This window comes from Serinus canaria, chromosome 1A (assembly GCF_022539315.1).
Source record: "Serinus canaria isolate serCan28SL12 chromosome 1A, serCan2020, whole genome shotgun sequence".
NCBI classification, from domain to species: Eukaryota; Metazoa; Chordata; class Aves; order Passeriformes; family Fringillidae; genus Serinus; species Serinus canaria.
In genome coordinates this window covers 33,766,806-33,887,124 of record NC_066314.1, presented here as the reverse complement: position 1 = coordinate 33,887,124, position 120,319 = coordinate 33,766,806, and the positions used below count along the sequence as shown (strand labels likewise).

The window sequence follows — 120,319 nt, the reverse complement described above, 5'->3', positions numbered from 1 at the left end:
TTCTGGTTTATGGTTCCAAACAATAATGAAAATAAGGCCTTGCTTAGCACCTTAGCTTGTCTGTTTTGTTCAAGGTTTGGTGGGTTTTTTTCTCCCAGAAGCTCTGGTGCTATAGCCAGTGAAAAATTATTTTTCTTTTTCCTTCAGGTGTATGTGCTATAAACACGTTGAACAGAGGACTTTCAAACAGAAGTGCCTTCAAGCAGCAACATATTTCACACCAGCTCACTAAAAAGCCCAGTGTCAAACCAGCTGATATGGAATTAAATCCTTAGGGGAAGCTCCATCTGAGGCACAACAGCTTTCATCAGTCTTTTTATAAGATGACCTCTCAGTGAACTACAGCATCATGTGTTTTATTAAGGTCTGTTTTCCATTGCTCAGTAAAACTTCCAACATTTACATTCACAATACAAGTGAAAAGGAGCAGGGTGCACAATGCAGTTGTGGGAAAAGAGGGAATTAACCAGCTGTAAATCTCTGCAGCCTTTGCAGTGCAACTGTCAGCTGCCAAAAGGTCTGAGGAATCAGCAGGAAGGGCAGGCTGGTTTGAAGAAGTAGAGAGCAAAGAGAAAGGAGCCCCATCAGTCTAAGACACAAAGTATAGTCTTGTATTAAATTTGATGTTTGGTGATGCAACCAGGTGCATTTTGGATGTGAATTCTCCTGACTTTATTTGGAAGAAAAGGTCTGCAGGTTCAGTAAATTAGTGGATGTGGTCTAGAGTATGAACAGAAATCATAAAAATTATGATTATCATACAAAGCCTCACTTTTCACCGTCCTGGTTTCTTTATTTGCATCTAGAAAACTAAAGCCTGATATAGAAATAGTGCTAGCACATTTTACTTCATTCTAGTATGTGATGTATTTACACATTTACGTGAGAGTCTCTGGAACATAATTATCTCTGATTTAACAAACATGTAGAAAAATCAGATGGTTGCATATCATTGATTACTCTGCAGTAATCTACAGCAGCACAATGAACATGGGCAGCAAAATCTGAGCTGTGTGTGTACTGCACCTGTCCTAAGAGCTGGTTATGTCCCAGTCATGATACCAACATGCCCGAAAGATCTCTGAAAACTGCTCTCTCTTTCTCTGCCTTTATCTTGCTTGAATCAGAGGAACTGTCTCCAACTAACATCTGTCCTTTCAGTGTGTTCCAGTTATCCACAGAATGACAAGGTTTCCATGCCCAGTTCTGTCTTTGAGATTGCAATGTTAATGTATTGGGATATTTCATGCATGCTCATTGTATGGAGCACTGGGATTCCTGTGTATGGAAATCTACAGCTTTGCATTCCTGCTCTGGCAGATGGGCACAAAATTCAACTCTGTGGCCTCTCTTTTGGTAGGGAGGTATTAGCAGAAAGTACATTCAGTGGAGTACAGAAAAAAGCCTTCTGTTTGGCCATCCTGAACTCTGAAGCAAGATTTACACACCCTCAAAAAGTCTTCATTGTAGTTTATATGTCTGTCCTAAAACTATATTCTAACTTTTCTGTTTTAACTCTGAATGTCCTTCCATTTATGTTCATATATGATGTGACTTTGAGCGCTTGTAAACTCATAGATTGATTTGATTACAGTTACAGTGGAATAAAAATGAAAAATAGGCTCAGGAGAGGGAAATTTTAGAATAAATCTGGACTCTCTGTGTCTATTACTACAGTAGATGGCACTGTAACTTAAGTCAAATGAGTAAATCATCTGGACTAAGGATCTCACAAACCTCTAAATAGTATTCTTTAAGCAATTTTAAAGAGCACTCCAACAAGGAGTAAGGATCAGGCTTTTGACATGCATCTGTGTTGTGGCCAAATTCTGGTTTTAGATTTTTCGGGTCAAATTGTTTCCTTAGGAAAACTCTGAATCATGCATTTACATAATGTTTTTTTCCATCTGCTTGCATTTCTCAACTCAGAGAGGTTTTTTGTTACTTTTAATATTTTACCTGAAAACACATGCATCTTGTTTTCTTAACAAGTTTTATTAACTTGTTTTCTTAACAAGTTTTATTAACTTCTGTTACAATTTTGGGCTGTTACCAGCAACATACAACATGATGATCTAAACTTGCTATCTTGTTATTACTAACTGAAACAGTCACATCTTGCAGGAAATTGTCAGGATGATATGCAGGAAAGATACTGCAAGCACTTGGTATGTACACATTAATAAGACTTATCTGATCTAGAATTATATGTCTGACTCTATATCCCTAATATTGGGTCCCAAAATTGTTTACTGATTGGGCTCTCATAATATCCCAGGAGTAGGATAGCAATTTTATTCATATTTCTAAAAAGAAAATCAAAGAGGAGATCAGATAACTTCACCTCGTTCACACAGGGGCTGTCTTAGAGAGGAGACTTGCATTATACATGCAATGTATTTTTATCTCAGATATACATAGAGCATATTTTGGTTCCACATATCCTATTTGAAGAAAACTGTGCACTTTCCTCTACACTATTATTTAGATTATTCAGGTGTTTTACCCAATGAAGGCTCGGTCTAAAGTGATTGCTGTTGTTAAGCCATATATACTTTGGAAAAACCTTAATGTTTGATATCCAAAATAAAGATTGTTAGACCAACCTAAGGCATTTATAGCTGTTACTAAACTTCTTTCTTGTTATTGAACTTTTTTACAGTGTATTGAGAAAATCATAGAGCTGTAAATAAATCAATTCTCTAGCTTGATAATATATTTAAAAGACAAGCTGAATCTCTCCAAGGGGCAGAGGAAGAATTCCACAAGAAAGCATAAGAGATGTAAATCTTCCCATGATGTATTATTTCATTGTCCAGCGTATACAGAAATACGGCTGTGGCAGCTACTGCATTCCATCAGGGTCATCACTTTCTTCAAGATAATTTTAGTTTTCTATGGCCCTTTGTTTCTTCACTACACAGCCAAGATAAAACCAGATCTTGAGGTGTAAGTTTTTTTCCTAGTGTTCAAAAAGAAATGCAGAAAGGACTCTAGTATTTTTTCCCCTATTTTGTTGGTGTCTGTGTGTCTGTGTTCATCAAACCAGTTATGCTGCTGGTAGTACCTCCTATAATGTAAGGACATGTTTTTTTCTAGTATAACAAAAAGAATTTTAAGACAACACCAGCTAAATCTGCAAGTCAGGGAGAACAAGATATTGCTGTCTTAGGAGTACTATTAATTTGGCAAAGACTCACAAAGGCTTTCCAAAAGCTAAATCTTCTGGGATTCATTGGCACTGGGGTACACGAGATTGCCAGAATGAAAGCAGAGAGCACGCTTCCATGAGAAGGAAAATCCTCACAACTGGTATTCATAATGTATTTTTTTCTTCAGACTGATTTCTTTTTCCTTACCTTGATGCATAAACAATCACAAAGGAAACCTCAAATGAGCAACTATTCGTAATTGAGACATAATTTGATACAGTAAACAGGGCCTGGATAAGATAAATAGTTGAAACAGTAAAAGAGTGAATCTAGATAAGTGCAAATGGCAGGCATGGATTTTATTTCAAAAAGAGTAGTTACCAAGGACTATTTTAAAATAAAAAAGTGCAATGAAAATCTTGAAGGAAAATATGTCCACTGTAGTTTCTCAGGTAACATATAGTTCATATTTAAAATCTTTGTATTAATATTGGTAATAGGCTTCTAAGCAAGATTAAGTTAGTTAACCTTCAGAGGAACCTTACTCACTCCATTAACAGGGGGTTCCTGAATCAGATGCTCTAATTCAAACAGTGTGAATGTTCTTTTTGGGCTGCTATAATTTTTAAATATATTTCACTTAAACATTACATATGTAACTTGTTTATCAGATGGTAGAGTTACATCATTAAACTACAAGGATTTAATAAAAGTATAAAAATCCTTAGCTCCAGGGTACAGCTTTAACTCCATATGTTTATAGTTTACTCTAAGCTATTAATATATATAATTGAAAGAATAATCCTGAAAATATATTTTTATAAAAGTGGTTGTATTAATTTTATAGTCAGAATTATTCTTTTCATCTGACCATAACAGATTTACAAACTAAAACAAGCTTGCCATGTATGCACTGAATCTCTGTTTGATTCTACTGTGCCAAAACTTATATTGTTTTTTATTTCTTCCACAAGTCCTGTGAGATTATGAAAAGACTTGAAAAAGAATTCTTCAATACCAACTCCATATGGATAGGCAGTGTAACTTTCTGCTTTTGACACCTTGAAGATTCTGAGGTGACTCAGACTAACAATTCTGCTTATGAGAAAATTCATTTTAAATTGATTATATCACATTTTAAACACATTATTTTCATGTATCTTTTCTAGCCCCTCAAAACTTGCATTACAGTTTACTTCTTAAAAAATAAGTTAATGCAGAGAGTGCCTATCTCTGCTCTTACGTCTTCAGCTTTCTCTTCATTTGAGACTGGAAAAAATTTGTCCTTTATACTTCTTTTGCAGGTATGGAACACCTATGCAAAACTGGTATAAAACTGAAGCCTTATGTTTTAAAATGTTTTCTAAAACCTAGATTTGTGTACTGAGCCACTGTACACTCTGCCTCAGTTACAATCTGATAATTAGTGACATTTTTACCTATATGATCAAGGAAACATGGCCCACAGATCAAAATGATAATTGTTCACTTTCCTATTATGGGGAACACATTTTTGTATACAGTCAAAGATGTTTCTTAATCCAGGATTTATTTTTTTTTAAAGTAGGATAAATTCTTAATGTTTTATATTGCATTTAGTGCCTTTACCCTAAATAGTAGTTTTATAGTAGTTCTTTGATTTCACATATTGCCTGATATGTGACCATATTGACCACGACTGACATGGGAGTTACTGGCGTTTTTTGTTAATTTTTCTTTAATTTTTATGGGAAATTCAACATTTAAGTACTCAGTAAGTTACTGTTTTCTTGTAGGCCTGTTGATGTTACACCTGCTATGATGAATTTAACAGCCATATGCCAAATGAAGCAGATTCACTTAGCAGAAATGCTTAAGGAAGTAGGAGGGAAGATTTCAATGTAACACTTTCATTTGGAGATGGCAGTAATGGATGATCACATGGGGTTTTTGCTTTTTTAATTTTTGGTGCTGAGCCAAAGCTATCAGAGTTTTCAGCTGTTTTTTTACCCAACTTCTAAAGCATCTCCCAAATCCTCAGCAAACTCTTTATCCTTAATTGAAAACAACTCATTGCCTGTATTTTCTGACAGGAGAGAAAATACCAAAATATTTATCTTAGAAACAAAATATTGGATCAAATAGTGTCCTGTAGATAATTTGTTGGGACAAAAGAAACTTGGCTGGAAAAGGGGGTGATTATGTAAAAAAGATTTATGACTTACACAGTTCTCTGCACTGGAGTCAAATCTCCAAGTAAATGAACATTTCTTCAGGTTCTATCTTATATTGTGTCATTTTAGTGTCTGTGTGGATGAAAGTGGAAGGAACATCAGGGAGGAATATCCTGAAGAAATAGCAGACCTTTTTGTTTGCTTTCAGATATTTTAGGTAATGCTTTACCAACATAAAAAATAGGCATCAGCTTTTAATTGTTGGATCTCAGAATAGGCTAAGCATGAGATAAGCAGATAGGGAATCTAAAAAAACCCTAGAAACTAATATAACCTTTCTGGTGATTCAGCAGCAACTTTTGAAATTCATGCAAACCTCAGGAAGCAAGAGATGATAGACACAAATGGTTGGTTAAATCTAACAGGGGAGTAAAAAGGCCACTTCTGCAGGAGATTGGCAATACCTCTCCCAGTTAGAGCAGAGTGCTTGAGTTTCTCAAATGAGCTTTTGTTGTGTTCATGCTCACAAGGGGAATGCTTAATGCTCTGTAATCACTGAGCAATCTGAAAGTTTATTTTTTCTGGAAAGGGCACTGCAAAAGCTCCTGAGAGAGAGGATGAAAAGGGTGTGAACTCTGAGTAGCTCTAAACTGAGGGGCTAGAAATATCCTGTCCTTGTAAGGCAGTGGAAAGGAGTGGAAGAAGAATGGATTATTAACCTGAGACCAATAGGTAATACAGAAAACATGCTATAGGAGGCATGGAATGCTTTGTAAGGGAATCAGTGGGAGTTGTATGCTGTGTGTATGGCTGGCAGCAGAGACCCAGGACAGCAAAAATTTGAACTGAGTGAGGGAAGATATCACCAGATGTTTGTTCTCCTCTCTTGCATTTATCATTCTTTTATCTATTTGGATTTCCCTTTGGTTTATGTCTTGTACTTCCACCCTTCTGTGTGTGAACAGGTACACCTCTACTCTACAAGCATTCTTAGTTCTATATACTGGGAGCTTGCAACTATGATAACTGGAGAGACTGGAATGTTTTTCCTATGCATTCCAGGGTGGGTGGGGAGGAAAGAAAACTTTATTGTGTATTTTCAAAGATACTTTGTAAAAATATTTAAACTCTTTGTATTGTTAGTTGGAATAGTTAAAATTAATACTGTAACTTCAAGGAAAACAAGGATAGTGGATGGATTTCATTGGTTTACACAACCAGGACTTATAATGTAGCAGTGTGTAGATTATGTAATATTTATCCCCAAAGCCTTTGAAAAAATATTTTATATGTCTTTAACTATCCACTACATAGTCCTAGAATCCCAGGATTACTCAATAACTGAAACTGGAAGTCATGTCAGGAAATCTGCAGCCTAGGGGCTGCTCCAAGCAACAAGAGCCATGAGTTCATAAAAGGTCACTCAGGGGTTGTTCCATTGGGTCTTGAAAACTTCAAAAGATGGAGGCTGCCCAGCATCTCTGGAAAATCTGTTCTGTTGTTTGACTTCCCTCAATGTGAAAAATGTGTGTGCATAAACTAGTGTGTATGGAGTTTGTGAGGCAAGGCAATGTTTTGGTAGCAGGGGGGCTACAGGGGTGATTTCTTTAAGGAACTGCCAGAAGCTCCATCCGTGTCCAACAGAGTCAATGTCAGCCCACTTCAGGATGGACTCCCTGCTGGCCAAGGCTGAGCCCATCAGTGACAGCAACTTTGACTGAATGTGTTTAAGGAGGGGAAAGGAGTAACTGCACAGGAGCAATTGCAGTCAGAGCACAGAGGAGTCTGAATATATGTGAGAAACAGCTCTGCAGACACCAAGGTCAGAGAAGGAGGGGCAGGAGGTGCTCCAGGCACAGAAGCAGGTTCCTCTGCAGCCTGTGGTGCAGCCCATGGTGATGCAGCTGTGCCCCTGCAGCCCCTGGAGGGCCATGGTGGAACAGAGATGCACCTGCAGCCTGTGGATGACCCCACACCAGAGCAGGTGGATGACCCCACACCAGAGCAGGTGGATGACCAAAGGAGGCTGTGAACCCGTGGGGATCATGCAGTTCACAAAGAACTGCAGCCTGTTTCTCATTATCTTACTCTAGTTTGATTGTGAATAAATTTAATAAATTTGGAAAAGTCAAGTCTGTTTTGCCTGTGACAGTAAAGAGTAAAGGATCTTTCCCTTATTTCTACCCACGAGCCTGGGGAGAGAGTGATGGAGCAGCTTCAGTGGGCAACTGGCATCTAGGCAAGGTCAACCTACCACATGATGTATGCCAGTGAGCCAGTGTTGTTTTCAGGAAGACACACAGGTCTGAAGCATACAAGGCTTCATGTGGATACTTTAAAATATTCATACCAGGATTCCTGAATTAAGTCTTTGAGCCATTCTGTGTGTGTATAAGTGTATATACTTGTGGAAGGATGAAGAGAAGGCAGAGGACTGCTGATTAAACAAAGTGCCTCAAAAATGTCCAGCTGGCCAACACCCAAATCAGATTAATGTCTAAAAAAGGCTAAAATCTGTACATTCAGGTGAGTATTTTATAATGTGTAATACAAGAAACATCTGTGGCTCCAGCCAGCTTCTTGTGAAAGAAGTTCTGATTACAAAGCTGTCATAGCAGTGTAATGCTAATCTTTATACTTAATGGAAATTTCAAGGAGAGAACACTGAACAGTTCTTACCCTCTGGAGCTGGGAAATTATGTGAATCACAACCCTTCAAAACCCAAGAGACCCCAGAACGTGATGGTTCACGGGAGCAGTTTAAAAATAGGGGGATTAAAAATAGTAAAAGTTCTTTTTCCTGGTATGCTAGTTTAGATACATATAGTTTGCATTTTCTGGCTCCATAGGCCTGAAACATTTAGAAAAATGCAGCTACTTAAAAATCATATAAATAGCAACTGAGGCCATTGTATAATCCCATAAAACTATGAACTTGGTTTTATACTGATGAACAGGGTTGTGACACTGTAAAGGGGCCCTGGTAAGAGTCAGGCTCAGAAGTTTATTCAACCCAGATCAATACCTTTGACAGGAGGATGATAATTAAACCCACAAAAGCTAGGGCATGAGTTTATGCTCTTTATTAACAGGAATCTCAGCTGAGAATAAATCTGGTGATTTCGTTTGAAACCCTGAATTCCTGATCCTGCTGTACAGACCATCCCTCTTTCCTCAGTCATGTAAAAGGGCCAGCATGAGAAGATAGCTGGGTCTGACATGGAGAGTCTTCTGCATGCTACCCTGCACACCCTGAGAGCCTGCCTGACATCAGTGCTGTGTGCTACAACTCTAGTCTGTCCTTAAAATGCCCTTTGCACTGGGGTTCCATGGAATTACTGGAAAACAGTCCTACAGCTGTTTTCCTGAGTCCCTGTCTGTGCTCCAGAAACCATCTCAGTTACAGAGTGTTAAGGACTTTTCCAAAATGCTTTTTTTTTCAGGCTGTAAAGGCTTTAGGGTGCCAGTGAAGGTCTTGTGACAAAGCAAATCCTAATATCCTTCTTCAGATGTCATTTAGATTTGACTTAGTCAAAACTCCCACTGACTTCACGGAGCCATTTGAGATTTGGCACCAGGACATTAGCACATTGCAATCAGCTATGAAAGCAGCAACAGAGCTGAATCCCATAGAGTAACATCAGAGTAACATACATTATTTCCATCCAAGTAAAAAGGTCTTCCGTGACTTCCTTTTCTGGCCAAATCTAAATCTAAACTCATTATTCATCTGTGCACAAGTCTGTTTGCTTTCCAAGCCAAAACGCACTAGAAAAACAGGAAATAAGATATAAAACTAGGTTGCTCTGCTCTGTTAATTTGTCAAAGCCACAAAATGTGTTTTTCATTAGCTTTCAAGTATGGGCTGAAATGTTTAGTGCATCTGTCTACCCATCCATCCATCCATTCATGCATCTTATGTTTTCTGAGCAGAGCAAAAGTTCAGCTCAGTTTTCAGCTATATTGCTTAGCATCTTTTGTTTAGAGAAAGCAACTGACACCAAAATTTTGACTGTGTTTTGATCTTACAAATTAGTTTGTCCTTGTGAAAGGGGAGCAAAACAGAGTCAAGAAACTCATGCTTAAATATTTGGATCTGTTGGTGCCAGTCTCAATGGTTCAGGGGGCAAAGTCCTTCCTAAATGCCTTCCTAAGGGCAGCTGAGAGCAAAGGGAAAAAAAAAAAAGAAAAATCCCATTGATTTCCAAGTGCACTGCATTATTCCCTAGAAAACTGTGTTCACTCTTTCCACACCCGTTAACTTGCAATCCCTTACCAAACCTCCATGCAGTAAGATACCTCTATATCTCTTCATCTACTGACTGGTTTTTAGAACTGAATGAATTTATTTGGTGACTGATGACTTTTGGTAGACTCTTAGAGAGGTTGTAAAGGTATGTGTACGGCATTTAAACCTTGGAAATTGTGGCAACTTTGGCAGCCTGTGCTGAAAATAGAACTCCATAAATTCAACATTGCTGTTTAATTTTGTAAACTCCAAAATTGTCTAGATGTGGGAAATGCTCATCACTGAGTCTCAATACACCCAAACACTCCAATTTTAAACAAATAATTTTACTAGAAATACGTGGTGGTGTTTCACTTACACATCTGTATTCACTGTGCTTGTAAGGACTGTATGTGAGAGATCAGAAAGTCCCATTTACTTGTAAGTATATTAATCCTAACTATAGACCTAGGCAACTCTAATTCAAGTTTTCCTCTTAATTTACTCAACTGTGTGTTGCTAAATACCATTCACTCCAAAGAGTGTCCAAAAATCTTAAGCAATTCCCTCTTCTTCACAGAAGTAGAGTTTCAAGATAGAACCCAGGACCAAAGCCAAAATATGTCCCAAATTGTACCTAATTTCTGTGGCAGGAACATATTCTTTCAATTGTAATTGAGATCAGTTCAGATGTGGTGCTGTACTTTGCCCTGGATTTTTCCAATCTGAACCATCATTTACTAAAGATCACATCAGTTCCTAAGGCTGGAAGATCACCAGTTCATGTGAAGAACTTTGATATTCACAGTGGACCATGAACACCCTCACCCAAAATTGTTACCCTTCAGACCAGGCTCAGATATGACCTCAGTTGGGAGGCCTCTCAATCCTTGGCTTTTTGAAGGTTCTGAAGGTTCAGCCTCTGGACATTTGCAAAAACCCTTCAATTTTGACAGGGCTCAGCAATTTGTTTTCTGTCTCGTGCATGAACTGCTTGTGCCTCACCAGAATTCAGAAACAAGAGTTTCTGTGCTGAGCTGTGTCTGGTGCTCTGCTCTCAAAGCCTCCTCTCTCAAGCACCAGTAAGCACAGTCTTGGCTACTGTTTCCACTTAAATTATGGTGACACCATCATCCTTTTTCACAGGATTGCCCCAGAGTTGCTGTTCTCTCCTTTGCCTGGGAGCATTAACAAACTCCTATTTCACATCTCTTTTAGAGACTGCCTAACCACTAATCTGTGACTTACTCCACCTTCCAGTTGAGTCTGTGTCCCTGTGAATATAAGAATTAATCATTTCTGATGCCTAAGAGAATACCCAGACAGAGCCTGGCTTTGTGGGCAGGATGCAACTTGTCTGTCTGTTGGCTGTACATGAGCAATACAGGAGCCATAACAAGGCCGGTCTGGGAAGGGAACCTGCCCTAGAGGCGAATCCTGTGATACTGGAGAGAGACCAGCTCTCACCAGCTGCTGTTTTCCAGACAGTGGCTGAGACTTGCCACAGCAGTAGTGGGACAGCTGGGGAAAGCTGGGAAGAAGGACACTGAGGGGGTGTGGGAGGGTGGGGGGTGGGCACCAGCACCAACTGGAGGCAACTGGAAGGGGCTATAAGGAGACAGAAAGCATATCAGAGGTATGAGTGAGCCCACCTTCCTCCCCATCCTCTGCTCCTTGCACTCTCTGTGGCAAACACAACAGCATGGCTGGACCCTCTGGCTAGGGAGGAAGGATATCAGAGTCTTGCATGTCAAAGAAGGCAGCACTGGTGAATGCCACTCACTGTGGCACTGATTAAACCACAAACAGCTTTCTGGGAGCAGTTACTGGAGCTGAGGTGGATGCCCACCTGGGCAGCACTCCCCTTTTCCACCTGCATTTTTGCTACCCTTGGATGTTTCCTGCACCACTGGGTGCTGAGCACTCGGGTGCTGAGCACGCTGTGCAAACACACCCAGACTTTCCAGGCATGCTCTCTAACTGAGGACGTCTCTGGCCATTATGTTGTCTCTGTGATTTATCATTTTCCAGACTGAATATCCTCATCAACATCCTTGTGTTCTCAGTGAGATGTTATGTGCCGGGGGAGAAGGAGGCTTCATCAGAGTCCTGCTTCCACATTCCTCATAAATAGGGAGCCTCTTTCCTTCTGCCATGCAAAGCAAAGGTTCAGCTATCAGGGGAAAAATCTAACTTCTAGGACAAATTGTAAACTTCTGCAGCAAAAAGCACGGACAATTAAGTCCAGTAACTGATTCTTTATTACTGACTTTTCACTCCAGGTTCATGCATGGGAGGTCTGGATTCATGTGGTGCATGAAACTGAGCAAAGGAGCATAGAGAATAAGGGACTAAATCAAAGGGAGGGCTTGGTGGTGGAAACCGTGGGAGGGAAGAGCATGTGGGAAGGAAGAAGGGAGGAAGAAAGGGGAGGTAGGAAGGTACAGGCAGTGGAAGAATAGAAATAGGTCAGTGGGTGATTGTCCAGATGGGGTGAATCATCATGTGCTGATCTCTGCTTCCACTCTGTTGACTGCTGGAGCTATCATTTAACATTTTTTCATTATGTCTTACTGAAAATAGAAGTAATTCTCTTGTTTTCAGAAGGTGAGCTGTTGAAAGTTAAAGACTAGAAACCAGGAGCTTTTGGAAGAGATGCAGCTTCTCACTGATGTGAAAGTAGAGCTGAACTGGAAACTTCATTAAGTTTATGTCCTTGCCACCTGGCAGATTTCCTACTTTTTAAAGGGGCGATTACAGTCCCATAATGTGTTCTGCTAAATTGCAGGAAATTATTATTTTTAATGTGGCATCCCCAAAAGAATTCCTTTGACTGAGTTGTATTTTTTCGCTCTCTTAATTTGAGATGTGCAAATATCAGTACATGGTATTTGCAATTGGAGCCAGGTGCAGAGCTTTTCCTGATTTAAATACACCATCTACTAGACATCTGAGCACTTTTGTAAGGAACAGGAAGACAAGCTTCAAGGGTTTGTCTTTCCTTGTGGGCTGCAGGATTTGGCTAGTTCAGAGGATATATCTGTCTGAAGACTTTTCTGGATCTGGGCAGGGATCTCTTGTACTTAATTTTCCACCACAAATATCCCCCTGAGGTTCATTCATCTGTCCCAGTAGTGTTGCCAAGAAGAACTAATTGAAGTAACATCTAACAGCATTGCTGGACACTGTGATTTTAATTTCCAAAGTGACTGCAGTGATTTTTTTCAGCTGCTCTTGCTGCTCTTGTTGGCAGCCATCTTGTTAGAAATGATGACTCCTCATTCTTCTTGTTGATGGTATTTTAAGTATTGAGACACCAGCACCAGCTGTTCTAGTTTGGAGGCTTTAGATGAAATCTCTGGAGGTAAATGGGTACCCAGAGACATCTGACCCTGGCAGAATACATCTCTCAAAGCCACACAGCCCACCTGGAGTCCCTCCAGCTGCGCATCGAACAGAAGGTAGCTTTATTTTGCTTCAGCTGCCAAGTGTGGCAGCAGCCTAAAGACAGGTTTTCTATGTGATCATATAATTTCCTATACATTATCATTCAGAGGAAGCTCTCCTGACCTCAGTTTTGCTGATGAACCACCAGAGTCATGTCAGGCATTACAGAGGAAAAAACACCATCAACTAGATTGCCATGACTGTATCCATGACACAACCATGTGTTAGGAGGAGCTCTGCATGTACACTACAGGGACATCACCAGGCAAAGCTCCTGTGTAAATCCAAACAAGTCAAGCCCACCCAGGTACTGCTGGTAAGGCAGAGCAGAAATAGCCTCCACAGTCTTTGTGTGTCAGATTTACCTCCGTGACTTTGGAATGAAGAGTTCTGGGAACCAAAGAGATGTCTGATCACAGAAGCACAGTTCATGGCATATTTCCAAATAAAACCAGAAGAATCATCACATTAGAGCATTTAAATTATTTATGTCTTCTTCATCAAGTTGGTTTCTCTAAGAATGCATTTCATCTGTGTCTCATTTAAAAAGGATAAATAACCTATAGTTGTGACTGGATGGATAATGTTGCATGGGAAGCATTCTCATGACTCCAACATCAACATGAAAAACTGCTGTAATCCAGACCTGGAATGGTTCACTGAGCAACAACAGGCCCTGACTTTGTTCTTGGTTTTTAAACCTGACTGCAAATCCCTTTTTTATTTTTTTCTGCATGCTCCTCATCATACCAGTAAGACTGGAAATCTTAATTAATTTATCAGTTATAATTTATCTCCAGGGAACAGTTTCATGTTGTGAAATTTATTTCCAGGGAACAGTTTCACAGTTATGCCCGCTGTCAGAACATTTCAAACTGGAGATGTGTCAACTAAAATCATATTGTATGTTCCTCATAACTGTGTGTGTTGTGACAAAAAGATAGAAGAGAAAGATTTATTGGAAGAAGATTGCCAGATCCTGTCCAGAGAGTAGAAAAAGCCATTAGCTCTGAACTGGGTGAGTCCCTGTTCTTTACCAAGCCAGTGAATTCCAGGCATTGTATCAAATGTTGCATGTGTATTTGAAAGTTTGAGAGGGAGACAATTAATAATAAAATATCTTAACTGGATGGGGATAGCATTAGCTTCAAAAGTTAGAACACAAGGGTTTGGGGGTTTTTGTCAAATTAAAGCACATCTCATTTACCTATTTTTATATATATATATATATATATATATATATATATATATATATACACACACATAAAAAGATCTTCAGCGTTCCAATTATATACTAAAAATATGTCTTTTGTAAGTCATGGAGACTGTGAGTTTTAGAAATCTGTTTCCCTTTTATGCCCTTACTGCTGCTGGAATAAACTAGAAACTTTGAGTTCCCAGGTAACAGCTAGGTAGCAATCAGCAATCAGCTAGTGATCAGTACAAGTATTTCATATGAAAGATCAGGCTTGTTCCTGAGCTGACCAGGCTGCTGTATTCCACTAAACACACAAACCTTTCAGGAAAAGAAAATTAATTTTCTACTCTCTATTCTTGGAGTAAAAGGCACAAGAGAGAAACCATGTGAGAAACTACCAACAGGAATATGGAAAGCTATACCAGCCTGGAGAAATGTGAGCATGTAAAAGAAAACCTCCAGAGAAAGGAATTATCTATACAGACTCTTATACAAAGAGTCTGCCCGAGGCATTCACAGTAAATATTTAATCACTGTTAAGTGTTCACCATTCTAGTGGAATTTTGGGGTGAAAAGTGAACAAGAAGTTCTTGGAAGCTGCTGCATATTAGGATCTTTTTTATTCTTAGCTGCCAGATATTGACTTATCCAGCAGAATGATGAAGAAATCTGGATACAATACATCTATTCTGATCTCAAAAAAAAAAAAAAAAAAGAAAGAAAAGAAAAAAGAAAAAAAGAGGTAGATGAAAGAAAGAGAACCATTTACTTTTATTGGGGTCTTTTTTTTTAATCTTTTCATTTGCTGATTTATTTTTTCATTCATGGAACCTGTAACACAGCTTCCAAAAATTTTGGATAAAAAAGAGAGCAAAAAAGTTGTTAGCAACTTTAGGCAATTAAATGATTTAATGAGGGGTTCAAAGTAAGCAAATCTGAAAGCTATCACAATGAAAAAAAATTACTCAGGCTTAATGACAGTAGTGTTATGAAAATCTTTTATATGTTTTCAATTAAATATGTGAACCCATGCATAAATGAGATCTGAGAGAAGTGTGTACATCAGCTGCACAATAGCCAGTGGAAAGAAAGAGAGCCATTTAAAATGAGAACCCAAATAAGCACTGTTGATACTGAAGTGGTAAAGAGCTGAGAGAACCGTGGGGATAGCACTGTGAAAAAGAAAAGGTGAATCAGTTAATTATAGAAGTGCTTATTATGGTAAAAAGTACTTGGTGTAGCATCATGTGTAGTTTTGTGGCATTGAGGTTAGAAAAGAAAGTCACTTTGTAGGGGCAATATTGGGGATATTTTAAAATGTTTGTGGGAGGAAACTGATGGAAAGGAAGTATATGATCAAAGCCAGAGGCTGTGTGTTTTAGAGGGCTTTTTTGGGTTTTGGTTGGTTGGTTGGTTTGGTTTCTTGCTTTGTTTCTCTCTTTTCTTTTTTTTTTTTTTTTTGGCTAAAAGAACCTAGCGGTTGTTAGAAATGTACAACAACTTTAGTAGAAAAGTATGTTGCCATTGAGGTCATACAACTGAGAACTGACTTGCTCACTCAGGGTGTGGTAACCCAAAATATGTACTGTTTTAACCTTGTTGTTTATCTGTCAAGATAAATTAGAGCAAGAGAAAACTTTCAGGGTAGTTTTTTATCCAGATATTGGTGTCTTAAACTGCAAATCAGTGTAGAATATCTGTCAAGTCCCGTACCTACAGCTGTCAGATGATTGCTTGTATTTTAATTTAATCCTATGTGGCTTTATAGATTGTTTAGAAGTGGATGAGCAGTGTATGTCAATCTTTGCAATGCAAAAAATGACAAAAATGTCTGCATTTGTAGTATAATCTCCATGAAGGATCGTGATTACAGTTACAATAGGCATAGAAATGACCACCAAGCTCCATCAGGTAAAGGCAGCTGTGTGTTAACTTTAAACTAATGCCTTTAGGTACCTGCTCAACGACGGAGCTACATGCTAAAGCATCCTGCCTTTGCTGGATTCATCAGCTGGGTAGCTTTCCAGAAATCACAAATTACTCATATTGCAGCCATGGTGGGAATCCCTGGAATCTCTCCTAAAGGTGGCTTCCCACAGCTGCAGACATTTTCAAATGGAGCCTTTTCTTTTATTTTAATTGTAATAATGACTTTGTTAACTGTGCAAGTTGTTTTGACGACGAAAATGAAATGCCTGGCAAGAGGAGCGGCTGATTTTGGTACACCTTAGCTCGGCATGACGGGCCATCCGCAGGTGAGCAGCTGGCACTGCAGGACAGCACCGAGTAGGGAACAGCAGGTAACTCCCGGGAGATCCTTGGCTCAGTCCTGATCAGAAGCTTTTCTCTAAAATGATGTTTGCAATATCCTTTCTGTTCTTGTGAGTGGCAAAGCTTACAGTTTGCAGACTACCAGAAGGGGAAGCTCTGGTTGCCCTCGCTAATACTGTGTGTGCAATGTTAGACAGGGGACAGGGAGCCAGGTGTCATGGGCTCTCCTTGCACTAGTTTCTCTTGGAGTCACAGACTTCTCTGATCCTCCTGCTTTTCAGAGCAGCGAGTTTGTGATGCAACAGGACAGATTTTGTAGAAATTTCCCTTCAAATGAAAAAAAAGATTCTAAGGCCAAATTCATGTGAACCAGAATGGAAAGGCAGTGATGGTGGGAAATAGTATCACAAAGCATATAGTCAGAGAAATGGAAACAACACTGCAGTGTCCCAGACCTCAGAGCAGTCCAGATAGCATCAGTGAAAGGACAAGATTGGCATGGAATGATGTGCATCCCAGAAAGACAGGACAAAAGCCCTACTGTAGCTTTCCCCTGTGAGCACAGAGGACTAACACAGTAACAGCTCGTACCAGAAGGCAATAATGCTGTGTTGGTGGCTTACAGGCAATATTAAATCGTTCAGAACATAGATAAATAGCCCTGCAAAACAGGGTGATTTTGCAAAGGCTGCTAGTACAAGGTAAGGGAGCCTGATGTGTCAGTCTTCTCTGGAAATTTGTTTAAAGACTGTCTAGAGAGTCCTCATCATTCCAAAGATGTGCAGTGCCCAGGATCAGCTTGAGGCAGCCCACAAGCCACCAGAGACAGAGATGATTATTTTTTGATGAGGGACAGCTGCCGTGTGACTCTTCACTCAATGTGTTCATTATTCAGAATCATTTGCAGCATAGCTTGCAAGAGCCTGGTGTTCCCAAGTTATCTTCAGCAGTCTCAGCATGACATAAGAGTGGACTGAACAATCTGTTTTGCAAGAAATTTGAAGGGCCACCTTAACCTTTTGTGTCAGGACCTTATCCTGTACTACTGGGCAAATAGCCTTCTCAATTGTAACAACACTTTTTGGCAATTGTAACAGCATTTTAAAACTAATAAATCCTCCTGAATAATATGTTCACACATTTTAAAACCCCTGTCTGCATTTTTCTTTCTTTGCCTTACCTTATGATTTGTGAAACATCAGTATTTATTACAGAATAAAGTTCAGAGGGCCTGTAAGAAAACACCAAATTGACTACACAGCAGTTTAGACAAAAAGCAGAATTTTCAGCACCCCATGCAGGGCTGTAGTAAACATACTCTCTTTCTCTGTGTTTGTTTGCAGGATGCAACCACAGAGTCACTATGTGCTTCTTGTGTATTAGAATTTAGTGTCTCACTTTCCCAAAGCATTGGGAAGATCATTTTGAAATGTTCATAAAACATGTTTTACATGAAGAGAGCAATTTTGATCTTTGCTTAAATCTACAGGTTGAAAGAGCCAAAGGTGAAACAAGGCTGCTTCAAACTCTGTTCTGTGCCCTGGAGCAGCCATACCCTAGCAGGATAAGCAGTTTATTTGATGATTCAATTTCAAGTCTTTTCTAAGTGTAATGAAGTGACAGTATGATTCTGTGATAGGAGAGTTTGTTATAGGAAATTTTAATGAAAAGCTCTTTTGTTCTGCCTTTACTATTTGTAAAATCTGTCAATTTACATCATGCACAGCCAGAGTGTTATAAATAGAGATTAATCTAAGGTTCCATCTTTAAGTCTTTTTGAAATAGGATTTATCGAGTTTTTCCTTTTTACAGATGAGTCAAGATAGCCAGTTCCAAGAATGCATTTAGTCTCAGGCTCTGAATTCCATGACTTACAAAAAATTTAGTATATTTGCATTGATTTTTAATATTCTAATATTTTTCCTTCATTGATAGTTAAGAATTTTTATTTTAGTGTCCTGATATTGTCATTTCTCCACATACATCCAGACATTATTTATTTTCTACTCCAAGTATCTCCTTTTTTATGAAACTTATTCTTAATCTGTTTCAATTTACTTCAGGCCTTACAGAAGTGCATATGTGTCTCGGGAACTTGAGGGCTCTTGTTTCAATTATGGAAACCTAAATTTGACCAACTGCTTTCTTTGCAAATTAGGAATAAGTAACAACAAGGAGCTTAGGTCATTAGTGATGAACCATGACATTAGAGGGTGACACTTCACAGGACAGAACACCTGTTCCTTGTTTTGGATTTTTTCACGTGGAAAATTAGATTAAAAGAGTAAACTTCACTAAAAGAGTATCATTGAGATCTAAAGCATCCCTGCAGCTTTTTCCTGGATTTTCCTTCACACTCCACAGGAGTCACCTCCCAAAGGCTGAGGCCCTTTCCTAATCACCTTGTCAATGCCCCCTTCCTTACAAGGTGATCCCAGCTGCTTGGTTTCCCTACCCTCTCATTCCAGGCTCCTACCCCTGTTCCCCAGCATCCAAGCAGTCAGACTGGATGCTGGGGAACATCAGCTGATCACTGCTCACCTGGGTGATGGCTGAAATCTTTTTGCATAACCCACAGCTCTCTCAGGGATAGGGATTGAGTGGTTCCCTCTTGTTCTGCCTCTTCCTCCTGCTCTTGTGATGGCCCTGCTTTGTTCTCCTTTCCTAAACAAGCTCTCTTGTGTCCATTTCTTCTGGTGAGAAGGGGTGACTGACACCAGCAGGGGCTGCTGCTCTGGGTCAGCTCTGGGGCCAGGGTGGGAGCAGCTGCAGTGCCTGTCACTGTCATCAAATCCAGGGAGGTTCTTTTCCCTTGAGGATCCTGGATAGTGCTGAACTGGGCTCATAGGCCAGGACCCAGCATGCTGCAGGATTTGTGTCTCTCTGGAACTGCCAGGCTGATGGCATCCTTTTTCCAAGTATTTTCCTAGTTTTTCTGGATCCTGTGCTTGTTCAGTGGGAAGTTCCAAAATGCTGGAGGTACCCACTGTCCTCAGCACTTGCCCACACTATCCCACACACCCATCCACTCAGAGCTGTCCAATCTCAGGGCAGATCTCTGGGTGGTTTTCTTAAGCAGGTGTTCAACAAGACCTGGAGCACAGTCAGAAGACATAGCAATAAAACCGTGCTGGTTTGAACATCCCAAGGACATTTGACATTTGGAAGAGCTGTAGTAACTAGCCTGGAGGAGAAAGAAGGTGTCTCCCACATGGAGCACGTTCCTCACAGTGGGAAGAAGAGGGGAATAGATAAAAAGGTAAGACTTTTGCATTGAGGGAACAGCTTAGTAATTGCAATGAAGTAAAAGATTGATGATTGATGATGATGAAAAGGAAAATGAAGATAATAAGTGGGAGAGGAATAAATCCCAAGAAAGACAAGTGATGCACAATGCAATTTCTCAGCACCCACAGACCAGTGCCCAGCCAGTCCCCCAGCAGTGATCAGCCCTGCTCATCCAAATTCCCCCCACCCTAGATACTGAACAAGACATTCTGTGGTATGGAATATCCTTTGACCAGTTCAGGTCAGCTGTCCTGGCCATACTCCCTCTGGATTCTTGTGCACCTCCTCACTGGCAAAGCGTGGGAAGATGAAACAACTAGAACATCATTGTGGAATCAGCAATTTTCTCATACTAAATCCAAACCCCAGCACTGTACCAGCCACTACTTAGGCATGCTCTTTGCAGAATACCAGATGACAGTAGACATATTCTCTGCAGCCCAATCAATAGATCACTGCTAAATGTATGAAAAATGCTGATTTATTACTTTTGCACACTCTTCAATTACTCTATATACATAAATGACAACACAGGACAATGCAAAACTGAGTCTAGAATCTTGAATGGAACAAAAGAAAAATCATTTCCAGTTCTTTAATTCTCAAATTCTCGTGGATCATCTCTGTTTTAATACAAAGCTATGCAAACTCTACAGAAGGCAGACATTTCCAGAACAGTAGATGCCCCAACTATGAAAGCTCCCAAGCCTATTCCATCTCCTACAAGACAGTACAAATCATCTTATCTGTGACTGAAATCAAGACAACCTTGGCATAAGTTTAAAGTTGTTGAACATTGTGTGACTTACTGGCTCAGATTCTCTATTTACAGCTGAGTAAAGGCTGGACAACACATAAAGATAGAGATCTTTTTTGTAATTCTAGATCTAGACAAAAGTACCAGAATTACCAAGAGTAATTAAGACAACACTGGCTGGAGAGGAAGAAATAAATTTTGGTCCTTTTATAAGGAATAGTGTCCTAGATATAGATAAATTTACACAAGGGATAATGTATTTTGTGTTTTCACGTGCAGTGAAAAGAAGTAATTAATTGTTTAAAGACAAAGACAGAATTTGGATAAAGTGATCACATATTCTGGTTACATTTAGGCTACAAGGCTAAATTTAAATGTCCCATCTCAAAAATTATGAATCTAAGGGATCCAAGAAAAATTTTAAAACTGAGTTTAAGTTAATATAACTACATCATAGGATCAGGAGAAGATGCAAGTTCTGTCGACTCAGATTATCCTTTACATTTAGTCTAGTCTTTAAAATTATAGTTAAAACAAGAACTCTCTTCAGTTCACATGAGAAATGGCTAACATTCCAGTCCTATAAAACATCTGTCTGCCACCATGAATCTAAGATCTCTACCATGACCCTGTAAACCAGCAATCACATTAGGCTTCTATTGTAATACATTTGTCACTGTGATGGTTACTTTGCAATAATGCCAAATCCCGAAGCACAACAGATCTATGAATATTAGGACAAGGTGAAATAGTTAATGTTCAAAGGCAGCAAATATGGGAAATGTAAATTTTTTAATGATCAGATATCTATATCCATGGCAATCTACGGAAATGTTTGTAGTATACAATGGAATTTGAAGTATCAGCCAGTAACAAGATAGTTTAAAGAATCAAATACTTCTCTCAACAGTTCAATCATATCAAAGACAGCCTCCCATGATGTTAGGCTTGCATGGGAGCAGTCATCCAAAGGAGAGGCTCAAAAAAGCTACTCTGTATAATGAAAAGAGCAGATCAAGGCTCCATAGATATCCATTAAAAACCCTGTAGGATGAACAATAATTAAAATTACATTCAAAAAAACAATCAACTACCAAAAAGGTTTTTTCAATCTATGAAGTTTGTACAATATTCAGCCTTGCTATCCGTTATGGGGATGTGAATAGATGCCTTGAAATGAGGATATCTTTCAAGTTATCTTAATTTAGAGATCTCCTTCAGGGTCTCTGGGGAATTAATGTTTTTCTTGTGGATTTTCAGGCTTCCTGTGTGTGAGACTGCCAACAAGGATTCCTAATGCAAATGAGATGAAGCTACTTTTTCTTAAACACTTGAAATCCCTATTTCCGGTGGAGAATTTTATATTGTATTTGCACAGCCATATACTAGCAAAATAAAACTGAAGATATTGAACCCCATTGAAGATTTGTCTCCTTCTGTATCTGGCACAGGAAATTGTACCAGCCTGGGGCTTGCTCAGATGTCCGTTTGGTGCCTGATGACCCTGCTGTAATGTGTTTTGTTTTGAAACATCCATATCAAAGATGTGCCAAGAATGCTAAAATGTCCCTTATCTTATATATCTCCTCTGTGTGTGGATTTGACAGGAAAGGTTGCTGAGGGGTTACTTTTAGGGAAGAGCTGTTGTAAAAAAACATTTAGTTTTTCATTATCTAGTTTAAGTACAAAGCATTCTAAAGCAAGAAAGCACTTAAAAGTATTTGTAAATAAATAACTTTGGGAGTTTAATTGTATGCAAATTCAGTGAACCAAGACAAAATTAAGGCTTACCTGGTCTTTTTTGCTTCTTATCAAACCTTGCCTACTTTTATAGTTTTCTAATAATTCCGTGAAAGATGAACTAGTGGGGAAAAAAATTCTCTGCTGTCAGCAAAACAACTTTCTTCATTCTGATTTTGGATTTTCTGATTAAGATATTCATTACCTCAAATAAGCTACCTTCTAATACTGAGTATTGAAAGATCCTTTCTGTACAGGTTGTGTCTTGATAAGGGCTGCTCTTTAGCTAGCTTCCATAGCCACCATGGGAGCAGCTTTTCTTTCACTTACAAGCATTTGTGAATAAAAGTTATTATTTCCAGGGCTCTTTTATGCAGGCTGTTGTGTCTGTAAATACTGTTTGTGTCAAGATAACATTAATAAGGTTTATGTCATGACAGTCATCTTGGAAGGTTCATGTGGCTGGAGGAACTATTCATATATAATCATCATTTTCTATAGCAAACAGGCAACAGTATCAGACTAAGGGTAGCAGAGGTTTCCATAGCTGTTAGAGGGTTCTCTTTCTCAAATTTCAGTTTAATTGGCATTACAAGACTGTTTGACAAGCACTAATTAATCTATAGTTACATTCAGCATTAATATTCCAATGTCGTTCATGGGGGAGGAGAGTACCAGCACTTCATGTATCTCTAGGGAACAAGCCATTGCCAGAAGAGAGGCAGAGCACAACAGTCTCTCTCTTGTAAGCTCAGCTTATTCTTCCAAAGAGACCCTCTTTCGACCTGTGACATCCCATATGTACCTCTGTAGCCATGATATTTTCTGAAAAAACCTTTCCTTAGGATTTTTTTCTCCTGAGAAGCTGAGAGGCCTCAGGAACAAACTGTAAACAATGATTATCTGCTGCTGTGGAATGCAACAGGTAGATCTGTGATTGGTCTGATGTGGTTGTTTCTAATTAATGGCCAATCACAGTCCAGCTGTCCAGACTGTCTCAGTCAGTCACAAGTCTTTGTTATCATTCCTTTTCTATTCTTAGCTAGCCTTCTGATGAAATCCTTTCCTCTATTCTTTTAGTACAGTCTTAATATAATATAGATCATAAAATAATAAATCAAGCCTTGTGAAACATGGAGTCAACATTCAACATGGAGTCCCATTCGTCCTGGGACCCCTGTGACCACTGTCACATACCTCCCCTTAGCCAGCAGGTCACTCTCAGTTCACTCTCCCTCTCCAGGAGCCATCAGGCTCTTCTGCTCCCCCAGCAAAGGCCAGTGCCTGCATGGATTGGGCAGCTGAGCCAGGTGAAAACAGGGACTCTTTCCATGGTGTTTGTGTGTGTTTGGGTAAGCTTCCAGACGCACCAGTTCCCCAGTCCTACTGACCATACAGCTGCTCCAGTGCTCACGCTGGCAAAAGGGAGGCAGCAGGGTGGCCTCTCTCAGACACAGCTCCGTTTTAGGTTACTTTAAGCTGGTTACAAAACCATACCCATATCTTCAGAGAAATGAAGAGCCATATGGCTTAATAAATGACAGTCTAACCAGTGCACAGCCAGCACAGATTAACCCAAGGAGCCTTGCCATCTGCTTTCACTGCGGTCAAACAGGTGACATCTTTGTTTATTGCACCACTAAACATTCATTTTTAAACTGCCAATCAGCAAATCTATAGCTATTGTATATCTGGAAAGCTCCCTTTTCATTTCTTTCCCAAAAGAAAAAGGTTAGTGCAAAACATCCTAACATGTACTTTTCACTGATAGGAGATTTCAGTGCACACTGTTTACTCAGTTGTCTGTGTAGAGGCCCATTATGCATAAATCAGTGCATAGAAATAAAGGATTGTTTTATTACACAATGAAATTTTCTAAAAATGGTCCTTATTTCCTGTTCAAGAAATGGCACCATTGTTTACTTGAAACAGATATGCTAAATGGCCTGGAGGAATTTTGTTTTTATGAGACAGACTTGCCATCATTATGAGTAAGAGTGTTGCATTGTTCATGACAATGGCAATTAAAACATATTTTGATTTGAAGGTAATTAGCAAACGTGGCAAAACGCTATTTCAAAGCTTGACAAATTTTCCAAATAGCTAAAGCTCAAATGAGTCCAGTTCTTGGGATAATTTTCAGATTGCTCAAAACTATTGCTTAATATCAACAAGAAATCAGCTATGAAGAATCTCTGTAAATTCCATGGTATTAACTGCAATGCATTTCATATACAAACTAACAGACCTGACAAGATGCTATGTCAACATCTTAAATCCCTCAAATTTTGTAACCCTGAGGTCAGATTACCAAGATGTTAGTGAGCAGAAAGACTACTCTTTTCCATATGAACTCACCTGCTAAATCTTCTCAATTGCTTTTTCTCAACCACAGTATCTGTAAAGCTTCCACCTTCCAGGCCACTCTCACCCCTAGGGACACTCCTCACCTTCCTTCTTTTTCTTTACCTCCCTGAGATGCATCTGTGCCAGTCAACCTTTCTGGCTTTCCCTATTCTTAGTACCGTGCTCTTGCCTACCCAGGGACACATAATGCCTCAGGTGCAAAATTAGGTTCTGCAATTCCAAGGATAATTTATCTTCAAATTACATCTAATTCTGTGTGGACTGTTGTAAGGACAAGTGTAAGCCAATTTAAGAGGAGGAAGATAAAGCTGAAAAATGCTACAACTCTATTACAATACCCAAGACACAACACTCAAGACCTTTGTCTTGAATGAGATCATGTTTCCATTTTTCAAGCCCATGTGGAGCAGAACAGACCTCTTCTACCACAGCACATGACAGCACGTTGTCATACAGTAGCCCAAAATCTCTGCTGTATGCAGATCGTGCTCTTTGCAGGTTGGGGTGAGTGAGAGGACTGTCAGGCAGCTGGTTGTGGTTCCAGATTCTCCAGCTGAATCAGTGCTTGTCTGGACAGCTCTAAACAGTACCATCTGCTAATAGTTCCCCTTGGGATCATTTTCTAATTGCAGATTACGAGACACAGCAGGGCATCCTCTTCTTCTCCAGGGGTAATTCTTATGCTGGGATGGAGGGGGAGGAGATTTATGAACGAAATATGCTGAGAACTGTCAGCATGGTAGAGACAACCAATTAGTTGGTGAATGTTTGAGAGATTTCTGTGCTCTTTAGATACTTTAGTGCTCTTTCTTACAGGGAATCTATCTTTCATCATACTAATATCAGGCTGTTAATTCACCAGTGCAGATATTACACATCAGAATGGCTTCATTGATGTTTATTCAGGTGATTTGTATCTGGGCTTATGCTAATCCAGGACTGTGCTGTCTTATCAAGTTCATGTGTCTGTGTCATCACTTGTATTGAACTCACTTGTCTGGTCCATCTCACCTGAGATAGCCTTTATCTTGTGATTTTCCCCCAGAGAAATCTGATTGTCAGTTCCTTAGTGTTACATCAATGTAAGGAACATGTAGCTGTAGCTGTAGTCTGTATTCCTAGGACATGATTTCAGATGAGAGTTTCAACAGCAGGGATGATTCTTACAAACGTAATCTTTGTTAGTCACGTCTTTTTGAATTTCTAGCCAAAAATATTTTGACACTCAGTCATAACATGATGCACCTATTTTTTCTCACTGATCTTGGGGAAGTGCAGGAATCCTGCATGAAAGATGACAAAACACCGATTAAGGATTCGAATTCCAAGGCCTCCTCTTCGAATAGCTCTCTAAAGCCGCAAAATTTTCCGGAAGATCCTTTTGCTGCCGTTACCTATCTCAACCGCGCCTGGGAAGCGTCAGTCCTGGGGTGGTGCCTAACTCCTTGCGAGAGGAGCTGCCCGTACCTGTTGCTCGTGGCAGGAATTTCTGTGCCTGTCACTAGAGGGCAACGCAGCCGCTCCCAGCATCGCCCCGCCGAGCCCCGGCCCGCGCCCTGCGGACACCGCGGGCGCGCAGCTCTCAGGAAGACTTGCGAGCTTTTCTCCACAAATCCCGTGCTCAGGCGCTAACCTCAATAATTACCAGTTGTAAACTTCTGGATGGAAGGTCCGGAATGACGCTGAGAGGAGAATAATGCTTCTTAAAGCACGAGGAGTTGGCTTCTCTCCGTGTGTCACTTCCTCACAGGGGTCACTGCCCGCTGCTGAGAGAAACCGCAGTCATTTTCGGACACAGTCCCTGAGTTTGAGCTACTGATGCTAACGGGAGATTTACTGCTGGCTTGGTTTCACGCAGGATTTGATCTTTGGTACTGACTTTTTCCCACAACTGTATATACAGGATACTACTAGCCGAGGCTGGCTAAAACTGACCTTGTGAAAAGCGATTCAAGTTTATCTTTGAATTTTGTGCAGGCTGGGAGAAAAAAAGAAAGTTTTTGATTCTGTCACATGTAACTCAAATATTGCCAAAGAGGCTGGCTTGTCTTAACTTGCAAGCACCTGGCACAGAAACAATCTATCATTTTGAACACTCCTATATGCAATAATGCTCTCATTTAACCATGACTGTGCTGGCTACATTGGAGGGTGGTGTAATTTCCAAATGAGATAATGCTGCATGATTACCCAGCATCAAAGGTGACTTCAGTTATTTCACTGAGGTTTTTACACCCCTTGTGATTTTTACTGCCTTGCCAACACCCTACTCTGTCTCAAAGTCAGAGTTCTCTGATTTCATGTGATTATCTTGGGAAAGTTTCCAGGTATGTTTATGTGGGATTATCACCTGAGTGTATTTTCTTCCCTGCTTACTCAAGTGATGTGTCCAGGAGCCTCAAGGAGCCTATGAATATGGATATCATAGCCAAATAAATTCAAATATGAAGCTCACATACTTGACTTCTTCCTCCTGCTTCTCTGGAGACATGTTTGCAGTGCAACCCGACAGTTTCTCTCCCATTTCACATATTAGGTAACTATAACCAAAATCAAGTATTAACATAATTTTTTTTTTTTTACAGACATCCATATTAAAGTCTCGCTAGGATTTTGTTTTGTGAATAAGAGAAAGAAGGTCTTGTAAAGTTATAAGAGTTAAAATGAGGTGGAGTCAGTGTATGGGAGAAAGGCTCTGGGTCTGTCCTCTCCCTCAGAATACCATACTGGAAGGAACTCAATACATCCCTTGTTGTATGTCATATATGATTTGGAAGTCCTTCCCATGGACTAAGAGGGGTCTGGATGTGGATGTCTTGCATTTTTAGATATATGTGCCTCTGGTTCATTGGGATATTACAGATAGTTGCTTTAAAATATTTTTTCAAACTTTTTTTCTTAAAATTTCATAGTAAAAGAAAAAAGGTACTTTTAAATTTAACAGTAACTTTTTGTTTAGCAAGAACTTTTGTTAAATATAGTGTCTTGTATTTGGAACACAGGACTTGTTATTGGAGATTGGCTCATAGGTTCATTTCATTTAACATCCTTTTCTGACATTAACCAGCACAGTAAATTTCAGAAGAAAGCAGATGAAATCCCATTGGTGGTTAGAACTTTTTTCTCATTAAGATTATACAGAACTTACAAGCAGCTGCATTCTAATACTCAGCCATATCCACATTCATATTTTAAAATAAATGCAGACACTATCCCAATTTTTGTTCCTGGAAGCAAGCTTAACTTTCTTTCTCTTAGTTCTTTTCAATCTTCAAGACAACAAAAGGTGATGAAAGAGCCTTTGTGGTGAATTCCAAGACCAAGATATCCCCAAGGCAACGTGGTTAGTGCAGAACCAAGAAAAACACTTAATTCTGTAGATAGAATCCAGCCCTTTTAGTAAGCAAATACAAGCCTATTAAAAAGTCATCGTTAAACAAAAAAGCCAAAGCAAAAATAGCGCTAGGTAGATATTTGGATTTGCAGATGAATTCTCTCACTGCTCATGCAGCAGGCTTCGGCTCTGGGCCCCCCAGGTGCTGCCGTCCTGGTCGTACGCCACGACCACACAGGTGCTGAGGAGGAGCTTGGCTTTTATTGAACAACCCCTCCTGCGAATCAAAACAACGCCAAAAGCCAAAACGTGAACGTTCGCACCCCTCCCCGGTTCGTCGTTCGGGGTTTTTTAAGCCCTACAGGCACCGCTTACCCCCTCCGGTAAAAAAAACGAGGAAAAAGCAGCACGGACCGATGAAGGGAGGGCAGCGCCGCACGGGAGGCGAGCACCGCGCAGGTGGGAACCTCCGGCGAGGTGGGAGGGAGGGAGGGAGGGAGGGGACAAGCGACAAGGGGAGGGATGTCTGTCCGTGCCTGTCCCGCGGCCCCGACCCCTGGGCGGGCCGGGGGAGCTGAGTGGATGGAGCCCGCGTCAGTCAGGGCAGGGCGAGGCCCGGGGGATGGCGGCCCCCGCCCGGCGCGGCGCGGCGCGGCAGTGCCACAGCGGCGGCGGCAGCATGCGGGCGGCGGCCGCGGTACGGCGGGCAGCACCTGCTCCGCAAGGGCTGGGCAGGGCACGGCGGGCAGCACCTGCTCGGGCAGGGCAGGGCACGGCAGGGCGGGGGAGACACAGGGAGAGACACCGGGAGAGGGAAGGAGGGAGGGCTCTCCGCGGGCTGGCCGCTGCCCCGGCGCTGCCGCCGCCGCCCGGCGACAAGCCCGCGGACGGAGCTTCATCTGTTTGTTCCTAGGACGTGGCGGGCATCCTCATCCTCTGCCTGGCCTCTGCGGCGGCCGCGCTGGACTTTAAGTACCACCACACCGCGGAGCTGGAGCAGTACCTGAGAGGGGTGCATGCCGCCTACCCCTCCCTCACCCACTTGCACAGCATCGGGCGGTCGGTGGAAGGTAAGCGCGGTGGGGCGAGCAGAGAGACGTTTTTTGTTCTAATTAAATCGGGGCAGGTGTGGATAAAGGTGGCGTTTCGTGGCTGCTTGCTGGCGGCGGGGCTGCTCTAACCAACCTCTTAAAGTTTCGTGGTCCTCTTGCTTAAGCGTGAATAACACACTCTGGCTGAAGCATCAAACGTGTCATCAGGGTAAAAGTTCTCCCAACACTTATGTTTCTGAGAATTGGAAACGTCCTGAGTGGCAATTTCAGAAAGAGGGCTCGTCTTTATGGAGCGTAGAATGTGTGGGACCCCTTTGCCAAGTGCCCATTCTGAGTGCACTATAATTAAAGAAGTGTGTTTCCTAACTTGTGGTTGTGTTAAAAATACCTTCTGATACAAGGTCCTGTGCTGTAGATGAAGAATAGGATTTCAGTCTTAAATGTTACAGGAAAATGTACTGAAATCAGTAATCACTTTTCTGACCTTATATTGATATTTTAATTTATCTCCCTATGACTGGTACTTTCTTACCATAAATTTGGGGAGAAGTGGCTAATTTTTCAAAAGGGATTCAAAAGATCGGTGTTTATTTGCATATGGACTTTAATGTACATCTCTTTAATTCTAAGAAAACAAGCAAACAAAACCCCAAACTGCTTTACTAGATTTCAGTTCAAGAAACTAAATCACTCTGAGAAGAGCTATAAAACTAGATAGAAAAGCCATTCTTTAGAAACGTCATCTGTTCCTCTAATCCCATTTCATACCACTGGAAGGAGACATTTGTAGCATCTATTATCAAATCCATGCTTGTGATTAAAAAAAAAAATCTGTATTCTTCTCGATAGATGATCATGAAAATATTTTCATGCCTTCTCACTTGTTTTACCATAAAACTCAAAGTAGACAAGGAATCTTAAAGTTGTTTCAACTGTGTTGGTTTTGGTTTCATCAAAGGCAGAATTAGATTGGATTATGTTATTCATCCATGCAAGAGGTTAGTTCCTGTAAGTACAGTTCCCTCCAGTGCAAACTAGCAATTATTCACATCCTCATTTTCATACCTTTAGAGAACTTAGCTAACATTCTGATGATAGGAATACATTATGACTTTTCTGCCAGAAACTCAGCTGGCTTATCTTTGGGCGGGTAGGCAAAAACCTTTCATCCAGCCTGAGAGATTGGAACTTTGGCTTTTACATATTTAGATACCTGAAAGCTGATAACATGAGGTGTTCAACTCGTCTGAGTTCCACCAGCCTGAAAACTGGAAAATCATCATCTCCTGGTTGTGATTGAGCAAGGCACTGAAACATCATTCAGAGTTTGATATATTACCTTCTTCTTTGCCAAACTCTGAGAAGAGAATTGTGTGGGCTCTCCTCGTTGTTATTCTCAGTGCCACGTAAAGAGGAATGGCAGTGAAAAATGTGTGGTGCTCCTCTATTCTTTCAGTTTTTTCTAGAAGTTAAGAGATTTCTACCTTTGTTGAGAAATGAGCCTTCAGAGTCACCTACAATATGGCAGGGGACAGTACTGAATTAGGGTCTAATTTGGGGGTTTTTTTTGTTCATACTAAAAGAAAGTTTTATGATAACAGTGGTTATAGAATTCTAGCGAAAATGAAGTTTCAATTTTGGTCCATGGGTTGAAGTTCTGTTCCTCTATTCTCAGTAGAGCTGTCACAAGCAAGACTGTGCTGCACACGCCTGTTTGGGTTTACTAGTGTTGTCCTCCTGCCAATTGGCTAAACCATGGTAGCAAAATGTACTTCTTGATTATGAGAAACAAAAATTAATTTAAGTACTGTAAAACTGAGATCGATGTGATGTAGTAATTTGATACTCCTGATATGAAAATTCTTGATGGTGAATACAATATCCCATGGATCAAAGTAACACCTATAAAGTCAACAGACATTATTTTACTATTACCATGAATGGCTGTTGTTCCCATGTTATTTGTTAATCTATATCCAATTTTATCTAATATTTTAGCTAATATATTATCTAGTATTCTATACTGTCGTCTAGACTTGAATTATGAAGAATATAAAGTAAAGGCTTGACTATTGGTCAGTGTGTGTAGATTCAGAGCTCTGCAAGGATATAAAAATCCAGCTCTTAGAAGTTGTGGAGGGTGACAGGGACCTGTGTATTACCACCACTAAAGTGATGATATGTAGTTCTTTAAGAGAAGTATCGAAACACTCTTCATGTCAGAAGCCTCACCTGCTTCAGGCAGATCATAAAGTAATTTAGTAATTAATTCTGCATCTGAATGTCTGCAAGGGTGGAGATTCTGCAGAGTCTCTGGTACCTGAGCCACCTTGCAGCCCTTCAGCTGCACAGCTGCAACCCAGCCAGTCTGCAGTCTGTACCTGCATGGGATTATTTCTTGAGTTGATAATCCTAATCCATACATGGGGTTCTTTTGCTTCAGGTGCAGGATTTTGCATTTATATTGGTCAAATTCCATGAGTCTGCTGACAAGCAATTCCTTCAGTTTACCAGGGGCCCTCTGAATGGCAGCTCTGGCCCTGATGAAGATATTAAACAGCATCAGCCCCAGTACTGACCCTTGTGGAATGCTGCTAATAATCTGCTACCTCTTGAGCCACCAGCTGTTCAGTCCATTCAGCTTCTGACTTTACTGTAGTCTAATCCTCTAATCCATAATCCCATGTCCATAATCCCAGTTTGTTTACAAAGACACCATGAGGGTGACTAGACTAGACACCAGAACAGGCTGCCCAGGGTGCATCCTTAGAGATATTCAACAGCTGTCTGAACTCAGTCCTGGGCAGCTGGCTGTAGGTGGCCCTGCTTAAGGAGAGGAGTGGGGCCAGATAACCTCCAGAGGTCCCATGCAATTCCTGAATCTGTGGTTCTGTTGAAGGCCTTGCTAAGGTCAAGACTAAAGAAATAGGGTGCTTTGCTCCCTCTCGCTAAGTCAGTGATTTCTGCATAGAAGCCAAACAGTCAGGTGTGATTTGTCAGGGGTAAATCTGAGGTGAGATTTACACAGTGTGTTCATTTGATGCATGTAGACTGTAATAGGAGTGTGCACAGCAGAATCTGTACCAAGATCCTCAATGGAAAACAAATGGAAAGACACCCAATTTGTTTTGTGGTGGTTTACATCACCATATAGAAATTCCCCCCTGCCAGATTACTAGGAGCCCCTCTGCCAAATCACTGAACACAATGTGTTCTAGACTGGCAAAGGCCTGTTCAGTCTCCAGATCTGATTTGGAAGCGATGATATTTAGTTATGTATCTCATCTGCTAAGCTATTATCCTTAAATGAGGGGAGAAAGGAGCTTAAAAGATGTAGCTCATTGGCTGACAAAACTGAGTGTTACCTTTTGGTCTAATTTAGTAGATATCATCATGTCCCTCAAGCTTTGTAGGTAATTTGGTCTGTGAGAAACTGATACTGTCTTAGCAGCAGGTAGGCAGAGATGTGTGATGGCCCAGAAAATTCCTCAATTCTTTTATATTATTTCAGGTGTGCTGTTGAATAAAGTTATAAAAGCTTTTTGTAGGAGTTTAATTTTCTGATATATCCAAATCCAACCTCAGAACAGTGTGTGCACTCCATAATAATAGAGGAACCTGCAGAGCTGCATCAGTCTGGGATGGGTGTAATCATATTAACCCATCCTGCCTAATGCCACCCCAGTGGAAAACAGACTGACTCTTAGCAAGCAAATCCTAGAGGGCATTACCAAGAGGAAAATAGTCCATGTATGTGTATGATCTTTTCATTGTTCAAGATACAGTGCTGTTGTTATTCTTTGAGAAGAAAATGAGGGTGGTGGGAAGCCAATTTAAGGATTCTAAGTGAACTGATGACCTCCTTAGGAGGACAAAAACAGCCAGGTATTGAAAGAATGGAGTAACTTTTGTAGTAGACCCACACTCTAAAAAGCCTTTTCAGATACACTCTGGATTGAGATAAAGTGTTAGCATGCTAATTACAGCTTGGTTTAGATCTAGGTTTTCTGGAGGCCAGTCTGCACTTTTAGAATTCCAGTCAACTTTGGGACAGTTGTAAACATTCTCAGGCCAGATTCTGCTCACTGAGGGAAAGGTTGTGTATGGTTAAAGTACCCCTGTCTTTACCTAATGAAGTTTCAAAGTTGGCTTTAAAATCTGCCAAAGGGATATTAATACATATCACTGGAGAGGCAAAAACTAAAAGAAACTGACCAGATTTTGTTCTGGTTCCACTAGAAATTCTCAGAAATACCTTGCAAAAGAGCTGTCCTGAGAGCTTCTTTGGTTGAGAAATATGTGGCATCCAATTCTGATGCTTAGTGAACACCAGTATTCAGTTGCTCTCTCTGTTGCCCTTGGACAGACACATTCTATCCATTAATCTTAAACACTTCGCTAACTTTGGGGGAAATTTTTTGGTTTTGTTTTTAAGTGGTGAGTCTTGCTTATCATCACTTTGCTGTCCCTGCTCTGTGAACAGGAGAGGCTGCAGCGTGCAGGGGGTGTGTGTATGGTGGCTGTGGGATTTATAGTTCAGGAGTGCATGGACTGTGCTGTGGACTGCAGGGAAGGTGTGCTCAGCAGGGCTCCCAGCAGGCCAGGTCTCTCAGTGACAAGGTGCCTGTTGGAGCACTTTGTCTCCTTCCTGCCTGCATTCGTGTGTTTTTCTCCTTGGAAAACAGGAGGGAATGAGCATGCCCAGGTTTCCATCTGATAAGCAGCTGTGACTTCAGCAATAGGGCGTGCTAGGGTTTAGGACTCAGGTAGTGCTGTATGCAACGTGTGCCTGATACTACAGTCAGTAGAAAACCCAGGCCATTAACCTGTCCATCATTCCTCACCAGCATCAGTGGAATGTGTGCCCAAGGTGTGCCAGAGGTCAGCTTAGACCTCCTGACTCTTCTGACACAGAGTGATTGATACCCTCAGGCATTTATGGGTGGCTGATACCTTTAGGCATTTATGTTGAACAGGGGAGTACTGATTTAAGGTTCACTGCACTTCAGTGAAAATATTTAATAATAGGAGGCCAGGTATTGTATTTGTCTCATCTACACATAAATAGTCTGTGTATGTAGCTGGGAACTTATTTTAAGTTGTTTATTGTGACACAGTATGGAAGAAGCCTGAGTTACTACCATCAATAGTAAAGTGAATTCTATTGAATTTACATTACAGACTTTTATATTCTGGATGTTTTTACTTTTTTAAAGTACTAGAAGACAAGTTTTACTGCTGGGGAAAACAAAGCTGAAATTCGTTACCCATAAAATGTTTGTATTCTACTGGAATTATTGGGTTGGCTCAGGGGTTCTGGCAGTGCACAAAAATAGAATGACAAGGTTTTATACAGCCCACTGTACTTCAAGGTGAATTTCTTTGTGTTACCCATTATTAAATGCTAGTGCTAGTGTTTTTAAAAGTAGGAAGAAAAATGAAAGGTAACAGAGAGAATTCTTTTTGTCTTAAAAATAAACAAATTACCTAGATGAAAAAATCCATAGCAAGCGTGTTGTCTTTAAAGACTAGATTGCAGTTATTTTTTCTGTGGTTACATTATGTGGGGTGTATTTGTGTAGAGGATTGTTACCTTAGCTTTGTTCCATTTGACTGCTGCAGATGACTTTCCTCCTGTCTCCTGTCCTTGATACTGTCTCTTCTTCCCTTCCCTCCTCCTTATCCCCACCCCACAAATTTCCTTACAGGCTTGTCATGCAAGCATGGTGTGTATAGATGATATAAACATTGAGGTTTTTCAAAGTTTGTTTTTAGAAACAAGAATGAATGAAACATTTTCCACTCTGGGGGCCCCATGCAAATCATACTAAGGTTGCTTAGTTCCAGTCCAGAGTTCCATGTAAAAATGGGCATTCTAAAACTTATTGTGATAGTTAAATTCTTATCCATGCTTGCTCACTTCTGAATTTTTTTTTTGCCTGTTATGGGTCACTTGTTCTTTCATGTCTTTCCTCATAACCGTCTTTGTTCTTGTCTTTGACAGTATGTGTGGCATATAAATGTAGGTTAACAAGATTCTAAGTAGGTTTACATGCTCATTTTATTATTGAAAAGGTGTTTGGTTTCATAGACAGGCTTGATATTAATAGCCTTGTAAACTCTATTTGTAGAACATCATGTCCCTCACTGTGATGGGAAGGGGAAATAAAACAGAGAAGGAGTACTAGCTCCTTCATGGTCTATCTAGTGAAAACTAAATAATGACTTTAAAAACAAGAAGTATTAACTTGTATTCATAAGTCTCCAGCTCCCAACTGAGCTTTGCTCTAAATCACATGTTTAAATAGAAGTCACCATTACTATATTAGCTTTAGATTTTATTTGTCCTAACTGAAGCTAAAAATTCTTGAAATACTGAAATATGGGTTCATATATTATCTGACTGCATCCTCTAGCAGTTTGACTCCTGTGATGAGACACAAGTAGTTTGTGTGCAATCAGTCCTCCAATAGCCAAGTACCAAGATTTTATCTGATGATAACAAGGCTTAATTTTTCTCTTTGTCAGTACAACTATGCTTTTTACATGGGTCATTTATAAAAAGCATGTTGGTTGGTCAGCATCAGACATTTAAAAGATTAGACATTACTCTTGGAGATGCAGTCACTGACTCTACATTCCTATTCTCTTGCAGTGAAAGTAAGATTATTTGCTTAAGTTTTCTCTTCTTTACACTTGCTGTGAATTGGTCAATCATTTTTTCTATGATCTCTCCTACTTAAATACACTTCTTTCCGAAAATTATGGAGGAAAATTTGTTCATTTGTTTTTTTCCTGTAGAACATGCTGCATCAGAGATTTCTGTCCCAGCTTAAATAAATAAATAAAGTGTGAGGGGAACCTATCCTAGCAACATAGATCAAACATGTCTCAAATATAAATTGTTATCTAGTACTGAAGTTTTAATGTTGTAACTTCAAAATGGAAAGATCTGATCTGTTTAGAAATAGTACACTGTTCACATGAGTAATATTTATTTAGAATCAGCCTTGTGAGAAAAATCTCTGTTCTCCTGCTTCCTCTCTACCTTTTGCTTTGTAGTTGTCTGGTTGCAGTGTATATGTGTCAACCTCTTTTCAGAGCAATAAAAATCTTAGAGCTGCAGCCACCCTGTTTCCCATCAGCAAAGCTTTGCAGCTCTCTGTGCTTGTTTAGAAACAGGCAGAATTGACTACTGGATATTGTAACTCACACCAGTGAAGTTAGCAATGCTCTGGAGCTTGTGTCACACAGAATCAGGAACTGCAGCTGGTGGATGCAGTATCCATATCCTTTCCTGGTGTTGAGGAAGTAAATATGTAAGAGATTTTATGTTTGGGGGTTTAGTTTGTTTTAAAACTAACTAAAATACAGAGCTCAGGGTACTAACAGCAGTGCATAATGGACATAAATGAATGTTTTTTCCCCCTCACTCACTGTAGGATTCTGTATTAATGAGCATTGTGCATTCATTTTTAGCCCTGTAAATGAAATGTGATCCTAGTCACAAACTTACTGAAAGAAATAAAACTCTTGTGTCTCAGTTTTACCCAGGTGGTCAATTTTTGTCTGCATTCTCCTTTTAGCTGAGGAGAGCTTAGTGACACATCCCTCCTACCCCACTTTAGACAATGAGACTTTTTAGTAGAAAAGTGCTTTTGGTAGCTTTCCATTCACTTCCCACAGAAGAAGAAGAGCAGTGTGCCCTGCATCCCTTCTGTCCAGCCTTTCTGCCTCTCTGGCTGTAGATCCTTGAAGGAACCAGTCTTGCTTATTTTCAGGGCTACCTAATTAAAGGTTTGCTGTGTGTAGCTATGGCATATTGTGTTCACATAAGTACATGGAGACCTACTTCTAATACATTAATTAATTGTTTGCAAGACTTCTTACAGTGTAGCATTTGTTCTTTAGACAGTCGTTCTGCACGTGTTTTTGTGTAGAAGAGAGATCTGGATAGTTTTTAGGGCTGGGTTTTTTTTTAAAGGAAATCTGAATGTGCATGTGATTTCTAAACTTTCTAAAAGTTCTCCTTTTGGAACTCTTTTTATTAATTAGAAGATTAATATTAAGAAATGGACCTAGAAAAAGATAATGCATAGGACTGGCTGTAGATCTCTTCCCCTGACAGCTAAGAGAATACTGTCCTTGTAAAACTATTCACTCTTATAAGCTGTGCAGTGGCTCAAATGTGAGAAAGAGGGTAGAGGATGTTTCTAGGCAGATGATTCTGCAGTTTGATATCTAGGGCTTACTTGTTGTTATGGGAAAGGTCAGACCATGGCAGTCAGAGGCACTTAATTAAATTACTGTAGCTGCTACATAACATGCTAAGCTCACAGTGGATTTAGGACAGTTGAGTTACATTTCCTGTTTGTGCCTAGCCTGTGTGTTCTGCATCCATGGTCTTGCAGTTACCTGGGGCATTTAAACAGAGCTTGAGCACATCTGAAAAAGTAACATTTATCCTAAATCTAAAATAAAAGCAAGTTCTGCTCTCGATAAGAAATGCAGTCCTACTGTGTCCATTATTCTGTTTTCCAAAGAGCAGCTAGAGAAAATTAGGGGAATAAGGTAGGCACAGATGCCTTCCCTGGCATGGACTTCAAGCAGTGTGCAGCCAGGATGGTTCTGATGAGGCATATTTCCTGATCCTGGTGTGCCTAGAGTACAAAACTTGCTTTGATACACAATTGCATTAGGCTGATCTCAAAATCCCAAGAATAAACAAAGGCCATCATAATGAGTTTGTTCAAGGGACTAAGGACCAAATTACTCTGCTTGTAGGGGGTGACACAGCCTGATCCTTAGTTGCTGCCTTGTGTCTTTGTTGCCTTTCCTGAAAGCCAGTTGCTGGTGTTTATAGAGCTATTTGTTACCTGTTTTAGGAGAGACTCTGGAAACGCTGGTCAGACTAATGTAGCTTGTTAACTAAACCAGAAAGAGATGATCATGCTGGAGACTGGATTATTTTTTAAAAATTTATCTAGTCTCCATTCCCCCCCCCCTTTTTTTTTTGTAACTCAGTGACAGGGGTGGCAGGGAGAGCTACTCAGTGTCTGGATTTGTAGGAGTCTGCTTGTCAGTGTTGAGTTATGTATGGGTTTGAGCTTCCTATTCTTGAGGCAAACATAATATCTGACAAGGATTTTTACGGGATAGGTACAGCAAGTCTCTTGGTGAAGTACTTCAGGACTCAAATCCTCAAAACACCAGTAACTTCTCAGCCATGTGTGAACCACAACCTGTAGAATACTCCTTGTGTTACCTTCAAGTGGCAGAAATAGTTCTTCATCCTCTGCCTCTGGTGGTCAAAGTGTAGGCTAAACAAAACTATTGAATCTGGATAAATTGCACTTTAAAACAAACGACCCCTCTCCCTTATGGCCAGCTTGTGTTACAAGCAATCACTTTATTCCTGGTGATCCAGTGGTACTATTGGTGACATTTATTGCTGTCATGCATACAACAGCTTTTCTGAAAATTAACTGGTATGGATGCTTACCAGTTTCACAGCTTTCTCAGAAAATAAAGCACACCTTTTAAGAACTAGGTTTGAAAACCCTGTGGTGATAGAAACAGGAGATGGCGAAGAGGGAAAAGTAATCTGTTTGGTTTCTGGGTGTAAATATGAAACCAATCAGTGTAAATAATAGAAAAAGCCTGCTCTGACTATTTCTATGTGTCTGTGGTGTTCTCATCTTAGTGAGCAATACTGAATAAGGTTACTATATCTTAATTTAAAACCAATATTCCCTCTGGGTTGTTTTTCTTTGGCTTTTACAAATTTTATTTTATTTCTTGATTTTTGTTCAAATAACCTATAAGGCACTATTGTAGAGACTGTGTTCTGCTTTGGCAAATTTTCATGGTTTTTTTTATATAAAGAGTGTTCAACTTGATTATGAGAACTGGAAATGGTACAGTGATGACTCACATATACATAGGAAAGAAAGAGTTGCTGTTCTCCTAAGATCCAAGTCTTGTGAAAGTGTCCAAAGCAGCTATGGATCCCAATCAACCAAAGATTTAGTTAAACATTTAGGAAGATAAACAAGCATGTGAACCATTAATTGTTTTGACTCCCTTCCCTTCTCAAGTGCTTTAGATACAAGTAAACTGTATCTAGTGTTTTTTAGAGTCATTGTTTATTCCTTCAGTCTGTTTATATGGTGCTGACTAATTTGGAGTGACTGGTGTAACCTCTGGGATTAGATAGGAGCTGATTAAATTGGGGGAAATTGATATTTCTATTTACTTTTTGCCCAGAGAGAGTGCCTTAAGTCTGTAATAAGGGATGGGTGGGGAGAGGCCAGAAGTTTTAATTTAGCAGTGGCCCCCACATAGGGACTCAGGGGCTGTCAGTGCCTGTAGCACTGACTAATAATAAACCTGTAGCCAAACGTTACCTTGGGTGCTTTTACTTTTTTTTCTGCTCACCTAAGCACAATGCTGAACATTGCCAGACATGTCTGGTTGATGTATGTGATTGATCTGTATCTCTTTATTCTTTAAAATATCTTGAAGACATTCTTTCATTTAAAGTGTCCTAGCTCTTCTTGGCATATCAACTTTGTTCATTACTAATGCCAGTGCTACGAGTCTTTAGCTAATCCATTCTGTCTCAGAGGACCATGGTATACCTGAAAGTAAGGAAAAATGCTCACAAAAGAATTTGATGTGCAGTTGTTCTTACAGATGTTTGTCTGATTTCAGCTTCAGGTATGTAGCTTATTTTGGCAGTGCTTTACTCAGTCTGGCTAGATTAAAATCACACTTTTGTTCATGTTTGTAAGGCAATACTGCTACATCAGTCATTCTGATTAACCATTTCTGGTTATACAAATAATGTACTGGTACTTCAAATTCTCTTAGAATCTGAAGCAAGCCATGTGTGGTTTTGGGCAGTTCCCTTGCAGAAGAAAAGTTCCAAAATGGCATTAAATTTTCCAGCTTGAATTGGTACTGACAAATCAGAGTACCTCAGGGCAAAGGTGCTGCTGATGGTAGTTTAGCAAAAGGAATTACTCTTGAAGTCCTTCATTAGCTGTGGTAGAGAATGTTGCCCTGAGGAGGCTCATCTGCCTGGAGAAGAGAATGCTTAGGGTGGAATCTTGTCACAGAATTCCAGTACTTGAAGAGTGGCTATAAAGAGGATGGATCCTCTCTCTTCACAAGAAGCAATGTGGAAAAAAGCAAGGGGCAATGGGTACAAGTTGCACTGTGAGAGGTTTCATCTCAATATGAGAAAATTGTATACAGTGAGAATCATTCACTGGAATGACTTCACCAGAAATGAGGTAGAGTCCTCCCCACTGGAGGTCTTAAAGATGCAATTGAGCAAAGTGCTAAATAATCTTATCTAGGTTTCCTTTCCCATGTAGGGCTGGCCCAGATGATCTCTTGAGGTTCCTTCTAATCTGGGCTGCTCAATGATTCTGAGATTGGTTCTATAATTGAATTGCTCTGGGACCTTGCATTCTAATGAGAGTTAATCTCTCTTCTCCTCCTCTCTGTCCTGCACCTTTCAGGCAGGGGCTGCCTCAGCACAGATCAGCATCACAGTAATTCCTACCCATGAAGCCAGTGTGCAACTCATGGCTAACCCAGGAGGACTGTAGTCAGTCTATTGCTTTTTCTTGTTCAAAGTGGTCCTCCCTGCAAGCTTGCAAGCTCTGAATCAGTACCCTAGCCTGACTGCTACTGACAGTGGGTCTGAGCCATTCCCCAGTCATTTCACTTCATCTCCTAGCCATAGCTTTCTTTGAAATTGAGTTTTTCATAAATGAAGCTGTAAAGAACAAAGTGAAGAAAAGCAGAAATAAAATTCAGAACAAAAACAGGGAGCACAATCCAGATTCTAACATCTACAAATGGATTTGATTTCTTTCCTAGTAGACCTGGAGATCAGTTTCAATTCTTCATTTTAATTACCAGTTATTCTACATCCTGTTTAGAATATGACACTGCGTTGCAAACTAGTGGCAATGCTAGAAAACTTTGAAAAGTTAGAAAGGCTTCTCATTCTACTAGAAGCTGTGTGGTCTGGCTCTGCTCCAATACAAGTCTTGTTACTTGTCCTGAGACACACAGTTAGAAACACACGTTTGTCTTCATCACTTGAAATATAGTTCACTAATTAGTTGACGTCAGTTTTGGTTTGGCAATTTAGCAGTGAGAAATGGCTTTTCAAAGCATGAGAGGAAGCTTAGCTGTTCCCTTCAGGTACCAAACCAGAGTTATCTAGGCTTTGCTGATTAAAGGAAACCATCCATATGCTGAGTCTTTTTACATGCAGTTAATTACAGCTGTATGGAAAGAAATCTTACATCATCCCTCCCAGATACACTATCCAGTACTGCAGGCTGAGCAGACCCAGGAATGTATTTTAATTGTTAATGGAAGGTTTAGTACTTCTTACAAGCTGGAAATGCCAGGAAATAATTGGTATCTCAGTTCATGGGAGTGTTTATTGTGTAGATGGCCCTCACACAAACTCTAAACAGTCTGAACACTAATGCAGGAAAAACCAATTTACATCAGTACTTAATGTTAGTCTATACTTAGCTCTTCCTTGTGTTTCCCATGAGGGCAATCCACAGTGAGAGCAGCAGGAATGAGTACTGCTGGTGGCAAGACACTGGAAGTATTATTTTCTAATTTGATATCAGAATACACTATTATTTGTAGAAAATCTTCAATGATGGAAACATCTAGAGCACATTACGTGGACTCTTTTCTTGAGTGTGTGTGATGAGCTGCATGTTGTAGGTTTGCAGTAGCCACTTTGGGTTTGGGCTGTGCCAGAGAGGCTGCAGTCACTGCTGTAAGCAGGTGTGTTCCCCTTGGTGCAGAAGTCCACATGGCAACTGACACCAAGGAGGGATGTCTGAATTTGCCTTCCAAGAGAGGGAATGAGAGCTGGGAAGCCGGGCTTGCAGGGCATGAGGACAAAGAATCATAGATGGACTTCCTTAGTAATTCATTGCAAGTTGCCCCAGGATACAGCTATAGAGAGAATGACACATTGCAGAGTTGGAAAGTAACTTGAGGTTGTTGTCCACACTTGATTATGAATAACAGTTTTTTCACTACTAGGATTGTTTTCAGTTCCAGACATATGCTACTGCAGCAAGACTTGTCATCTGTTTTCACAGAGCTGCAGGATGGTTGAGGTTAGAGGGGACCTCTGGAGGTTTTGGAAGGGAAAAGGACTAGGGTGAGATGATGTGTGTTCTTTCTTTTTCCTTTTTGAAGTGATTAAAAGCTAGTATCTTTGGGTTCTCCACTCTGCAACTTGTCTAAGCTTACAGAATCAAACTTTTTCTTTTTTTATGAGACAGTGGCTCTACATACAACAAGGCCAAATAACTAGCTTTCTTACCAAATCAGTTGCCACAAAATTATTATTAAAACTATGGATTGCTTGCTCACATTGTCCTTTAATGAAAGAGTCAGTAGCATCATCTCACAGCTTTGTGCTGTGCATGGCATGGTTACAGGGGTTGAACACCAATGTCTTCAAGAGCATCTGTAAAACCAGGGCATACTGAGATCACTCTTGGTTGAATCTGTCAGATCTCAGCACTGTCTTGCTGCTTCTTGGTCCAAAGACTCTTGATTCTGTTAACTGAGAATTTAGCTTGGCCCCACTGTCTTCAGTTTTACCTCTCTTACAACTGTTTCAGTGCATCTTGCAGTGTTGCTTTGGTCCTCTTCAAGTTTTTCTCCCATTCCCAAAGTCATGACCCTTGTGGTATAGCTGCTGTGAGCCACTTGCACAGCTGGAAAAGAAAACAAAAATGCTGTGGTATGTGCATGACTACAGTGGCCATGCCTTTGGGGATGGGAAGCTGATACGCTCCAGAGTTTGTTTACTGCAGATTTGATGATCCACCAAGATTTAGGAAATAGGGCTTTTTTATAGTACTGCATGTAGCAATTCTTATCTCCTATCTGTCCTGCAAGTAGCAGTGGTGGCTGGGCTCCTCTCAGACAGGTTGTGGGTCCCAACAGGACCTATGTGGAGCTGGGGGCAGCTACCACGCTTGCAAGGTCTGGGCATTAGCAATCTTTAGCCAGTCTCTCCTATTATCACATAACTGGTCCAGTTTCATTGCTGCCATCTACTGAAACTTGAGTTTTCCACCTCACTGAGCAGACTAGTGGGAAGCACAGCTTTGCAGATGAGGTCTGAAATGCCACAGAATCACTAAAAATAATAACAAAAAAATCTCCTCTCCTTTCCCTCTCCCTCTGCTTAAATGTGGACTTCCAAAATGTATGTATGTTTATTTTGGTACTTAAAGTTCAGCTTCTTGTGCAGCTTTAGTGGTCCTAACTAATACTCTTTCTGTAGCTGTTAATTCTTTCCCTGCTGATATATTTGAAATATGTCTCTGATACAGCTCTTTCTGGTACCTCCTGTTTTCTGAGTAGTAATGCATGACTATGTTTAGCTTTTTTGTGTTGCCTTTAGTACAAAACCAGATGTTCTTTCTCTGTGATAATGAAATTTCTGTATATATTTCAGAAAAGCCTTATGCTTTAAAAATTTTTGGGGTAAAGGATGGGCTTATTTGCTAAATTTAATTTGCAAAGTGTTTATTATAATAACAACAACAACAGCAAAACAAAAAAAACCAAAAAACCCCCAAAAAAACCCCAAAGAGCCCTCTTTTCTAGTCCTGGTTAAATGCTTTGGAAATTGCAGTGTTTATTATGTACTTGGGCAGAAGGCAAAGCGTATTTATTCCTATAACTAATATTGCAAATACTCGTAGAATAAAAGAACCCCACAGTCTACTTTTATATGTTTTATATAGGACTGAGTGGGCACCAATGAAATACGAGAATTTGTACAATGGTCTTAATGACCAACTCTTTTTATTTTTCTAAGGCTTGTATAATTTTACACTTGTTTTAAAAAATGTCTTTTCCCCTTCCCCTCTTAAAGGTAGAGACCTGTGGGTTCTTGTTCTGGGAAGGTTTCCAACCCATCATAAGATTGGCATTCCAGAGTTCAAGTATGTTGCTAATATGCATGGGGATGAGGTACGTTTCAATTTTTGCAATGTCATTTATACCAAATACACTTTCCAGAGATTTAGAGTGAGCTTCTCTCAGGCATGTGCTTCTTATTATTCAGGTATGTCATAACTCTGGGAAGACAAAATATGTGTGTATTTATTGAGGAATTTTCAGAATAAAGTTCCCTTGTTTAAGTGGAAGGGCCTTAGGAGACCTTACATCATGGTGAAGAGTCCAACAGTCCTACACTCAAGACCTCTTTTAAGTAGAGAGCTTTGTCTTCTCCAAGTGAGTAAACCCAGAGGCTTTAAGTTTCCCAGCAGTGAGTCAGATGCAGTACTTTGTTTGTACATTGTTATTGCCTAGGCATGAAATATGACTGATAGAACTCTTCAAATACATCCTAAGATTAAATAATAATTACTGTGAAGCATCAAATTATTTATTGTAGGAAGAAAATTTATCCTGGGAACCTTAAGCTAGGAGCAGCTAGATTCACCTGAGATAACACAGAGGACAAAAGAAAAAGCAATGCCAGAACAATAGACTTGCTCTGGGAAGAATGCCCGCTTATTAATGATCAAGGAGAAATTATGAATATGAGCCTACCTGGTGCACTACTTGAATCTGAATCAGAAAGAATCAAAGCTTTACTGTTCTCTATAGTACTCTTTTGCTTTATATCTCTTTTATTCTTTCCCTTTACCTGATTAGTCATCTGCAGGATAAGTTTAAACTGCACAATATGTTTTTATGTGGTCTTTCGTGTGAAGGTTAAATAATTTAACAGGAGTAGCAAGATATATACCTATATATATGTGCTAGACTGTGAATTCCCAAAACTAAGAAAGATAGATATGGTAGACAGTGTATCCTGTGCAAAGGGTAACGTGTCAAGAGTTATTGCTGTGTGTGAGCGCTTGCACACCTACAGGCGCTTGTGACATGATGCGCCAAGAGTTTTCCCCAACTTAGGCTAGTTTCACCTTGTTCAACACTGGCCTTGCTCAAAGTGCTGCTGGGAGTTTGACAGCTTGGGAATTTAACTCTGTGTGGGAGGAAGCTGATTCATGGTGTCAAATGGGTATGTTTGTTACTGGCTGCCCAAGATAGGGTTTGCAGCTCCTGGAAGCTATCGCGTGTCACCGAGGTATCCAGGAACTGAGGCTCCATCCTGCAGTCCCTGCGGGCTGCTGAAGGGGATGGCAAACCTCTGAGTGCAAATCACCCAGCTCTGGTGGGGAGGAGGTGGAGGGCAGGATATGATCTCATCCAGAATAGGCTGGCTTGCAAATCCAATATTGCTGGACTGCAAAAGGCCACACATACTGAAGTCTCCACAAGGAAGCACCCCTGTCATTATCACTGCCCAGCTGGATACACATAAGGAGCTTTGACCATAGAAACGCACATTGTTTGCACATCCACAGAGCTGGGAATTGCTGGGGATTGGCAGCTCAGATCACTGCCTAGGATCTGAGATTTTTATTGACTTCATGAGGAAATGAGGCTAGATTTTCTTTTAAAGACAGACACGGTGCCAAACGATGTGAGCAGGGTTGATCCTTGAGCCGCCTGGCTAAGGCCATTCCAGTTGTTTGTCAGACCTAGGGAACATTCCAGAAATAGAGCTATTCCTCATGATGATTTTTGCTGTATGTGGTTTTCTGGTACATACAGGTGAAACAAATAAGCATACAAACATATTTGGTGTTTGGTTATTTTTTTTATCTGATCCTAAATGTATTTCAGATGGCAGGAAATTAATTCCTCCTATAAAGAAGCATTGGGGAACTTGAATATTTTTTCCCCATAATGTAAGATTCTGCTGGACTAGTCACTGGGGATAGATTCAACTACCCCCACAATGTATTAAGCAGATAAGCTTTGCACTAACAACAAGCTTCAACTTGTGTGCCAGAGTCTTTCATAAACTGAAATTGTGGGATTATGGCTTCATTGATCCAGTCAGGTCTTTTGTGTTTCAGTGATGTTTTCCACAAAAGATACAAAATGAGAAGTTCTGTTCTCAAGTGTTGTTTGGTGATGCCACCCTTCTAACCTGTTATGATCATGCCTATGACACTTAACTTTGACTCAGCTGGCCCACTGCTCCAAAAACATAAAAGTTGGGGTGGAACCTGAATTGCATGTGTGTGGGCTGTTCACACGTGCTGCTGGAAGAAAATCTAGGTTATTTGGAAAGCTGCCCAATAGGGAAGTTCTAATAAAGTAATCTGAGTACACAATACCATCAGAGGAGTATTTTTTTTTCAGAACTGAAAAGATTTCTTTTTTTAAGTAAGTTTATTTTTCTTGATACTCTAAGACCTAACCAGCCAAGATTTAAAAGATTGTCATTTGTGTTCACTGTTGCCAGACAGAGTGAACTTTTGCCCCAGATCCACTGAGAGGCAACGAAAAACTTCTCCCATTCCTTATGTTGCCTGCATGAAGCTGGACACCATTTTTAGCTGTACTTTTTGTTTAACCTTAGCCAAATGAAAACTGATTTAAGCTAACTTTAATCAAGATGATGGTAAGTGACTGCACAAAATGCACAAGCCTCTGAAATGCTAATAAAGTCTGCAGGGGGAAGGTGAGGGAGAGGTTGCCTGATCTTCTGGGGCAACCCCCATTCTGAATTAGGCAGCAGCCTCTCTTGTCCCAGTCTTGTGCTCTTACTTGAAAGACCTTCTCTTTCTAAGTCACACACTCCTCCCTGGGGAAGAACTCCTCCTGCTTAACATCAACGACAACCAACCCCCAAATATTCCTAAGTCACAAATGGAGCAAAACCATTTGGGGCCCCTGTGCCAGTAACTAGAGTGCATTCTATACAACTGAACAGCCAGGATCTAATTGGAAGGCTCTTCCTGAGCCATGTATATCACTGCAGGGAAAGCCTTTAAGGAAAAGCACATCTGAACAAGCTGTAAACTTCCTGTGGGTTTCTGCTTTCCACCTTTCATGTGTTGAGTGTATGGCTTTAACTTTCTGCAGCTGTAGTGCAACTGGGCCATCACAAGATAAACTCTTTCTCAGGATGCCAGTGCTGATATCAGTCCTTTTCTTTAAAAGTGTCCACTTGTGACCACTTTATTTTCTCAGCATATAAAATAGCAGCAATGCAAATAATATTAAATAATATAATCATTTATAATAAACAACAATTTATTATAAATAATAAAAATAAACCACTAATATCAATAATATAATGATAGAGTAGTATAAAATCTTATATTAAATAGTATTTTTCCTCTTTCACTGTGTGAAACTGAGCCTATACTGATAGGTCTGGACTAGCCTACATGAATGGATGTGTTTTTCTGCTGCCTTATCTTGTGAAATAAGTTACAGCAACTCTGTTCTATTTTCCATGTCATCACAGACACAGTCATATCCACAGTAGGGTTTCCTGAAATATTAGGGCTTAAGTGAATAAGGGCTGGAGTAGATTTATTTGTGATCAATATAATGGAGTCTTAAAAAAACGCCAAACAAAAACTAATGGCTCTTGTGTAGAATTTCTAACTCTTATTTCTAAAGAGTTAATGGAAGCTGCATTTACTGTCAAAATACCACTGTTGAAAAAAAGGCTGGTTTTTTGTCATCTGATTGCACAAAAAGAATGTTGCATGTACTGCACAACTTACAGAATACTTGCATATACTGCTATAAGGAATCCTAAGCCCATATTCCCGTGTGTGATATATCAGTGAAGTGATATGCAGGGAAACAACATTTGCTCTAGGAAAAACCCCACTATTTATTAAAAACATTGATTGTATAGTGAAATATTTTCCACCTAGCTTCAGTGTTAGCTGATGTGACGTGAAAAAGGTCAGAAGCACCAGAGATTTCAAAATTCAATACAATCAAATCTCAGTGCTAACAACAGACTTTGAAAACAGCTGGATGTTGCTGAGGTCTGTTTCAGCACATTTTAACACTGCCTTGCTGCAGTTACTTTTTTCCTTATCTTTCTTCACATTCTCCTGAGTTGGAAAAGAAAAAGCTGCCTCTGTCTCAGCCAGGTAATCCTGAAGCTGGTGGAGTTTGACCAGGTGGTAACAACTTGTGCCAGTTCCTGGTTCAGAAGCGTTTCCTGCATTGATAAACCAGAGAGCTGCACTTCCCTGTCATAGATGTGGTATTTCTCAGATGGCCACAGAGGTTGCTGCTGTAGAAATGAAGGGATGTGTGCCAAACTATTGGCACAGGCAGTGGCTTCAGCACTGGTGTGTTTTAGCCAAGGACAGCCCCAGTGGGGTGTGTCCCAGCGGTGTGTGATAATTAGTGCAGTACAAGTGTTAAAAATAACATCCTGCAAGTGTGGCATTTCAGTGGGAAACCAGGCTGGCCTGCTGCTCACAGGGAGCTTCCTTAGGTGGGGTTGTGCCTGGTATGCTGAGCCTGGCCTGTGGAGCAGCCAGGGCTGGAGTCAGGAGCAGGAGCCAGGCAAGGCTGTGTGGCCCTGAACAGGTCCTACCTGACGGTTTGGATCTTTCTTTCAACATCCTTCAGCTTAAAAACCAGGCCATGTTTAAGGAAAGAATTTTAATAATAAAAATGGGCAGAGTCCATCCACCCATAGTCCCCTGGTATTAGGTCTCTATCATGTGGTAACAGCACTGTTCTAAACCCAGTAAAGTGTTACAGCACAGGTGCAATTGGACCTAACCTTAATCTGCTGACTGGCTGCCGCTCAGGCTTCTTGAGTAATCCCTGTGGCAGCTGAGCAGGGTGCTGACACAGCCCTGCCAGCAGGCAGAGTCAGGAAGTTGGAAGGATTTGTGTACAGCAGCAGCAGTTGCACCTTTTCTACAGCATTGATCCATGCCCTGACACATGCCTGCTTCTTCATTCAAGGCTTCCCCTGAGCATCACTGGAAGCCTTTCCTGCTGACTTTCTCCCTTTGGGTCAGAGGAGGAAGCTGACATCTGAAAGTGCACAGAGAAACTTAAGTAAATCTGGGATTAATTTTAATTGCAAATAATATAATCTGTGAAAATCTGGTCGTCTTTCATTCTTTCTAGACATTGTTCTTTTCCACCACATTCTTTTGTTACTTTTCTTTTTTCCCCTTTCTGCTCCTGCTTCTCTGCTCTTTCTTTTTGGGACTTTTTTTGGTCAGGCACTGAAGAGAAGTACAGTAGGAGAAGAGCACTTTCCCAGGTTCTCCAGGCAGCAGTCCAGTCTTGTCTCTGTGGTAGAGCTATTCTTGCTGATTCTGAGTCTGGTAACTTCATCTCTCATGCCCAGGGCCATGAGTTGGCCGATTCCTCGCCTCCCCTGTCCTGTCCTCTCCTCTCCTTTCTTCCCCCACCCTTATAATGTTCCCAAGATGTCTATCGCCCTTTTCAAGAGCTGCCTGTACAAGACAGGTTCTGTTGCATCCCTTCTTGGATTTCACAGAGTATATTTATCAAACCTGCAGAGCAGTCTGTTTTCACATACTCAGGTGCTGGTTTAGATCCTGTTGTGATATACCAGGCTTTATTCTTGGAGATAAAGTAGAGATAAGTTACCTCTAGAACTCATCTACTTGCAAGTCTTGGTTTGTTCCCTTTCCAGACAGGTTTAGGAACCCTAAAGCAGCCTTGAGGCATGGGTCACAGTGCTGTGGAAAGTGCCCTGGAAAGTATGGTTCAATGAACATCAGCAGTGCTTTCTGGGGTAGCACAGAATTGGCCTTAACTCTTGACACTCTTTTGCCTAAAATCTGATAGACTAAAGAGAGATGTCAGCCTTCATGACTTACACAAACTTATATGAACAAAAATACGTGTTTAGCTTTTTCTCTGCCACTGCTTCTCCTTGACCTAAAGTCTTTATCCAAATGTCTTTCCGTGTTTTGTTCTACGGATTTATTTGGTTTCCCCAGTGCACATGCTCATAATATTAATATAAAGCAATGTAACAGAAGTATCTATATGTCCTCTTGTGTTAATATTGACTTCCCATGAAAGAGGATCAACAAGAAAAAATCCTGCTCTGTGGCATCCTGGAAAACGTGGCAGACTTGTCCTCCCTTCCTTCAGAAGCTCCACTGCCAGGTGGTGCCACACAGCACTGGCACTCATGTGTGGGGTCAGAGCACAGAGCTGGGGCCCTGCAGTGGGACTGAGGAAATGCAGAGGAGTGTTCCCAAGCCCACATGATGTTTATCAGGCAGCTTTAGTTTTTGTTATAGCTGTTCCTTATCCATGCAAGATTTAAGCTGTGCATCTGACACAGTCAGTTTCCCATTATACAAAAAGGTCTGGTTGATCTGGGTTTAAAACCCATGTGAAAACCCTCCAGTGATTCCTTTAATCTATTCAGTTGCTTTAAATATATTTAGGGGAGAGCACAAAACAGAGTAGTGTGGATCAGTGTGCTCTCAAATGCCTTGTATGTCTCTGTAGTCCATAAGAAAAACCTGGAAGTTCAAGGCAGTGGATCTTTATTTATTTATTTTCTTCTCCTATATCAGACTTAGAGTAAATTCTGTGCTTCTTTACACAGACTGTTGGGAGAGAAATCCTGCTCCATTTGATCGATTTCCTGGTGACCAGCTATGGACGTGACCCAGTCATTACCCGCTTGCTCAATAACACCCGGGTTCATATCATGCCATCCATGAATCCTGATGGATTTGAAGCTACAAAAGTGCCTGATTGTTATTACACACGAGGAAGGTAAGGGTGGCTTAGGAGGGTGGGAGAGGTAAAATAAATGGGTGGGGAGTAATAATCACAGTTAGCCAGAAGGCTGAATCACACTTGGAGGAGAGCAGAGTCTACAGGATGTGCTAGGGCTAATTTTTGCCTGTGCCCTTCTGAAGACACATTGTTATGGCACAGAGTTTCTGGAAGACTGAGTCAGACTGGTGTTTATATGTGGTGGAGCCAGAAAAAATTGGTCAGAATGGCGTAATGACCTCACCTTTTAGGCAGGAGACCCAGATTGCGAATACAAGCACAATTCTCTATTTTGTAGCACCTTTAGAGTGCCACAAGAAAAGAAGGAAAATTCCACCCACAGGGATCTATTTCAGTTGGAGAATTCTTTAACCCTTCTTAATGAGAAAAGGTGTGTCTAAGCTTGTTGAATGGACTTTGGCCGTGTGATTAAAAATCATGTTGAATGTGGATTTAGTAAGGAGAAGTTAAACAAGGAGAGCTGGCTATAATGGGTTCTTTGCTAATAGTGATGGTAGGAAAAAAAACCTACACAGAAGAAAATGTAACTTGGCATTGCATCCTGTGCTGCTTTTGCATTCTTTATTGTGACTATTGCAGAGACCAAAAAGGGGATGAAAAGCTTAACAAGCTAGAAGAGGGAAAGAGACAGTGAGAGAATGGGAATAAACGCCCAGAGGACAGATTTGGAATGTGCAGAAAAAGCAAACCCATGAGCTAGAAGTTGTCTTCGATCACTGGCCTTGGCAGCATCAGAAACAAATGAAAAGAAAGTTTAGGAAGTTTAGTTCTTCTTTAGGTGACCAGTGTAGGCCATCCTTTTTATTAAGAAAAAATGTATTCCTCAGCAAATAGATGGGACTTGTATGGAGGTGGGTATTTTTTATCCCCTCACTGTCAAATGGACAGAGTTTAACAGACTGAGCTCAAAAATTAACACAGTCAACAGTGAATACCCTCTTCATTCCTGTACTGACCTGTCTGAGAGGAAAAGCAAGAGAGTGTTTGAACAGGCTGGGTGTTAAGGTTCAGGGAGAAAAATGCATCCTGTGTTTGACTCAAATTTTTCTGTCTGTTGAGGGTGAGAGCAGCCTAAGGGATACAGCCATTCAATAGTTACCTTGGCCTTCTATACAAACATACAGGAAGAGGACAAAGTCCTTCTGATCTGGATCTGGTTTTTCTAATTCACTTAGGAGTAGGTGTGCATTCTATGTGCAAGTTAAATATTCTCTGTTTCCACTTAGAATTGTTTTATTGTGGCTTATGAAATTTCCAGTGCTGCCAAAAAGCAAACTGAAGTCTATCACTCTAATGCTTGAGAAATAAAAAATGGTCACCTTCCCTGTCCCCTGAAGATACTAGCACACCAAGATCTGGAGAACTGTGAGGCTGGTGATGTGGAAGCATCCACAGGCAAAACACTAATGGGAACGTCTTCTCTCTTTCCAAGGTACAACAGGAATGGAGAAGATCTGAACAGAAATTTTCCCGATGCCTTTGAAAACAACAGCGCCAAGATTCAGCCAGAGACTCGAGCAGTAATGGACTGGATAAAAAATGAAACGTTTGTTCTCTCAGCAAACTTGCATGGGGGTGCCCTGGTTGCCAGTTACACCTTTGATAATGGTAACCCAGGTAAGCTGCTGACAAACTCCCTTCTCCCACAACTGACTGGGTTTAGGAACTTTCACTGTACCAAAGCAAAATTTATAAGGATTCCTGCAAAGTTCTTCTAGCTTTTGAGCTGGGATGGGTGGAATTTGATAAACCCCATGAAAATTCACTGCCTAATATGGCCTTTTGGGAGATGTTTATCCTGCATGTAAGCCAACAGTGTGTGTTTTACCAGTAATGAGAGTTGTACAATGGCTATCTTCACTCTGCAGTTACTGGCTCTTTGAAAGGCTACAGCAGATCTCCAGATGATGATGTCTTTATTCACCTGGCAAAAACCTATTCTTCCAACCATGCCAGCATGTACAAAGGGATGGGGTGTGACAACAGGCAAACCTTCCCAGAAGGCATTACCAACGGGTACTCTTGGTACCAGCTGGAAGGTAAGAACGTCATTGGTATTTCATTCAGCTGCTCCTGGTAAGATATTTTCTCACCTTCTCCTGACATCTCTGATGCTGAAAGGGCAGTGATTTTAGTCAGAGTAGAGAGCTGATGAGGGAAGCAAGTCAACTCATTCATGCAGATTCTGTGAGCAGGACCTGGGTGTTTTCAGACTCCTCCAGCCAGCAATTACACGAGTGAATGAGGTGCTCACTGCTGTTTGCCTGCTTCTGTGCCCTTGCTTAAGGCCTGCAGTAGCTGTATACATTATATACGTGTGCACACACTGCTTGGCATCAAGATCTTCTCCTTTCAGAAAGAAAACCAATCCTCTATTTATGTGTTGTCCATGTTTAATTACTGAAATGAAAGTTTTCATTATTTTTTATGTGTAGCCAGATAGAATACGGGGCCTGTGCACTGTGTATGTTGTTTTCATTCCATAAAAAAAACTTAAAAGGGTTTGGAATGGCTTTGGCTGTGGCAAATCCTATGCCAGCCTATCTGTCCCTTTTTAGCTGGGAAAGCTTGAATGAAGTCAAAGACCCACCCTTTCTCAGCCACAACCATCATCATTTCCAAAATGAAGTATGTTTTAGAAAACAACACTCTGTGAGTAACTAGAGTTAATAATTAAGTTGGTTTTTCACAGGAGGCAGTAAATACAAGTGTGGCATTGAGGAATAATTTATCTGAATTACTTTTCTTACAGGTATGATGCAAGTACCAACATTATAACTCTCCTATTTGTCTTTTAATTTGACCTTAGTGTTTCTTTGCAGCTGAAAACGCTTTTATTTCACTTTTAAGGTGGAATGCAAGATTACAACTATGTCTGGGGACAGTGTTTTGAAATTACACTGGAGCTGTCATGCTGTAAATATCCTCCAGAAGACCAGCTGGGAAAGTTCTGGAGAGACAACAAAGTTGCTCTGATCGAATATATCAAACAAGTACACCTAGGTGGGTATGGGAGTGGGGGCAGAGTGAAGGCCAGCTTGGAGGGAACTCCTCAGCAGCTGGGTCAGTGTCACAGCTCACAGGGGACAGATCTGGTGGTGACTTGGGAGCTTCTGAACAGGAAGTGCTACAAAGCCAGGGATGGCTGTAAGTGCCTGTAAGGCAGGAGAACTTACAAGTGTGTCAGGCAAGGGGCTACTACAGGTGTGCAAGGGGCTTTGAATGTGCTGGGGCAGGAGCAAGGACTGGCCCAGGGAGCTGACTGACCATGCACTTCCCCCCTCCCCTCGTATTCCTGAGCAGCCTTGGGATAATAGGAATTCCAAAGGTCTCTAAGTGTGCCTCAGCACAAGTGTCATGGGTCTTTGCTGCTTGGATTTTGTAAATTTGAAAGGCTTCTCTAGGTGTGATCCAGCTTCACATTTGGAAGAGAAGTGCTGCTTAGTGAAGCTGTGGTGCTTTACAATGAGTTGAAGGGTTTGCACAAACCTGTTGCTTATCTTGCATTTTGTTGCCCTAAATATCTGACTGCTGTTTTATCTCTGCCTGTGCTGCCTTGAAATGGTGGGTGGGAATTAAGGGAAACTACTTCATAAGCAGATGTTGTTGGTATTCTGCCTTTGGGAAATACTAGACAAGAGTCTGACTAATTGTAAATTACAAAAAAAGAAGGGGGGATATGTGTGTGTGTGTTTGTGTGCAAAAATTGCCAAACCTAGTGGTGAAGATTGAAGCCCTTCAGTAAAGGACATACAGTAAGTGTGTGTGATACCTTCAGCAAATGAGATTTGGAAAATTAGGAGATTACAATACTGCTTTCTAACTTAACATGAGGGTAAACTATTAACAACAGCCAAGGATTTTTTGGTTTCATTTCCTTGAGCAAGGCTGAAGTGACTAGTTATAATATTAGATGTGCTGAAAAGTGGTGAAATAGCCTTTGAGGGCATCCAGAACAGAAGTCTGCCTTTCTCAGAGAAGGAGGCTCACCAGTTACAGTTCATGATCTTTCCCTCCTCTCCCTTCTTCATAGGTGTCAAAGGCCAAGTTACTGATAAGAATGGGAATCCTATTCCAAATGCCATTGTGGAGGCCAAAGGAAGGCCACATGTCTGCCCCTACAGAACAAATGAACAAGGGGAGTACTTTCTTCTCCTTTTGCCTGGGACATACGTGATCAATGTGAGTATGCAGCCTTACTGAAGTATTGTTTCCAATTGCATTGAGGTCCTGAGCACAGTGAGACTGCAGCCTTAGAGGGGGGTGAGCTGAGCTGCTCAAGTCATAGATAGGAGGTGTAAAGACTCTTTAGCAGACTTCCAAAAAAAACTATGTATTTAAATATTATTCAGCTGAAAGGGAATTTTTGGATACAGTCCTCAATGTCCAGAGATAAGCACTCCTTGGACCTTGGTGGTGGAGCCAGCTGGGATGAGTCTGGAGCATGGCAGAGGTGTTTGAAACAAACCACTGAGCTCCTGCAGGGTGAGGGATGGAGCCTGGGATCCGCAGCATGGGCTGACACCACCGTGGGTGACTGTCATTTCCTTGGGTCAGAATGGTTTCTCTGTGGAAGTCCAAAGAACATCCATGCCCTGTAGGCTGTGCCTGCTGCCAAAGGCTTATGCTTGAGCATCACTGCAGGATTCCAGCTCTTGTACAGCAAGAGTCTTATTGCTGTAACATGAAAACTTTACTCTTTCCCCAGTCCATGGTCCCAAATGTATCTTTAGAACATTTTCTCCTGTACATTTAAAGTGTAAATATTAATTGTTTCACACTTGAGCTCAATGTTTCAAGCCAAGGAAGAACTCTTGTGTTTGTTCCTAGGCTACCGTACCAGGATTTAAATCCATGCTGAAGACAGTGGAAATACCTGACAACACTGGAAACTTCAGTGCTTTGAAGCAGGATTTCTCTTTCCCAGAGGTCTCAGCTAAGATCAGCTCAAGAGTTGCTTCATGTCCCAAAACTCCCCTCTACCAAGAGCTCACACGGGCTTCAGCTGCAGTAAAACCAACCATACATGTCTTGGCTTTAATGACCATTATGCTTGCAATTTTCAAATAAAGTCAGGAATGACAAAGGCAAAATCTTCCTGCACAAATGTGGCTTTTCAGAGAAGGAATTGCATATGCAAAAGAAAGTATGTTTTTATAAACCAAATTCTCAGATTCACAGTCATGTTTACTGTATTTTGTAAAATACTTGTTTGACAATTGAATGTTTACTTTACTTATAGTAGACATATTTTTAATTGTAACAGACTATCATATTTTTCTATGTAAATATTTTACTGTGAAGAAATTTCATACACCCTATACAGATAACTGTAGAATTTTGATACAGAAAATTCAAATACATTTTGAAGATTTCTCCCAAATTCAAAAACATTGAGAATTGTACTGCAATTTTTCATGCAAGCTCAGGCTCTTCACTGAGCCAACAGCTCAGGTGCCACACGACTGTAAGTCATCAGCTCAATACTAATTTCTCATAATAAAGCCACTGATATAAATGAAGAATGGCGTTTCTAGATATGCTCTTTCTTACCTGGACAGATGAGACAGCTCAGGGCTCAAATGAGGTCAAGGCCAGTAACACAGACATATTTTAAGACATGAAGATGAAAATGAGTATCTACCAAAGGGCCATGCTGTGGAAGCTGGATGATAATCTGCACCAAGAGGGAAAAGGGAGGAATTTGTGGCTCTGAACACCATGTTATCCTACGGCAGAGCTGCTGAAAGCAATGTGGAAAGAGTCACTGACAGCATTATACCATGTCCATTTTTAACTGAATTTGTTGAGGCACAGAACCACATACAATTCAGAATTCTTTGCATAGTTTTAGCAATGGCTTTACACTGTTTCAACAGCTTCACAGCCCTGCTATTCCACTGTTGAGACTGTTTAACAGCCATGCCAGGAGCTGGCAGGCACATCAGCAAGGCACCAGCCAGCTCCAGTTACAGAGGGTGCTTTCAGTGTTCCTCTGGCTAGGCTGTACTGCAGGCAGGATTAGCAGATTCCTTTTGCCTGGCCAGTTGAGATTAATTTTCAGGGCCCTTTGAAGCTGCCCAATAAACAGAAAATTTATCAAGAAAAGCCAGTTAGTACCATCTCCGTTGTTTATTTTAAAGCTTTATCTGCCAGTAATTTTCTTGAGCAATTTCAAAAGTAAACCAGCAAAGATTATCTTTGGAAACATCAGTCTTTTCCTGTATACAGTAAATAAAAAATGCAGGAATTCAGTTAATCCTTTAATGCCTTTTGAAATCTTTCCTGAGGCATTGCTGCCTGTCACACCAAGCCCCACCAGCTGGGCTGTGAAGCTTGGGCATCAGCCACTTGTCTGCCAGACTGGCCACATTCAGTGTGCAAATCCACTTCAGAACTTGAAAACAGCAATGCCAATAGCAATGAGGGCTGCGTGTGCAAGAGACTGGGTTTGAATGTTTTCCTCATATCCATTTGCATTTTCTACCTTTCTCACCCTCTGATCTGCTGTGGGTTGTTTACCACATGGAGAAGTAATTATCACTAAACCCCATCACTGCTCCTGCCACTTGTAGCTGGGAGAACGAGAGATTCCTTGAGTTGAAATCTCCCAAACCAAAGAAATCTGACAGAAGTCAGCAGTCCAGCAGCTGAGTGGGGGCAGAAAGAGCCTGTGTGCTGGCTCACAAAAGTAAGAATCTGTGTGAAAAACAAGTACCAGAACTTCTAACAATCAAGTAATTGACATGAAAAAAAAAAAGAGCACCATGGAGTATATAAACAAATCTTTATTTAAAGCTTTTAAATGGAACACAGTACTCAATTTTCATCAGAAAAGGAAAAACTGAAAACTGAAAGATAAACACAACACACGTGAAACTTCTCATAAATGGGTCTATACTGTGTGCAATTGGAGTGGATACTTGTATTTTAATGGTTACTGACTGTGGTCATACATGCACTGGGTAGCTGGAAAGTAATGCACCAGGTCAAGCTCTGGAAAGCATGTTGCATAGTTATTTAAATTCACTATGAACTACTCTATTCAACAGTCATCCCAGCTATGTGTAGTCAGACAACAAAGACTGGTTTTAGGAAAGCTATTGGTATTTTAGGTGTAAAGTAATCATCATCCTGACAGCCACCACTGTGGCTCAAGACCAAGAACTGTCCTTTAAAAGCAGGCTGTCAAGATAAAACATCTACTCAGAAGGGGAGCCACCACCTTTTTAAGTATCACTGACAATTTTCACATGTATAATATAGCTATAGATACACTAAAGAAGCATTCACTTGAAGCTTTCAGTGCATCTGTGCTAAAAAAAAACAACCTAAAAAACCCCCCACGCTTCAGTTAAAAGCAACAATTTTTCACATTCAGTAAGTGCAATCCACAATTAAAACCTTAAGCTGGGTTTCGTGCTTTGCTTGTGCAACCTTTGAAGAATAAGATGTGCCTTGGACTCCGGTATGGAGGAGCTGGAAAGGCAGGCAGGGCAGGTAATCCCCTGAAAAGGAGAGGGCTGATGCTCCAGCAAGGCTCTGCTGTGCTGCAGCACCAAGGCTGCCCCACAGCCCCTCCATGACAACGCTGCCTGTCCACAAGTCCCATCAGCTGCCCAATATGCTCCTCCCCACAGGGAAGCCCCACAAAAGCAAATGTGCCTTTTCAGGCTGAATGTTGCACAACCAAATGCTGTACCTGTACCTTCCTGGGATAAGAGATAACTCCTGCCCCACCATGTGTGTGGCAAGTTAATATGCTGAATAAATTACCTGCTTTAAAATTATAAACTCTACCTGAAGTTACACCCTAACACAACAGCAGCCTTAGATTAAGATGGAGAAGAAAAAAATCTTCACCCCTGTTTCCATCCTATTTATTCAGTTTATTCAGTTTCATCAGGGTCTTAATAATTTTCTAATCTCTCTTTTGTAAGATACAATTTTCTGAAACAATTATTCTTGTTGACACTCTCTGTAAGTACAAGGAATTTTCTCTTCTTCATATTAGTCATAAAAGAGAAAAAAATCTGAAAAAAAATATTCATGCCCACAGACCACTTCAGAGACAGCAACATTTGAACAAATGTACAGCAAAGAGAACTCTGATAAAATCGTACCACACTCTTAGAAGGAATGTAAGGTTTTCACCAGTCAGCATTTTGAAGCACTTTTACCCTTTCTAAATCATCTGCTAAGGGGAGAGGCATAGGACAGCACAGTCCACAACCCTGCTGGTGTGAGGTGGATTTCAATACTAATATAATGCCAATACTAACAAATAGGTAAATAGTTAAAGACTTGTATTTAAACAACAAGTAGGTTTATTGTACTTTCTAAAAAAGAATAAATGCAAGCTCTTGCACCATTAACTATTGTCTACCTGATGTGCAAGAAGGAAGAGACTAAGAAAATTACTGAAAATTGTATACAGACAGATCCTGTAGGCATCTGGCCTTCCCTGCAACCTTCATGGTCATGTGTCCGAAGGAAAAAGCCATTTCCACCTTTACAAATTAACCTTAAAGCCTCTCATCACCATCTCCTAGATCACCCTGCGTCACCTAGACTATCAGCCCAATGTTACCAGCACCCAGAAGCAGTCAGGCAGCTCCTTGTCTGTACTGAGGGACACAAAAGCAATCCAAAGGAAAGCAAAACACTACCAAAATATTCACTATGCTGATGTTGGACCAGCACCATCTCTATTCAATAAATCTTGTTGAGGCTCAATGCAGAAGTTGTTTTAAGGGAAGGAAAAAATAAAACATAGCCATAAATCTTCCTGTGCCCTTTTCAATCTGAATATAATACAAGTACTTATCTGAATTTTAATGCTACATTTCTTAAAATAGTCTCCTTGTGCCTGTGATTTACTAAATAAGCATATTTATATAACTACACATGTAGCAGTAGACTAATTCAATAAATTAGAGCTCAAAACATCAACTGTGAGCACAAACATATTTACAAACAGCAATAAATTAAGGATTAAAATGTGTGCGATATTAAATAAGGATCTCTGAAGTTTTGCACCAAACCTTTACTGATTTTTATGCCACTACCCAAGGCTAGGAAGGTGTTTAAAGGCCAGAACAAGCTGGGTGCTCACTGCTCATGCCCACACACAGGGCATAGCCAGGCTGGGAGACAGGGTGGAGGCAGAGCCACAGCCAGGAGTCACCACAGGAGCCACTGTGACACAGCCCCCGGGCACCAGGCCTGCACTTCACTGGCCTGCCAGTGTCCCCAACAGGAACAGGCATCAATACCCATCACTTCCACTTGGAAGGCATGCACCCACACCAAACAAATAAAGTTGCACCAGAAGTCATTAAGAATAAGCCATAAAATGTAACTCAAACCAAAATACTTGACAGAGTGATTTGCAGATGCAGAAATGAAAATGCCCCATTTCCTCCCCATTGTAACGAGTGGAAGGTATTTCCAGGGCTATTCTCTGCAACAGAAGGCATGTGACTGGAAAGGAATGCCAAGAGGGGATGGTACAATTTGTCCCAACAGGAACTAGATAAGGACAGTGCTGCTCCCCCAGCACTGCAGTTACACAGCCAGGGCAGCCACTGCAGAGAAGGCATCATGCTGAGAGAAGGGAAGACATGGGAGACAATGCAGTGAACAAAGCTTCATAAGAAGATGAAACTTTTTAAGTAAAGTCCCCACGTTGTTGATACTTCTGCATATACACATCTACAATTCTCTCTCACCTGCAAGTGCAACAAAGAGCTTCTGCCAGCCTCACAGCACCTAAGTTTATCAAATCAAAATTTAGAAAAAACATGAATAGGAAGTGCAAAGTAAGGCAAGTAGCTCTCTATTAGTATCTCTATTTGAAAAAAATTAGCTATCTGCCCAAAGGCCTTCTCTATCTGAGGCTGAAGGATTATCAAATTCTGTAAAACTCTATGAAAGGTTTCTGCTGATCAAAAAACTTCCAATAACTTCCAGCTACCTGATGTCTCTTTACAAACTGCAGGAGGCAAGAAACTTGCAAGTAAGAATTAATACAACTGGGGTTTATATTTTGTTTACTTAAAATGAACTACATTAGAACTTCAGTACACCAGTATCTTTTACTGGCAATGAAATAGCTCAAATGTATGAACAAAACGTGAATGATCCAAATAATTCAGCCTTTACCTATAAAGTTACTACTTTTCAACTAAGTCACAACTAAAGATTTACTAAGTCTCTCCTGTATGTCTTTATGTCCTTTTCCTGGGTACTTCCAGGCATTTGCAGCCCTGCAGTTAAGGAGAGCAGCAGGAGTCTGTGTGCCAGCTCACAGGCATTAGCAATTCTATTCTGCTGCTGTTAGGGAAGCAGTTGAGCTTTGGCCGGTAAGATGGTAACACAGCACAATTCCTGCACCTGGACTACATCTCCACTCTTGGCACTCACCTGACTGTTTATCTGCCATTCCCTACTGGTCAGACAATCAGCAACCACATGTAAAAATAAAAGGTACTAAAAATATTAAAGTCTGCTTGTAACATAGTTTTCCAAAGGAGTAAGTACCACTCATGGGGTATAGAAACTCCATGTCAAAGGCAGCTGAGTGATCTTTACCACACCCTGGTTCCACACTCACACTACCTTGCCTGAAGGCCCCCAGAACTGAGGCAGGCAGCAGACTCCCTGGACACAGAACTGGTAAGTTTCACCAAGTTTTTGACAAAGTACAGTGAGGAGACAAGAGCTAAAAGCAGTAGAGGACAGGTCTAACAAGACCAACTTTGAGTTGACTAAACACCTTGCAAAAGATTTTCAAAATTCTCATGATACAGATAAGAACAGTGAGTTGGAAAGACTACTGCACTTAAAGAATGTGAACTGGAACTGCACAGCTTAATTGTTTCTGCAGATAAAGGTGATTTTTTTTTCTATTTTTATTACAGTGAATGTAGCAATGCAGCTGAATGTATTCTGCTAAGTCAGAAACAAGTGCAGAAAAAGAAAACTGTCCCCTAAAACTACCTGACGTGACAGTTTATAACATATCCTTCATTTATATTGTCTGTCTGAGACTTGTTTCATGCTGCTAAATTAATAATAATCAACATCATAATCAGTACAGACCTCCAAACCCACAAATGTGAGTTTCCCAGGATATTTGAGAGAGAACTGTATGACTGAGCTTGGATCAATGACCTCTCAAGGGACACACAGCCTTTAAGTTTACAATGCACACTATAAAAATAAAAGACACACAATACCCTTTTCTGTTTCCAAAGTATTATTTTCTACCACATCTTTCCCTGCTTCCCAGTAAGATATCTCACAGAATTTGGTTAGTTGAAAGAATTTAGGAAAAGATTCTATTTATTCATTTTATTGACTTATTCAGAGGGGTCTGATTGAGCCTTATGTCTTCACCAAGCAACAAAATCTGAAACCTGGAGAGTCATATATTTTCTTAAATCAGGAAATTGCAGAAATAAACACTTTAACATGTCTCTCTTCCAACAATTATTGAATTTGGGATTTTAATGCATGTATTTAATTCAATAAAACAAATGTCACTAACTTGCATGGAACATTAAAACCCTTGGAGAGGCAGGTGGTTTAGAGAACTTGGTTACTTCTACTGACAGGGATTTAAAATCCCCAAGTTGATTTGTGAGTATTAGGCAAACCTCTTAATAACTCCAGTGCAGTTATGTCAGCAATTATTTTTCACAGAAAACGCCAAGAAACACAAAATATTAATTTTCCAATAAGCATACAAAAATAATTTCTTACTCTCTTAACCAGTTTTTGAAGTTTCTTTTGCCACTTGCCAGTCAACACGTGTCTAACTAAAATAAGTTAGTACAATCATTTGTATGGGCTGCCTGCACACTGGGCAGGGTTTGTTCCTCTTCTTGAGCTTCTTTGCACAGGTAAAACATGACATGAGGTGTCCCGTTTTGCCATGTACTATGCAGCCATTTTTAGGTCTGCTCTGACATATGACACAGGGCTCTATGCTGGTAACAGGCAGACTGGATTCCATGCTTTCCTCCTTGTCTTGCATTTCTCTCTTCTCAGGTTCCTTTAAGTCCTCCTGACTACTACAGAACATGCTGCTTGATGTTGATGGCTGGGAATAACCTTCACTTTCCTGGGACTCAGAAAGCTGTACTGCTTTATCCTCATTCTCATCCACAGCCGGTTCTTTATCTTCAGTCATTTTTGTTTTCTTGCAGTCAGGAACATCAAAACCTTCTCCAGACTCTGCAGGAAAGGAGGCTTCTAATTTGCTCTTTTCCAGTTTCTCTCTCTTTTCATCTGGAAGCCAATCCTCACGAAGGGCCCAGCATCTGTGGCAATGTCGTGGAAGCGGAGGATTCATTTCACTGCATTCGGGACACTTCCAATAATCCTTGAGTGAATCAAAGGTTGGAACAGCTTAGGCTACTTGGAACACTTACAACTGAAGTATTCAGACATTATAAACAATTTATTACTGCCAAAACAATTATTATGTTGAGCTACCAACTTGTTTACAATTTTAAAATTCCATTCAGTGGTTTTGGCCCTATTTTACAAGTCTGGATTAAAATGGTTCTTATTTTAAAAGGACTCCTCTGACTTTCCTTCGTTTGGCAATAGATTGATGAATAAAACAATTCGTTATTTCATACACAAAACTGCAGAAACAAGACTACAAAATTCTTAAGAGGCCCTCATAAAAAAAAAAATAAAACCTCGTTAAAAGGGTCATAATTTCTCTTCTTTTCGACTATGGACTTCTGCAAGGGGAGCTATTCCAGACCGAGGGATCCTTTCCGGGTTTGCCGAGCTGTTGGCGCACACAACGGCCGGGCGAGGGCGCTCCGACACAGCCGCACCACAGAAAACATCGGCCAAGGCAAAAACACTCGGGAAGAAGGGGGGAAAGGAAAAAAATAAAAGGGCAAAAACAAAGTGGGGCATCAACCTCCCAGAGGTTACTCCATGGACTACGATGAAAATAAACCACTATTTCGTTAAAAATACATTTTGGTTTTAAGGACAGGGACCCTTTTTAGAAATAATGCCAGCTGTAGGGGAAATCGAACAAAAAAAAAAAAAAAAAACCAACCCAAAACTTACTCGAGTCCTGAATAACATCAGTAACAACAAAAGCTTATAAGACCAATTTTAAATCCTAAAAATAACGTACAGCTCTCTATTTTCCACACATAAACACTGCTATGTTTTCAGAAGGTGGCCAGCTCTTTAACACACAGTCCCTCAGTCCTACAGACTATCACAGGACTGGAACACTTCACAGTTCCACAAAACAGCTTTAATTCAAGCACCAAATGTGAAAAGCAAATATAATTAAGGAGACAGCACACACTAGAATTAAAATGCAGTGTATTTTCACAAACATCTCCATACTTTGCCTCAAGACTGTCAATTTCTTCCCACTCCTCCAGAACGGTCTCACAGAATGTAGTAAAGGCCTCTTTTACTTTTACAGTGCTGTTCTGAAAAAAGGCTTGCCTCCACATTTCTGTTACAGATACCTTCATTCAAGCTGGACAATAAAACTGGGTGTTCTGACTTCTAGGAAGATTTTTTTAAATCTTAAACATGACTAAGATTTTAGTTTTTGTCCATTTTGTGCAGAAAGTCAGATTTAGGCTCCAAATATTTTCCTTCCATTAAGTCAAAGAAATGGTAAATTACTGTGGGATTGGGGTTTTTTTAATGGATTAGGAAGTTTATTAACCATTAAAAAAAAAACCACCAAGATTTCTTAATAATCATATGTTCCTTAATAATCACAGTAATTAAAATATTGTATTGGAACCTTCACACACCAACAAAGTCAACATAATTATTAAAAAAATCACTGGTAGCAACAGAACTCATCCATGCTTCTTGATCTATGTCAAGTTTACCCAACTTATGATGCTTCACCAGATAAATTTTTACTCACAGCTAGAGAAATCTCTGGATCTTCATCAAATGAATCAGCATCACTATCTTCGTCCTGGTAAATAGTCAGCTGATAAACCTGGTTTAAATTTAAAAAATATATATATAACTGGCTTTTGGCATTTAATTAAAATTGCAAATATTTTTTAACTTGATAAGATTTTCAGATAGCTAGCTACTGGAAAGTCTCCAGGGATGGGCTATTATTAATGGATTATAGAAGCTCTCATGTGAGGAAAGGCAGAAAGAACTGGGAATGTTCAGCCTGGAGAAGGCTCAGGGCAGGGGGTGCCTGATCAATGTGAGTAAACATCTGAAAGGATGGCATCAAGAACACAGAGCCATGCTCTTTTCAGTGGTGTCCAGTGCCAGGACAAGGGGCAACTAGCACAAGTTAAATGCAGGAGGTTCACTCTGAGTATCACAAGACACCTTTTACTGTGAGCATGAAGGAGCACTGGCATGGGTTGCCCTGAGCACCTATGAAGCCTCCATCCCTGGAGATATTAAAGACATCTGGACATAGACCTGGGCAATCAGCTCTGCCTGAGCCAGGGCAGCTGGGCAAGACAACCTCCAGAGGCCCCTTCGACCACCAGTCATTCTGTAACTCCCAAAACTACCATCTGGAGCAGGGGCACACCTCAAGCCTTTCCTCCTCCAAATTACCATCCTCTGTCAAGGTGCAGCTCTGCTCTACACTACAACTTGGTGTACATCAGTACAGTCAGCCCCATTCAGCCTCTCAGCTACCACAATCATAAATGTCCCTGGTGAATTCTGCCTCAGGTACTCACCCAATCTTGCCATTAGCTAATTAACCTCTCTAAAGAAACAGAAAACTAACCCAGAAAGAAAACTCCACACATATTCTCACTTCATTCCCGACATTCTAGAAATCTCTTGAAAATTGCAGTAATCACAATTTTTCTTGCCCACTAATAAAGATTCCTAAAACTTTGGTTCAGCATTTCTATGAAACATTTACATTCATAGAGGCAAAAAACTTGGACATATCCCTTTGGAAAGAATTACTCAGAAAGGTTTTGTTTGGTATCAAGTGCTGTCAAAGCTCAACATGTACTTCAACAATTAAAAATGCAGAAAGGCTGTAGTACCCATGCCGCCTCAGACTTCAACAGCTGAGGGAGAGCAGTTTAGCACCCACACTTTCCTATCCAGCCCTTTCCAGAGCCTGTAGAAAGCCTCAGTACCATTTCAGTCACTGGCTGGCGGGTTGTATAAATGTGACCCAATTGCACCAACACATAATTTGATTTATTGAACAACTGGCTGCAGATTGTGACACCAGCACACGCAGTTTGAAAATATACCTGAAGAGTTCTCCTTGGAAACCTACAAGAATTTTCCACGTTGAAATTCCTTTTCCTTCTCATCCCCTCCCCCCAGGGTCAAAAAAGGAAAGCAGATAGTACCTCATCATCATCATCAGAGAGCTCCTGCCCTTCTTCATTATGGCTATAATCTTCTGAATAAATAGACTCAACTTCAAACTCCACACTGAACTGGTCTGATACAGAACCGTGGTCAAACCAATCCGAGTTTTCGCTTAATGAACTAGCATCAAGATCCTGAGGAAAACAAAAAAAAAAAAGCACATGTTCAACCTCACCAGCCCATATACATAACATTACTGATATAACAACTCTCAGGATAAAGCTGTACTACTCAGTATAATTAGCTATGGAAGAAAAAGGACCAGCTGCTGTGAGACACAGTACTTTTTATGAGATAAAAAATTATAGGTGGGTAAAAATAAAGCTAGGTCTGGAAGCCTTTTGCTGCCTCTGTAGTAAGAAACTGCACTCAGCCTACAGGCAGCTGAAAGGCTGCAGTCATTATTTCAGAGTCCCTCCTAAAAAGTGAAAGAACAGATGCAAGAAGATGGTATCTTTTGGCTACTTGTCATTAAATTCCCTATTCTCATAAACTTTGTTTAATCTGAGATCATGGCTTAACAATTACAAAACATGAAGACTGAAAATACAGTATTAGTTATGTCAATTTAGAACACAGTATGTGACTAGGAATACTGTTAGTTCAGCTCTTCATGACTTAATCGAACCACAAATTTGCCCTGGTGTTTGCTAAAAACAATACAAAACTTCCAAGTAGTGGCATTGCAAATTAATACAATGAACCATCAGCACCCATTCCACTGGGTACAGTTACCAAAGCTGTACCAGAACTAACACTTAACTCTGAATTACGGAATGTCTGTGACTCTTTTTGGCTCTTAACATTTTAAGATATATTTATTTTAAACCACAAAATACATCTGACATTTTTTCCATACTGTGCCAAGTAGCGAGGCTCTTGGTTTTTAAAGAATATTCAACATTAATATTTTTAAAAATTTCAATTCAGCTTTGCCAGCAGACCTATGAAAAACCCCACTCCACCCACACACCTACTTTTCTTTCAACCTCTTTTCTTTTCTCAGACGCCACTGAAAGCACTGATGCTTTTAATTAAGAACATTTTGTTTTCAGATGCATGTTTGCACTTGTGGCATTTGCAAAATTTGTACCACAAAAATACTTTTCTATTTTGACTTACAGGGATGGAAAGAGAATCCGTTGAATCACTGCTATTGCTTCTTTCACGGCACAGACCACTGACTACACACCATGAGAGACTTTCATCAAATGTCACCGAAATGTTCTCTGACTTGTGTCGCTTTCTTCTGTCACTGTGCAGATCATCTGAAGAACTTTTTTCTGGGCATAGTCAAGAATTTTTTTTATTACTCAAAAACATCTATGCAACGTGCAGTTTTGAATTTTCTAAACAGAAGCTTAAAATACAATTTGCTACAAAGAAATCTAATAAATTAAACATTACAGTATTTTTTAAAATGGGGCAAAAAGGCACTGAGACTTATTTAAAAAGACACAATAACTCTTATATCCACACAGTGTGAAACATTTCTGAAACCAGTACTTCAGGGGCTGGCTTTCCCCACTTGTCTCATCAGTACACTTATAAATGGCAGTCTCCACAAGGAAAACAACTACAAATTTGAAGGAATTTTTACTCCACACACGACATGTTAAACCCTTCCTAATTTCAAGAAATACAATTATAAAATCTTACTTGTCCTCACTCCCTCTACAGGAAACAGACAGAAAGGCACTTTCAGAGGGCTTCTGAGTCCACCCCAGAACTTGTCGGGACATAGAGCAATTAGCTCCCAGTTCTCACACATACAGAACACCTTGTGCTAAGCAAGGTAAAGTCAGGTTCAAGTTTCAGACACTTCAACGTATTTATCAGTGAATAGCTGCACTGTATGTAATTGTATTTACCCAACAAGATTTTTGTAACAAACTCTTGCAACTTTCATCACACTCTAGCAAGAAAATCTTCAAGACATACTATGCAAAAGCTGAACTCTGAAAGCATTGCTTTAAGCTCTGCTTACTAAGCATGCTTGGTATGAAGGCAAAAAGACAATGCTTTGTAAATACAATGTGTTTTGGAACAATCACCTACAGCAGCATGAGGACTAAGGGTACAGCATTTTAGGGGTAGGTAAGTCAAAATTCAGCTCCATTGACCTCTAGACCATTTGGTAAAAAACAACTTTATATAAAAGTGTGTTGCAAATTCAGCATGTCAGTGCAGCAGAGTGAAAACCTCCCAAGATGTCAACAACTTTTGGTTCAACAGGCCTTGGTACGAGCCTGCTGACTCCCCTACGGGTGCCTTTTGCACCCACCCTCTGTTGCCCACCTTCTCCCTCGCCTTGCAAATCACACTGTGACAATCCACAAGTCTTCAAGTCTTGAATCTTTCATTGTTAAAAAACAAAAAGAAAAAAAAGGAGAACAAAACACTTGTACATACTTTGAGACTTCTCTCACTCTCCCTTGGTGCTTCTTGGCTCAGCCCCTTTCTTTTCTTTTTTCCGCCCTGAGAGCCCCACCAAACTTGGTGCCCCCAGGCCCAAAGGTTGCTCCTGTCCATCGTTGTCCTCATTTAGTTGTCATGGCTCCATGCCGTACTGATACTGTATCACCACAAGGTCTCTATACACTATTTAAGGGGCTCCAAAGGAGCCACTACTATCCCAATTTAACAAGAATAGTGGTTTAAAGGGAAGATTTCCTATAAATTAGAAAAAAAGTGTATATAAAAACACTATATTAAAAGAACTCTTAAGGTTGTAACAAACTAATAAATGGATGCAAGGCAAGAGTTAATAATCAAACCTATAATAAGTAAGCACAACCCAGGACGTTATGTGCTCTGTGCCATGCCTAAATATTACAGGTTGTGATGTTTAACCAAGACTTTCCATCCTTTCATCAGTTTTAGTTACAACATTAAAATGTTCTTTTAATTTAGTGCAAACCGCTCAGCAACACAGCACTGGTTTGGGATTGACTTAACGTAACAGTGGCCTATGAGGGACACAAAAAAAACTACTTGAAAGCTGAGGAACTGAAAAATGCTCCTGAGCAAGTGAAGAAAGGAAGATCTATGCAGTGACATAAGGTTATCACTGCCCAGGTAAGTGCAATCACCTAGTCATGAGGCAAGACAGTAAGTGATGGAACAAACTAAGAAATTCTACAGAAGAATATTTACATAGAACTGTAGAGAACACTTCTATTGACAAACTAAACCAGGTTTACACTGACCAGGTTGTTACTGCTGCTTATAAGAAACATTTTGTGTTTTGAAAATGTATTTGCCAGTGATTATTGAATAACCACAGTAAAGACAAAGGGGAGGCCAATATGATGCTGAAGTCACCAGATGGTTTAAAAAGTGCTTAATGAATGTTGAGGTACCTGAATATATCCAAAAATCACACCTTTGATGCCTCCCACCAGTTGAAATCCAAAGAAAACTGGCTTTAGTGAACAAACAAAATTTCAAATTTTGTGGCTGTCTATAGAGGGAATTGAAATTAATTTGGTGGTATCGGTAGATTACAAACAAAAGTGTTCTCATAATGAAGATAACAACTGATAAAGTTCTGCTGATGTGAAAAAGTTTAACAGAGCCGTGGAGTAAGTTATTCCATCATCTTACTAACAATTCTAGACATCCAAACTGTAACATGACACTGGAGCAATGCAAGAAATTGTGGTTTTCTTTCATACTGAACATTTTGTTTTAGATAAGCAGAGAAACATGAGCAGTATTTGCCAGCATCTTTCAAGTCAGCAAGGCAAGAGAACGTAGCTTTTCCCTCTAAGTGGCCATGCTAATGGAAAGCTCTGCATCATAAATCTGCAGATACCAGATTCACTGTGTGTCCTTCTCCTAGAAGATGTAGTTGGTCGGGAAGTCACGCTTGATGAAGTCTGGCTCTCTTCTAACTCTTGCCTAGATTCCTGAAAACAGAAATACTGAGTAAGCCTGAGCATAAATATGTGGGAAAATGCAAGAATCAACTTACTACATTAAACCATGGACACTACCATGCAAAACTGAATAGAATGTACAACTCAGAAAATTTATTCAAATAAAATAAAAATAGCACCTTAATAACATTTTCTTGTTCAAGCTGAGATGTGGCATCATCCTCAGGTGTGTCGCCAATGGCAGAACCTGAAAACAAACCAAAATAAAACCCATAATACAATATAGCAGAAAACCTCAATTTCAGGCTGAAAAAGTAAGTTCTAAGTAAAACTTAAAATCCAGACATTTTGCAACAACGGATAAACACACTGCTCCTTTGTTTTTCAGGTGTGTGCAGCACCTTCCCTGTAACATTACTGAAGTGCAAATGTGGGGAGAAAGAAGAAATGTCAACTGAAAGCAGCTCAGAATTCTGTTATAAATGGCTTCAAATGAAGTCTGTGCATAAACTGATTCTGCAGATAAGAAAGAACACAGGCAGGAAATGTAATTACTTGCTCCTCTTCAAAGTGCTTTTTACTACTTATCTTATGGGAACCCCGAGTTAAAAAGACATACAATAGAAGAAAAATTAGCAGTTTTTAAAGATATATGCTTACTAACAGACAGATCCTGAATTAATAGAGCCTTTCATGAAAAAAGAATTGGAAGATAAAAATTCAAGTTTGCAAGCTTAACAATGGGGATGACAAACAGAGCAAGTTTCCCATCTTCAGCAGCTGAACACTTGCCTTTAGGAAACATCAGAAACAAAGGGTGTCTTTATAGTGATTAAGAGGCTTATTTACAAAATAGTGTCCATTGTTTAACTTCTGTTTCAGACCCCATATTAGGCAAAAATTACAGCTATATTGAGCACTTTTTATACTGCAGGACTGTGTATAACCATTCTGCATTCAAGGAGTGACTATCCACAGCATCACCACAAAGATACTTTTAAAAAGTATACAGCCCATTTAAAACAGGGCTGAGTATAGCTCAGAATGACCAGTTCTAAACATACTTCACATTCAGTTGTGAAACATTAAAACAGAACTTTAACACAAAAAAAGAGCCTTTGCCCTAATTTTATTGCTGGCATAAGTTTAAGAAGCTTATTTTTCATACTAAAACTTTGTATGTTGTTGAGCTCTTTATCAATAACAAATACAAGTAAATTACTTAAGTTTGTAATTTAGTAGCCCTTTTGTTCAGCTCTGTGTTTTTTCTGGTTCTAGTCCAATAAAATTACCCAATTTTTTTCTCCTCCTGAAGAAACAAGTGTTTGCTTTGGTTCACCATTTGTGATTGCTCTGGACTATAGTGAGCAAAGCCAAATAGCTAATAATGGAGAGCTGTTTTCTGATCACTACCTGCAAGATTCATTATGTAAATTCTATTTTCCCTACTGCTGTTTCCTAAACAAATCACCCTCCTAAGCTAGCTTACCTTGTTGATTGATTGCTATCAGATTTCTGGAAATCATTGAATATAGTCTCCTTAAATAGGGATAAAGAAAGAGATGATACAAGTTAGCTACATGTAACCACAGAAGAGAGCTTACCATCTTTGAAGATGCGAAGAGTTAAAAAAGGGACATATGCATGATGCTCTTCATTACTTCCCAACCAGACTCTCAGAAAAGAATCCCATTTTTTACCTGTGTTCTTTTACTGAAAAGCTTGTTACTCCAAATAAATCCCCCAGGAGATCATTTGCACAGTGTACAATATGCTGCTGTTTTTCATCATATAATTGCTTAGACATAATATATTGTCCAATATAGAATATTACCTGTGAAATAAATTAAACACAGATATTAAATATCCAGGTTGTTTCTTAAAGTGTAAGAGACAAAGCATATTAAGTACATTGAAATTTACTCTTCAAACTCTGCCTAAAACTCTCTTTGAGCTGACAGATTTTCATCCATCATTCCAGAAGAACACTACTGTTCTACTGACCACCAGAAACTTTTGTTCAGATTTTGAGAAACTTGCTAAATACCCAACTACAAGTCAGCAGGAGAATAAACACTGTCTTATCTCAATTTCTAGACAAGCTATGAAAAACACTGCTCCCCCATTTACCCAACCCAAAACAATCTGTACTCACTGTAGTCTATTTTAATAGTTAAAAGTTCTCACCTCCTTCATAGTAAAAGTGTCCTTTTCAGCACCAGCTAACTTTAACAATTTTAACAATAGTGGCTTTGGTTTCACCTGTGCATGAAAGGAGAAAAAATACACTAATTATTCACAAAAAAACCCCAAACATTTATTTATACCAGCTGTCTTCCTCCTTCTGTATTAATCTGATCATTAAAACCTATCTTCATTCAGGTTTTTCACTTTGCAAAGTTCAAACTTAAATGCAAATAATACGAACCAAATCACCCCAAACTTCTCATACATTGTACATCTTACTCAAACCCCAGTCTTTCACTGTCCCCTGGTTTCAGCTGGGATAGTAAATTTTCTTCCTAGTAGCTGGTACAGTGCTGTGGTTTTGATTTAGAGGGAGAATAATGTTCCCAACACACTGAAGTTTTTGTTGTTGCTAAGTAGCCACACTACATCAAGTTCTTTTCAGTGTCCCTTCTGCCAGTGAGGACATGCACACTCCCCATAAGGGAACATGGCCAGCACAGCTGACCTTAACTGGCCAAGGGGATATTCCATACCACAGAATGCCAGGCCTAGGGTTACCAACAGGGGAGTTGGCCAGGGGGTTAAACCTGACCACACTGGTAAATACAAATTCCTTAATTGGAGCTACAGAATTTGTTTATTAGTTCCAAGTCCAGGGCTGGGTCCTGGGGAACTCAGCTTCACTCCTTTAACCATTACCACAACTCCCAAAGGGGAGGGAGGATGGAAACAGAACTCTGTGACTGCTAGGTCCAGAGTGCAAGTCATAAAACACTGGTCCACCTCTTAGTCTCTTTCTGTGACAGTTTCTGAGGTTTTGATTTTGCATTTGCCAGCTGGGCTGCTTTGCCTCTGAAGACTTTTCTTAGCTGGGACCAGTGCACCCTGTCCCTTCTGTCATACTTCACTCACTCCTACCCCTACAATGGCCTCCCACCCAGTCACTGTGCCAGCAGTTTAATCTGCAGTCAGTCTATGACAATTTCCAAGGCAGAGGAAGGAAAAGTTAAACAAGAAAAATCACTTCCCCCATACATACATACAAACTGCACCATCCCACACAGCTGAGCCAGCACCAGTGCAGCAGATGAGAAGCTACAGGGACTGCCACAACAGCAAAGCCCGTGGAGCCACTGATGCTCCCAGCACAGTATATTCCAGAGACACCTCTTTAACAATATTGTAACCATTCTAAAACCAGGCTAATATTTAGCTATCCTGATATAGTGCATAAAATAAAATGTAAAAAATAAACACAGAAAGTGGGGGGGGGGAAACCAAAACAGGGAAGTGTAATAAAATATCATGAGACAAGCAATAAATGTTTGAGGGAAGGGTGGAGGGGAACTACCCTTCATTCCATTCCAAAGATCCACTAAAACCAACATGAGTTTCAGTGAGTTAACAAGATATTAGCTGCAAGAATTACACACCATGAAAAAACTAAGCTCGTGGACAACATTAGCTGTCCATTCACCCCCTCCTAAGAACTGAATTATTTAGAACATGTGCATATATGCAAACAATAACTTAGTCAAGTTCTACTAACAGCTAAGCATAGCAAGGCACAGTTTCAAAACTGAATCCACAACTAAGCCCACTTTTACTCCCCAGCCCTCTCCTCCACACTCCTCCAAGTTCTGCAGCCTTGCAGGTCTGACAGCAGACAGTAATATCACAATATTATGACATAAAAAAAAAGGAAGACACAAATGAAAAAAATCAATTTTGAACACTCTGCTGTTCGGCAATTTCACTTTTTTGAAGTTCTGCTGTCAAGTCCATGCTTTTAAGCTTTACCCTTCTACACAAGGGTAGAAAATCCAGTTCAAACATCATTGTACATATGCAATTTTTGTAACTCGCATTTCAGGTGTAAAAGGCTTCATTCCTCAGGAAAACTAAGGACAAAACAGCCGAACTGTCGCTGTATTATGGAAAGCCTGGAAATGCAAAGTCATAAACACATATGAAGACTCTTCCTACGAATTCCAATAGAGGAGAAAGTCGAAAATCTTCAGATTATTTTACCAACAGTATGTTTTGTACGACAGAGATTTTCCTAACTTCTTCAGATATAGGATCTGTTAACAATTACCACCCGAAATACTCACCGCTATCAAATCGGATCATAGGATTCATTTTATTAAAAGAAAGCAAAAACCATCAAACATCTCCAGGAAACATTCTAGACCTACACCATCACCCTGTACTCTCACTTATGCTGAAGATTTGCTTACTACAGAAGCAAAGAGAGACCACGTTCACTAGCTGGACTTCCTGGCTTTTCTCCAACCATCGCTCGCTAAGCACAGCTATTCTTCTGAATTAGCCGGTAAAAGCTCTGCAAAAAGCATGCAAAATAACCACGCTCCCAACAGCTACTGACCAGCGCCTCTTGCTCCGAAGCGGTGACAGAGGAGGCATCCGTAAGGGAGGACATCTTGGTATTGCACATTTGCCTGCAGTGAAGGGGAGAACAACCTCAGAACGCAGCACGCAGCGACACAACCCGGGCGGGCGGCGGCCGCCACGCCGGCGGGGCCCACTCACCTGGGTGCCTCGTCCAGCCCGCACGCTGGACTCCGGCGGCGCTGTCTGTGCCGAGTCGGGCCGGGCCGGGCCGGGCCTTATATAGCGCAGCCAAGAGGGGGCAAGTCAGGGCTTAGCTCCCGCGCGGCCCGGCCCGGCCCGACATGCCTGAGCATGACCCGCAGCGCCGCCGCCGACTCACCGCGGGGGGCGGGAGGGCGCGACCGGCCCGCCGCTGACTCACCGCGGCCGCAAAACGCGGGGGGGGTCCGGCGGCGTGCAGAGACGGTGCCGTGGAGGAAGAGCGGCGTTCCAGCGCCCCGCACCCACCCACCCGCCCGGCGCGGCCTGGCCTGGCCTGGCCTGGCCTGGCCCAGCTCCCCCGGCGGGAGCCCCTCCCCCCCCCAGCACCGAGGGCCGCGCGAGCCACCAGCGAGACCCCCGGCGCCCCTTCAGCCCCCGAACGAGCCGCGATCGACCCCCACGCACCGCCAGCCACGCCCGCTCCGCTGCCCGGCCCGCGGCGGGCGGAGCGCCGGGACCGCCGGGCCCCGGCCGGACCCTCTACCACGGCCCCGCCGCGCGGCACGCGCCGCCCGCCGCCATGTTGGTGCCCGCAGCAGCGCCCCCTGGGCCGCGCCGGCCCGGCCGCCGCGGGAAGCGGCCCCGGGGAAGGAAAGGCGCCCCCCTCCCGCCGCGCCCCACACGGCAGGGCCGGGGCTGCCATCCCGAGCAGCGCCCCTGGGTACCAGTGCCACTTCCAGCGCCCGCTCATGCCTTCTAATTTTTTTTTTTTTTTTTTTTTCCCAGAGGTTTTTAAGAAATGGAACTAGGAGCAAACTCTGCATCCAAAGATAATTCGACGTTGTCGTCCTATGCTCTTGTCATCTCCCATGCTACAATTTTCCGAGTCTTTTAAATTTAAAAGTATGTTACTTTCACAGGTACTTATTAATTATTAGCTACACTTCAACTCGAACTGGTTAGTTTTTAGTCTGACTGCCTTTTCTAATTCTCAGGTTTTTTCTTTGCCCGTGACATTTTGAAGTTATTTTTGAATAATGAAAAGCTTTGTCAGAGAACATGACTGCTGCAGACAATGCTTAAAGATAGGCTAGAGCAGAGGCAGGGTAATGCTGCTTTTCCATGACAACTAACTTGTCCAGACAAGCAGTGGATAACTGCCTGGACTTGTCTGTTGGCCAAACACAGCTTCTCGGCAACCATGCACCTTGTAAAAATTCCAGCAACGGTTTAAATCCAGATATTTGTGTGACGATGGATTTTCAAGATGACCTTGTTATCTCTCTAGAGCATAAAGCTCAAGGTCTGGTGAAGGACAACTGAGAAGCTGCTAGAATTTTGCAAAGCCTGCTCACCTCCTTTTAGTGCTGGGATTTCAGGGCAAACAGAAATCTGTTTCTAGTGGAGTCAAGAATGTTCTGCAGCAGGCAAAGTCAGATATCTGCTCATTTCCACCCAGCACCCCAGTTCCTGAGATACTTAGCTAGCTAATTTCATTGTTAGGAGAAAACTCCATCTACACAAAAATGCAAGAGGATGGAAGTGAATGGCTGCTAAACAGCTCAACTACTGATGCTCAATCTTGTCCTCATGCAGACTACACAAAAACTATTTAATTCCAATGCAAAATGTATTTTACTGAACTGAAACCAAACCAAACAAAATTGTTCATGTAGTTCTCTCCAAGCTATCACATTATTGATCCTCATCTTAAGCACAGTATCATTTTGCTGTGGCTGTCTGGAAATTAAAGAGCTTTTTAAAATTAGCAATAAATTTTCTGCAGTCCAAGACTTGCCAAACTCATAACTATGACTTTCTTCTTCCAATTCTCTACCAACAAGCATCTTGTGACCAATGACTTTGAGTCTGAGATTATTTAAATAATAACTTCCCTTACTGATTCATTAACTACTAAGGATAAAAAAACCCAATCAGTTTTTGTTTAGATTTTTTTTATCAGCCTTCAAGGATAATCTTATCTCTTTTCTCCAACCAACTAATCTTGAGTTAAGGGAGATTGCAAGTAGGTAAAATATGCTGTTCTGTGCTAGCATAGGGAAAGAGGGGTATATTTACTGATATGCAGTGCTGCAACACTTGTTTGTCACTAATACAGTTAGTGCTGCTATGTGATCAACACACATAATTATTTTCTTGTGCTTGATAATTCAGGGCAAGTATAATTTAAAAGTTTTACTTGAAGGATGAGTAATAAGCTTCTATAGTTATGAGAGCTGACTTCTCCACAATTTGAGGGTCTTAAAAAGAAAAGGACATGTTGCTACACCTGTGTACTTTACTTATAATGCTACAGAAAATATCTGTGGAATAGGTAAGGCCCACCTGCCTTAACTGGAGGTACTCACTTTACATTGTGGTTAGCTATAATTGTATGAAACCCTTTTTAATATAAATTCAGATTCTAACTGTAGATATTTTACTGTTTAATACTTACAAGCTAAATTATTTCCTGAGATGGATTTGGTCTACCTATAGGCATATGTGCCGCCCCAGTGCTGCAGGAGTGTCCAACTCAAAGTGAATGGATGGACCATTAAATTTTCTGATTTTTGTTTCTCACTGTAATTTTTTTCCCCTCAACATGTTCTTCTTACCCTTTCCTGGCAGCTGCGTATTCTGCATCCAGTACATACACAATATGGGCCAGATGCTGATCAGTGACCAGGGTTTGTCAGGACTCATCTCCAAGCCATTTGCTCCTAATCAGAGAGAATAATCTCATACTGTCTATGAACTGCTCCCAGACAAAAAAAAAAAAAAAAAAAAAAAAAAAAAAAAAAAAAAAAATTTAGAGCAACCCTCCAGGGCTTTGCACTTTCTGAAGCCTTAGGCTGCATCTCTATTACTGTGATGTAAAGCTGGGATCCATTGTGTGCTGCAGATTGTCAGACACCTCAAGGTAAAAGGACAAAGGAAGAAAGATGCTGAAATGTAGCTGGAGCATGTGTTGCTTGATCTGGCTTTCTGCCAGGGCTACCTGCTGCAGCTGTGACCCCTTGTGCCAGACAGTGGGTCAGTACAATTCTCTACAAATACAAGAGAAAGAATTTTGTTGCTTTCTTGAAACACCTATTGTGTAAGAAAAAGCACAGGGATAAAAAATCCTCATGCCAGTAATAGCATATTTGATTCAGGGAAATTATATTTCACAATCTAACACCTATCCCAATGGAGAGGTCTGTCAGCACCTCCACCAGAAGGCTGTACTAGAAATGACACTCAGGTTCTACTAAATGAAAAGCAGATGCAGCATTCCTGGGAGCAGGTTTGGACAGACAGGCAGGACTCAAGAGCATGGCTCATAGCAGCAGTGGGAACCCAAAACCCGCACGCAGTGCTATTGCAGCAGTTTAGCAAGGAACACTAAAGTCTCCTTGCTGTCCAGCTTGTGTTTTCCTGGTGTGCAGGAGCCATGTTTAAGCTCCCCTGGGCCGCACTGCCCTTCCCAACAACCTCAGTTACTCTGCAGGCTGGGTGGCATAGCAGGCAGTCTACACCTTCACCTGGAGGCACACCCTGGGCTGTGGTGTTTTATCACAGAATATTCTGTGTTGGAAGGGAACTCCAAAGGATCATCAAAGTCCAGCTCCTGGCCATGTACAGGACACCCACGAGAATCACACCATGTGCCATGTGGGTGCTTTGGATATGTGATCATCAGTTTCCTACATTTCCATAATTTCAGATGTTTATTTTGAAAAATGTAAAATTACTTCAGGTATACTGGAAAAGAGGGTCTCAAAAAAAATTTTTTTCTGGCAGCTGTTCATAAGCTCTTACCTCCCTCTCACAGGCACTCAGTTCAGGTGTGTCTGCTCTCCAGCACCTTAACTACAGCTGCTTCAAAACCACCTGGAGGTGGAATAATCCCACATCAGAAAACAGCAGCACTTCAACTTTTCTTTAATTGGTGCATTTATTCCTTCATCCATCTGGGAGACATTGGTAATCTGTCTGTCCAAATCTGATTCCTCTTTAGTAGCAGCGCAGTCAGCCACAAGCACAATTAAACAATAGTGTATGCCTTCTGAAGGGGAGCCAACTGGCAAAAATATAAAGCAATTATTTTGAACTTGTGCTCAATATCTAACACAGAATTAAAGGGTTGGGTGTTTTTTCCCACTCTAGTGTTCTGTTTAGTCCTCGCTTTTGAAAGAAGCTCATGGAACAATTCTAAAGAACTAAAAGGGACAAACCTCAGCAAAAGATTCCTCTTACTGTCAAATAGTTTTTGTTAAGCACATCACTGAGTGAAGAAACAGGCTTTTCTTCTTAAGCAGGGGTGAAGTATGTGACTAGGTTGTGACCAAATCCTGCTTTACTAAACTGTGAAAATAAACAATCCAGTGATGTCTCCTTTCCTATAAATAGTTGATTGTAATTAGATGTAGTTGACGTAATTAGATCAGAAAACCCCCAGTATAATCATGTTCATCTGCCTTATGTAATCAAACTAGGATGATGCCAATTCAGTTTAGAATTTTTCTTTTAATTCAGTGCTCATTTGTCATTCAAATGTGCTTTTCAGTCCAGCACAAAAAAAATTTCAAGGGAGTGCCCCAAAGGGTGTGGGGGGTGTGCACAGGCTAACAGGACTCATGTGAAACAATGAGGTATCTTTCACTTTGAAACTGAAATGTATTCAGGGACAATCTAGATCCAGGAGAAGCTGAGAGCAAACACAGCATGCAATCCAAATCCAGTCTGTTTGGAATGCTATGGCTGGAGAGAACTACAGCTGATGATGAGGTCAGGCCTGAAGTACTATTCAGGTCAGGCTGCAGTCTAGGTTAGAGGAAGAAAAGACAAAAATTATTTTAAATGTCTGGCTGTTACTTGAACTGTTTGTTTCTAACAACAAAACCCAGAAGGGATTTTATTACAGAACCAGCTTCTTAACTGAGACCCATTCTGTGTATCTGATCATTTATCTCCCAGAATTATCCCAGTCTTGCTGACCCAGCTGCCCACATCTCCTCTGCATGCTCCATACTTGCTTCCTAGCTGCCTGTTATACAAAGAATATATGCTTTGCTTTGGGTCACAGGATCTATAACAACCTTCCTTGCAGACCTTCTTGTGGTCTGCTCCACAATTAAATATTTGGTTGATGCAGTCTTACTGACTGGTGTATGATTTTACTTGATAAAAGATGAACCATCCATTTCTGACAAAAGCCTCAGCCCTCTTCCTTTCCTAATACAGTTGATTTACTGATGAATTACAAAGTCACCTTTCTGCTGGCTCTCTGTGTTTGAGAGCACAGCTTCTTCAGTACCATTTTTGGCATAGTTTGTTGCCATCACAAACAGGGCTAAGTTATCAACCTTGGATGTATATTCCGAAATCTGCTTTGAAAGCAGATTTGCTGTGAAGAGTTTCCTTGAGATTAAATATCTACCCAAATGAGGCATAAATGCATATACCTCCTGAAATAAACTTATTTATCTTGCTAAGTCATCCTTCTGAGAAACCACATTGTTTACCCAGTCTGGTTTGGTTGTTTGGTTTTTTTTCCCATATGCCCTCTCTTGATTCAGGTGGATCCTGATCACAAATCACCTCAGCAACCAGGAGCTGGTATGAAATAACTTGTTGCCAAGAGGGAGAAGTGTTTTACAGTACCCAGCTGCCTGCCTGTGAGTTAGTACCTGTTTAAACACAAACATGAGACAACAATGTAAGTAAGGAGCACATCATGACACTGAAACAGAAACAGAAACAGCTGTCTCTGTAGAGCAAGAGAATAGAAACCTCAGCACAGCACTCAGCAGAGAACTGGTGTAGAATGGGTGTCCCTGGGGAGGAGTTTTGTGACCCACAGAGATACAGCACAGTTCCACTGCAACAGCAATAATGATTTACCTGCTTGTTCCATGCTGGATTCCAAGGCCCTGGAACATGACAGTCACAGAAATCAAGGGAAAATGGCATGTTTTTTCCCCCTGGGTCAAAGAAAAAGCTCTAACACGTTTTACATTCTCACATCTGCAGTAAGAAACACTAAAGAAGGGGAACTTTGGCATCCTGCAGTTCAGGTGCCAGACACTGTTTGGGATGACCAGCACTGTCTTGAGATTTTTTTTTCATGTTCACCTCTGATTTTCTCCTCTTTACTTCCAACAGAGTTTTCTTCCCAGTAGTTGCATATTCCTGTATCCTTCTCTCCTCCATGTCATTTCTGCTTCTCAGATTTGTTAATATTTCCACAGTGTATTTTATATGTATATACATACACACTCTAGAGATATAAAAAGTAGTTTCATGCAAAGAGCTCACAAACTATTCTGCAATTACTCTTATGCGTCTCAATTTTTGGTAGTTATATGTGAAAATGTTTGTAGAATTGGATCAATAAAGAAGCATGTAGCAAGAGGGATTGCTCCTTTTTAAAAGTGTTTTAATATCTATGTATTTCACACTCTGCTTTTCTTCTTTCATTGTAGAATTTTAATTTTTCATAACTTCCACCTGAAAGCCAGCTGGTGGCAGTTTCTAATCTGTGGCATGCATTAGCCTGAGAGGGACTGTGATGGAGCCATCTGCACTAGATTCATTTGAATAATGGACTTGTCCAAGTCCATGACTTAGGTTATTTTACCAGATTTTTTTTTGTTTGTTTTTCACTAAATATGAAATAGCAGAGTTAAGGGAAATCCCCCACCTCAGCTGCCTTTCCAACTGAAATCTCTTTCTAAGTACAAGTGGGCAGTACAGATCAGGATAACATCCAGAGTCTTTATCAGGAAGGCAATATTTGAAGAAAGGAAGTTTTAAGCCAAATGCTACATGAATTTTTGAAGGCTGTGTGTGTCACTAAACTCGTTTTTCTGTCACCTGCCCTGATTCCATTAGCCGGTCTGACTGTCACCACTGCAGTTTCGGAGCCTTGGGATCAGAGCCCCCACCCCGCTGGCCCCGGCAGGAGGTTTGTTAGGGGAATTTCGCTGGTGGTTGCGCCACCTGGTGCAGAAAAGGTTTTTTTCCATCTACAGCACCCAAAAAAGGCTCTCGGAATTAATGCATAAAAGTTGCACAAACCCATTGATGCCACTGGAAAAGCAGGACACAAACTAAGCTCTGACTGCACATGATGAAGCCATGCAAAATACTATTCTGTGCTTTGTTTGGTTCCATTGAAGCAGTAATATCTTGGTTATCTCTTGCCTCCACAAAAAGAAAGTACACAGACTTTTCAGTATTCCTTCATTCAGCTGGTTTTGCAATATCCATGCTAGCATCTTAGTTTAAATCACCTTTGTAGTTTAAAAATAATTTGGCAATTTCTTCTGCATTTGTTTGTGTACTTGGAGAGATATGCAGGCACTGGACTTTGACTTCTGACCTACCTTATTTATCTTAACCACATGTTGTTCACCTATGAGCCAAGGCCAAAGCGTACAACACCTAGAGAGAAATACACCATGTAGTGCTACTCACAAGGGAAAAATCCCAAATCCTCTGTTGAGGGACTGAAAGATATTACTGCCTCATGCCTTTGCTGTCAGAGGACAGGCTACAGTTTGCTCACATAAGCAAAACAAGCCTCACATAAACATACCTTGAAATGCACTGCAGTGAGACATCTGAGAGCGCAGATCTGTTTTTCATACAAAAATACAGTTTCAACAAGATTCTCAACTTTTCAAAATACTTTTTCTCAATTTCCAAAAGATTTCAAAAACACTTACTTTCCGCCATATCTTTTGAAGAGAGTCTGTTGGAATACAGACTATCCTTTTTGGCAGGCAATTGCCAATCCTGATCTTTAACTAATTCGATGCAGAGGACATCACAATATCTAATTTCCATGACAATATCTAATTTCCTCTTTCTTATTGGATGGTGTATATGTGGAGCTGCAGGGAGTCTTTGACTTGGACCTGTCTTACCATCTCTCTGATCCTTAATCAACAACATAATCTGTTCTGCTCAAGAAATATAGCAGTTGTGGGGCTTATCTAGCTGCACAGCCACACTAAAATGGTTGTGCTTAATGGCAAGATGATGAAGACTCTGCATGCATCACTTGTAAAGGGGTTGGTGGCATGCTACTTCAGAGGCATCTGTTTCCAGCCATTTCTTCCATCCTCTTGCTCCCCCTTCTGTTATTTGTGCACCTATGGTATAAAGTGGGTAAAGTGACCAAGCACACCTGAGAAATAATTCAATTTTTTTTTTTCTGTAGATAAGTTCCCTGAGGCAGTCCTAAGCAGCTACACAGCAGCTGGCCCAGGACATCACATCGCAGCAGACAGGTAGACAGGGTATAAGTGGGATCTGCTTCAGCTATTTTATCAGCATTACTGAGGAGGAAGATTACATTGTGCTTGGTTGATTTCAGGGCACACCACTGCCAGAGGTGTTCCATTCTCCTCCTTGTCTCCTTGCTTAAGGCTGCGAACTGATGGGGAGAACTGATGGAAGAAGTGTGGTGTTGGATTGCCTCAGCCTCCTTGAACTGTTTGGTGATGCAGTGAAAGAATGCCCCAAGCTCATCTAATGCCCTGTTGAAAATGCCTTGCCAGGAGCTGTGCATTCCTAGCCAAGTATTTCTTTGAACTGGCTTTGGCTCCTTTGACCATAGATTTATCTGATTCAACAGCAGGATATTTACTTGTATTTGCTGCTAGTATGTCAGCTTGCTTTATCAAAAACACATAAGACATCATAAAGAAAGCAGCAGGGACACACAGCTGGAAGCAGAGAAATGGAGATAGAAATGGGAAATAACTCCTTCTGAAGGCAGGGAGCGTTCAGTGGTCTTTTCCTTATCATCTGACCACATCTTGAATGTTATCTCTTATATCAGTCACCAGACTTGATAAACCAGTTAGAACTGTGACCAAATTCCCAGAAGTGTCCCTCAGGTGCTACTCAGGGAAAAGCAAAGAGTGCATGTTATATCACTGATAATTACTTCAGCTCCCCAGAGCCAGCTTTTCCTGTGGTGCAAAGGAGCCGAAATGTTTGCAAGATGAGTTGTGTTGATACTACCAAAGAAGACACTTCTGATGGTAATTTGCAGGCCGTTGTGTTTGATAACTCATTTTCTCTGTACTTCAAACTGAAATTGTTCTTTTCTGTGAAAGCTGATGTAAAAATACAAACCGTCACTCCCTTCTGCTGTTGTTGGGATTTAGAGACAAAAGTTACTGCCTTTGCAACATAATTTATGTTGGAGGGATTGTTGGACATGATACAACTTTAACATTTTTATTGTAACTTTAGTCAGTTCGCCTTTGCCCAGGGGGAAGGGAATTGAAGTTTCTCCTCAAAAGACGCCGTTCACCGGGTGGGTCTGATGAGTTTAACATCTACAGACTGGGAGTAGCCAGAAGATGCACAGGAGACAAGCAAACATTAACGAACATGACCCGCCCCGGCCGGTGCGGGAGACAGGAGACACCTGGTCGGGGAAAAGATCGCTAAGAGAACCGAAGGAGGACCAAATTAGCATCAAAGGCAAAGGGATCAATAAGTAACAGGAAACAGAATACTAAGATTTGTGTAATTTAAGACAAATGAACATGAATTTCTTTGGGAATAGTCTGTGTAAATATGTGAAATGTGTGGTGAAAAACCATTTGTGATGGAATGATTTTCACTGCACAACATAGGCATGTGGGATAAAATAATTTCTATTGCACATCCTGGCCAAAATAAAGTACTGCCTTGATTCTATAACAGTGCAGAGATGTTGGAGAGTTTCTGTTTTTCCCCCTGAAGTCTCGGTGACAGGATTGCTACTCATATCTCAGTTCTCACACTGGCATGTTCAACTGATACCCCAAGGATTGTATCCAAGGGAGACCACGGCATGGGCACACATTCCTCTTTGCTGACACAGACAGGAAAAGGACAATCGGCTCTGAAAAACAGAAACCTGAAGTAGCTGGGGAGCAGCAGCACTGGTAGACACCGCTGGGAACACAGACCGAGTCCTTTTGGTTCATGCAGCCATAAAATTATTTTATGCAACACTAAAACGATGACCGGGCTAAAACTAAGAAAACTGTATGGTTTTATTTATGTTTTATATATGCGTATCAGCTCTCCATTTTTACTAGATTCTGGTTCCAGTTTCCAATGCAAACAATCCCTTTTTAGAACCCAGTGTCTCTGGCTTCTACTACAAGCCAATCCTGCCAAACCACTTTTGCAGCAAAGTAAGTTTTTCTTCATCTCAGTCATTCCTAGCATCCCAAATTTAAATCTCATTAGACAATAAGGACATCACATCATAAAATAATTTCCTCAGACATCTTTGCATACCCCGATTTACATTAATTTTTAAAAGGAAGCTCCGAAGATGAGGGGACTTGCTTATTTTACTTTTACACTCAATGAAAATGCCAAGAATACTTAACTTGAAGGCATTTAAATCCTAGCTTGCTTGGGGACAAGTAACTGATTAGAAAATTAACCAGCCTTTATAAATAACATCCTAGTGATTTGTGTAACACTCAGTGAATTACTATAGGCTATTCAAGAAGCACAAACAGATGATGTAGCACAGACTGGTTCAGCTAAATAAAGCACACTGAAAAATAGGATCAACATCCAATTTAGGTTCCAAAGACCCTCCCTTTATACGGGGAACAAGGGGAATAGATAACTGCCAGTCCACAGGAGGCTGCAGAGGCTGGAAGCAAGCTACTGAGGCTCAGAGCCACTTTTCCAAAGACTTCAAGACCACTTAAAGGCTCATAAATATGTTGTGTGCTTAAGAACCTCTTTGAGGACTACCATCTGAGGAGCTGGTAGCTGTACGCGAAGAAGAGTGTTTTCTCACCATTTCGTTTGTGTGTGACACTTCCTGCTTCAAAACCTGTCATCTGAGTGCGGGCGTGCGGACGTTACATCGGGACTGTGGAAAGAGGCGCCTCTCGCCCCGCCCCGCTTCCCTCGATCCTGTTTCTAGCCGTGTGGTGTCACCCTTCCCCCTTTTCCCTGCACGGAAACTTGCCCGCCCACACAGGAAGGCTCTACAGCCAGTCGTGGCTATTCTTCCTAGCAAAGGGCCATATAATCTTCCCAATTCAGACAGATCAAGGGGCAGAAGCAAAAGCCCAAGCTGCGTCCTTTAAGCAGGAACATGATGTTCCACTGATGCTGCCATCTCATATAATGTGTTCTAGGAGCGTGTCTTCAACTACATCTGCTAATTTTTCAAAGTTTCTGAATTTACATTTCTGTCTTCAGCATCCAAGATGAGGTTTGAATGACATCCAAATACTGGATGGTCTGGTTCTGTAAACTTGCATCTGTTTCTATAAAACTAACTTGGTGCAGGTGCTCAGCAATCCCAGCTCAGTGCCAACCTCCCACATATCCATTCACACTGCTGTCAGCTGGAACTCTTTGAGACTGTGGGTTCAGGGGTATAGAATGAAGGTTTACATGTACATCCCAATAGAAACAAAGTTATTAATGAACTGGAAAATGTTGTGTGGAAGGAAAAGTTTTGCTCAGGCTTTGTTTGAGACAAAAAAATCTACAGCATCTCTGGGGAATGATACCAGCTGAAAAACATTGGTACAATGTTAATCCTGATCAGAAGGACCACCTTAACAGCCAGAAAAGCAAGACTGTGTGTTTTCAGAAATGTATCATAATTTCCTGGAGGGCGTATGATCACCACTGTCAGTTTCTTCTCTCAACTGGATTACCAGTTTCTGACTAACCACCACAAGAGATGCACTTAACAAGTAAACTGCTTTGGATGCCAGACCTTAATATTGCTTTGGACTCTCTGGAGAGAAGCATGTATTTCACAACAGTTGATGCTGCATAATAGGAGCTGGAGAGGATTTTTCCATTCAGCTCAAAGACAGAAGCTTGATTAAGAAGATCGTAATCCAAGTTTTTAATACACAGCTTTGGTGTATTGCAAAACAAAACCCATTCAGTCACTCTAGTTAGAAAATAAAGTGCACAAATGGTTTTTTTTCCCCAGAGAATAAGGAGGATTAAAAACATTGTGGGCAGAGTAAGGAAACAGAACAAGGACTCAAGTTTCTTGGTTGAGTAGGATACCAAATTTAGTTGGAGACAAAAAAAGTCAAACTTGACAGTTATGCAGTTTCCTTTCTGGAAGTGCTCAGCAAATGCCATTCTCTGTCAAGTTCTCTTGAAAGGGAAGAAGTTCACACTGACTAATCTGGCCCTGTTGTGGAGCTGCCTAATAGTGGAGTTAAGCATCTAAACTTACACCTTATATTTAAAAACCTGCCTAGATGTGTATGTGCTGTTTACTCTTCTCAGTTGTTTCTTCATCCATTGTCTCACTTTTTTTCCCCCTTTAATCACAACCACCTCTATTCTATGATCTCAGTATCTATGATTATTCCATGTACTTCAGAACACAGCTCTTTTAAATGAGTTTGCTTCTCAGTCTTTGCTTAGTAAGAAAGTAAAACAACAGTTTTCTGTGCCAAGATAATTAAAAATTACATTCTTATGCTCTGCTTCAACCAGAGATCTCCTCCCTGCACTTCCTGGATGAGACATAGCCATCTATGGTTCTAAAAATAATCCTGCTCTTTTCTGCAGATACACTGCTTAGCCTGCATGTGCATCCTGCATGTGCATGTTACCCACACAAACATGCTGGACTTCTTGGAACTCCTTGAATATAACCACATGCCTTCAAATGAATGGCTTGTATTCATGTTCCAGTGAAGCCACAGATCAGAAAACATCTTTGCAATGCCAATCCTCCAAGTAGCCTTTGGATTGTTCCCCCTACTTGCTTCTAAATATGTAATTTACTTTAATTACATTATGCTTAATCTGCCCATGTCTGTTCCAGCCTACCCATTATAAAGGCAGCACATTGAGCCCGTTTGATACTGAGCAAGTGCAGCTGGGAAGGCACGTGCAACTCCTGAGCTGACTAATTACCTCTTAATTCAGGTTAACCTAACTCCTCCTGTATTTTAGGTAAGTAAGGTTTTCTGGATTGGAAGGCAGACAAGGGCCCCTGTGTAAAAAATCAGCAATAGTGGGGGAGGTAAATGTATTTATGTGAGCAATTATACAATTTCTGTCTCAATTCCAGAATTCCATAAACCGTATCATAACTATACAGAAAGGACAGACTGGAACAGTAAAGGGAGCTTAGTTATTCACCTACTAAAGGGAAATGACAAAGATTAAAACTGGAAAATATTAGAAACTGCAAGACAACTAAAACAATGAAAGGGATCACATTTCCCCCTTCTTTAGTCCTTGTACTGTAGATTCTAACTATAACCCCTTGGGCTGGATTCCCTACTGCTGACTGGACACTGCAGCTACTCAAGGCAGTGGAGTATGTTCCACTCCCCAGGGCCACAGAATCATAGAGCAGAATCATTAGGTCCATTAGACCTTTCAGGTCATTTTACACACAGAAGGAAGACAGGAGAATGATCCATGTCAGCTGGATATAAGCAGAAACAGCAGCTTCAGTGAGACAAGCCCTACAAGGAGAGGGGATATGTTTTCATTGGACCAGCTGAAAAAACCCAGAACAGCTTTCAGAAACACAAACCCTCCCTCACCAAGCCCAGCATCATTGGAGCAGGGGAGAAACAACAATAGCTCCCTTCTCTTAAGGAAGGTTAATCACTGCTGTGGAACAAGCTTGGCAAAGATCTTATATTGTCTGAATCCACCCTTTTTTTTTTTTTATGGCACTGACATTTTCAATTTTATATTATTAAAAACTATACTAAATTTGTCAACTACTACAGCACAGTAAGAATGCAAACAATTTAGCTCTTGCACTCTCTGCAATACCTGCTTGGAGATGAACCCACACCTCTCCCTGCTGCTTAACACAGGCCTGTTGGGTAAGATGTCTCTATGTCTTACAATAGGATTTCTCATCACCCAAGATTATATCAGCTCCTGCTGATAGTTTTTTCCTTTGTATTCTTAACCCTCTGCAGCTGACATCTCAATCATCTTTGCAACAACTGAGCTGTCAAATGGAAGGCTGACAGTGCGATCAGAGGGAGAGCACCTGCAGGAAGAAACTGAATTTGTATGAAGCAGAAAAGCAGAAAAGCTGATGCTTCTATTCAGCTGCTTGATTGTAACAGTAGAAAAACAAAGAACTGCATCTTCAAAATTAGAAGAGTAAAATTCTTTTGCAAAACATGTTTCCACTATACATACACAATAGCCTTTCATTTATTAAAATAATTTTCCTTTTTGTTTTCTCGTTAAACAGGGACTTTGGGTGTTGAAAGCCTAAAATAAAATTTGAAAAGGAAAAAAACCCATAACACAAACAAATACCTGCAAGTCTTCAATCCAAACGCTGGTTCTTTCATAATCTAGGTATGACAAAACTATTTAACTGGAAGCAAAAATGACATATTGTAAGAAAAATCTTAGTATGAAAGGTGATAGGAGGGACTAAGTCCTGCTTGCCGAATTACCTTAGCCTGCAAGCCTATTGTTAAAAGCAGGAACATAAAAAGCAGATGTTTTAAAAAGCTCTCACCTGTCAGTGAGCCCTCTTCCTTTCCCAAGTACACTGCTGAATTTCAGGCCAGATGTTTCTTAGTCACTGCTAAACACTGGAACAGTGTGCCAGTGTCCAGTACTGCCCAAGGGCAGGCCTCTCCTCAGCAGCCCAACTGTACCCATTATACAGCCAGCTATCCAATCCAGCATTTTTGACAGATTTTGCAGATTTGACAAACTAGATATGGGCTGGATATTAGCTCAACTCCAAAATGTTAAAAACCACTCTTTTGAACCTATTATTGAACTTATCTCATTATAAAAATGAGATTTTACCTTAATATTTATCAAGCATTGACTATTAAAATATTTTTTAAAAAGTTTAATAAAAAACTAGCTTTTTTTAGAGTAGCCTAAACAAAGTTTTAATGTTGCTTTAGCCCCAGGCCATTACTGGGCACTCATTTCATGAAATGAGACAGAGAGAGGATACAGTCCTGCTGAATTGCAGTTCTGTCCTGAATGCTGTAGACTTCCTGCAAGACAAACCTCCTTTTCATACATGTAACAGCAGCAAACCACGCTCCTTCAACCTCAAGCCTGAGAGAGTAGCTGTTCATCCATCTAGAGGAAAACTCCTCTGGCACTCTGCCCCAGAGCCTTAGAGAACTTAGCCAGTTGTACAAAACCTGATGCAAAAGCTGTCAAACAAGAGCCAAGTTACCAAAGTTAAAGGCAACACAAAGCTTTACACTGAGTAACTCTTAAATGAAGACATACTTCCTACTGCTTTGGGGAAAATGGGGAAACCTTGTTGGTCCAAAATGTTTTTGGGAACAAGACTAGATAACTTACCACCACTCACATTTTAACCAGAATCATCTACTCTCATTTTTAAATGCCATTTTGGTATCTTCAGTTCCATTTGAACTACATCAATGGTAGCTTTTTAAAGTAAAGAATGCTAGTATAGCAGCAAAGCACTGCATGGCAGAAAGGGACCAAAGCCTACCCTGTTACCACAGTTTAGTCATATAAAGTATGAATATAAAGTAAAATGAAAAGCAGAAAGCAAACACTATGGCATGTATGGTACAGCCTCAGTTGCAACAGCTCACACAGGGAGATGACTACACATTGCTGAAGATGGCAAATCTCTGATTTCTCCTTCAGGAAAGCTAAAACTGATTGAAACACACATAGTTAGCAGGAAAACACATTCAAGTGATGTAGTGAAAACCAGAATAAGCAAGTAAGTATCAGTAATTTTGTAAGACTCCAGTTTTACCTCAGGACTTAGTTTCCCTCATTTGTGCCATGAATCCAAAAAGTTCAAACTCCCTGCTGTATTCATATGGACAGAAATCCATGTGGTACCATTTTGTCTTATACACACCTAGACCCTCAAAGTTATGTAATTCAAACAGAAGATGAAAAAAGACAAGAACAACTCCTCCCTTCTGCAATAAGCAGGAATCAGACAAATGATTAAAAATTTATTCCCACCCTACACACGGCATCCAAAGAAACAACACGTACAAAGATCTATTTATCCCACAATTACACAAGCATCCTGGATTTAATATTTTGAAACATATGACAAAGTTCAAGATACTTTATTTATTAGATACAAGAAGTAAATCTCAAAAGAGAGTTCTTGAATGCATGGAAAAGAATCACATAACTTAAGTGACTCACACACACACACACACATACCTTCCAGCACCAGATTATATTTATAATGTACTTTTTTAATGATGCTGTTAACTTTCTCTTGCAGATCTGCTCCTCTCCTTATGGAGTCTTTTGTATTTCCAGGCATGGTTGTTTAGTTCAATCTACTACTTCATATATGTATTTACATCCATCTCATCTCAAATATGTTTGTCATACAGGCATGTGATTCAGTTGTTTTCTAGCTGTTTCTTTGCAATCTATCTACATCTCAAAAGAACTTGTGCACAGCACAAATTAATGAAAATGACTTTCTCAGTGTACATACTGAAGGATATGCATCCAGAGCTTGACCATCTGAACACATTTTTCAGTAGACCAGGCTGTATTTTTAAACTAATTATACAGATCTACAAAACTGTATTAAAAAAATTATTCTTGGACCAGTACAATGTCCAAGAAACAGTTGGTAAGGATGTAAAATTTTCCAGGTATTTGTAACTCTGAAATGATATAGAATGTTTCCGTATAAACTTAGGTTACACAGAGGAATAACTTTTTCTTAAATCAAGAACTCTGTAACAGAATAAATAAACAAGCTTGAGGAAAGTTGCATTGTTTCCAACACAAAGACTTCTTGCCTCTATTGTATAAAACTTAGAGGAACTAAATATTATTTCTGTCAGTGGCTGCACAACTTAAATACTTGGTTTTGTCCACACAATTGCCCTCTTTAAATCTGAGAGAGGTAGATGAAGACAAAACAAACCCCAACATGTAAGGATTAAGATACTGCAATTAAATTCTAACCCTGCAAATCTAGTGAACATATGTTCTCACCAGATTTACAGAAAGCGGTTATTTTTTCTTTCCTTTTTTTAACTAGAACAGCACTGAACTTCTTCCATCCATGTTGTCAAAATAAGTGCCTGATACCGTAAAAAAATAATTTTCAAAGCATTTTTTAATTAGAACAGCAGGTCCCACCTTGTACTGTTCAGTCATTCAGATACATTTCCCAGGACTGTCTGTTGAGGAAATGCTGCCTCACACCCAGCACTGTCCAGATAGCCCCATGGCCTCTCCCCCAAAGATGACAAATCTGCAGATCCCACCCAAGGTAACTCTTGGGGAAAGGCGTGGGAGCAAGGGAGGTGGTGCTGAAGGCAAGAGAGAGAACTGGGCAACCTTCACACCCATTAAAGACGGTGACCTTTCTGGAGCCTTCTTGAAAATATTTTTTAGCATGGGTGTCTGTGCGCAAGGGCTGCAAAACATTTGGTTACTACCACAAAACCAGAGATTTTATTAGGCTCACAGGTATTTACAAGATCTTACAAGATCTTTAAAGTCTTGGTTTTGGCACAGAGAAAATTATAAAGCAGTAACAACCTTTTTCAAAATGTCAATTACTTCATAAACATCCTGACAAATTAAAATAAAAAATTAAGATGAACTGTTTAGATCCAATTTCCTATTCTCCCACAGCCTGGCCTGTGGCTTCAAGTTTTCAGCTTTTCTCTTCACCTGTAATTTTATCTACTTTCTTCATCTAAAAATCTATCCCTATGTTGAAGCCATACATAAGAAAGCACATACAAGAATAGGAATGAGTCTGGCAGCTTTTTTTTTAAAATGACTGGACAAAATATGTTTCCCTCTTCATTGTTCATTGGACAAAAATGAGGAAGCATTACTGCACATCAGAATATCTGCATAAAAGTGCCTCCAAATTTCTTCGCAACAGCAATACTGGCTTGATCACAGAGACAGGATTCTTTTTATTTCTCTCTCTGTACTATAACTGTAGCCATCATGATCTCATTTGGTATGCAAAAAATATGATTACTTCAATACAATTTCCACAGCAATTTGAAGTGTGCCTTTTTCTCTTTCAAGTCAGTGTTTTAATTTAATGAAAACGATAGGACAGTCTGAGATGGCAAAACCCCAGTATTTTATATCCTTCAGTTTGGTTTAGTTACAGAATAACAATCCTGGCTCTTAAACTAAAACCATAGATCTAAGTGGATGAGGCAATTTTGTGCATTCTAAAATCAATGCATATTTAAATACTTGTTTTCCTTCACAACAGTCTTCAGAAACTCTTGCTCTATGGACGCTGGGCCAATTTACTCTTATTGCTTTCCTGCTCACTAAGCTTGAAGTGGGTGTAGGCTAAAATGCCAAACAGTGTGCACAGAATCCCAAGGCCTTGGTTAACAGACAATGGATCCTTAAATAAGAGGCACCCTCCCAGGAGGGTGATGCAGAACTTGAAATGTCCAAACATGTTATACCTAAACATCTGTTAAGGATAATAGCCAACAGCAGTATTACTTTTTGTAAAAAGAAGGACTTGGAATTTTCATTAGCTCCACTCAAAGCACGTAATGGTACACTGTGTTGGCTCAACTCATACAGTTTTCTCATACAGATCTCTGTGGCTGTATTTACCTCCACCTAAAGCCTTTCACCCCTTTTCACTGCAGTCTGATGGACATGCCAACACTTCCTCAAGGCAGCCAAAGCGTGAGTTAATATTCCTTGCAGGTATGAGGGTCAGCGAATGAACAGCCATTACCTATACAAATCCCAAACCAGGAAGGTTATCAAACAATTTTCCCACATTAATCAGCCCAAATGAATTCCAACATAATTCATCTGGAAACAAGAGAAACGACCAGTGTTACAAAGGATACGTGACAGGTGACGTATTTCCAATGATCCAGTAAATGGACAAGTTTACCATAAAGGCTATTATTCCAGACAGCAGTACCATTATCTGTGGATTAATGGACATGGTCAGTAATCTGATATGTTTCTGGCAGTCTGTAGATGCATTCCAGGTTATTTACTGAGTTTCATTTACTTTCAAATGCAAAATATCAGGCAAGAAAAACATATGGAGAACAAAAATAGAAACAGTTTCAAATCAGTACAGACACTGGTGATGTGTATAAGCAGCTCAGTGACATGTATATTTATGACATCCATAAATATACACTGATAGAGCCACAGGCCTTTTCTCCTTTATTCTTGGTGAATGTTTAAGAGGAAATTTTGGAAATCTGGATACTCATTCACATAGAGGTTGTATTCTTTAACTTTGAGATAAAGTCTTATTTATGGTCACAACAAAAACTATTTTAGCAAAATACCTGATTTTATTACTGTGAATACTTGCTATCCCATTTGTAAAATACAATGCTACAAGAAATGACCCATCACTGAGGGGCACAATCAGCAGCAGAAAGAATATGCCACTGGCTCTTTTTTGGACAGAAGGATATTGAGAGAAACTATGGTCTTCTTGGTGAAAATAAACTACTAATTCTAGAGAACAATCAATGTTGGCATCCATCCACAGAAGAGAAGTTGAGTGTGTCCTTCTTTGAGTGGACAGAGCTAGAAATAGAGCACTTCATACACTAGGGAAAGCTTCTGGATTTTGATAGATTTTCCTGTTGTTCAGATGCCCTCTAAATAGGAACAAGAATAAGGAGATAAACTGAAAGGCTCGCTCCTCACAGAGGAAGCGGGGCAAACTCAGCAAGGGGCTTTTTGTTCTGCACATGTCCCTCTCATCTCACCACAGACAACAGCTGTACAAAAATCTGTTCCACAAAGAAACAGATCTTACTATCAAATTGAACTACATCAGTGATAATTATTTAAATAAGTCAACAAAAGCCTTACCACAGCAGAAAGCGTCCAGGGCCCAAATATTCCCCCTTCTCCAAAGACTGGCTCGAAGAAGGGTATGATGAACAACAACATAGCTGAGGACATCGGTGCCTGATAGTACAGCAACTGCATAGAGTTTACCTGCAATTCATGCTGCTTAGCACCTACCCACTGAAACCAAAAGAGAAAGCTGTTAAACATGAGGAAAAATCCCCCATAAACTGAAAAACCTGAGCAAAAGCAAACTGGCCACTAATACAGAGGGAGTCTCACGTGGACAATTCCACTTCAACAGGCTGTTGAGCCTCACCTTTGCCTCAGTGGAGGCCCCATGTGTTTGACTCTTTCAAGTGAAAAAGCCATGAGAAAATTTTCCTGGGGGTAAAATATCATACTTGATGAAGAACAAATAGGTTGTGGAGCTGGGAAGAAAATAGCAGCTCCCCTTTATTTCCCTCTTTATTTTATAAATTCCAGATCCTGCCTGTGTTGGAGCTGAGTATACTTTCCTAAGCAGGCACTGGATTCTTTTCCTTTCTTCTCAATTTCCTGTACATACAGGCTAACAAAACCAGTACACATTTATCTTTTGTCAATTTATTCCAGATTTAATTTCAATATTGATTATAATTGACTCAAACTTCAATTTTTAAGGTTACATGCTTTCAGAAATATTACTTATCTATGGCTATGAAGACAGATGCTACAGCTAAAAGGACACATCTTTCTCTTGTGCTGAAAACTGATGTTTAATACTTACTTAAATCACATTAACTGGTAACATGGATTCTGGCATATAAACTTGCTCACATTTTTTAATCTAGATAATTTAAACCAAGGACCATTATTTCTCCAGTAGACAAATCACCACTTAATGTTATTATGCAGCACCTCTTTCCTCTTCCTGCCCTAAAACAGGTCAAGAGACCATTATTTATCATCTTACATACTATGGGTCAAAGAGCCTCACTTTTTTTTTTTTCTTTTTTGAGGCACAGTCCTCCTAAAAGAAATTCACGTTTAAATCTATCACATCGACATGACAGGAGTTTCTGATTTAGGAGGATCTTACAGTCATGGTCAATAACAAATCAGGTGAGCTATTAGTACAATGCTACAGCAGAAAGGGATGAGGCAGTGCTTGGACACATCAATTTTTAAAATCATAATTGTCCAGAAAGGTTGTACTGTGCGTTTATGCATTAATCCATCCTCTACAAAAACACTTTAAAATGTATATAGTCGAAACTGAAGAAGGATACTGATAAAAATGTAAATAGCTCAAAGATAAACCATGGGATTGAAGGACTGGAAAATATCTTTTCCAGGGAAAAAGCTCAAATGCAAGGCACTTGCTTCAGCAAGGAGAGCATCTGTTCCCTCTAGAAAAAAAGGAGTTTTACCGCTAAAGCAATCTTGGCCCCTTGAAAATAACGCTCACATTAAAGATGACACCCCATTTTCTACCAGCAAGGGAGATCAGGAGTTTGTCGCCTAATTTATCAGGAGTTATGGTGGATTATCATAATTTGGTGGGGGTTTTCAAAAAGAAATAACGGAGCAGGGAAGGTTTCCTGGGGGGCTGGGTGCTTGTTAAAGACGACCGAAGCAAGGGGCAGCATCCGGGAGCCTAACCACCGCAAGGCTCCCGCGCCCCGCGCCGTTACCCACCACTTGGTACAGGGAGGTCACCAGGACGCCCAGGGTGGCGAACGCCATCCCCAGAACGCTGAACTTCACGTCGTAGTAGGAGTTGAGAAAAACACCCAGCGTGATGGGGACCTGTGGAGGGGGACACGGCGGTTTTAGGCAGGGTCGTTGCCCTCAGCGTTGCCCCTCCCCGCTCCCCTCGGCCCCGCAGCCTCCTCACCAGGGTCAGCTTGATCCGCAGAGGGAAAGTCTTGCCGTAAGCCACGCTTTGGATGACCACGATGACCGGCGTGGTCATGGCCTTGGCCAGCTGGTAGGTACCGATGGTGTTGCTCTGCAGGGAGAGGTTGGTGAAGACGACGAAGCCGCAGAAGCTGAGGGCCAGCGGCAGCACCTGCGCGGGCTGGAGGCTCTTGGGGGAGAAGGCGCCGAGCGCCTGGCACAGGTAGAGGCCGAGCCAGGTGATGGCGAAGTGCACCAGGGTGAGGCTGAGGTTGGGGAAGCCCAGCCGCACGTACAGCCATTTGTTCAGGAAGACGATGCAGATGGAGGCGGCCAGATTGACCAGCAGCCCCGCCGCCAGCCGGCCCTGCGCCGGCAGCCAGCCCATGGCTGAGGCAGCCCGGCGGCCGCCCGCGCACCGGCCGGGCCCGCCGCCGCCTCCCCGCCCCGCCGGGACACGTGGGCTCGCGCCTTCCGGTAGCCCCGCCCGCTGCGAACGGCTCCGCCCGCCCGGCCCGGGCGGCAGGGAGGGCCGGGGGGACGGCCGTCCGTGTGTGTGTGTGTCCGTGTGTCTGTGCGTGCCCCCACAGCCTGCCAACAGCCCCGAGGCGCAGAAACGCGCCCCGGCTCCAAGCCACGAGTACTGCTTCACAACGGGACTGAGCATTCCCACAAACACGGCGTTGTACGTATACAGATGAACGAAGTACGTTCTTTGCCAGGTGTCAAGAGACTCCGAATCGGGTGAAGGGGCCAAAGTCCTTGCCTAACTGCACTACGTGTCCTCTGCACTCCGTCTTGTTAAGGGAAAGGCAGCTAAACGTGTGTTTGCACATGTAAACGGGGGCAGAACAAGCTTTCAAAATAAGCTACAAAACCTCAGACGGGGGGGGTTTCAACGTATGATCATCTTTTTTCTGGTTCAGGATTTCATCAGCAGTTTAGCAACTCCTTCATGTACAGAACAGCACAAGGCTGCTTTCTCTTCTGAAGGGCTGGAAGCAACCCCTCACTTTTGCTTTTCAGTTTTCATTTCCTCCAGTGTGTCCTTTTTCTTCTCCCCTGCTTTCTCTATACACCTTCTGACAGTCTCACTTTCCTTCTCCCTGTATCCATGCACGTTTTAGTGCTAAGTAATGCTTTCAGTCTATGGGAAGTCTTTGTGGCATGTAGCAAATAAATTAAGGAGGTTCATACAATCACCAAATTTACATAACGACATTTTAGATTAGAATGAACAAACATTTTTTCTTTTTCAAGCACTTTTATTAGGAAAAAAATATGAAAAAGGTTGTGTAACAAATAACATTTCTGAGTTGGTCATGCTTTTTCAAGTTTGAATTGAAATCTGAAGGTTGGGGTTTTTCACCCCACCAAAAGAGAACACTTTGTCCAAGTAATGATTCTGTTGGAGTCTTTTGTTTGTTTTGTTAATAACCAGAATGTCCATGCTCCAAAGTTTTTGAAAGTATGTGCATGAAAACTTATGACTGAATTTCATATCCCAAAGGATCAAGATCCTGGTCCAGAAGTATCAGAGAAGATTCCCTCAGCTTCTGTAGGAGCTTTCGGAGTTCTTCTTTTGAAAATACCTAAGAATAAACAATAAAAAACCAAACATCATACAGTTATATTTATTTGCAATGAATAACAGTGATAAAAAAAAGTGGTGGTTAATTAAGTTACTATTTTTCTATTTATTTCTATTCAAGATAGTGTGAGCATCAGGCATTTCAGAAGGACATTAAGTAAGACATGGGAGGTTAAGAAGCAGCATCCAAAACCTGAACGTAGGCTCAAGATAACTCTGTCTCATTTTGGGGTTGTTTTTCAGGCTTTTGGAGGCAAAGATGGTCATGGCTAAACCAAATGCTCTAAAGCAAAACCTGCTTATATAGTGTTTGAAATGCAACGGAAATAGAGAAATCAATTACAATTCTACAGCTAAATTCAGAATCACAGAATCATTTAGGCTGGTAAAGACCTTTAAGATCATGAAGTTAAAATTCAAGAGCCCCCATCCAAAAACTAGTAATTGCAGTACTCAGAACTGGTTGTCAGAACACCGGTCATTATCCCCAATATTTCAAAGTTAACTCTTTGATTCCTTAAGTCATAACACAAGGAAACCTTTTACTACTGCAGTGAATGGGAAACAATCGAGAAACTTATGATGTTAAGGAACATATGGTGTCTTCCTCTCTATATAGAAGCTTTTTCCACAGCCAACCCACAGAGCTTTCAGTGTAAGCCAGGCTGCTGCAGCCCTGCCTAGCTCACCGTGTAGAGCTTGTGGCGCTCAGAGGCGACCATGTCAGCGAGGCGCAGGCACTCCTGGTGCTGCCCTGTGCTGTGCAGCACCGTGTGCAGCAGGAAGCACATCATGGGCAGGCACAGCTTTCGCAGCAGGATCATCTGGTGTGCTCGCTCAGGGTCCTCCTCGGCGTCCTTACCAGAGCAAAACAACATGTCAGTGTTATGAAAATCTACCTGTCACAGGCAACTCAGCACAACCATGCAATTAGTACTGCTGGAGGCAGAAAACTGGCCTAAGCAGCCTGGAGTGGACTGTCAGATGTGATCTGCATGGTTACTCAGGGAGAAAGCTTTAAATGCTCACAGCAAGGCCAGAGCCAACTGAACAGGCACACATGAAACTAAATGTCACAAAGGTACAACTACATGTGATCTGTGCTTTGTGGTCTGTGTCATGGCATAAAAATTCATTTTACCTCTCTGACATCAACCATCCATCCTCCGTCAACAAACAGCAACACATTGTACATTTTCTCTTTAACATCAGCTGTAAGAGCATCCAAGAGGCCTTTCCAAATGCCATAATCCATCTGGCAAAGAAACAAAAAATAAACTACTGCAGAACAGGATAATTTCCAAGGCTATTTTAAAGCAGACTGCAACAGGCAGTGCAGCTCCAATTCAAATTAGAATCTTCAGCCAGTGTCTAAAACTTAAAAGCCTGCTGCTAACAGCTATTTCCATCCTTTCTTAATGCCCTGTCCACAGAGTCAGACAGGCTGTTCAGAAGCAAAGCCACGAGAGGAAGATAATTTTAAACAACCTATTCTGCCATGCTTATTAAAAAATGTTTATGTTAACTGAACAGCATATATTTTTACTGACCAGACCTGCAAAAAGAACTTCAATCAAAACAAAACTGCAGCATCTTTTGGAAAACAAAAGGTGATAATACTTAAGAGAATTAATAGCAAAATCAAGTGCTCACATTTATTAATAACACTGAAAATCAACACATGATAATTTTTACTATTAAAATATTTTATGTAAAGCTGAGTCATTAAAAAAACAGAATTTATTGTGCAGTTGCCTTCTAATTCTGTTGTCTCATACTCTCTCAATATAAAAATAGTTTATAAGAGAGTCCTTAAATAATATGAAATAGCAGTCTTCTACTTTCTTTCATTGAACTAGACTGTCTCTAAAGCAAGAACATAAAAGTTTAGAGTAAATAATCTGGACTTCCACCTACCTCATACTTCTTTTCTTTATGTTCATGGGCCACTTTTTCAGTGAAACTTGCTTGTGGTAACAAAGATGGCTTCTGTGGAGCTGAGTTCATGTGTTTAAACCATTCATTAAAGGTTTCATGGGCTTCCTGGATTGCATTGGAAACAGTGTTTGCGTATTTTTGACTCATCTGATAACTAGAATGTCATTGCATGCACAGTTTTAATGAATCAAAGAATCAAAAGTTAAATCAAATGGACAAAGCTAAAGTGTCACCACCAAGGCAAAGCCACCAGTATTTCTAAATAATAACATGGAATATTGCACATTTGAAACTCACCAAATATGCACGAATACATAAATGTTCCCGGATAGCATTGTCATCTTCAGCTGGAAGTGGAGTATCCATTCCCTGTTCTTCCCACTGGTTATATATTTCTGCTATAGAGTCTTGAGGAATCTTCACAAACACATCTTTTGCAGCTTCATGTTTCTTGGATGCTATGAGAATGTGAACTGGGTGTCAGAGCTTTGCAATTTCCATACCTTATCTTCTTAAGCTGGCAAACCCATGCTTTTTAATAGACTAGATCCAAAGTTATATCAAATGTACTGCCAAGAGCCAATGAGAACAAAACCAACGTTTAAAAATAAGTCTACAATATTTGTGAAGCTTAGTACCCAAGAACTTCCTCATGATTGCATTGCTTTGCTTAAGTGCTTCTGCCCTCTGTGCAGGATCGAATACGAGCCAGTCAATTACATCTATTTTCAGCTGATCTGCCTGTAAAAAACAACACAGAGATTCAGCACCATTTCAAGCACACAGTTGATGCAAAACACATTAGATCTGGTCAGGTAAATACACAAGTTTGGAAAGCACTGCAACAGGTACAGTAAAATACACAAGTTTGGAAAGCACTGCAAAACATTGCAACAGTAACAAGGACTGCTTTATTCAAAAGCTTAGAAAACCTCTGCCTATTATCTAGAATAATAAAAACAAATTAATTTCTAAGTGTTCCCAAAATATTCAGAGCATCATCTCTCAACATTTTTTATGGATTATAATGGGTTTTCCTCAAATTTTAATACAAATACACTATACCAACATATTTTATGGACCTCTTGCTATAATCTTCAGGGGTGCCATCAGCCTGCAATCACAGTTTTCCAACTCTTGTGTTAGACCAACTACCTTTTTGTCTTAAGGAGCTTAAACTTTGTACTGAACAGCAAAAATATTACCACAAATTTGCAAACAATCAGTTGCTTTCTAAACAGAACTTTGAATAGAGCCTATTAATATTACCTTGCTGTCCCTAAAGCACTGAAATAGATCCAACCAATGCTCAACAGCAGTGACAAGGAAACTGTCAGCAAAGCAGTGTCTGCTGTAGCTAGAAATGCAACTTCAGCACCTTAAAAGGTACATCTGAGATCCCAAGTACTAATCCCATAAACTGTAGAGGCTACAACAACACACCCAGCTACAACACAGGGTGCTGCAGTCATTTCAAAGGCCTTATCTTCACCTAATGTTTGTATACAGGTAAGCACACACCCAAAGAGCAAGGAAAAGTAGAAGCAGAGTTACAGATTTGTGCAATACCCTCACTAGGTCACACGGAAAGTGTATTTCCCTCATAGAGTTTTTCAAGGCAATTTTCACCATTGTTGAAAGAAAAATATGGCTCTTACATGGTCAGAGACTCCATAGCTAATTGCAAACTGGACTATCTGCTCTGTGAAGCACTCACCTCTGTTGTGCCTGTGTCCAGCACGTGGTCGTGGTGGCTGAACTCCCCAGCATCCTTCTTGCGGATGTTTTCAACAACGGTTTTTGTTATGGTTGCAACATCCAGACCTGGGTTAAAAGAGAACTGTGTAAGCACTATCATGAACTCAAACACAAATTCAATTTCAGACTCCAGTTGTTGATCTTATTCCTTTCTACTGGTAATTCTTATCAGTCTGTTCAAACACATATTGCCAGAATAAATTATAAGCTTTTGCACTATGTAATTTATTGCAGGTATTTTACAATAATGAGATTTGATATAACAGAGAATATCAAATACAAGAATAAGACAACTAATAAGTTTTTCAGTCTGTGCTCAAGACAGCATATAGATATATCTGCTAAGATCACCGATTCTTACAATTCTGACAGCAAGGCTATGATTTGACAGGAATGTACCAGGAAAAGCTCAGAATAGTTCTTTTACAGATGCTTAAGCAGGATGTGTTATTTTTGAAACCTTAGCTGAGTTTAAAAGAAAATGATTGAAAAATGACTAAAGAAAAGTTAAGACACAAAATCTGCAGGAAATCTGCTTCTTTGTAGCACAGTCATTGTCAAGCAATGGACAGTGTGCTGCTTAATTGTAATCCCCTTCTAGTTTCATGTACAGGCCTGGAAGGAAGTTTACAATTAATGCAAGCAACTTACCATGGGGCTAAGAAAAAGCACTGTAAATTGGACAAAAAATTTAAGATACTCATAACCTTCCTAAATCCACAAAAAGGTATGTATTCTTATAATTAGTTCTCCGAAATAATATGATCATGTCAAGCTTCAGAGCATATATTTGAGACAGGCAGCTGACATTTACTTCCTGGTGTGTTTGGACATAACCCAGAAGCAGTGATATTTTTAGTTTAATGCCAGGTTAATGAAAACACACCTATACACCTACTTGAAAAAGTGATCAGCAAATTAATTTTATTTATCTGAAAAAAAATAGGGGAAGGAAAGAGTGTCATATTCATAGCTTTTAGAGCAAAAACTACTGAAAGACAAAATAACCCAGGATATAAAATGATAACTGGACCATCAGGGTCTCTCACCTGCTTCTTTTGCTAATTCAAGGCAGTGGTGGCGTTGATCGCTCTCAGTAACATCTTCAAGAAATAAAGCGTACTGAGCCACAGCGAGCTCTGGGGGCAGGTGGCTGACATAGAATGCTATTAAATCTGTGTGCTTCTCAGACACCAACCGCTGCACAGTATGAACAAACATACAGAATGAGAAGCAAATATGTAAGATGCAAATATACAGAAGATATCCACTAAAATATAAATATATTTAACAGATAGGCATACTATATTCCTTAGGGTAAACACCAAAGTGCTTACACTTGAGTAAAAACGTGTACTGGGTACACCCAAAAATGTGGAACCAATTTCTGATTAATTTATTCTGATACAGGAAGATTCCACTCAGCTTCTAAACAAGGATCAATAAAATTGTCTCTTATTTAAGAACTGCTGACAGAGAATTTGTGTATCAGGCAAGCTTCCATGTATCTCTTGAGAAAAGAGCATTAGCTGTATCATAGCTCTTATCATCCCGTAACCTTAAGTCTGCTTTTCTTCCTCCTTTACATCTAAATCACATCATAGAAAACAAACAATATTTCTGAAAGCTTACCTGAATGTAGGTCTTTAGGACTTCAACAGAAACTTCCTCCTTATTGCAAACAAATACAAATTCAATTATAAATCAGATAATGTGGAAAATAAAATAAAAGATACTTGACAGGCTATGGCTATTAAAACAGCCACAAGGTTATTTGCCTCTTCCTGCTTCAGTAATCTACACAAACAGACTCAACTGGAAGAACTGTTTCTCTTGGAGCATGATTAAAAAAGACTTAGTGGTCCAAGGATTTTTTTTTTCAGCAACTGGATAATATAATCTTTGGTCTAACTGGAAGGTTACTTTTTACAGGATTTTTAAACCTTTTTATTTAACCCTATTTTTCAAATTAATAAACAAAATGTCAGGTACAGAGATCACTACTGCAGTGTACTACATGCCCTGTTTTATTATAGAAAATGATAATGTAACAGGGTATAAATATCACCTGACTCATCTGGAATAGCCTATACTGAAGAACCACTATAGTCTGAGCACCTGAAACTGCTTTAGCTAAGACTCAAGTGTTCCTGTCAGGAATTATCATTTTAATTTTATATGTGTAAATTGAAGACCTTCATCTAAGCATAAGTCTATACGAGCTGTATACAATCAATATACAATAAATATCATAAAAGCTTCTGCCTCTTCCCCATGAAGTCTACTGAGGGCTGATTGTGTAATCATACAATAAATTAATCTACTCTAAATCTGTAAAGGCAGAATCAATTGTTACAAATTCCCACAATGGAATTAATGTAGAAAATTACACGTTGTTTGTCCCTTCTGTCAAACATATGCTAATGGCTAGTTCTACTGCACTTTAGTTTAAACACCTACTCCATAAAATTTTGAGTCTGACTAAAAAATTAGTATGTAAACACATACACACACACAAACACATTCCTCTTATTTAGCTAAATGTTAACTGACTTCAAAACAAATTTCCACGAGGAACTCAAGCAATAATTGGAAGTATGAATAGACAGTAACTCAGAGCTGTATTTAAATCATCTAATGAAGACACACATTTGTGTTTTCCCAAAAGAGGTTACATTCAGAAACTTACTTGATACATAACAGCTTCTAAATTTTAAAATAGAAAAAGAGAGCCCCAAATTACTTGTGATTTTGTCCAAAATGAGTAATTACAGCTATGTGACCCCTCTGTGTATTTAGCATAAATAGGCCAAATAGGTAGTGGGCTATTTATACTTTATACTTGGAGATAATAAGAAAGTTTCAGCTGCCACTAATTGCCTTGAGCAGAAGCATTTATGAGCTAACAGCAGCAAAATGTATCATTCCAGCAACTGTCTATAAGAACAGGTTATATTCAGGACATCTTGGCTGCTATGAATAAGCCTAACACAGAAGTTTGACCCACGGCCTTCTCAACAAAGGGCTTCTGAGTAAAATCCACCATCCTCAAAACCCAGTTTTTAAGCTCGGCAGGAAGGGAGGAGGATGCTCTTTTCTCCTTTAGGCTCCAAGATCAACATATACACTATTTAAGCATGCAGGTCCTCCTCAGCCTGGCAGTAATTTACCATCATTCTATGTTGTCCATGTACTTGCACAAAAGAATTTCTACTTCCAAGACTGGCTACTGCTATGACAGCAAATCAAGTACAAGCGAACTGACCTTAGTCTGCATACCCAAAGTACGGAAAAACAGAATAAGATGTGTCATGAAACGAAGGAGGTGTCCTGGGAGCACACTTCTGTCCTTGGAAAGCCACCTGCTGACTTCTTCCATCAAACCTATAACCACCAAGGAAATGTCTGCATTAGCCATACCATGGAGAAAAAGAAAAAACCACCCTAGAAATATTTCAAAATTATGCATTTATTCAACAAATGTAATTTAGTCTCAGAAGTCCAGCAAAACAGAACAGCAACAATTTCAGAAAGATGTAGCTGTTTGGCTTAAAAATGTACTGTATGTATCCCATTATTTCTCAGAAGAAGTTATACCTATAGTCTGGCATGTATCCTGACACATTTACACAATTTCATTACTTCTTTGAAAACTACCTTGTAGGTCAAACTTGTAGGTCTCTAGAATTCTTGATTAGAGCACAACTTTAATGCAGAGCTTGCCTACTGTGCGCTTCTAAAAATCCATTCATACAGAAGTTTCTGTAAAGGTCCCTCAAAATAATGTAGTCAGTTGACAATTAAAAAAAAAAATCACTTAAGAGAAATGCTTACCATCCACATCTCCAAGTATAATGAATTTCTGAATCACATGATAGTGTTCTTGATTCTCCTCTATAACCCTCTGGAGACAAAGAGAATTCAAAACTTGAATAAATCTTCTAGCATAATGTATGAAGAAAACAAACATAAATAAAGCAAAGGTTTCTCAGGGGGAAAAAGCTATCCTATTTCAAAGGGTATTCTTCATAAAGAGCAAGAGAAAAGGCACTTGCTGTCTCTGCATCAAATTACAAGAACATTGACAAACTAAAAGAAAGAACTGGAATATAGATCTGTGCAGTTAATAACTTTCATGGAAGACATCCAACACCAAGGGCTTTTTGCTCTGAAGAGGAGAACAAACAATGATGTTACAGATAAGATTTACAAAAATCACAGAAGATGCAACAATGTGTATAAATCCTTAAAGAAAGGGCCTGTGAAAGTTACTTCAGGAAGAAATTACACTGTCTCCCCAGAGGAATCAACACATTAATGCATGAAATGCAATCCAAATCTAAATTTGCTTTATGGTGAGGACTGCACTATGTTGCAAAGGCAAATACAGTAGGGCGTATCTGCAGCTGACTGAATGTCTTTGTCTTAGCAATATGATAAATGCTATGTGTCCATCCCATCAAATAAAAGTAAGTATAGTTTCAATTTAATCACTGCAAAATTAACCTGTAAGTTATGTATCCCCATCTTACACAAATGAGTATTTTGGGTGCTTAAAGTAACAAAGAATCGCAGTCTAAGCAAATATGCTTTTTAATTTTGAAAGGCCTGTTCTGAAATATGCACATGAATCTCCTATGAAGAAAATGAAATGTAATCGATTTTGAACATTTTATTGAAGCACTGAATAGTTGATTTGTCTGTCTGCTTTGTACATCTGACAATATTTTACAGCCATCTATTTCTTTAGCACATCCAGCTAGTTTGGCAGATACAGGGCAGGGCAACACAAAACCTGTATCACTTTCACTGTTAAGAGGTAGTAGCATGAAGAAAAATCTATTTGAATTTGGAAATCACATTTTTGGGGATAGAAAATATGAAACAAATTAGTCATTGTGTATATTTGAGCATTTTGCTAAAGAGTACAGTAAAAAGTAGAACCCAGTGAATAATTAAAAATGGTAAGCAGTGAGGAGAAACATGGCAATTATTACATACCCTTTTGTCTGTTGCCTGAAGTTCTTCAAAAACTTTTTCTGAAGTCCAGCTTCAAAGCAAGTGAGAAAAGACAAAAAAAGTTACCTTGAATATTCCACACAGCTTCCATACGGGATGCTTTGTTGAGTGTAGCAGCAGCATAATTTTACTTGAAACTTACTTTGTTTCTAAATAATCTCTAGGGAGCTCTTCCATCTCCTCTGCAGTGACTACTGAGGTTCGTATTTCCTGCTCGACTAGAGTGTCCACCATGACCCTGAAATATGCCCAAACAGTATCTTCCCAAGTATCACAAACTGGAAGAAGCTACATATGGAAAAAACAGAGTAAAAATTATCAAGAGATGAAGACACACCAGAATCCAAACAGAGAAACTATAATTTAGGATCAGATTTTCAGGCACCAAAGTAGTGTAGTAACGACCTTAAACAGCAGCCTTTCCTTGACTCAAAAGTATGTAATATACTTAATTAAGACATGTCAGTACTACAAGGAGCATGTCTACTAAAGCAGCAATGTTTGCTATTGTTCTGTTCACCAGATCTTTAAAAGTATAGAGACGAGTAACTGAATTATTTCTGACGATATCATTGTCACATATGAGAAAGGAAATGCACAACTACCAAACACTGCTTAACAAAGGGGCTTGACATACCTGTTTGAGGTTTCCACTCAGGGCTGCATAGATTGCTCTTTCATATCTATTAAACTGCTCCTAAAAGAAACAATAAAAACAACTAAATTTCAAATTACAAAGCATTTAAGTTTTCTAGTCACTTTACATTTTATTAGAGATTAATCCATTGCAAAACGTTCCATCTAACGGATTCAAAGTACATTTGGAAAATCACAGGATACACAAGGAGCCAAAATAAGAATGCAAGTGACACTCCCTTCACTAACATCCCCTTATAACTTAACTGAAAAATTTACATTGACCTGGAAAGAAAGCAATGTTTTCTCCTTCCCATTCAATTAAGTCAAGATGAAAGTCAGTGTCAGTGGTTTTACTTTCAACCAGAAAAAAAAAGGCAGATGTTTCCTGAAAAAGTGGTGTCGATTATGTAGATTTCTCACAATGGATAAATATGGTATTTCAGAAATCCTCTTAGAAGCATTAATTGCGAATCCTCTAGGCAGCAAACACAGAGTGGGTGTGTTTAGTTAAAATCCTATATCAGAGTTCAAAAAAGTTCAAATTTATGTATTAATAGAAAAAATAGCAGCATTGTCTTACCTCTTCAGCCATGCGCCAACAACTTATTTTCCAAATGCACCTGTATGGATTGCCTTCAACAGGCTCCAGCTCTTTTCCTACATGCAAAAAATAATAAAAAAAAAAAAAAAAAAGAGACCGGATAGGAAAAAGAGAGAAATGTTATTAAAAAAGAGAATCCAGTAATGTCTAAAAAACTATGAAGTCTATTTTCGTTTCATAGCCCAATTTCAATCCCTTTAGATCTCTTCTCAAAGCATTTTGATGCTTTTGACTGGCCTGCAAGGTGGCTTTTCTGGCTAGTTTGGTGAATTTGCATCTATAAGTCACAGTAATTTAAAAACTTGGCTGCTATCTAGCTTTTAAAAAAATATGCTTTTGGCTGTAACATAGCTACAGTGTCTACTTTTGAAAAAAAGCAAAGTTAAGGGGAAAAAAAGAATTTTTGTATCTTAATCAAAGCTTCTTGAAAATGTCACTGCTTCAGCGCTGCTATTTCGCATGCATCTGCATGGGCATTTATACCTGCGTACCAACAACTTAGGTAGGCAGACTCAAAAAAAAGCTAGGACAGTGGTGTGGCATGCAGATAAAAGTAAGAGGGTATCATGATTTGAAAAGAAAGAAAGCATTAATCCTTCCACACCCAGCTATAAACAACACTTAGACTCATTACTGAATTCCTTGCTAAATCCTGTAACGTACTGAACACAGAGAGAAGCAAGGTACTGTGTTATAAATGGGGAACCAAGGAGAAAGGTACTTAACAATTTTCAAATATTTTAAAACCATCTCTTTCTTCTGCATTTACATTTGCTGAACTCTAGTCCTACTACACCTTTCTGAAGCTGGGGATATAGTCCAATTTGAGCCTGTAAGCAACAAAATGTGTGCTAGGTGGCATAAGCCAGATGATAAGAAAATGCAGAACCAAGTTATTATATGGAGGTGGAGAAGATCTGTACAGAACTCTGAGACATCTATTTCCTAATGATTATGTCTGACTTTAAGAAAGAAAGTGGCTTTAACATGTGCAGATGGATACAATGAACTCACTTTCAACTAAAATAATTTAATGTTAGTTTTTACATGTTCAACAGACATGGTAAAATATTCCAGATATCAAAAAAGGCTCCTCAGGTAAAAATAAAGAGCTATTTCTCTTTGCCACAAACAGATACTATGAGATATCTTAGTATTTTTATATCTGTCTAAAATGCACTTTGGAGCAGATACCTCCATTTATGTTAGGATCATGATACAGTTTCCAGCCTTCCAAAGTTGCAGCTCTCCAGGCCTGACCACATCGTTTGCATAAGCGCTGTGCCTGAAAAAGAATGCATTTTCTCAGCAACACACTTCAAGGTAGGAAAACCTCCTAAAGCTTCTTCTTTAAAAATGAGAATATTATTAAAACAGTTAATTTGTATAGAGATTCTACTACGTGAAAAATAAGAACAGAGGATCTTAAACTCAAAACAACTGAAAGATTTCAAAGTAAATCTCATCCTTTTTTCACCTTCACTCAGTATTTACAGCAATGTAAGAAATGTGCTACAGCCTCATTTTTGTTAGCTAAACAGCTGTTATACATCATTCTGGTAAGTCTAATATAAAGCATAGCCCTTTTGCTTAAAAGTTTAATCGTTGTCTTCATGCAGTCATTTACTTTCCCAGTTCACTTAGCCTTCCCAATCCCAACTGAAGCTACAAATCTCTACTCACACTGCCCTCAGCAGTATGCTCGTGTTCTCATACCATCAGAAAATGAATATATGTGCACCATATTGGGTACTTGCTCATACAGAATGAGCAAGTACCCATAGTCCTCAGTTAAGGTCTTTGGCCTGATAATCTCAAATCCCCTTTACTCCCCATTACTCAAACACCATTATGTATACACACCTAACAATCCATTGATGATTAGAGACACAATGGGAAGCTCTTTAAAGCATTCTATGTATTTGTCTTGGCAGTATTTAGTGTCAAAACACAACAGTGAAAAAATGTCATCAAACAACCCAAACAGCCAAAACTACATTTTTTTCCATAACATCTACTCTACACCCAAAATAACTTAAATACAAGCAAGTATGATTAAAACGCTAATTTGGCAGTCAGTATTGACAAAAAATTGAAAACCGGATCACTGCAAGTACACAGCTTATTTGCTTTAAAAGTAAGATACTTATGTCTACTTCATTAGAACTTACACTACCTCATCTGTCATTCCTGCTCTGATGAGAGTGAAGAGATACTTCAACAACCTTGCATCGTCTTCTTGGTCCAAATCATCAAGTGGCAGTCTTTGTCGAATAGGAGCATCTGGATCCTGCAAGAAAAAAAAGTCATCACTCAGTCTACACAACAGATGTCATCACATCTACACAATACCCATATGTCTCTTCCATTAACGTCCTGCCCTGTTTTATAATTTGGAGTCACTTTTTCATGTTGGCACAACAATCTGTACAACTACTGTAGACAAGTTGTCTACAGTAGTTTTTTCACTAGCAGTTAATATTGAGCATGATACTTCTGTTTTTCCTCTAATTTCTCTTATTCCTCTTCTGTCACTGTTCCTATCAGAAAGAGTCAATGCAATTAATTTACTCCTCTGCCTTGTTATTTGCCCCAAATTTCCTATCTTCCAGCTCTTCTCATCTTCAAACATTCTTTGCCCTTCTGTCTATCTGCCTACCAGACTGTTTCTCCTCCTTCACCTTCTATCTGACATTTTTCACAACAGCTACACTTGCTTCTATGTAATCCAAAGAGAGTTTCTAAAGCAAATCAATACCTCAGATCACTCCCCAATTGAATTAATCTTTGGTGGCTGCTTTGTTGTCACTGAGGTAACTCATCACCTTGTTCTAACGGACAGCCCTTTCTTTCCTTGACTTCTCTCCTACTAACTTTTATTATAGAGCTCTCAAAGTATTGCACTAGGACTTGGTTTCATTGTACTGGTTACTGCATAAAGACAGCATTCCCTTCTCTGCAAGGGCTCCTCAAAGAGTTCTATAAGCTTTTCTGGTTAGGAACATGAGTTGTTTTAGTCATAATAAAGCCATTACTTCACCAAATTGATCACAAGTACTTGTGCAGGGGGGTGGGAGCATGGAAGTGATTGCTGAAAGAAAACACAAGTACACAGTGATCCATGAAAGAATTTTTGAGGTGCTCTGCCTCACGATTTCTGCAGCAATTTTTAGATACTACAACTAGTTTAGACAGCACAACTATCTAAGAATTGGTGGCAATCTGTGGAGATTGCGTATTTCTCTATCCCATTTTGAAGCCAAGTCTTATTTGCATGTAATACTTACCAACTCTGTTACCAGAGGACGAGAACTTCCCACATATGTACTTGACTGTCGCTGCTTCAGGGTGTGTAGTGTGTTATCCCTGAAAGCAGTGAAATGTTTTACAAAATTTACTTTTTTAGCAAGCATCTTTGAGTAAGACAAATATTGAAAGACATATTTTGTTACATAGAGTATGTTTACAGAACAGACACTTGGTTTGGCTGATATATCAATGGACTCTGCTAGTGTTGTGAAAACATAACATTCCAAAAGTACAATATTAGAATTAATGCACATATATTTGATTTCTTTCAAAAGCATCTTTTATTTTAATCATTCATGTATTCTAATGACTTCTGCATAAGCAGATTTTCCCATTAGCATTACTATAAATTCAGTCTAGGACAGAATTAATGTAATTCCATGTAATTCCAAAAGCCTGTATTCACCGGCATTAAAAGCAGGTTTACTGTAGGCATCTAGCATGGAAGGTAGTCTTTGGTCCATTCTGCTATAAAACCCATCAGTGATAATAAAGGTGACAGTAATGGCTTCTGGTGAAGGCTTAATGACACAAAGTGATTAGAATTTAGACAGGCAAAAACTAAAGCCAGACAAAGATTAAATTACAATGGTTTGATGGTTTTTCCTTTCATTTTTGCCTCCCAAAAGGCACTAACTGACTTGTGAGATTTACTTCAGTGGATGGGTAAGAAGTCTCAATTTTTACATGTAAGAATTTAAACAAAATAAGTGAATTAAATGAAGAACCTAAAAAGACTACTTCTTTTCAAGAGTGATTCTGTGACTGTGAATTTTATGCTTGATGGGAAAATGTATATAATCAAAGGAAGTCTGAACTCACCAATAAACTGTTTTTGCATAAAACTCAATATTATCGGAGAAGTCCCCAATTTCATCCTTAGCAATACTCTCTAGCCAATCCACCACCAGCTGGAATAAAATTAAATTGCATTTTTAAAACAAACATGTAACAAATAATACTTCTATTCTTCTCATCTCTGGATCCACTTGTTATCTAAGCAGCAACCAAAAGGCTGACAGAGCCAGAATACTATTCCACTTGCATTTTAAGTATCCAATATGAAGGTGGTTGGCACTTTATCTCTGTTTCTCAGTGGATACTTCAGTTTAATACAGTGCTACTTAACAGCTTATCAATCACCATCAACAGTAACAGATGCTGCAAATGGGAACAGCTCTCAGCCTTTCATCCTCTGCAGAAAAGCCTGAAAAATCTTTCTCATCTTCAGCAACTAAGGAGCATCATTTTTATGCATACAATTAATACATATTTGAGTGAATGTTAAAAAAAAGTATTAGAAACAACCCCCAAAAGTGCAAAGAGCATTAGTATTATGCACATTTAATCTATTTTCATTCCCATATTAAAAACCTTCCATCATACCTGACTTTGTCGAACAAGTGAATCTTTCTGAAACAAGTTGTCTACAGTAGTTTTTTCACTAGCAGTTAAAGCCTATTAAAGAAAAAGCTGATTATTAATTCATGGAAAATAAAATTTCCACAGAACCAGAAATATCAACTCAAACATATACTACTTGAGAAATGTGCTACAAGTTCAGTATGCTGTATTTCCCCCTCCCCTCCCAATGTATAAATGCCTTACACATTGTTTTATTTGATCACTTACATCAAGTTACACTAAAAAACGTAAAAATGAGACTTAGAATATAATTCACAAATATATGAACACAGAAAGATTCCACACAGTAGATTAATTGATTCTTTGACTGCCTGCATATTATATTAAATCCCATTTGTCACCTTAAATTAAAAGGAAAAATAACTTTTCAACATCATACACACATTTAACATCAAAAAGTGTTAAAGCCAAAAAAATACCAGCTCCAGAGCCCCGATCCTTCTATTTGATCTCCTGCATTAATTTAGCTTTCATTAGACTTGCAATAAAAAGAGAACAGAAGATGTGTTTTCCTAAAAAGCACAGGTAGGAGGAAACTGGGTATTTTTGGCATAACAGTGATTAACACTGACAACTTAGCAGTGGGAATTGTAGAGGAAGCTATTTTATGACTGAGAAGAAAGATCTGCAACCATAAATTTTTCAAAGGCAGAGCCACTATACCTATTGTTTTGTTTTCCTATGCATATTCTGGCAGCAAAGGCTGGAAGCACTGTATTGACATAGACAAGATGACTACAGCTCTAACAGGAATACTAAAAAATTTGGATTGCTGTTCAGGTAAATCAGAATTAGGACTGCAAAGGCTAGACAGCTAGAGACCACATGTTCTTCTTTTAAGCAAAGCAAAATTATCTCTGACCTATGGGAATGTCACAACAACTGATGCAGCTTTTAAAAATAAATAAATAGTTATTTCTAGTGAATTTAGGGTTGCTTTGTGCAGAGCCAGGAGTAGGAGTCAATGATCCTTGTGCATCCCTTCCAACTCAGGATATTTAAGGAAACAAAACAAAGAATACTTTGCAATAATTTTTACGCTAGCAATCTCTCTTTAGAACTGAGTATTTAGATGTGCTTTTCACAATAGATGAAATAATTTAGTAATTGTCTTGATAAAAATCAGTCTCATTTTGCACTTTTGAATTTTAAGTGACTGCCACTTTGAGATTTTAAAAGTAAATTTTTTTACAAGCATTCAGCCTGTATTTTGCTTGTTTAGCTTCTTATATCACTTTAAAAAAATGCCAAGAGTCCATGCTTACAGTGATATCAAATGCAGTTTCATCTTCCAGTGCAGACTGTATTCTGTCTCTAGAAATAAAAATGCAAAACACTAAAGATTAAAACAAAAGCTGAGAAAATTTAGCAAAATATCTATGCAAAAATGCTTAAAAAACTTCACAAAAATTTCTTAAAAATGCTAAAAGTTGCAAAGGTAATAAGAACACTCCTATTTACAACTTTCATTTTTGTAAATAGATAATGAATAGACAAATATATCAGAACCTACCTCTATAAACAGCTTTTTAACTTAGTAACAACTTAACAAACAGCTAATTAAGCTTAATTGATTGACTCCATATTTATAAACTCCTAAAAAATTTGTCCAAGAAAGTAATCTCAGTACAAAAATGTAGTAGTGTGCTTTTCTAAGGAATTACCTATAAAGTGAGGACAGCAGTCTCCACGTTACCATCTCCTGCTTGAGAAGCCACAAGACACTGGCAGTTTTGGAAAACTTCTGCTGTCCAGGAGTTGCCCGATAAACTATTTTCCCTAATATATTCACCTGAGAGAAATAAATTTATACAGAGTTAATGTTGCCCATTTTTTTTGTATTTTTTGTATTTTTTCCTAAGCCATTACAGCAATCTTTTTACTATCCTGAATGTTTTCCAACAAATGGGTTTGATTACCATCTCTTCAAATGATGATTTTATTTATAAAATAATACAATGATTTAATTTATTTACATATGAGAAAAATGAGTACATTTTAATCCATCTCATTAATAAAAACATTTCCACATCTACTAATGTTTATTGCCACTTGCCACTTTCAGTGGAACAGCAACCAGATGACAATTTTAGTATTCAGGAAGCTGCACCACGGGTATTCCTGTGCCAAAGCAGTGTTTGAGGAAAGTGAGATGCTACTCAATGCTAGTGTTCAGCATTGACTCATAAGCTGGAAGATTTAAAGTATGTATGTATGTTAAGCACTGTGACTTCACAGCAACACTGCTTAGGGAAGGGAATGTAAAATAAAGTAAATAAAAAACCAAGTAACTACTTACCTGACTGTTACAAATATTTTCATACTCATCTACAAGATCAAAAATGGTAGTTGATGTATGCTTCAGAAAGGAATGCAGAAAGTCTGAGTACATGCTCATAGTAGCTAGGACCGATATAAGAAGAAACAGCCATATTAGTGAGTCACACCTTGGTAAAAAAGCCCCCACTGAACTACAAAAACATCCTTCTGATGACATCTCATTTTGCAAATTTAAATGAGTGCAATGATAATATGAACTATCTCCAGAAGCTATGGGCTATGTCAGTTATAAAACTTTTGTTGTAAATACGCCACCTGCAAGAATTTCAACAGCAAACTCATTTGCATAACTCCAAAAAACTAATCTGGTTTGCTTCCCACATCTAGAGCATCAGATCTGTTCCATCAGAACAGGCTCCATAGAAAGCACAAACTCACAAAACTCCAATAAACTGGAACAGAGTAATTTCCTGAACTTTTAAAAATAGATTGCTTTTGACTAAGAAATACCAGCAAAATAATACAGAAAAATGTAAAAAAGGAACTGATTGTAATTGTAATTTGTAATTATTAGTAAAACTTCAAATTGTCTCACCAGCTTCTCCAGGATCATCCTCACGCAACAAGACAGCACTCATAGTGACATCTTCTGTCATACTGGACATGTCTGCATTTCCAAACATCCCTCTCTGCTGAGGTGAGAGTGCCATTGTCCAGCTACTTTCATCCAACTGAAAGCACAACAAGAACGTATTTTTACCTTCTATATGAGTGGTATATAAACAGAGAATCCTAAAAAACTAATAATGAAATAATAGTGCCTTTAGATAAGGTGCAACTATGCCTTAAAAAAATTATCAGTGTGTCCTGGTTTAGGGCAAATTTAGTCACCCCAGGACACAGAGAGAGCTCTGTATACACACTGATCAACTAGGCCCCAGAAGTTGATAATTCATGAAGAAACAAATAGCTCATATCACAGAAACAACTAAAAAGGAGAATGAATTAAAATGTAGATAGAGAAAAACACCTTAACTTCTTAAGAGTTAATTTAAAAATAAATGGAGATAACATACTTCTTAGGTCCCTACTGATAACTTTTCCAATCAGCGTTTTTGCAAAGACATTGCAGTAGAAGACAATCAATGTCATCTAAAAAAAAACATCAGCAGAGCTTGTTCTTTGAAGTCTAAACTTCAATGCTCTAGTGAAGCCTAATACTGGAGAATACTTAAACAAGAAAAATCCCAAACTTTTAACCTGCTAACATAAAAAAATTATGTTTGAAGAATTTGTAAACAAGCACAGTCAGGATTTTTGTAGTCAGAAGCCGGTGTTATGAGGACTAGCTTAACACACATGGTGTATTTGTAAAGTCCTTGTAAACTTCTAGTATTCCTCACTGCATCATCTCAAAGAACAACACAGTAATAATTACCACCAGTAGCAAACAGCAACAGCAGTACCAGCAAGCTTGTACACTCAGTTTGTCTTTGGAGCAAACAACACAGAAACACTGAACTTGGAGTCTCTTACATTTCACAGGGACAAAAGAGAAAAAGCTGCTCTAACCATCTCACCATTGAGAGACTGCCAAAAAGACCAGAAGTTGGTAGAATAAGAGGAGATTTCCCTCCTGTTCCCAGGATGGTAGACATATCTGATGGCTTCATGGAGCTGCGATGTAATGCAGTACCTGAAAGAGAAAGAGGCTTTTTTGAAAAGAAAAAGTATTTAAAGCTACTCTGCTCTATCCAGAAATTCCAGGAGAAATTTTTAACAGAGACTGAAGTACTTATGAAGTGCAGATAGAAGCCTGAAAGCAGATCGTATTTATGCACCCAATAGGCAACTAACTTCAGTTACTAGAGTTCATTGTAAACACACACAAGCATAAAGAGCAGTACATCTCCACTCATTCTTTCTCGGAAATTGGTCTCCAAACCCTTAAAGCAAAAGGCAGCCCAAAGGTGTGTCAACTAGAAAAGATTGCTCAGGACCTTATCCAGCTTTATTTATCTCCAAAGACAGAGACTCCACAGACTGTCTGGGCAACCAGTTCTAGCATTCAACTACCATTAGAGTAAAAAAGGTGGTGTTTTTTTAATGTTTAAACAGAATTCCTTGTATATGCTGTTGTGCCTATTGCCTCTTGACTTTTCAGAGCACCAGGAAAAACTTTGCTCTTTTTTCACTGCCTCCTATCAAATATTTATATATATTTACAAGATCCCCCAACCTTTTTCCCAGGATAAACAATCCCAGCTCTTCTCAGTCTCTCCTCATATGTCAGATACTTAACCCATTAACCAACTTTGTGGGCCTTCACTGGATTACAGCACATCCACATGCTTCTTATGGATTGTTATTAATTATTAAGTAAAAGCACATAAAACCTTTAACTAAATAGTAAGCAAACAAGCAAGCAGTCTTACCTGGCTGGTGAAGTAATGAATTAGGAGTTCGGGAAAGAAACTGGCTTTTGGGTGTCATGTTTCCAATAGTGTCATCCAGGGATGTAAGAACTGATTAATAAACTAGTTAAGAAACAATCTCCTAAACACACTTTTGGATTTATTCTAAATGAATGTGACTACTTGGAAAGGAAAAATATTTTGTTGTAACTCAAATGTTATGAAAATTACACGTCTTGTCTTTCAGAATAAAACAGGAAGTTTCATAAAATGTTTCATCAGAACCTTAAAAGCTGGAAGCTTAAAAGGGACACCACAAAGTGAAGCTCACAAATATGAACACAACAGGTCTGGGACTCCTCACAGTGGCTCAGGTCAAAGAGAATCCTTCTGCCCCATGAGGAGCTGCTTCATGCTACAGCAACCATAACAAGAAAATCTGAGTCTGAATGCATTTTTTAAAATGTTCCCTCTCTCGGTTCTGGGTGCTCTGTTGCTCTAATTTTCTTCTTCCCATCAGTAACCAGGTTCAGTGCTCTAGGTATGATTGACTAAGAAGCAGTTGTATAAAAGTTTCAGTAGCTTGGGCTACTAGCATTCAGAAACATCTTGATTCTTAACCACAATATAATCGGGGCAAATATCTCACTGGCTTTATTTTAGATGCAAAACCCATAAGAACAAGCAAATGTACTGCATTCCTTTGCCATCACAACCATGAAAATACCACTATCTTAGCTATCAAACTACATGGTGGGGGGGTTATTTCCTTATTGTAAAAACGCAGGGGGGGAAATTTCTATGGAAATTTAAATCTATGTCTGTGCACTACTCTTGCTATGACAGATACACTAGATCATCATAATACTCTGGTACTACAATACCTGCAAATAAGACCATAAAATTAAATTATAATGAAGGAAACTTATTTTTCTTTTCCAAAAGCTCAGAAATGGAGTTGTCACATAGGTCTCAGATAGTTCTCTGGGTGAAAAACCACTGGAGTTCATACACCCAGGAGAATAAAAGCAGTATTAAAAATATACTACACCTGGAGAACACAGCAGTTGAAGATAAACATTCTTTACAGAAAAAGGATACTAGAAACTCTTTTCTGAGAGCCTTGCTTCCGTCCAGGTCTGACCACCTCAGGATCATGGGGGGATGACATGTCATCAAAACCATTTCTACAAAACAGCCGCACAGACAGAAAACAAGCAAGTGAATTCAAGCAGGACATCCAAGATCTTATTGTCATGCCAAAGTAACTCCCCAACCAGGAAACTTAAAGCGTTATCTCCAATCTTACTACTTATGTCCAGCTTCCTCTGCAGAAATCTAGCACTGCTTATTAGCTCAGGGAAATGAGCTTGCATGAAAACCCAGATTTGGTTCCTCCTATACTATAATTAACATCTTACTATTAAAGAGAAAAAAAAAAAAAGCTAGTAAGAGATACAACAGTAGGAAATTCCAATTTTTAACTGAAAAATTAAATTGAAAGAATGGCATGATTTCACTACATCATTTTTTCCTCCGGATAACGCAATCACCCCAGACTGGCAAAGCTCACGTGTTTCCGAAGGGAAAACACCCACTCCCAGCTACTCGGAGCAGAGGAGCAGCTCCGGTGGGCTCTGGGGGCGGCGCGGCCACGCCTCAGCAGGCCTGGCAAAGGCCCGGCCCCGAGACTCCTGAGCAGCTCACAGCTCCCGGTTAATCCAAAGATATACTCAAGAAGCAGCAGCCAAACTTGAAGCTCCCGGCTGACAAAGCCCCTCCGGTACGCTCAGAAGCCGCTGCAGGCCCGCTGCGTTTCGCAGCCCGCACTGTGCGCACCCGTTCCCCGTCGCCGGGGCACGTCTCACGGCCGGCGCGACCCCGGGCCGGGGCTCCGGCCGCCGCCGCCTCTCACCTGTCCATGGCAGCTGCCCCGGCGCGGCTCGGCCCGGGCTCAGCCTTCCCGCCGCCGCCAGCGCCGGCCCGCGGCCCGGAAGGAGACGGGCGCCTTCCGCCCGCGCCGCCCATGCGCCCCGCCCGCCCCGGGCCCGGCGAGGCCGCGCTGGGGCCCGGCAGGCCCGTGGGGAACGAGCGGGGACGGCGCCGGCGGCCACGAGGTGGTCTCCTCTGTTAACTGGCGTTGAGGGTCAGGGCTTAAAAAAACCCCGTAGTGTAAAAGTGTCAGGTGCTATTGGGGTTATCTGGCCGCACAGGAAAGGGCTAACGAGGCGCGCCAAGCGTTTCATGCATTGGGCTGGAGCAGGCGCCTTGCGTGCCGCGCGTCCGTTTCTTTCCCGTTTCTGCCAGGGTAACTCAGTCTACTGGCACCAACATTAAAGGGTAACGCAAGCGCCATGCAGGATCACTCAACCCTTCACGGCTGGACAAACATGACAGAATTATGGCATTTTCTCTTCCTTCCCTAAATGAATTCAGCCTACTTTTTACCTACAGAAAAACATTATTATTACTTTATAAGCACAAATGACTGTGCAACTGACCGTCATTCATGTAGCTGTGCTCTAGGACAAGGAAAAGTGTCCAAACTAAATCTTTTCAGGCAAGAAGACGGGGACAGGCAAGTTCTGAAAAACACTTGTAAGTACTTGGGTATTTTAAGGGCTACAGCTACAATGGGGTACTTCAAGGAAATTAGACAGAAGGATACACCTGACAGCAGCTGCAAAAGGCAGCAGAAGTGCAAGCATGAAGTCTTCCAGCTTGTTTGAGATACTGGTAAAATACCATGATGCCCAAGCATAGAGCTGCCAGAGAGCTTAACTTCAGAGGGCTTCACAAGAAGAAAGCTGGTGAAGACTGGGTATGCAGAAACACAAGCAAGCAGGCCTATGGAGAGTAGATAAGTCGCTCAGGAAGTGTACTTTT

General features: G+C 40.2%; 4 protein-coding genes across 7 annotated transcripts; 1 reads left to right on the top strand and 3 right to left on the bottom strand.

The window, feature by feature from the left end:
• The first annotated feature begins 28,235 nt into the window (after nt 1-28,235).
• CPM (carboxypeptidase M) lies at nt 28,236-56,247 on the top strand. Of its 3 annotated transcripts, XM_050970179.1 has the most exons (9): nt 28,535-28,632; nt 28,849-29,005; nt 43,941-44,038; nt 50,526-50,698; nt 52,155-52,339; nt 52,591-52,761; nt 53,573-53,725; nt 54,756-54,904; nt 55,553-56,247. In XM_050970179.1, exons 1-9 carry the CDS (start codon nt 28,558-28,560, stop codon nt 55,790-55,792), a joined length of 1,401 nt encoding a protein of 466 aa, XP_050826136.1. In that variant the 5' UTR covers nt 28,535-28,557; the 3' UTR covers nt 55,793-56,247. The 3 variants fall into 3 exon arrangements, with proteins under 3 accessions (XP_030094345.1, XP_050826137.1, XP_050826136.1); XM_030238485.2 differs by lacking the exons at nt 28,535-28,632; nt 43,941-44,038 and adding an exon at nt 28,236-28,394; XM_050970180.1 differs by lacking the exon at nt 43,941-44,038 and having other exon boundaries at nt 28,529-28,632.
• Nucleotides 56,248-57,495: 1,248 nt separating this feature from the next.
• Nucleotides 57,496-75,350, bottom strand: MDM2 (MDM2 proto-oncogene). Of its 2 annotated transcripts, none has more exons than XM_050970175.1 (11): nt 75,208-75,350; nt 74,576-74,648; nt 72,184-72,258; nt 71,697-71,830; nt 71,486-71,535; nt 70,176-70,243; nt 69,933-70,026; nt 67,238-67,398; nt 66,094-66,249; nt 64,659-64,736; nt 57,496-63,110 (listed from the first exon to the last, which is right to left on the bottom strand). In XM_050970175.1, exons 2-11 carry the CDS (start codon nt 74,642-74,644, stop codon nt 62,541-62,543), a joined length of 1,455 nt encoding a protein of 484 aa, XP_050826132.1. In that variant the 5' UTR covers nt 74,645-74,648; nt 75,208-75,350; the 3' UTR covers nt 57,496-62,540. The 2 variants fall into 2 exon arrangements, with proteins under 2 accessions (XP_050826132.1, XP_050826133.1); XM_050970176.1 differs by lacking the exon at nt 75,208-75,350 and adding an exon at nt 74,740-75,025.
• A 15,333-nt stretch (nt 75,351-90,683) lies between these two features.
• On the bottom strand, nt 90,684-96,897 carry SLC35E3 (solute carrier family 35 member E3). Its single transcript, XM_009087014.4, has 5 exons — nt 96,458-96,897; nt 96,259-96,369; nt 94,600-94,758; nt 93,603-93,685; nt 90,684-93,200 (listed from the first exon to the last, which is right to left on the bottom strand). The coding sequence occupies exons 1-5, from the start codon at nt 96,845-96,847 to the stop codon at nt 93,014-93,016; spliced, it is 930 nt and encodes a 309-aa protein (XP_009085262.4). The 5' UTR covers nt 96,848-96,897; the 3' UTR covers nt 90,684-93,013.
• Nucleotides 96,898-97,703: 806 nt separating this feature from the next.
• Nucleotides 97,704-119,429, bottom strand: NUP107 (nucleoporin 107). Its single transcript, XM_030238409.2, has 28 exons — nt 119,349-119,429; nt 118,535-118,620; nt 117,455-117,544; nt 116,600-116,715; nt 115,615-115,750; nt 115,039-115,142; nt 114,404-114,531; nt 114,005-114,053; nt 112,701-112,772; nt 112,137-112,225; nt 111,293-111,371; nt 110,182-110,295; nt 109,200-109,290; nt 107,985-108,061; nt 107,403-107,462; nt 106,908-107,053; nt 106,748-106,796; nt 105,581-105,650; nt 105,012-105,130; nt 103,379-103,417; nt 102,796-102,946; nt 101,706-101,812; nt 100,627-100,729; nt 100,286-100,446; nt 99,968-100,093; nt 99,192-99,305; nt 98,740-98,907; nt 97,704-98,051 (listed from the first exon to the last, which is right to left on the bottom strand). The coding sequence occupies exons 1-28, from the start codon at nt 119,354-119,356 to the stop codon at nt 97,944-97,946; spliced, it is 2,760 nt and encodes a 919-aa protein (XP_030094269.1). The 5' UTR covers nt 119,357-119,429; the 3' UTR covers nt 97,704-97,943.
• Between the last annotated feature and the right edge of the window lie 890 nt (nt 119,430-120,319).

Coding starts and splice junctions, on each gene's coding strand:
- CPM (XM_050970179.1), top strand. CDS start 28,558: ATGGCGGCCCCCGCCCGGCGCGGCGCGGCGCGGCAGTGCCACAGCGGC. Junction 29,006..43,940: donor CATCGGGCGGTCGGTGGAAG/GTAAGCGCGGTG, acceptor CCCCTCTTAAAG/GTAGAGACCTGTGGGTTCTT. Junction 53,726..54,755: donor TATCAAACAAGTACACCTAG/GTGGGTATGGGA, acceptor CCTTCTTCATAG/GTGTCAAAGGCCAAGTTACT.
- MDM2 (XM_050970175.1), bottom strand. CDS start 74,644: ATGTGCAATACCAAGATGTCCTCCCTTACGGATGCCTCCTCTGTCACC. Junction 70,244..71,485: donor GATAGCAATCAATCAACAAG/GTAAGCTAGCTT, acceptor GTTTGTTTTCAG/GTTCTGCCATTGGCGACACA. Junction 64,737..66,093: donor TCTCTGATGATGATGATGAG/GTACTATCTGCT, acceptor AATTTAAACCAG/GTTTATCAGCTGACTATTTA.
- SLC35E3 (XM_009087014.4), bottom strand. CDS start 96,847: ATGGGCTGGCTGCCGGCGCAGGGCCGGCTGGCGGCGGGGCTGCTGGTC. Junction 94,759..96,258: donor TGACCTCCCTGTACCAAGTG/GTGGGTAACGGC, acceptor TTTTGGTTTCAG/TGGGTAGGTGCTAAGCAGCA. Junction 93,201..93,602: donor GGAAATACGTCACCTGTCAC/GTATCCTTTGTA, acceptor ACAGATGTTTAG/GTATAACATGTTTGGACATT.
- NUP107 (XM_030238409.2), bottom strand. Junction 114,054..114,403: donor CTGCTGTCCTCACTTTATAG/GTAATTCCTTAG, acceptor TTTTATTTCTAG/AGACAGAATACAGTCTGCAC. Junction 112,226..112,700: donor CACTTGTTCGACAAAGTCAG/GTATGATGGAAG, acceptor ATTTTATTCCAG/CTGGTGGTGGATTGGCTAGA.